Below are 125,912 nucleotides of genomic sequence, written 5' to 3'. Positions count from 1 at the left end.
CAGAGAAATGATGTAATTATCTGAGGCAATTTTCTAAGCATGGTAAAAAGACATTTTAAGGGACAATCATACTAGAAAAACTAATTCCATTCCGAGAAAGAAAATAAACTTTTATCTGAGGAATGCTTTAGTTATCAGGCCCAGAGAGGCACTGAAATGTGACAGAGTGTGACAGCAGTCATGTCCTTGAGCTAAGTGACTACCTCTTGAAGCCATTTGCTATGTGGGCTCTAGACTAACGCCAAGCAGCCATAAAATGCCATACACTGGACACCATCGTGCATACCCTATAGTTCAACAATGTACAGTTAATCATTAATCAGTGTTGTTTCTATAAACCAAGGAGCACTCCTGTCAAACAACTTTGTCAGACCACCTTTTGTTCCCTTTGCCCTTAAAAACCTGCTTGCAGCAAACCCTGGCGGGAGCACTCTGCAAGGCAACTGGGAAGTGTGTCCCGGGCTGCAGTTCTCAACCTTGGCCCCAATAAATTCTGTTAATTTTGCCTCAGTGTCCTTTAGGTCGAAAATTCCTACCGCTATCTTAGGTGCATGCACTCAACTTCATTTCCTTATTCAAACCACAGATTGTTACTTTTGAATGTGAGAATATATGTAATTACTAAAATATGCACATTTATTTATTTATTTTTTGAGACAATAGTCACGCTTTCTCACCCAGGCTGGAGTGCAGCGGTGCAATCTTGGCTCACTGCAACCTCCACCTCCTGGGTTCAAGCAATTCTCAGCCTCCCAAGTAGCTGGGATTACAGGTATGCGCCAACACGCCTAGCTAGTTTTTTGTATTTTTAGTAGAGATGGGGTTTCCCTATGTTGGCCAGGCTGGTCTCGAACTCCTGGGCTGCAGTGATCTGCCCGCTTCGGCCTCCCACAGTGCTGGGATTACTGATTGTGAGCCACCATGCCGGGCCTTATTTCTAAGGAGATATGTATGTTTTTGTTATGTCTTTTCTGGTTGTGAGATCATCTATATGTGTTATGTGTGCAGGGGTTCTTATTTTAAGCTAGGTATCTACGTAGGTGAGAGTGAATATGGGATGCATTTATCTACAGCTGTGTGTGCACTCTCTCTAAAAGGTTTGTAACTGGGGTGTTGTGAACCAAAGATGGGCCAGGAGTCCTCGGGTATGCATAGATTTCAAACAGAGCTGGGTATGCATGGATTTGAAACACGCAATGCTCCCACTCATGGAATGTAATCCTAAACACATACGGCAGTTTTAATAGTGATAATCTCCTTTTTTTCAGACAGGGTCTTGCTTAGTCACCCAAGCTGGAGTGCAGTGGTGCAATCTCGGCTCACTGCAACCTCCACCTATTGGGTTCAAGCAATCCTCCCACTTCGGCATCCCGAATAGCACCACAGGCATGCGTCACCACACCCGGCTAATTTTTTTATTTTTTGTAGAGACAGGGTTTCACATGTTGCCCAGGGCTGGTCTCGAACTCCTAAGCTCAAGCAATCTGCCTGTCTCAGCCTCCCAAGGTGCTGTTATTACAGGGATAATCTTTTTTCTTTAGGAAGAAGGGAATACTTTCTGAACAGCTAGTCCATGTTAAGCACCATTTTAGGTATTTTATAGCTATTATCTCCTGTAAGTAATCATTACTACTAACCTAAACAGGTATGAACTGGCCCAGTTTTTTTTTCTTTTTTCTTTTTTTGAGACAGAGTCTTACTTTGTTGCCCAGCCTAGAGTGCAGTGGCGCGATCTCAGCTCACTGCAACCTCTGCCTCCCAGGTTCAAGCAATTTTCCTGCCTCAGCCTCCTGAGTAGCTGGGATCACAGGCGCGCACCACCACACAGGGCTAATTTTTGTATTTTTAGCAGAGATGAGGTTTCACCAAGTTGATCGGGCTGGTCTTAAACTCCTGATCTCAAGTGACCCAGCCTCAGCCTTCCAAAGTGCTGGGATTATAGGCGTGAGCCACCGCGCCTGGCCTGAACTGGCCCATTTTTTTTTTTTTTTTTTTTTTTTTTTTGAGGTGGAGTCTCGCTCTGTCGCAGGCTGGAGTGCAGTGGCATGATCTTGGCTAACTACAACCTCCACCTCCCCGTTTCAAGCAATTCCCCTGCCTCAGCCTCCTGAGTAGCTGGGAATACAGGCGTGAGCCACCACACCCAGCTAAATTTTTTTTGTAGTTGTTATTTTAGTAGTATTTGTGTGGCCCAGCACAAATTTGTAAACTTTCTTAAAACATTGAGTTTTTTTTTTTTTTGTGATTTTGTTAGTGTATTTTATGTGTGGCCCAAGAAAATTCTTCTTCCAACGTGGCCCAGAGAAGCCAAAAGATTGGACACCCCTGGCAGTAGACTATTACCTCCTCCCTCAACTTAAAATCCTTTTCTGGTTCCTTTGTGCCTGGAAGATAATAGCACAAATGTCCTACACATTCCACCTACTTCTTTTTCTCCAATTATCTCTCTTAATATTAAAAATACTCTGTATTGGTCAGGTAGGATGGCTTATGCCTGTAATCCCAGCAATTTCAGAGGCGAAGGCAGGAGGATTGCTTGATGCGAGGAGTTTGAGGCCAGCCTGGCCAACATGCCGAAACTCAGTCTCTAGCCTATAGTCCCAGCTACTTAGGAGGCTGAGTGGGAGGATCACTTGAGCTGGGGAGGTTGAGGCTGCAGTGGGCTGTAATTGCACCACTGCACTCCAGCCTGGGCAATGAAAGTGAGACCCTGTCTCAAAAAAAAAAAAAAAAAATATTCCCTGTATTAATCTACTCCAAGTTTCCAAGAGACACCATGCTACTTTAGGTGGCTCTGTCTTGGTAAAAATGTGCCTCTACTTCAATTGCCTTGCTGACTTGTAATGATGATGATTTTTTTTTTTTTCAAGAAATCAGCCGAAGTAGACTTTCAGGGATCCACCTTCTTTGGGAAGCTTTCCTTCATACCATGTGCCTACTCCTGTCCTTGCTTTATTGTCCTGGCATTGCTCTCATGCTGTTTACATGTGTGTCTCCCTTTCCTAAGCTGTAAGAGCCTCAAGGCCAGCACAGCGTCTAGCACATAGTGAGTGCTCATCAATTGTACAACCTCTTATAAACTACATGAAAATACATCATTATTAGATTGTAAATAAAAAATTGTAAAGTCTGCATGTAAGAGAATGTTATCCGGGTAATGTTCTCGTTATCTGTAGAGATGGCCGTTCTATAAAAGCTGCTTTGGAGTCATTTTCATGACCACAAGTCAGTCAAGTACTCAGTACAACTTAGACAAATGCAACAAGTAAACCTTGGATTAGATGATTCTGGATTTTAAAATACAGATATAAAGGATATTTTTGAGACAATTAGAGGAAAAAAAGATGATATTTATGATATCACTATCATATTTATGATAGGTGATATTATTGAATGAATGTTAACTTTCTTAGGGATGATAATGGTATTCTAGTCAGCTACAATGTCCTTTATCTTAGGCAGTGAGTACATGCTTAAATTTTTAGGGAAAAAAGCCTCATGTCTGTAACTTGTTCTCAACAGTTTTTTTTTTTTTTTTGAGACAGGGTCTCACTTGGGTTGCCCAGGCTGGAGTGCAGTGGCGTGAGATCAAGGCTCTCTGCAGCCTTGACCTCCCAGGGTCAGGTGATCCTCCCACATCAGCCTCCCAAGTAGCTGGGACCACAGGTGTGTGCCACCACACCTGGCTAATTTTTGCATTTTTAGTGGAGATGTTTCGCCATGTTGTCCACACTGGTCTCAAACTCCTGGGCTCAAGCCATCTGCCCGCCTCAGCCTCCCAAAGTGTTGGGATTACAGGCATGAGCCACTGCGCCTGGCCTCAACGAGTTAATTTTTGAAAAGCATACATACACAGGGAGATACAGCAAATGTGGCACAATGTTAATTGATAAGAAGTGTGAGTATCTTTCAACTTCTCTGCATATTTGAAAAATTTCAAAATAAAATGTTTGAAGGAAATGCTAAGAACACAACAACAAAACCCAAATCTTTTGAAATTTAAGCATCAACATTGCTTTTGGCCTCTCTCCCTCCTAAACCTGCAGAAAAGTACCTCCCATTGCCATGTTCACACCACCACATTTCAATCAGGTTTGTGTTTTAAAGTTGAAAGCCACAGTAATCCCTTGAAAAACACTCTATACTTTGCTCTCTTAGTTGACCAACTGTTAATTTTTATTTGTGCAAATGACATTACATTAGACTTTAGAAGCTTAAGCAAATAAAAATGTGCTTCCCAATTGCTACGTGTAATTCCTTGAGATCAACTATCAGAGACTTTCATCTGAGACGACTTGAGGTGATAAGGAAGCAACAGAAGTTGGCAGCAGTCTTGCTTTAATCCTCTCAGAGTTGCCAAGTTCCTGGCAAAACCTAGTTATTTGTTATTGCTGTGAAGGTAACGCTGGAGCCCAAAAAATGATACCCCAAATGAAGGCCGCAGAAGCAAAGTTTCTCTGCCCTCCTGTCTGTTGACCCTGATTCTTCCCCAGGTGAGCCATAGAAACTAGAATTCCTCTTCTCCAAGACCGGCCATAGAAGCCAGAATCCCGTTTCCTGAAAGCCAGCCATAAAACCTAAATATATTGCTCTTAAATTTCCCCCACCTTTCTATGTAACAGCTGGCCATAAAGAAATTAAGACACTCATTCCAGAGGGATCCCATCCCCACACCGAGCAGAAGGAAATGCTGCAGACAGGCCTTGGTGAGCTTCCCCATGCAGTCTATTCTGATAGCATTAGGACCATATCCTTTTTGTCCATATTTCTACATGTCCAATCATATTTCTACATCGACTTTTCATTGAACATAAGCATAAAAATGAACAGTTTTCCCTATATCTTTGGGTCTTCATTCTGAAGGCTACCATGTCAAGTAAACTATAAGTGTGTTATGCTTTTTCTAGTTAACCTGTCTTTTGTTATAGGGGTGTTAGCCATGATCCAATGGGGAGGGAAGGGATCACTCCTTTCCTCAAGTGATCAGGCAGTTGGATCACTTGAGGTCAGGAGTTCAAGACCAGCCTGGCCAACATGGCAAAAACCTTGCCTCTACTAAAAATACAAAAATTATCCAGGTGTGGTGGTGGTGCATGCCTGTAATCCCAGCTACTCAGGAGGCTGAGGCACGATAATTGCTTGAGCCCAGGAGGCAAAGGTTATGAGATGGTGCCACTGCACTCCAGCCTGTCTAGTCTGGGTGACACAGCAAGACCCTGTCTCAAAAAAAAAAAAAAAAAAAAAAAAAAAGTTAACGAACTTAGGTACCTACTTAGGAGAACCGAAAATATATGGCCACACAAAAATTTGTACATGGCTGTTCATAGCAGCATTATTCATAATAGCCAAAAAGTAGAAACAACCCAAATGTTCATCAACTTACCAATGAACAAAAATGGCATATCCTTACACTGGAAGAGTACTGTCAGAAAAAGTAATGAAATACTGATAATATAAACATGGTACAACATAGATGACTCTTAAAAACACTATACCAAGTTAAAGGAGCCAAACCCAAAGGTCACATATTGCCTGATTCCATTTACATGAGATGTCCAGAATGGGCAAATCCATAGAGACAGTTTATTAGTATTTCCCTGGGGCTGGGAGCAGAGGGGTTGGGACTAGGGAAATGACTGCTAATGGTACAGAGTTCTTTCTGGGGTGAGGAAAATGTTCTGAAAGTAGATGGAGATGGTTGCACAACTTTGTGAATATGCTAAAAACCACTGAATTGTGCAATTTAAATGGGTGAATACTATGACATGTGAATTATATCTCCATTTTTAAAAAAAAAGTTAATGAAAAGCAACTTTCTTCTTATTTCATTTTTAGGGACAGGCAGGGGAGCCCAGCGGCATGCTGGATATGAATGTATCTTCAGCCTTCAAGTTACCATTGGCCAGAGGGAAGAGTGGCCCCGAACTCTGAAGAGTGCTGGCAAGGCTCCCCATCTTCCCCTCCCTAGCCTCCACAGGAACATCACAGTATGGCTCGGCATTTTTTTTTTTTGAGACAGAGTCTCACTCTGTCACCCAGGCTGGAGTGCAGTGGTGTGATCTCAGCTCACTGCAAGCTCTGCCTCCCGGGTTCATGCCATTCTCCTGCCTCAGCCTCCCGAGTAACTGGGACTACAGGCGCCCGCCACCACGCCCAGCTAATTTTTTGTATTTTTAGTAGAGACGGGGTTTCACTGTGTTAGCCAGGATGGTCTCGATCTCCTGACCTTGTGATCCGCCCGCCTCAGCCTCCCAAAGTGCTGGGATGACAGGCGTGAGCCACGCGCCCAGCCTGGCTTGGCATCTTTAGGGCAGATCTCAGTATGCCTTGCATTCCAATTCACCTCCAGAATCCCACACTTCCTCCAAGGTCAGTCCTCATGCGAGTCTCCAACCTCATCCCCACTTCATTTTCCTCATTGTACTTACCATCTTTTATTCATATCCCACCAAATTTTGGCTTTGTTAGCTATACTGCAAATAGTAGATGCTCAATAAACTACTAGTGAATGAATGAACTTGGAAAAAAAAAGCTTACACAGAAATCTGTACTGGATGTTATTTAAAAGATGAAATTTCATGGTTCAAATGTATTTTTCTCCCATAAAAATATTTTCTCTTCCATTTAAATATATACCTAATCTTTGAGAAATCTTGCACAAATGGCATTTTATTAAAGAAAATCTAATTTACAAAGCTTTGTAAATTTTAAGAAAAACATTCATAGATCATAAACAAAAATTTCAATATGCAATATTCAAATTTAAAAGAAAATAAGCACAAACTTTTAGACAGTGCAGTTATTGCTGCACTCCTTTAATTCCTTATCCAGAGCCCAAAAAATGTAGACAAACCCTAAAAATGTAGCAGAAGCATTTCCGCACACTGGTGTCCAGAATCTAGTTTGTGCAGAAATGTTTCCACTAGATTTATAGAGTACTCTTCAGAAGAAAGAGGCGAGGGCTTGTCATTTGGTCACCCTTTGGACATTTTGCAACTCTTCAATGGGTTTCCATTGTTGGTTGATTGTTATAAGCTAAAGGGAAAAAAGGAAAAAAAAAAAAACCTTTTGTTAAAAATTTGACTTTCATTTGCATGTCCCTCTTTCGGATTTGTCCACACTCCCCTTTAGAAAAAGCATCACCATTGTGTTTGTACCTACCTCTTTCCATATCTAAAACATGCACAAAATAGTAATGTGAGCTGGTTTCTATCAGTCCATCTTTTTACAAAGCCCTTGGGCTCCTAAGTGTTATGAGATCAGAGGGAAAGATCAAACACATGTGCCCTACTTTCACTTAGCAGTACCAGATTTTTTTTTAAGACAGTCTTGCTGTGTTGCCCAGGCTGGAGTGCAGTGGCACAATTGCAACTCACTGCAGCCTCCGCCTCCCACGTTCAAGCAATTTTCGTGCCTCAGCCTCTCCAGTAGCTGGGTTTACAGGTGTGTTCCACTACACCCAGCTAATTTTTGTATTTTTAGTAAAGATGGAATTTCACCATGTTGGCCAAGCTGGTCTCGAACCCCTGACTTCAAGTGATCCACCCGCCTCGGCCTCCCAAAGTGTTGGCATTACAGGTGTGAGACACCGTGCCTGGCCGGTATCCAGATTTTTAAGTTTGCCAGGTATTATGTGAGCCATAAGTTCCAAAAGTGAATATGCTTCTCATGAGTGGATGGACAACACTCCTGGCATAGAGTAGGCTCTTAAAATTTCCTCATTTTAATTACTCGATGAAGGCACAATTGATCTAAGTTACACAATAAGGGTAAGGTACTAAATCTATTTTGCTCACAAAGGTGCTAAGGTTTGGGCAAAATATAAATCATTTGTTTTTAATTTAACAATACCTTTTGAGGTACAGTAGGGTCCACAGTTTCCCAAGGTTCTGGATTTTTTTTTCGATCAAGGCTAAAATTAAAGAAAGCCAATTAAACATTAAAAGATGTGAATTTAAACCAACACTGATACTGGGTTTATAAGCATGTTAGGGACAAAACCAGTCTCATACTAAGGCATTTGTCTGCTAATGATCAGGAACCATCAGTAGTAACTAAAATTGATTGAAAATTCTCTAAGGGAGTTTCATGGTGTGGCTCAAACATTAAACATCAGTTCCTCTAAAGGGTAGGAGGTCTGTATTCTCTTGATTGGGCTGCATTGGGGAAGGATCCCACAAACCAAATAACCATGGGAGCGAAACTGCCAAGCCAAGGACATGCAATAATGTTCTTATCTCAGTCTGTGGGAGGGGCAGGTTGAACTCTGCAGGTGGTGAACTCCAGGGCTCTAGGCCCCTCTGCCAGCGGTTAGAGGACTGCCCTCTCCAGCCCTGCACCAGCCTCCAACAGTTTCAAGTTTATCTTTTCCTCATATTCCAGGATACATGTTTTTGTTTTTTACTTTCTTCTACCCAAAGTTAAGATTAGGTTCATCGTAGACAACTGAATCTATCAATTCTACCACATTAGTAAAAATCTAATAAGCTAAAATTTAAAATTTTAATTAAAATGATTGTTTCATGATATATATCTCCCAAAACCACTGAAGAACTTTAAATTTCAAAACTTAAAAAAAAAAAAAAAAAAACAAGCTTTACTTCACTGCCAGAGAGTGGAGAAGGGCCAATGGGTAAAAGAATAAACACAAGAAATAAACTAATTTGATTAATATCATGGGTTTTTTTAATTTTTTGTCTTTTTTTTTCTAATTTTCATTTTCTGACCCATTGGTAGACAATATCATAAGAGTTTTCTGATAAAAGATGCTTTTTAACCCTGACTCCCAGTTCACAATTTGGCATTCTTATCCATGGGAAAAAAATAGGAAACTTATACATTTCATAAACTAAAAGTCATCCAAACACTGCCAAAAACGTTTTTATAAATTGAGACCTACTTACATCACATCGGTTTTCCAAAGAGAATACACAGCGAAAGATGAGGCTCCACCCGCCGCCACAGTCATGAACACCACCAAGGGAATGAGCTAACAAATAACAGGTGGAGGGGACACATTCGGACACTTCAATATGAAACATTTGAAACACAGCAAAACAGCTATATTTATTTTATACTTTTTTCAAAATCTGTGCCATCTTTTCATCTTTAAAAATGAAAACTTTAGTCAGGATTTTCAATTGTTTTTAAAACTTACTTCCTTCCTTTTCATCAGGAGTTGGAAAAAGCTCATGATGACTTCAGCGAAGAATTGCCAAATCTAGAAATTAAAAATCCAAAGTATTGATCGCCTGGTGGGCGCCAACCCGTCCACCGCGCTCCGCAGGCCAACTGCAGGCCGGCGCGTCCGCGTCTCTGCAGATGGGAGACTCACCTGGACGCGGGGCGGTGCGCACGGACGATGGTAACGCCCAGAACCGAACGGGCCGGCGGCCTCCCCACCTTATATATAGCGACCACAACCGCCCCGGGTGGGCCGGGCCAGCGCGCTCTGGTCACGCGCGTGGGGCGGGGAGCGCGAGGGACCTGACTCGCTTTCCCCGTTGGGCACGCAGCTCCCGGGCGCCCCCTGCAGGACATTGTGCGGCTGACGTGAAGCGCCCGAACGCGGGCGCTGGCGCCCCCTGCCGCTCGCCGCGGTCTTCCTTACCTGCCGACCCCGGTCGCTCTTGGCCCCCCTAGGTGCTTGTGAGGAGTTTGGAGGTTTGGGGAGTAGGAGGTGGAACCCCCTAAGAGGGGAGCGCTGATAGCCGAGGCCTGAGGGAAAACCAACCCTTCTAAAAGGGTATCCGGGCCTGGCGCGGTGGCTCAGGACTGTAATCCCAACACTTTGGGAGGCTGAGGCAGGAGGATCACTCGAGTCCAGCCTGGCCAACGTGACGAAACCACGTCTCTACTAAAAAAAATTAGCGGGCGTGGTGCTGCATGCCTGCAGTCCCAGCTACTGAGGAGGGCGAGGCAGGAGAATCGCTTGAGTCCAGGCCTTTGAGGTCGCAGTGAGCCAAGATTACACCACTGTATTCCAGCCTGGGCAACAGAGCGAGACCCTGTATTAAATAAAATAGAATAAAACAAAATGTTTAAATAAGCAAGAAGCAAACAATAAAAGGGGGTCCGGAAAAATGAGCTGCAGACCGGAGGGTCCCAGGAGAGGCTTCCAGGTGCAGGCGGGTAAATTAGAATTAATCCAATCACATTAAAAGCTCCAAAATGTGGTCTGTGCACCTATGGAGATCATTAAAATTAAATTGTAAAGTTTATTTCAGAATAACTCCCAGGGCGTCCTGACTTTTTCTGCTAAAAAAAAAAAAAAAACCAAAAAAACAAAACAAAAAAAACCCAAACAAATAAACACAATAAAACAAAAACCCGAGGTCGAGGGAGAACAAACAAAAGAATCAGCTGGGGAGGCTGTCAGGAGAAGGTCTTTCTGCAAACGACCCTGCCGGCTGGTTTAGTCTTTGGGTTCCCTCCTAACTCTCCTCTAAGCCAGCAACCTCACTTTGCAGTTTGCAGGCGGCTGCAATGGTAACAATTTCACAGAGCCAGGGGCTGTGTGTGTGCCAGACACTGAGCCAGATTCCCCTCGGCAAGGTGGGTGCAAAGTCTTATTAAGACTCAGAGAGGCTCTGGTCACGTCACTGGTAAGTGGCGGCGATGCCATCAGAACGCAGGTCTGTCTGGTGCCCAACACCATGGTTCTGTCTGCACCCCTCTGTTAAATACTGCAATAAGTAAAGGACCAGTTATTTTAAAACAAACAGTTTGAAGTTCAAGCTGTAAGTTAAAGTTAAAAGGCAACATTTTAACGTTCCCTGAAATTGGCTAGACCCTGCTCTGTTTCAACCCCATTTTCGTTCTAAACCTGGGTTTTGCAGTCAAATGGACCTGAGTTCAGAGCCTGCCCCTGCTATACTTATTATTAATAGCTGACTTTAAGTAAACTACTTAACCTTCATGAGTTTCAGTTTATATATCTGCAAAATGGGGGCAAACCTGGCAGGGGAGAGAGTTGGAAAAAATGTTAGAATATATGTAAAGCATTCTGTCCTGCTTGTAGTAGGCACTCAACGAATAGTTACTATATGCAAAGATTTGGTTTTTTGTTTGTTTTGTTTTTTGAGCCAGAGTCTCGCTCTGTCACCCTGGCTGGAGTGCAGTGGTGTGATCTCGGTGCAGTGGTGTGATCTCGGCTCACTGCAACCTCTGCTTCATGGGCTAAAGCGACTCTCATGCCTTAGTCTCCTGGGCATCTGGGAATACAGGCATGTGCCACCACGCCCCGCTAATTTTTGTATTTTTAGTAGAGACAGGTTTTGCAACGTTGGCCAGGCTAGTTTTGAACTCCTGACCTCAGGTGATCCGCCCCCCTCAGCCTCCTAAAGTGCTGGGATTATGGGTGTGAACCACCACGCCCAGCCTCAAAGATTTGTTTTATGTAAGGCTGATCATAAATGTAGTTTCCCACTCCCTTACTCTGGCAAGCGTTCTTACTGTTTAACCCCAGAACTGTAACTAGAGATATTTGCTAATTGGATGGATCTACGTTATATACTTCAAAGAAAATTCAACATTAATTCTCCTTGGTTTGTATTACCTAGAATCAGAGAAGCCTTTTAATGAAAGACTTCTAAGGCTACTTCTGTCAGAATATTCTACAAAAAAACCTCATGTTATTAAGAAACAGAAGTTTTTCTAGGATGGAAGGAAGGGAGGGAGAGAGAAAGAGAAACAGGACGAAGAGAGAGAGAAGAAGAAGAAAGAAATTTTACATTAGTATTTCATGAGCCCAAAATTGAAATTAAAATGTGTAGCCATTGCCTATTAATGACCTTAAACACAGAGCCGTGCTTTGCCAGTATCATTTCTTTTCAAAATGTAATGCAGTTTTTTGGTAGTCTAGGCATTATTCTGAGGATGGGGGCATAGCAGAATTAAAAAGAGTAATAAGACACAAATCACTTACTTCAAGGTGCTTGCAATTTAGTAACTCTAAATAACTCTAATGCAAGGCATGATCTGTTGCCAAGACAGGTGATTAATTCTAACTAAGGGGGTCTGAGAAAACTTACCGAAGGTGGGGTATTTATTTGAATATACAAAAAGACAAATCAACTGTAAAAAGACATTTTGGGGGCAAGTGGGAAACTTAAATAGGATCCAGACATTAGATGATATTAAAGGGATATTGTTAAGTTTCTTAGGTGTGATAATAGTATTGCAGTTTATATATATATATAACTGCAATATATATATAACGGCAATAACTGCAATATATATATATCTCGGCTCACTGCAACCTCTGCCTCCCAGGTTCAAACGATTCTCCTGCCTCAGCTTCCCGAGTAGCTGAGACCATGGGCGCCCGCCACCACGCCCAGCTAATTTTTGTATTTTTAGTAGAGAGGGGGTTTCACCGTGTTGGCCAGGATGGTCTCGATCTCTTGACCTCGTGATCAGCCCGCCTTGGCCTCCCAAAGTGCTGGGATTACAGGTGTCAGCCACCGCGCCTGGCCAGCGATTATATTTTTTAAATGGCCTCTCCCTTTTTCAGAGCTTGTATGTGGAAATATTTAAGGGAGAAATATTATGATGTCTGGGATTTACTTTAAAATATTTCAACTAGGCCAGGTGCGGTGGCTCACGCCTGTAATCCCAGAACTTTGGGAGGCCGAGGTGGGTGGATCACGTAAGGTCAGGAGTTCGAGACCAGCCTGGCCAACATCTCTACTAAAGATACAGAAAATTAGCCGGGTGTGGTGGTGGGCGCCTGTAATTGCGTAATCCCAGCTAGTCCGGAGGCTGAGGAAGGAGAACCACTTAAACCTGGGAGGTGGAGGTTGCAGTGAGCCGAGATAGCACCATCGCACTCCAGCGTGGGCAACAAGAGCAAAACTCCATCTCAAAAAAAAACAGAAACAAAAACACTTCAACTAAAAAACAAATTAGGAATATTTTACAAAATAATAATTATTTAACGTAGGTGATAGGTATGTGTGGGTTTGTTGTACTCTTCTTTTTATGTATGTTTGGAAATATTTAAAATAAAACATTTTTAAAATTCACAAATTATAGGTAGTTAGTTACAGATATAATTTGCCCATATAACCTTTAAGATCTTATTCCTATTTGCAGCAATAAAAACTAAACCCAGAAAGCCACACTTTTCTTCCTTTTCATAATGCCTGGGTATATCAAGCTTTTGAGATATCAAAGTCAATATGTAGTTTGGTCTTTCCCTGATTCAAGAATTATAACACTGTGCTTTGGGTGACTCATTTATATTTTACAATTAATAATATTAAGGCAAATGCAGCAATTTTGAATTATTTACTCAATAAATTCTGTTGGCCAGGTGCCGTGGCTCAGGCCTGCAATTCCAGCACTTTCGGAGGCAGAGGTGGGAGGATCACTCAAGGCCAGGAATTTGAGACCAGCCTAGATAACATAGCCAGACTCTACAAATTTTATTTTTTTTTTGAGACAGAGTTTCACTCTTGTTGCCCAGGCTGGAGTGCAATGGTGCAATCTCAGCCCACTGCAACCTCCGCCTCCCAGGTTCAAGCAATTCTCCTGCCTCAGCCTCCTGAGTAGCTGGGATCACAGGCCCATCACGCCCAACTAATTTTTTGTATTTTTAGTACAGAAAGGGTTTTACCATGTTGGCCAGGCTAGTTTCGAACTCCTGACCTCAGGTGATCCACCTACCTCGGCCTCCCAAAGTGCTGGGATTACAGGCATGAGCCACTGCACCCAGTCTACAAAAAATTTTAATAATTAGCTGGGTATGGTGATGTGGGTCTGTAGTCCTAGCTACTTGGGAGGCTGAGGCGAGAGGATTGCTTGAGCACAGGAGCTTGAGGTTACAGTGAGTTATGATTGTGCCACTGCACTCCAGCCTGGGCAACAGAGCAAAACCCTATTTCTTTCTTTCTTTCTTTCTTTTCTGAGATGGAGTCTTGCTCTGTTGTCCAGGCTGGAGTGCAGTGGGGTGATCTCAGCTCACGGCAACCTCCACCTCCCGGGTTCAAGCCATTCTCCTGCCTCAGCCTCTCAAGTAGCTGGGACTAACAGGCATGTGTCACCACACCCAGCTATTTTTTTTTTTTTTTTGTACTTTTAGTAAAGACGGGGTTTCACCACGTTGGCCAGGCTGGTCTCAAACTCCTGACCTCAAGTGATCCACCCGCCTCGGCCTCCCAAAGTGCTGGGATTATAGACGTGAGCCACTGCGCCCGGCCCAAAATCCTGTTTCTTAAAAAAACAACAATAAAAAACTGTCACCAAAACAAGTACAGTTGACCCTTGAACAACTTGGGGATTAGGGGAACTTACACACCCCTGCTCTCCACATAGTCAGAAATCTGCATATAACTTTTGACTCCCCCAATATTTAACTACTAATAATCCAGTGTTGACCAGAAGCCTTACTGATAATCTAAACAGTTGACTAACACATATTTTGCTTTTTATATAGGTAAAGTTCTTACAATAAAGCAAGCAAGAGAAAATAAAAATGTTATGAAGAAAATCATAAAAAGAAAATATCACTTTTTTTTTTTGAGACGGAGTCTTGCTCTGTCGCCTGGGCTGGAGTGCAGTGGGACGATGTCAGCTCACTACAACCTCCGCCTCCTAAGTTCAAGCGATTCTCCTGCCTCAGCTTCCCAAGTAGCTGGGATTACAGGCATGAGCCACCGGGCCTGGCCGAGAAAATATATTTCTATTCATTAAGCAGAAGTGAGTCATCAGAAAGGTCTCCATCTCTTCAAATTGAGTAGGCTGAGAAGGAGGAAGAAGAGGAGGGGTTGGTTCACTGCTTCAGTGTGGCAGAGGTGGAAGAAAATTCACATATAAGTGGACCCAAGCAAATCCCAGCACTTTGGGAGGCCAAGAGGCTGATCACCTGAGGTCAGGAGTTCGAGACCGGCCTGGCCAACATGGTGAAACCCCGTCTCTACTAAAAATAGAAAAATTAGCCGGGTGTGGTGGCAGGTGCCTGTAATCCCAGCTACTCAGGAGGCTGAGGCAGGAGAATCATTTGAACCCGGGAGGCAGAGTTTGCAGTGAGTCGAGATGGTGCCACTGCACTCTAGCCCGGGCGACAGAGTGAGACTCCATCTAAAAAATAATTAATTATAAGTGGACCCAAGGAGTTTAAACTTGTGTTGTTCAAGGGTCAACTGTATGTGACTTAAGAACCTTCAGATTTTCTGCCCTTTTGCCTGAGGTTGTGAAGGCAAGACCCCAGAAAAGAAGTTTGTCATTCAGTTCTTTAGCAATAAGAACACTTCCCACTCCAAAATGTAATGGAATTCATAGCCTCACCACCAGCAACCAGAGGATAGACATGAAATTAGGGTCCTCCCTGCCCCCAAGCCCTGTGTACTGGCCAGGGTGCCCAGAAGGCACCGCCAGGCCAGTACTGCCCGGGTGACCAGGATGAGAAACAGGCACAGCTCCCAGCCCTTCAGACCCTGGCAGCCCCCAAAGCAGCCCACTCAGGACACTCACCAGCATCACCCTCTGTGGCTGCCCCAGAGCCCATAATCCCTTGGGGGGTCTTCCCCACCCACCTCCAGTTACCAGCAACTTGTAGAGCCTTTCTTTAGCTACTGCCACTCAGGCTTGCAGGGGCATGGAGACATGGCTGCTTGGTTCATACCCCAGGAATTTAGATTTTTTTTTTTTTTTTTTTTTAGGATGGAGTCTCGATCTGTCGCCCAGGCTGGAGTACAGTGGTGCGATCTTGGCTTACTGAAACCTCTGCCTCCCGGGTTCAAGCAATCCTCTTGCCTCAGCCTCCCGAGTTGCCAGGATTACAGGCGTGAGCCATTACGCCCAGCTATTTTTTTTTTTTTAGTAGAGACGGGGTTTCACCATGTTGGCCAGGGTGGTCTCAAACTCCTGACCAGCCTGAGTCAGGTGAGGTGATCCACCCGCCTCGGCCTCCCAAAGTGCTGGGATTACAGGCGTGAGCCACCATGCCTGGCCAGGAATTTAATCAGTCCAGCTCAGGCTTTTCTGAGAAAAATAGAAATTTCATTATTAAATATTTTTTGTTGACATTCTTTCTCCCTGTTCCTGATGATGGATGTGTTAATCCTGACACCTCATCCTTCAGTGGCTGCCTTATGACCAGGCTTATAGCACTGGATTTGCTGAATTTTGGAGGTTCCAGGGATGTTCTATGTTGTTTAAGGTTAGTCAGCCTTAAGCAATAATGTGGCCCAGAAAGCAGTTTGAGTTCAGTTTATAGGGAAAACTGTTTATACTTCCCAGTATACCAGAGAGAAGGTGTTCAGAGGCTGGTGTTTTAATTTTCTCGCAGATCAAGAATACAGCTTTTGGAAGTTGCCCAGAGCCATTCTAAAATCAGATTCAAACAGGATCAAAGAAATTCTTGATCTCATTTTGTCATCTATTGAGCATTTCAGTGAGAAGAGACACATAGTCTTTATGCTCAGGAAGCTTCCAATGTTCTGTTGAGAAGTTACAGTCATCCCTCTATATCTGCAGGGAATCGGTTCCAGGACCCCTCTCAGACACCAAAATCCATGAATACTCAAGTCCCTGATATAAAATGGTATAGTATATGCAGGTTGCCTACACACGTCCTCCTGGTTATACTTTAAAAAAAAATCTCTAAATTACTCATAATACCTAGTATAATATAAATGCTATGCAAGTAATTGTTACACTATTGTATTTTATTTGTGATTTTTAAAAATTTGTATTTATTTATTTGAAACAGTCTTGCTTGGTCGCCCAGGCTAGAGTGCAGTGGTGTGATTTTGGCTCACTGCAACCTCTGCCTCCTGGGTTCAAGCAATTCTGGGGCCCACCTGAGTCCCAGAGTAGCTGGGATTACAGACCCACACCACCATGCCCCAGCTAATTTTTTGTATTTTTAGTAGAGATGGGTTTTTACCATGGTGACCAGGTTGGTCTTGAACTCCTGACCTCAGGTGATCTGCCCGCCTCGGCCTTCCAAAGTGCTGGGATTATAGGTGTGAGACATCACGCCTGGCCTATTTTTTATTGTTGTATTGTTTTTGTTTGTTTTTTCAAGTATTTTCAACCCACACGGTTGGCTGAATCTGCCCATGTGGAACCCACAGATGAGGAGGACTGACTTTAACTACAATTTAAAAAGACATCTTCAAATCAGCTCAGCCTTGAACAAGCATGGTTGCTAAATTACCAGCCTACTAGAAACTTTCTGGAAAAGAACAGGGGCCCACAGCTAGATGTCTGAGTTAAGGGGTTCAGGCCAGGGTTTGTCAGGCGCAGGATGGCTGCCTTGTTCAATAAGATTAATAACCAACAAAGAAAATGTATAGTAAGAATTCCAGTAAGCTTTCTAGGTATTTTCATATTACTCAAAAGCAAAGGTCAGTGTGTTATTTTAATTGAATATTTTATACCTACAAATCAGGTTTTTTCTTTAATTATTCCCAATAGTCCTGGCTGCACTCAGAAATAGGAAACTTTCCAATAACTGCTTAACGTTTTATGACTTCATACATTTCATGCAGTAGTCTCTCATCGTACCCTCTACTTCTTTTGAAGCACTTCTGACCATTGTAATTAATTCACTGACAATTTGTCTGATGCCTGCCTTGTTCACTGGACGTTCCAGCACCCAACTTAGCACCTTGTGGGTGGAGAATGGCCTAGTAAGATGTTTACCAGATATTGTTAGGTGAGAAGAACAAGAGTTGTGCAGTATCATTCCTTTCTGGTTTTAAAAATTATCTACACATGCATGAAGGACTGGAAGGTTAAACACTAAAGGGTTTTTTTATGTTTCTGTATTTTCTAGTATTCTAAATTATTCTGTAATAAATGAAAATAGAAATGTACATGTAACCTGTCTCTTTAAAAACTTTTAACTACTTACAACTACAAAACGAAAAATAGCAGTATAGTGGAGAAACCAGACAATACTGCAAACAAATGATCAAAATTAACATTATCAAGAAGGTACAGATGTCATGTGCCTTCAGCTGTGATACTCTGAGAATACAATGCCCCTATGTAGTGCTCGATTGGTAATACATAACCTGAATCTACCATGATAAAACATCAACTACAAGTCCAGGAATGAACTGCTCAATAAAATAATTGGTCTATACTCTTCAAAAATGTCAGGGTCAAGAAAGATTGAGAAACTGTTTCAAGTTAAGAGGCTAAAGAGACATGGTGACTAAATGAAATGTGTGATCCTAGACTGGATCCTGTAATGGGGAAAATTACCATATAGGACGTTATTGTGACCATACATGAAATTCACTGGATGATAGATTAAAATACTGTGTCAGTATTAAATTTGCTGAATTTGGTCATATAATAACCTTATTTGTAACAAATACACACTCAAGTATTAAGGGGGGAAAGGGACATTATGTATATAATCTATTCTCAAACCACTCAAAAAAAAATGTATGTATGTGTATATGTACAAGGGGTGGGGAAGACAGAGAAAGCAAATGTGGCAAAATGTTAAAGATTAGTGAATCTGGGTTTGAGCACATAAAAATTCTTTGTACTATTTTTGCAACTTTTCTGTAAGTATGAAATTATTTCAGGGTTTAATAAAAAAGCAATCACCCAAAACCAACCACCCCTTACAACAAAATCAACACACACACACTTTCTTCCTAAATTACAGTATTTTATTTAATATGCCTTTTAAAAATAAATGAGCCTTAGCTTATCAGGCACAAGTTTTTTTTGTTTTGTTTTGTTTTATTTATTCACTTACAGGAAATATAAACACAAATTCTAAAAGTGTGAAGTTGCAAACGACAGGCAAGTTCACATTTCAATTAATGTGAACAACTGAACAAGAGTTTAAGGTGATTTTTAAATACCTTCCACGTTAGAAAATCCTTCTTTCTTAAATAAGTTTTCATATAAAGCCAAGTCCTTGCGACTTAACGACGGTTTTACAGTCTTAAGTGATTTTAGAAAGTGCTCTTGTTTCACTGTAGTTGCGTCTAGTCCATTTTCTTGCAGAGCCAGCAAAGCAGCCTATTAAGAGACAAGCAATAGAAAACAACTTCTTTTCTTTTGCTTTTTTTTCTTTGAGATGGAGTTTCGCTCTTATTGCCCAGGCTGGAGTGCAGTGGCACGATCTGGACTCACTGCAACCTCCGTCTTCTGGTTTCAAGCAATTCTCCTGCCTCAGCCTCCCAAGTAGCTGGGATTACAGGAGGCTGCCACCACGCCCAACTAATTTTTGTGTTTTTAGTAGAGACAGGGTTTCACCATGTTGGCCGGGCTCATCTTGAACTCCTGACCTCATGATCCACCTGCTTCAGCCTCCCAAAGTGCTGGGATTACAGGCGTGAGCCACAGCGCCTGGCCTCTTTTCTTTTTCTTTTTAAACAATATATGGTAATACTTTAAACTCTGAATGGAGATCTCAGCCTCACTTCATAGGATTCTAATTTTCATGTCACTAAAAACATTATGCTAAAAAGTTAAATAAGGTGATTAGAAATCCACTTTGCAGACCATAACCTCTTTACATTAATGGGAAAAAAGAAAGCATTAAATGGGAAGAAAGAAAAGGCAAGTTGCAGATTAATATATATTTTATGAACCCATATGTATTTTTAAAGATGAGAGACTATCTTCCTGATCGTTAAGTAGGGAAGAGTCTTCAGCCAGCACTGATTATAAAGGAATAGATCAAACACATACCCTATGACCCAGCAATTCTCCTTGTAGCTAACTATGTTTACAAATAGACATAAATAGACACGGGAACTAAGAGACATGTACAAGGCTGTTCACAGCAGCATAACTCATAATAGCAAAAAAGTAGAAACCCAGATATTCCAAAATAAAAGAATGGATAAACAAATGTAGAATATTCATATACTAGAATATTATAAACTATGCTACACACAAAACTATGGATAAATTTTTTTGGGTTAAAGAACCGACAGAAAATAACATATGCCACATGCTTCCATTCATATAAAGTTCAAAAGCAGACAAAACTAATCCCCACTGTTGTTAGTCAGGAGAGTGGTTCCCTTTTGTTTTGTTTTTTTTTGGGGGGGGGACAGAGTCTTGCTCTGTCACCCAGGCAGAAGTACAGTGACACAATCATGGCTCACTACAGCCTTGACCTCCAGGCTCAAGTGATCCTCCCACCTCAGCCTCCTGAGTAGCCGGGACAATTTTTTTAAAGTTTTTGTACAGACAGGGTCTCCCCATGTTGCCCAGGTTGGTCTCAACTCCTGGGCTCAGATGATCCTCCTGCCTTGGCCCCAACAAAATGCTGGGATTACAGGCATGAGTCACTAAGCCCAGCCAATAGTTCTCTTTTGGAAGAAGGTAGGTGACAGAGGTTGGGAAAGGGCCCGAAGGAAGATTCTGGGGTGTTTATAATGTTCTATTTCTTGACATAAGTAGTGATTATAAAAATGTGATCACTTTAATTCAATGAACTGTACCCTTATGATCCGTGCATTTTTCTGAATGTTATATTTAGTAAAAGTTTACGAAAAAGGGTATCTTAGAGTGGTTTAGAAGGACCTGTGTGTCCTGGCCATTGTCTACTCCTTCAGCTTTTTTTTTTTCCTAAGAGACAGAGTCTCACTCTGTCACCCAGGCTGGAGTGCAGTGGCACGATCTCATCTTACTGCAACCTTCGCTTCCCAGGCTCAAGCAATCCTCCCATCTCCCCCTCCCAAGTAGCTGGGACTACTAGTCCCCCACGTAGCTGGGACTAACACCACATTCGACTAATTTTTTATTTTTTCTAGAGATGGCGTCTCACTGTATTACCCAGGCTGATCTTAAACTCCTGGGCTAAAGCAATCCTCTCGCCTTGGCCTCCCAAAATGCTGGGATCACAGGCGCGAGCCACCACGCCTAGCCCACTTCTTTCGCTTTATTTCTTGCCATTCTCCACTCTAAGATTCAATAATGTCACACCATCTCTTATCTTCAATCCTTTGCACATTTTATTCTCTCCACCTCAAACATTCCCCCTTCCCTTCTTAGCTGGCTAACTCCCGATTTGTCCTTCCAATTTCAGTTTATACATCTCCTTTCTCAGAAAGCCTTCTCTGATGTGCCAAATCTGGGCTGGTGTCTTTCCTAGGTGCTCCCACAGTACCCTCTACTTCCGCAACTCACTACATATTTTCAATTGCCAACTCAGTATTAAGATTTGCCTCTCTGCACCACCCTCCTCACCACCCCACACTTACAATAAGCTGTGTGAGGGATGGGGCCACATCTGTCTGTTTCACATCGCATGGTACCACACAGGCTTTTAGTAAATACTGCTGAGTGAATGAAGATTTGAAAAGATGCAGAAATGTTTTGAACCACAAATTTCTTCAATAATTAACTTACTTCTGTGCAGAGGTTTCTAAGATCAGCTCCAGAAAAAAAACAGGTTTCTGCTGCGAGGTTTTCTAAGGAGACATCAGGCCCTATTGGCATGGTTTTTGTACAGACTTTTAAAATAGAAAGCCTGCCCTGGAACAAAATAAAAAACAGTATTTTAAATCTTATAACATTTATGTTTGACACAATGATTTATTAAAATATTTTTAGCTTGAGTTTCCTTTCACATCACCGAGAAAATATATATAGGGGTTAGAAAGACTAAGTCATCAATGGCTTATATGACAATGGTAAAAATAACGACATCATAAAAAACTTATGAATCTTTTTTTTTTTTTTTTTTTTGAGATGGAGTCTTGCTCTGTCACCCAGGCTGGAGTACACTGGCACGATCTTGGCTCACTACAACCTCCACCTCCTGGGTTCAAGTGATTCTCCTGTCTCAGCCTCCCAAGTAGCTGGGATTACAGGCGCCTGCCACCACATCCAGCTAATTTTTGTATTTTTAGTAGAGATGGGGTTTCACCATGTTGGCCAGGCTAGTCTCAAACTCCTGACCTCTGGTGATCTACCCGCCTTGGCCTCCCAAAGTGCTGGGATTACAGATGTGAGCCACCACGCCCGGCTAAATCTCTCTCTTGGGTACAAATAATACTATCAGACATGGCTTAAGAAGCAAATACATGAATTATCAGATACAACTTAAAGGTATAATAGATATTAAATTTTATTTTTCTATCCCTTCAAAACTTGATAAAAGCCCAAGGAACAAAAAAATTCACTCTGTGCCTTTCACCCTCCCTGTCAGTGGCTCTGGATGTTAACGACAAAAAATGTACTGGTTGACCATGATACACTGCATAATCTCTGTAATCTCAGATTTCTGCACCGTACTTTACGGACAACAAATTTACTGGTTGACCACGATACACTGCATAATCTCTGTAATTTCAGATTTCTGCACTGTACGATAAGGATGCTGACTCAATCTTCAAAGCCCTTTTAACACTTTAGGATTCCTCCACTCTAGTTGCAAAATAATGCTGAGTAGACTCAGTATTTAGAGTCTGCCACAACACAAAAAATAACCACCATATATTTAGGCTTATGTTTCTCTGTGAACAAGATCAGAGTATCCAACAAAGGCAGATCAAAATTATGATGTCATGAAAGGCCACCAGGCAAGGAAGAAGGTGGAACCCAGGGTAAGTAGAACACCATGGACACCTATATCCAAGTTGGAATTCAATTCTGCTGAGCTCACACAGAGTAAATGTGTAAATGACTACCTTGTGATCTGGAGGTGGGATATAGATGATCTTATCTAATCTTCCAGGTCGTAACAAAGCAGTATCTAACACATCAGGTCTATTTGTTGCTGCAACAATCATGACACTTCGGTTAAAAACTTCTTGAAACTCTGAGGGCAAACACACAACACAAAGTAATGTCAATCAGTTGTTAATAAGTTTTCTAAAAATTATAAATCAGAAGGTCTATTTAAATTCAAATAGGGATATCCTTTTCTTGGGACCAGAATGCTTACATCCGCTTTCCAGACCAGCTTCTTGATATCAAGATATCCCAGAAACAAATCATTAACCGAAGAGCTACTTTGTGTGCATGGCTAAGGGAGTAGCTAAGAGACATTCTCCATATGAGAACCTATGAAAAGCCTTATCCCAAAGGGGAGAACACTCATCTGGTGACTTGAGTGCACCTGAGCCTCCAATGAAGGCTTACACCTTAAACAGGCTACTTAAAAAGACAGATACATATGACCAACCGGTGGAGATATATGGCTACAGAAAGTCTTGACTCTCACATCCCTAAAGAAGAAGATTTACTCGACCTTTTATTTTTCTTTGAAATGACAATCTAAGTTGCAGGTGCGCAAATCCTGGATAAAGAAACGTCTAAAAGCAGACAGAGAAAGGCTTTACATATACTAAGCATTCAAAATCATTTGTTGAATAATCAGGCAGCTCTCCAGTGACATAATCCCTCAAAGGACAAAGTTCCCTATATTTGCAAGTATTTTAGCAGATGCTGGGTGAATACCTGTCAGATGCTATAGAAGGAATTCCTACATTTTGAAATGATTTGATTAGATAACCTCGTGGATACCTCCTAATTCTAGTGTGACATATTCCTAAGGAGTGTATGCAACTCCATATGACAATTTTTAAAATAGGAAAAGAATGAGAACGAGAGAGGAATAAAACAAAAAGTATCAGGGACAATTTAAGGATACCAAACTCATCTGGAGAAGAGACTCAGAAAGAGGGAGGGGACTTCCAAAGGCCATTTTAATTCATTAAAACCAAAGAAACTCATTCCTCAAGAAAACTGGAAATGTTCCATTACTAAGACTATTGGAAATAATAATCTCCTTTTTCATTCATTCATTCGTTCATTCAGATATGGGGCCTTGCTATGTTGGCCAGGCTAGTCTCAAACTCCTGGCCTCAAGCAACCCTTCTGTCTTGGCCTCCCAAAGTGCTGGGATTACAGGCGTGTGCCACTGTGCCCAGCCTACATAAACATTTTTAGAAAGAAATGAATACTGGTTTTTAGGACATGCAAACAAGAATAAACTGCCTTCTCTATTAGCAATAAGTAAAATTATATTTCTCATTCTTAGGAAAAATAAAATTCACATTCTTATATTTAAGATAATTTATTATAAAATGTACCTCACCTTTCCTAGCCAAATCACAATTTTTATTAGCTCTAAAAGTCCTAACAAAGTCAAACTGAAATTATATAAATCCTTCTATGAGATGAATTCAGCATAGGCAAAGCTATAGCATATATGCATTATATTTAATGTTGGCCTGGATTTTAGGTGCATTCTGGCTAATAAATACCTCTTCATTTTTTCAGCTCCTTGTATTTACCCTGTTGACTTGATTTACTTCCTCTTCTCTCTATTGTCTTAAGTCCAACACCATCTAATTCATTCAGGAGAACAGAAAGAACTCGTTCTTGAACATCACATCCTGTCTTGCTGGCTGAGCGAGCTCCCAAGATTGAATCAATTTCATCCAAAAACAAAATTGCTGGAGTGCTTGCTCTTGCTTGTCGAAATATCTTTTGTTAGGAAAAAAATATTAAAAAGCTATATGTTATACATTAGTCATGTGATATTACTATTTATAATCCTGTTTTTTTTTTTTTTTTTTTTTTTTGAGACAGTCTTGCTCTGTTGCTCAGTTTGGAGCGTAGTGATGCGATTTCAGCTCACTGCAACTTCTGCCTCCCAGGCTCAAGCAATTCTTGTGCCTCAGTCTCTCGAGTAGCTGAGATTATAGGGTGCGCTACCACGTCCACTTAATTTTTTTGTATTTTTAGTAGAGACGGGGTTTTGCCACGTTGGCCAGGCTGGTCTTGAACTCCTGGCCTAAAGTTATTCACCCGCCTTGGCCTCCCAAAGTGCTGGGATTACATGCATAAGCCACCATGCCTGGCCACTATTTATAATTTTTAAAATAGATATAAAAAAGATTCTGAATGTCTATGAATTGGGGAATGAGTAAATAAAACAAGAAACAATGGAGTATTATGTAAGAGTTAAAAACCATATTTTCAAAGAATACTATAAATTTCAAAAGTAGTAATATTAAGTTTAAAAAAGCAGGATAAAGCTATAGATATATAAAACCTACCTTTGATTTTATTTAAAACAGAAAAAAAGACAAAGGAAATTCACCAAAATGTTAACAGTAGGTAGGAGGATTATGAAGGATTTCATATTTACACTTTCCTATATTTTCTAAATTTTTCAATAAACGTATAAATTTTTTAACTGGAAAAAACACTAGTAATATTTTTAAAAAGGTTTGTCCATAAGAAATGAAATAAAAATTCAAAAGTAAATTTAAACATATGGGGAAATAAACAAACCTGAGACAACACTTTTTCTGAATCTCCAACAAACGGTGAAAACAGATCAGCTCCACTCACTGAAACGAAAGAGCAGTGACAGCTTGTGGCCAGGGCCCTCACCAGAGTGGTTTTAGCACATCCAGGGGGCCCATAGAGGAGAACTCCCTTTGGTTGTGTCAGGCCCATTCTAACAAATTCCCAAGGGAATTTCAGAGGCCACTCAATGCTCTGAAAGTACACAAGAAGAGTTGTTTTAGTATAATAATAAAATGTCAAATCATCCAGTAAATTCATTTCTTCATTTAACAATTCTCAGCCTCCTATTATGAGCTGGAAACAGTCCATTCTCCACACTGCAGAGATCTTATCATTTGAGTCAGGTGATACCACTTCCTGTTTAAAATCCTTCAATGATTTACTATTAGAACTAGAATAAAATCCAAATCCAAACTCCTTACTCACCACAGCTGACAAGGCCTTATATAATCTGACTGTCTCCTAAACACTTAGTTTGTTCCCATCTCAGAGCCTTTCCTTGCTTTTCTCTCTGCCTGAACGTTCCCCAAGATCTTCGTGTGGCTATCCCTCATCACTCAGGTCTCAGCGCAGGTGTCAATTCCTTGGAGTGGTCTTTCCTAACCACCTGGTTAAAGCGGAACCCCCTCCTCCTACTCACTCTCTATGCTACTGCCCATCCTTTACTTTTAAAGCACATATTCACTATTATTATTTTTCCACGTTGGGTTTGTCATTCTGCTCTGCTAGAACGTAAGCAAAGCTCACCTCAAAATCCCCAGCAGCTAGAATGACACCTACCCAAAGGAGGCACTCAGTAACAGTAAACCGAATAATGAATGAGTCCTCATTACCTTTAAGGTAAATGGTTTTTAACCACTTTAATCATTATTTTACAGATGCACAAAAACTCGGGCTTAAAAAAAGTTAAGTAATTTGCCTAGGTCTTACTGCTAATGAGGTGGCAGAACCAATACTGACCCCAGACAATGTAATTCAAGAGCACCAGCAAGGAGCAATGGTGTTGAAGTGGAGGTAGGAGTCAGATCACAACAGGCCTTGAAAGCTTTAGTCTGCACTGAGGAAGCAGTATGGAGAATGGACTGGAAGGAAATTAAACTAGAGGCAGGGAGACCAGCTACAAGTTTCTTGCAATGATTCAGCCTACAAAAATAATAAGGCTGGAGTGTCACAAGCAGTGAAGATGGTGTGGAAGGGATGGATATTTGAAACATAAAACAGAATTGTACTTTACATAGGGACAAAGTTCTGATGCTATGCCTTTAGAAGACAGATTTCTGACTTAGGGGATGGGGTGGCTGGCTGTATTAACCGAGGTAGGAAATCCAAGTGTGGGGGCAGAGCTGACTAGCTGAACTTTTTACATGCTGAGTTTGACATCCCCGGGGTTATCCAGTAGGCAGGCAGTGAAGCAGTTCTGATGATCAGAAGAAATGTCTACTCTAGATACACAGATTTCTGAGTCAACAGTTTTCAGGGATGCTGTGGACATCAAGATCATCATAAAATCACCCACAGCTCCAACAAGAGGAGGACTCTGGGAGCCTCTTGAGCACTAACATTTAAGGGAGGGGAGAGGGTGGCCAGAAAGGCAGAAAAGCTTAATGTCTCAAAGCTAAGGAAACAGAGTGCTTCCAACAGGAAGGTGTGGCTAATTTCTCTCATGCATCTTGTGAAGATTAAATGAGACAATGCATAAAAAATATTGGCGCATATTATAAATGCTCTTATCCATGGACTCAAAAATTCTAGGGTTCACTGGAGATAGATCTCCTGGTTAAGATGAATAAATTATAATTATTACTTATATATCAGTCTGTTATGTGTGTGGTTAGAGAAACCTAGTTCATTAGGGCAGGATCACATGTAGGCGAACTGGCAAAATCAATATCTGAAACTGTAACGCAGGTGAGAGGATCTGAAGAGTTGCGTCCCACAGCTTCCGCTGTGAAATCCACTATCAGGTAGCCATATTGTTCATTTCAATTTTGTGCTTTTACCAGTCCCTGTACTGCGTCCATTTAACGTCTTATAGATCAGAGATCCAGGCAAACTAAGGCCTTCCACCTTTATTTGGTACAGCCCAAACTAAGAATAGTTTTTACATTTGTAAATGCTTGAAAAAAAATCAAAAGAATATTTTCTGACATGTGAAAATTATATAATTTCAGTGTCTATACTTTTATCAGAATACAATTACTAATTTACATATGGTCTACAGCTGCTTTGGTGCTACAATGGCAGAGGTGAGTGGTTATGACAGAGACTGTGGATCACAAAGCTTAAAACATTGACTATGTGGCTCTCTCTACAGAAATCTGTTGACCCCCGTTTTAGATTATAATTTTTTTTTTTTTTTTTGAGACGGAGTCTCACTCTGTCCCAGGCTAGAGTGCAGTGGTGCAACCTCAGCTCACTGCAACCTCAGCCTCTTAGGTTGAAGCGATTCTCCTGCCTCAGCCTTCCCAGTAGTTGGGATTACAGGCTTGCGCCACCACACCTGGCTGATTTTTGTATTTTTAGTAGAGACAGGGTTTCACCATGTTGGCCAGGCTGGTCTTGAACTCCTGCCCTCGTGATCCTCCTGCCTCGGCCTCCCAAAGTGCTGGGATTACTGTTGTGAGCCACCACGCCCGGCCTATAAATTGTTTTTGTTTTTTTGAGATGGAGTTTCACTTTTGTTGCTCAAGCTGGAGTACAATGGCGTGGTCTTGGCTCACTGCAACCTCCACCTCCCGGGTTCAAGCGATTCTCCTGCCTCAGCCTCCTGAGTAGCTGGGATTACAGGCATGCACCACCACACCTGGCTAATTTTTTGCATTTTTAGTAGAAACGGGGTTTCTCCATGTCAGCCAGGTTGGTTTCTAATTCCTGACCTCAGGTGATCTGCCTGCCTCGGCCTCCCAAAGTGCTGGGATTACAGGTGTAAGCCACCATGCCCAGTCAAAATTGTTTTTTAATTTTTTTTTTAAAGACACAGGATCTCGCTCTGTTGCCCAAGCTGCAGTGCAGTGGTGCAATCATAGCTCACTGCAGCCTCGATCTCCTGGGTCTCCTGGGGTCAAGCCTCAAGTGATCCTCCTGAGTAGCTAGGACCATAAGCACGTGCTACCACACCTGGCTAATTTTAAAAATTTTTTTGTAGGCCAGGAATGGTGGCTCATGACTATAATCCCACCATTTTAGGAGGCCGAGTTGGAGGACTGTTTAAGCCCAGGAGTTCAAGGCCAGCTTGAGTAGCACAGTGGGACTCTATCTCTACAAAAAATTTAAAAATTAGCCAGGTGTGGTGGTATGCACCTGTAGTCCCAGCTACTTGGTGGGGCACTGAGGCAGAAGGACTGCTTGAGCCCAGGAGTTCAAGGGTGCAGTGAGCTGTGTTTGTGACACAATACTCCAGCCTGGGTGACAGAGCAAACATGTGTCAAAATAATTTTTTTAAATAGAGATGGGGAGTCTTACTTTGTTGCCCAGTCTGGTCTTGAACTCTTGGCCTCAAGAGATCCTCCTGTCTCGGCCTTCTAAAGTGCTAAGACTATAGGTTATACACCTTTTTCCCCCCCGACATGGTTTCTCTGTTGCCCAGGCTGTCGTGCAGTGGTGGGATCTTGGCTCACTGCAACCTCTGCCTCCCGGGTTCAAGTGATTCTCCTGCCTCAGCCTTCCGAGTAGCTGGGATTATGGGCACCTGCCAGCATGCCCAGCTAATTTTTGTATTTTTAGTAGAGACGGAGTTTCACCATGTTGGCCAGGCTGGTCTTGAACTCCTGACCTCAGGTGATCCACCCACCTCAACCTCCTAAAATGCTGAGATTATAGGTATGAGCCACTGCGCCCAGCCTTAGATTATAAACTTATTTTTTTTTAAATAGCGACAAGGGCTTGCTATGTTGCCCAGGCTGGTTTTGAACTCCTGAACTCAAGCAATCCTCCTCCCTTGGCCTCCCAAAGTGCTGGGATTATAGACATAAGCCACCACACCCAGCCTTAGGTTATAAACTCTTTAAAGCAAAAACAAAGAGAGGGTCAAGGTGGGAAATTATAAAAACCAGTTTAGACATCCACAGAAGTCCAATTAAATAAGGACTGAAAAGCAATCATTGGATTTAGATGTTAGGATCACATTAGTGATAGGAGCAAGAGCAGTTTCAGCGCAGTATGTTGTCATCATAAATGCACAGAATGTTAATCTGTAATATCCTACTGGATTAAGTAGATTATCTGTCTTACCTGTTTTAACTTCAGTTTTACATCTTCAAGGCCACCAATCTCCTCCCAGTCAACAGGCTTGATATCCATTAATCCAATGACGCTTCGAAACGATGAGGGCTGAATATTTTTAAAAGCTTCAAGGAAGTCTATTTCATCAATCACAGGATTGTCCTGGTTCTGAAGAAATACACCCAAAAAAGCAAAATCAAACCAAAAATTAGGTTGGTCTTTTTTTATAGCACAATTTGTTTTTAAAATCTTCTTTTGGATTTGTAAAGTTATTTTGTTATCATTATAAAAACAATTTATATACATAGTACAAAGAATTAAATGTCTCCCTGCCAATTCCCGCCAGTAATTCTTCCCCGAAAGATGTCAAGAGTTTGTGTATTTTTCCATTATGTTATGATAGTAAGCATACATATATCCTTTTAAACAGATACACAAATGGAACCATACTATATCAGCCTGTACTTTTCTTCTTTCACCTATCTTAGAGATCTTTTCATGTCAACTAATACAGTTCTACGTCATTCTTTTTGACAATTCCATAATACACTACTGAATTTACCCCAACTACACCTTTCTGACAAACGTTAGGTCATCCCCAGTCTTTAGATATTAAAAACAAAGCTGCAACTGAAAAAGTCTTTGTGCTCATGTTCAAGTATTTGTTTATTTTGAGACAGGGTCTCACTCTGTTACCCAGGCTGGAATGCAGTGATGTTATAGCTCACTGCAGTCTCCCAGGCTCAAGTAATCCTTGCACCTCACCCTCCAGAGTAGCTAGAACTACAGGTATGTGCCACCAGCCTGGCTAATTAAAAAAATATATATTTTTTTTTTGTAGAGATGCGGTCTCCCTATGTTGCCCAGGCTGGTCTGGAACTCATGGGCTCGAGCGATCCTCCCACCTCAGCCTCCCAAAGTGCTGGGATTACAGGCATGAGCCACCATGTTCAAACTCATGTTCAAGTATTTTATGTAATAATTTCCTCAAAGTAGAATTACTGGGTTTACAAGTACACACATATACAATTTTGACAGCTATTACCAAATTGTCCTCTAAGGAAGCTGCAACAATTCATTCTTCTCCGATAATATGAAGCTGTGTTCTCTCCACACCTCTCCAGTACAGACATTACCAAACTCTTTTTTTTTTTTTTTTGGCGGGGTCTCGCTCTGTCACCCAGGTTGGAGTGCAGTGCTGTGATCTTGGCTCCCTGCAGCCTCCGCCTCCTGGGTTCAAATGATTCTCGTGCCTCAGCCTACCGAGTAGCTGGGATTTATAGGCATGCGCCACCACACCTGGCTAATTTTTGTATTTTTAGCAGAGACGGGGTTTCCCCATGTTGGCCAGGCTGGTCTTGAACTCCTGACCTCAACTGACCCACCCATCTCAGCCTCCCAAAGTGCTGGGATTATAGGTGTGAGCCACCACACCTGGCCCATTTCCAAACTCTTAAATGTCTGCCAATATGACAGGAAGAACCGGTACTCATTCATTACTGTGTTAACTAAATTTCTTCAATTCAAAATGAGGTAGAGGGAATATTGGAATTTAAAAAATCGCCTGTCTTGCAATCATGATAGTAAAGGCTGTTATGAGCAAGAATTGGATGCTATGTTGAGGGGAGTAAAAGTTTATTCACTTATGAGACAGGGTCTTGCTCCGCTGCCCAGGCTGGAGTGCAGTGGCATTGAGGCAACAGCTCATTGAGCCTCGAACACCTGGGCTCAAGTGATCATTCTATCTCAGCCTCCTGAGCAGCTGGGACTACAGGTGTAAGCCACTGTGCCCAGCCTGAAAGTTTGATGAGGAGCAGGATATCTCAAAGTGTCTCCCCACAGATTTCTCATTAGTGGCAAAGGCAAAAATAGCAGTTCCACAGTGGAGAAATTGCGCACTGCCTGAACTAGTTGATAAAAGTTAGCATCACCAATGAGGAACCAATGTACACTCTGTGCCTCTACATGTGAGGCTCTAAGGACACAACACTATACATCACCATACTGTGGTGACATATGGGAACATTTCTGTTCTTAGGAAATAGACATTAAAATGTTAAGGGATAAAGTGTCATGATATATGCAACCCATTCTCTCAAATAGTCCAAAATAAATAAATACTATGTGCATATAAATACATATATATGGAGATGACAGAGAGAGAGAGAGAGAGAAAGAGAAGAGGAGAGGGAGCAAGGAGAGCAAAAGAGAATGATAAAGCTTATTTGGCAAAAAGTTAAAAATTGGCGAATTTGGATAAAGGGTTTAGTGGAAGTTCTTTGTAACTATCTTGTAACTTTCCTATAAGTTTTAATTATTTCAAAATAAAGACAATAATTTTAGAAGAAATCAAGGTTGAAGATCTTTCATATTTATTGTCATTCCTTTTATTGTCAACTACCTGTTCATACCCCATTATCCATTTTCTCTTGGACTGTTGGTCTTTTCTTACTGATTTGTAAGATTTGTTCATTCCCTATCAAGGAAATTGGACTAAAAGTATTTTTCCTAGTCTGACTACTTTATAGTATTGTTTTGCCACCCCCAAATGGTCAACTCAGCAAATAATCTCTTTTTTGGCTATTAAGGTTTATGTTATGCCTAGAAAAGTCATCTTCACTCTCAGGTTATATTTTGGAGACTCTTTACATTCTCCTTGATCATTCTAGTGAAACACATTTTTTTTTGTTAGTTAAAAAGTCCTGAAAATTTTATCAAAAATATCTGTACTGTATTTATTAAAGTATTTGCCCTCTTATATCCAATTCTAAACATCTAGTTGTCCACAAATTCCCGTTTTCAAAAACAAACTGTCTTTTCTTATTTGTAAACTGATGTTAAGTGAATCTGTATGTATAGAGCTATTCTGTAAAGTATTTTCCCAAAAGTGTTAACAATTGTCATCTCTGGAAAGTGAGATTTCAGGTAGGCAGTTCTTTATAATTTTCTATCTTCATTTCTCATGAATAACCCTATTATATACTTTAAAAAAAAAGCCTTTTTAACTGGCTGATAGTATGTTAGGTGTCTGATGTCCAAATATTAACTAATCTTTAGGTAACACGAACTAATATTTGAAAATCTCATTTATAGTTCAAGATCATGTGTGTATACATTATTTTACTTGATTCTTTGGGCTTATACATTCTTTCCCCTCTGTGTGTGTCTGAGTGTTAAACTATAGTTCTAATCCTTTAATAGGAATACTTCACAAAAAGTTTAACAAAGTGTAAGGTATCCCTTATCTGCCCTGGTACAGGTAGAGGTAGCAGCAGCCCCTCAGCTGGTGGGGGAAAGAATAAAAGATGGAGCCAGTACCTTCCCAGTTGTCTGTCCCTCCATGCTTTTTGCCTTTCTTCCTTCCACTTCCCCTGGGTTGTTTCTGAACTCAGCCATCACCTGTGGTAACTACACCTGAGCAGGCCCCTCCTGAAGTAGCAGTGGGCTCCACCCTGGGACGACAGCAGCTGACTGGTCCACCTAAGTCAGAGGTGCTTATGGTCAAACCTGGAACTTCAAAGCAGAGGAAATCCTGAATGTAAATCTCCCTTCCCATCTCCTGCTTACTTATTGTCTCCCTCAAAAGACATCTATTCTCACATCTTTACACACAGAACTTTAAAACTTCAAGTAGTTTTCGTCTAAACCTACAAGATGAAGACTTAAAAGATCAACTAGAAGATCACATAACTCCTCCCCACCTTCGGTGTAACTGTAGAAATAAACGAAAGGAAGTGAGGCAAGGTATAAATTATTTAGGTAAAAAGGTTTTTCAAAATTTAGGATAATAAATCATTCTTTTGCAGTTTAAGATGAAAAGACAATTTTGATGTTACAAATGAGATTGAAAACTCTGTTTCAGAATCCTTAGCCTGCTGAAATCAGTTTTTTCCTGAATGGGTTTAAGGATTCAGGACTATTTATTATATACAAAATACTGGATTTTCCAACCAACAATGTTGAAAAGTATTATATTTAATCTAATATCTTAAATATTGTTAGGAAATAGTCATGAATTACAGACCTGCAGATCAAGGACAAATTTAAATACAATTCCAAGTGCCCAATCTTCTCCTAGGTTAGAAAAGCTTATTTCTCCCACTAGATACTTATTAATAACAAAGGGAAAAATGGTATCTTGACAATGGAGAAATCTCACAGACACCACCTTAACCAAGAAATCAAAGTTAACTTCACCAGTGATAGAACAGAAACATATCATGTGCTGCCTAACAGATGCAATGAGAAAGACACAGGATCATTTCCATTATATTCCTGCCCAAAATGCAAAACCTGAATTGAATCATGAAGAAACATTAGTCAAACCCAAACTGACGAATATTCTACAGAATAACTGACTCTTAAAAAGTTATGATTTCATAGAAGAAAGCCTGAAGTATGATTCTAGATTAAGGCCTATTTAGGTTAAGTACAAGTATTATGTCTGTGTTAATTTTCTCAGCTTGATCATCGTACTGTGGTTAAAGTCCTTGTTTTTCAGAAATATACACTTACGTTTTCGAGGGTAAAGGGGCATCATGGATGTAGTATATGCTCAAATATTTCATTATATATATGTATATATATAAGGAAATACACATGAAGAGAGAATGATAAAGCAAATGTGGCAAATGTTACATTTGGAGAATCTAGGAGAAGGGTATATGGAAACTCTTTGTACTATTTTTGTAACTTCTAAGTCTGAAATTGCCTCAAAATAAAAAAATTCAAATTAAAAAAACTCTTTGATTCTTCTGGGGCCACACTATTTCTTGGCTGCCCTGGGCTTCAGCACTAGGGAGTTACTATAAAAGTAGGGAACAAATTCACTCAGTAGACCCAGAGGACTCAGCCCTTTATCCCCACCCTCAACCATATACTATTTATATAGAGTTGAGATGTAAAATGTATAAGCAACAGCTGTGGAAGCTATCAAATGTTCTAAGGAAACTGTACTCACCACTTTTTTTAACCCCCAAATTAATCTGTTACAATAATAGATTAACATAGATGTTCATAAATTAACACTTCTTACCTTCTCACTATGAAGGAGGGCATGCATGGCAGCCTCCCTACAGAGTGCTGTCAGGTCGGCACCAACATAGCCAACTGTCATTTCTGCAAGAAGGCCCAAATCAACATGACTGGAGATGGGCATCTTTGAGGTAATCACTTGCAGAATTTCCTTTCTTTGTTTAAGTGTGGGAGTCCCAATGACCACCTATATGCAAAGCAAAAAAAAAAAAAGAAGAAGTATATAGTTTAAAATATATTATTTTTAAAGTTGATCTCATGGATGGAGGTAGACAGCAGAATGACAGCAACCAGACACTGGGAAGGGTTGGGGGTGAGGGGATGAAGAGAGGTTGGCTCATGGGTACAAACATACAGTTAGGTAGAAGGAATACGTGTAATGTTTGATAGCGTAGTAGGGTGACTATAGTTAACAATAATTTCTCGTATATTTCAAAATAGCTACTAGAGAGAATCTGAAATATTCCCAACACTCAGATAAGAAATGATAAATGTTTGAGGTGATGGATATCCTAAGCACCCTGATTTGATAATTACAAATTGTATGCATGTACCAAAATATCACATGTACCCCAAAACATGCACAATTATGTATCAATAAAAATAGATTAAAAAAGAATTACTTCCAAAAAAATTTTATATATGTGTGTGTATACATATATATATATATTTTTTTTCTTTCTTTTTTTTTTTTTTTGAGACACAGTTTCACTCTGCTGCCCAGTCTGGAGTGCAGTGGGCACCATCTCAGCTCACTGCAACCTCCACCTCCTGGTTCAAGTGATTCTGGTGCCTCAGCCTCCAGAGTAGCTGGAACTACAGGCATGTGCCACCATGCCCGGCTTATTTTTTGTATTTTTAGCAGAGACGGGGTTTCACCATCTTGGCCAGGCTGGTCTCGAACTCCTGACCTCAGGTGATCCACCCACCTCAGCCTCCCAAAGTGCTGAGATTGCAGGCGTGAGCCACCGCGCCCGGCCAAAATAATAATATGTTTTTTATCCTGACAAACATGTACGACAATTTAGTGAACCATTTTGGAACTAGTACCGTGCACTTTACGTATACTTTAGATTCTGAATATACGAAAATCCTAATATTCCAGAGGAGTAACACTGGCTGGAAAGTTGCACAATGAAAATTCTATGTCATTTAACAAGTTTTTGTTATTTTTAAGAACACACAAAGTTCTAGAAGCCAGGTATAGATAGCTAGGTCCCTGCCCTTAAGGACACAGGTACTAGATAGTGCAAGGAAGAAATCCACTCAAGTCCTGAACTAACTAAGCTAAAAGAGTGTAATTATCATTTCTCTTTTGAATCCTATCACAAAATAGAAATATCAGTCACTAAATTTCAAACTATTCTTTAGCATTCAAGTCAATTTAGGACCAAAGCTTAAAATAGGACAGCTCTGAATATTCAACCTCCCTGACAACTCAGGGAGCAGTTGTGGGTACCTCCTCAATTGTGGAATAGGATGCTGGTGTTATGACAAGGAATGAATAAATCCAGAAGAGTTAATGCCTGCTTCAATTTAGTTCTTCCCCACCTTCTCCCTTTTTATTTCAACACACTTACTTCTTGAGGCTATCCTTCTTCTTTAAATTCTCATTCCAAAAAATGAGTTTAACACGCTTGTAGGTGACCAAAATTCTCTTAAGAATTAACATTACTGATTATAGGACCTGCACAACAAAATTAACCTGTAATGGACACCTCGCTTCCCAAAACAATTAGACTCTGGAGAAACATAGGTCCTGACTCTCAGATCCTGACTCACAGGTCCTGACAATTTGACTCTGGGGAAATACAGGTCCTGACTCACAGATCATATATCGGCAGAGAACGTGTTCTCTGCATTGCAAAGAGCCCCCACTCCAACTTCACCGATGCTCAAACCTAAGAGGCAAACGCCTCCGGGGCAGCCAACTGGCGCCAGAAGCGGCGGAGGTTCCACCGCCAGTGGGCAAACCCGCCAAGCCCATTCACCTCTCGGTCAAATCTCCCGGGTCTACGCAGCGCTGGGTCTAGAGCGTCCGGCCGGTTAGTGGCTCCCACAACCAAGACCTCGCGGTCCCCACTGGCGCCGTCCAGCAGCGTCAACACCTGGGCCACTACGCGGCTCTCGGGTGCCCGACCGCCCCGCCGGGGACACAAGGCGTCTATCTCGTCCAGGAAGAGGAGGCTGGGTCCGCGGCTGGCCAGTTCCCGGGCGCGCTGGAAGACCCGCCGCACGTTCTCCTCCGTCTCCCCAGGCCGGGAACCCTGCAGCGCCGGGGCGCTGACTGCCAGCAGCTCCGCGCCCGCCTCGCGCGCCACGGCCCGCACCAGCTGGGTCTTGCCCACTCCGGGGGGCCCCGCCAGGAGCACCCCGCGAGGCACCGCTAAGCCCAGCGCGGCCAGGGCGCGGGGGTAGCGGAGCGGGAGGCGGAGGAGCTCCCGCAGCGAGTCGGCCGCCTCCGAAAGACCTCCCAGGGGCACCTCGGGCTGCGGCTGGGCTTCCGACGGAGGCTCCCCGCCAAGGCTGACGCGGGTACGAGGGGTGACCAGCCCAGCGGGATCGGGACTGGGCGTCCCGCCGACGATGTGCAAGGCAGCCACCGGGCCAGGAGCGCCTGGCGGAGCGACCACCACGTGGCCCAGGGAGATCGGTCGGTTTCTCAGCAGCTCCTGCGCCGCCTCCAGCACCGCGGCTGTATTCCGGGCACCGGGCGCGCCTGCCTGCTCTCGCAACACCGGCCACACGGCGACGCGCCGCAGGGGCGGACAGGGCACTAGGAGGAGGCGATTCAGGCTGAGACTCCTCCGGGATCTCGACGCCCCGACCGCCGCCCCGGGGCTCGCGCACAGCGGGTCCAGCTGCACAAAGCCGTCCGCTCCGTCCCGCCGAGGCCAGGCAGTGCAGAGGCAGGAGCCGCCGTCGGGTAGCGAGATCTTCACTGCCGAGCCCAAGCGCGCGCCCAGGGCGTGGAGGGCGGCCGGGCCCAGGCGGCAGCGCTGGGTGCCCCGGTCTCTAGCGTCTAAGGGTAGCAGCTTTAAGAGCGGCCCTTCAGGGAAGGGATCCGAGTCCGGAGCCATTGCACACAGATGAACCAGGCAGACGAAACCAGATTAGGAAACCCACCCGGTCCACAACAAGCGGAACACCGAGCTCGCAGGCCGGAAGCAGATTGCGCGCATGCGCTAGGGAAGACTGCGTTGCTAGCAGCTGAGTGAAGGCCGAAAGGGCCAATGGAAACGTTAGACGACGCTCGGGCCTCTGGGTAGAGCGTTGGTGTCCGCTTTCGTGAAATCGAGTTGCCTACCCCAGAGCTTTCCCGCGATGGTCTTCGTCACAGGTGTCTGGGAGGCGGCTTAAGCTCACTTCACTAGGTCATTAAGCATGTACTTTGGTGGTTACATATATCTTAGAAGTCACCGGCTTTACATTCTGTTTTCCTGGCCTTCGAACTGGAGCATCAGTACTACCGCCGTTGGAATAGCAACCTGGAGACTTTGCTATTTTGTGAAGAAACTCCAACTATCCCCATGGGCACAGAATTTTGGGTGCTCTGGTGCAAATGTCTCAGGTGACTTGGCGTAGCTGAGAATACGGCCTTGGGACCTTCGATAATCGGGGTTCCAATCTGGGAGGTCCAGGCACAACCCTTCCTATGGGAAAGTAGCAGCATAGTAGGAGGGAAGCACACGGTGGCACTTAAAATCCCTTGTAGAGAGGAAAGAAGGAAAACTAGGCTACCTGATGGATTTGTAGCACACCAACAGTACATTTGTTCTGATTTCTGATATTCTTTTGAATATTCTTTGGCAACAAGTTAATCACTAAAGTTCATGCGATCAATGCTTACTGTGTAATTGGGGCACAACAGTACTAAGTCCTGTATTAGAGGCGATACCTATCTACATTATTAAGACAACTGCCTGCTATTTTTTTTTCCAGCTGCTTTCTGCCTTTCCCTTTCGCACAGGGAATTCCTTTTTATCAGCTGGAATACATTTTCTATCCCTCTTAATTGCCGTTAAAAAAGAACTACAGATATTCAAAGACAAGAAGGTATACCTTGTTTTTATTTGACTTACATCTTCCTACCTCTATTTTCCCCACTTTCACTGCAACCCAAATTTGTGAGTTGACAAAACTGATATTTTAGAGTGCTTAAGTTGCTGAGTTTTTTTTTCTATCTATGCAAATAATCAATTACCGACTGTGTAGTAATATCTTATCATTGGGAAGTACTGTCAGATCTGGTATCTTAAGACCCATGCCAGTTCCTGATCTCATTCTGTCCAAACTTCATGGCAGACATGACAGACTTCTTGACTTGACAGTAACTTATCTGGTCTCAGCTGTACTTTTCTGCTTAAATCGATTCTGGAACAATTTAGGGATCAGAAAATAGCGGGAGGAGGTCTTGAAATGGGTAAGTCACCCATTACTTCCTGTTTTCTTTTTTCCTCTTAATCCCATTGGCTTCAGTTCTTTTTGGTTTTGGGACTTTTAAATAACAGCTTTGCATTTTTTGAAATAAAAAAAAAAGCCATCGTTTTTACCGACCCCTAAAGGTGTGAATTACATGCCTATCAAGTTATTTTATCAGAAGCCTGTACCTCATCGAGTTCCTTCTATTCAGTTCCAAGAAGCTTTAAGGATCTGGGAGAGGGAAAGAAGACTTACTGAGGACATGATAACTGTCTTAAATATGTAAAGGGATCTCATGTAAAAGAGTTAGTAGATTTACTTATATTTACAGTGCAGAAATGGCCAAGAAGTAAAGGTTTAATGGAGTGGAATAACCAAAGCCAAAATAGGGAGCCAATAAAGTTAAATCGGCCTCAAAGTTTTCTGAATTGGTTTAAAACAGAGGCACAAACTATGCTATTAGGAATATGATGAGAAGGAAACTACATGTTGCTTTTGGTTGGTCTAAGAGGTTGATCTTATACAAGGTCAAACAAGAACCCTCTGACCTCATAGAATCCATATGCACAGGAAATATTATTTCACTTCACTCTTTCTCTAAAAGATCCAGTCTTTACCATAGGTTGCAAACAAAAGCAACAAGGAATTCTGTTACTGGGCCTTCAGCTCTTATCCACTCACTCTGAGCAAAACTATAAATGTCTTTCCCAATCATCCAGTAAAATCCATTCTGTCCCTTTAGGTCTAACCATTTGCAACACTATGATTTCAGCCATCTGAACATCCATATTTATCATGCCATTCAATGACATAATCTCCTTGTGATAAACCATTCTTTTTATTTTTAAAATTTTATTTATTTTTTAGACAGTCTTGCTCTGTCACCCAGTCTTGAGTGCAATGGCAGGATCTCAGCTCACTGCAACATCTGTTTCCCAAGTTCAAGCAATTCTCCTGCCTCAGGCTCCCAAGTAGCTGGGATTACATGTGCCTACCACCACACCCGGCTAACTTTTGGATTTTTAGTAGAGATAGGGTTTTACCCTGTTGGCCAGGCTGGTCTCGAACTCCAGGCCTCAAGTGATCCACCTGCCTCAGCCTCCCAAAGTGCTGAGATTACAGGCATGAGCCACTGCACCTGGCCTCCTTGTGGTAAACCATTCTAATGGGAGTTGTGTGGCTCTTTTGCTTAGTTGTTTTTAATCTGACCAGAAATTTGTTAATTCTATGAATTGAAGAACATCTACTAAAGCACTAGAATTGAACCACTAGAGGGAGTCCAGAACCAACTAAGCCTGAAGGCTACAGGATTGTTAGGACATTGGTGTTCTCAACTGTGGTTTCCACTCAATTTTCCCAGGATTCACACCTAGGTGTATGAAGCCATCTGTTGTCTCTATATATTAACTGGCTTAGTCTGTTCAGGCTGCTGTAACAAAATACTACGAACGAGGTAGCTTATAAATGACAGCAATTTATTTTTTACAGTTCTAGAGGCTGGGAAGTCAAAGACAAGGCACTGGCAGATTCCATGACTGGTAAGGGCCCCCTGTCTAGAGACAGCTCACTGTACCCGCACATGGTGGAAGGGACTAGCTAGCTCCCTCATGTTTCTTTTATAAGCACACTAATCCCATTCATGAGGGCTCCACTCTCGTGACCTAATCACCTCCCAAAAGGCCCTGACTCCTACTACCATCATCTCAAGGGTTAAAATTTCAACAAATGAATTTTGTGGAGGACACAAACACTGAGACCCTAGCAGTAACTGACTTATTTTCACATAATTTTTCACAAGCCTCAAGCTGTGTAAAACTCAGTTTCTAAGTTAAAATTTAATTTTTGTGTTAAGTATAAAAATGAGACTGTTCCTAAATCCAAAATTTAGTGGTAGGTCAAAATCCAAACCAATGGAATTCATCTTGCTATAGCCTAGAAACATTTCTAGCTTTAAATTGTTTCAAATAGCTTTGCCAAACAAAATCTTTTGTGAGATTTTCCCGAAAAGGTACATGTAACAAATGGTTTCTCTTTATGTCCTTTGTTACATTCAAGGTTACAGTCTGTCTAATTTTTAATTAACTATAAAAATTCTTAATTAACTGTAAGTCTATAATTCAAAAGAAATAATTGCAATCTGTTTCTTTAGGATAATGATCATGCAATATTTTTGTCCCTTCAGCATATTATATATGTATATAAAAATATATTCCTGTATATGAAAAAAATCTAAAGAAAATGGTTAAACCAGTAGCATGAGTCATCTGTAGATTAAATAATGTTAATCTTTCCGGCATTTCCATTTTTGTGTTATGTTCAACCCTAATATATTTGAACATTAGCAATGACTATGAGTTGTAATAGATGAATAGAGATTTGTTTAGCCACCCTTGAAAAAGCATGATTTGCAAACACTTTCATCTCAACATGCTCATGTAGATGTAGTAAGTGACTTATTTCCACGGATAGCTAATATGCCAAACCTGTGTTCATAAAGTATGTAATGAAAATCCCCCTAAATGGGACATTGTTAAAATTGTTCTTTAGAATCTTCCATCTTTACTTTTTATCTTGTATCCAGGTTAGAATTAGTCTTTAGAGTAATTCTAGATATAGAATAAGTTATAGAATCAGAAGAAGGAGGATGAAAATATTTGCTGGATTTCAAATGACCTGCAGACTATAGTTCATAGAACATCATTCTGAAAGTCCGTTCTTGCACATTTTCAGGAAATTGCTTGATTCATCATTTTTTAGAAGTTAATGTTAAGGTAATTTTTCCCTATGATGTTGGTTCACACTTTTCAGCTTACAAACATAATAATTATATATTTATTAAAACAAATATTTATTGAACATCTACTTCTTGCTAGTTACTATACCAGAGGCTGAGTATTTGGTGGCAAACAACAACAATAAAAACACTGTAATCCTTGCCTTCATGAAGCTTATAGTCTACTGGGAAGTCAAACATTGAAGAAGTAAACAAGTGAATAAATCTGATAATTAAAGGTGATGAAAATTGCTTTGAAAGAAATAAACGGAAAAGGGCTACTTTAAACAGGTATTAAGGATAGGAAAAACAAAACAAATTGTTTTTCCTACTCTCATACACCACTCAGCCACTCAACACAGCACTTCTGACACCAGGTGTTGGTTGGGGAGTTCCCCACATATCAAGCAAATTCTCCCACAGATACCACCTGGGTGTCCTCTAATTCAATTCAGTGCTGAGACTATCTACCTGGAGATAGCATCAGACTCCACAGGTTCAGGGTCCAGTCCCTCAAGACTGTCCCCCACCTTCAGATGCCAATCACAAGTTCCAGATTGTGACTTGTGCTTCTGACCAGGGACGGTCTGTAAATTGGGCTTCCCATGACCCCCTTCTTAGGTTCTATTAATTTACTAGGATGGCTCATGGAACTCAGGAAAACACATTACTTACATTTACTGGCTTATTAATAAAGGATGTAATAAGGATACAGATGAACAGCCAGGGGATACAAAGGGTGAGATCTGGAAGGGTCCTGAGTACAGGAACTTCTGTCCCCATGGAGTTGGTATGTACCACATTCCAGGCACATGGATGTGTGTTTGCCAACCTGGAAGCTCTCTGAACCCCATAGTTAAGGGATTTTTATGGGGCCTTCATCACGTAGGCATGATCAATTATTAACTCAATTTCCAGCCTCTGTCCCTCTCTGGAGAATGGAGGTAGGGGCTGAAAGCTCCAAGTTTATGATCATGGTTGGGCTTTCCGGTGACCAGCCCTCATCTAGGAGCCGGGCAAGAATTGCCTTGGTAGAACAAAAGACTGCTCCTATCACTCAGGAAAGTCCACGGGATTTAAGAGCTCCATGTCAGGAACGAGAGTGAAGACCAAACATTAGAACCAAAGATTCTCCTAGCACCCCTGTAACTCAGGAAATTACAAGGGTGTTGGGAGCTCTAGGCCAGAGACTAGAGGCAGAGACCATATATATGTTTCTTATTTCACAACAGGAAAGGAGAGAAGGTCTCTGAGGAAGTGACATTCCAGCTGAGACGTGAAGGATAAGTAGAAACCAAGCAGAAGAATTGGAAGAGGAAAGGGAAGAGGGAAAAGCCTGTGCCAATGCCCTGAGATTGGAATATGCTTTTTGTGTTTAAGAAATTAACAGAAGGTCAGTATTATCTTTACCATACTTTTGGCTTTTTTTTTTTTTTTTTTTTTTGAGACGGAGTCTCACCCTGTTGCCCAGGCTGGAGTGCAGTGGCGTGATCTCGGCTCACTACAACCTCTGCCTCCTGGGTTCAAGTGATTCTCCTGCCTCAGCCTCCCGAGTAGCTGGGATTATAGGCACAATGCTGCCACGCCCGGCTAATTTTTGTATTTTTAGTAGGAACGGGGTTTCTCCATGTTGGCCAGGATGGTCTCGATCTCCTGACCTCATGATCCACCCACCTCAGCTTCCCAAAGTATTGGGATTACAGGTGTGAGCCACTGTGCCCAGCCCAAATACTGTATCTTAAGACTGACTATACCATACCTTTGGAAACTGTGTGCTGCCAGCTTATCTAAACATTCATCTACTCTTTTCTATTTCTACCATCAATAGGAATTTTTGTTACTTTTATTGGATCATTGCGAAAATGTCCTAATTAAACACTATCCCTCCAATCTCTCCCTAAATTGTAACTATATTAAACCAGCCAAGAAAAATCTCTTATACTTTGACTGGTTTGAGGACTATATCTGAGTTATATTAAATCTGAGAATTTAGTTTATCTAAATGAATTATAGAGCTTTCAAACTTGTCTAAGCATTGACCCAGTATTGTGTAAGATCAGATCTTGGGGACTGAGCCAGAGAGAAGACCAGGCTCCAGGAACAAGGAAGATACTGTCCAGAAATGGTTTATTCATAGCAACTTCAAGGCAAGTTTATCAACTTTCCTCGATCGCTTTCCCTCCTCCAAGATAAGTATTCCTGCTCTGAGTTTCCTTGATACCCTGTGCGTACCTCTTAGAGCAGTTATCGTATTGTGTTTTAGTTGTGGTATCCTTGTCTTTCTAAACCCTTTAAGGACAGAAAATGAGCCTTGCTCTTCTCCAGGTGCTCTGTACTTACCACAGTACCTAAAGGATTTAAGTGTAAAATCAAGATATGTTGAATGAATGAATGAGTAGCAGCAAGGCTGGATTGGTAAAATGGGACTTAGTCGTGGAAAGCTTGAATGCCATTTTTTTAAATTCATTCTGTACCAGGAAATGTGCGGTAAATGGGAGGGAATGACATCCAGAGCACTATAGTACAATGGTGGACAGGGCAGAGTTAATGGTATTCTCTCCTCCAAGTAAACGCTTTACTCCAGGACATTCATTTATAAATCCTTAATGCAAATTTAACTTCCCTCCAGGAAGACGTATTTCACATCTTTAGTTCAAATTGCTCTTGTCTTAATCTGAGGTCCTGTAGCACTGTCCATACATTTATGCATCTAGTTGCATTCTGTTTGCATTGCTAGACAATTGTTTAAAGTGACTTTGTATTATTTTTCCAGTGAGATCTTTAAGTGATTTGGGAATTTGTACCTCTTTTTTCTAATCTTTTATAATTTTTGCTCCCCATCCCAGCGTTGAGCAAAATGCTAGGTGTTTAATAGTTAAATCTGTCTGTTTCCTCAAATACTAGAAATCCACTTAGTTTTTATTTGAATCTAGGAGAATGAGCTTGAAAAATCTAAAAAAAATTGGTTTGGGTTTTATACCTAAGGTATATTAGAGTTGAGAATTTTAGCCTGCTATAATAACTCTTAGATCTTTAGAACACTCAGACTTGTCTAGTAGTTGACCTAATATTAAATATGACCTGGTCTTGGGGACTGAGCCAGAAACAAGGCCAGCCTACAGATAGGATAGAGATTGTCTGCAAATGGCTTATTCATATTAATTCTCAGGTATCCATTTCATCAAAGTTTCCTCTAGTGCTTTGCTACACCCCATCCAAAAAATGGGATGAAGTCTTGATTTCTTCTTTCTCAGGCACTAAAATCAGACAGAGGAGACAGAAATATCTGTTTGCTGCACCATTATTTCTCACTGATGGACAAGATCTTGCCAAAACAATGCAAGCCCTGAGAGACAGGAGAGAGAGAGATCTCATGACCTTTTAGCCTTGGAATGGGAGGGCTGACTCCAAAAGAAATGACCCGCTGGGTTCCAAAATAGCAAAACTGAAGACAAAAGGATGAAGATACGTGTTCTGAATCCTCTCAAACTGAGCAGATAGGGAACTTTGTTTAGAATAATTACATTATTCACCCCATCCTTGGTATTGAATGTTTCATTTGTCCATTGAAATGAAGGTCACTGTTTCCCTCCCACACCCTAAAATATGTGAGAGTAGCCATGAATGCCTAGGCATTTTTCAGAATTTTCTTTGTCCCACTTCTTTATAGACCTGCAAACTTTTCTGACTTTGAGTGAACTCAGTATGTTTCAGAACCATGAAATAGTGCCTGACCCGCCTGGTGCCTTTGGAATGAAGTTTTGGCAAACACATTACGCCCAGATAGAATTCAACAATTCTTCCTCTGGTTTTCCTCAACATGTAACCTTCCCACCTTTTTAGCACTTGGCTTAATTCTGCCTTGAGTTAGTTGTTTTCCTGTCTGTCTTTCCTCTACTTCAGCAGTCCCCAACCTTTTTGGCACCAGAGACCGATTTTGTGGAAGACAATTTTTGCACAGATGGGTTGTGGCAGGAGGATGATTTCAGGATGAAACTGTTCCACCTCAGATCATCAGATAGGCATTAAATTCTCATAAGGAACGCACAACCTAGATCCTCTGCATGCCAGTTCACAGTATATAGTAAGGTTCGCACTCCTATGATGATCTAATGCTGCTGATCTGACAGGAGGTGGAGCTCAGGTGGTAATGCTCGCTCAGTCCTGCTTCCCTCCTGCTGTGTGGCTTGGTTCCTAACAGGCTGTGGACTGGCAGCGGTCTGTGGCCCAAGGGTTGGGGACCTCTGCTCTACTCCCTCCTGATTGTAAGAGTTGATGCTATGTGTTAGTCATCTTTGATCTTTGATTCTACCTTCTTCCAGCAGGGGCTAGCATTGCTACTGGCTTGCTGTATGGTCTTGAGCAATTCATTTAACCTTTCTGAGCCTGATTCTTAAAATCTTTGAAATAGATTATTGTGAGATTAAGTGACATACTACAGGTTGAGCATTCCTAATCCAGAAATCCAAAATGCAAAATGCTCAGCATCAAAAATTTTCTGAGTGCTGACATGATGCTCAAAGGAAATGCTCATTACAGCATTTCAGATTTTGGATTTCTGAATTCAGATATTGAATCAGTTAAGTATAATGCAAATATTCCAAAATTCAAAAAAATGCAAAGTCCAAAACACTTCTGGTCCCAAGCACTTCAGATAAGGGATACTCAACCTGTATGATGTTCATTGTAATTATTATCACCTATCAGGATGTTATGAGATAATTTATAGAAATTTCTTTTGAAGGGTAAAAGCTCTATTGGCATGTAATGTAAGGCTCCACTAAACAGTAATAGCTACACAGATAGAGTACCAGGTACAGTTGTAAGTGTTTACAGTATGATCTCATTTAATCCTCCCAATAACCTTGGGAGGTTGGAACTATTTTTTTTTTTAATTTATAGTTGAGAGAACTGAGGCGCAAAATGTTAAGTAGCTTTCCCAAGTTCACACAGCTAGTAAGTGGCAGAGCTAGGATTCAAAACTAAGTGGCTTGGCTGGCTCCAAAGTTTCCACTCTGAACCACTACACTATGCTACGCTATAACCAAATCTGGCTTTGCAAACCACACCCACCAATTAATAGTTATGTGACCTTAGACAAGGCTTTAAAATTTTACACCTGATTTTAATCATTTGTAAAATGGAAATAAAACTAATACCTACCTCATAGGTTCATTTATCCAACAAATATTTCTTGAGCTCCTACCATTTGCTGTATGCTGGGAATACCACAATATCATGATAACTAAATTCATGTAATGCACTTGGCTACTGCCAGGCACATATTAAGTGGTCAATGTTAATTATTATTTTAATTAATAGTAATAAGCCATTGACCTCTCTGAGACATATTTCCCATTACTTGGCTAGAGATTGTTCTATGTCATCACCATATAGCTGTTTTCTACTGATCCCCTAATTGTATTTTAAATTTTCAAATTGTATTTGAAAAACAAGAAAACAGTAATACAAGTATCTTCCAGGGCTCAACAGAGTGGCTACTTTGAAGTGGATCTGATACATAGTAAAGGCTAGGCAGGCATACAAAATATGCTTACTGCAAAGGAACATGAAGTACATTTGGTGAATGTGAAGATATGAAGATGATCAAATATAATGCTTTTAGGAAATGTATGGTGAGATCATCTTGGGAAACAAAGATGTGGCCCCACATTACATCCCTGGTGATACATTAAAAACCCAGCATCCTACTTCTCAGAATCTATCTAGGAATGAATGGCTTGTGGTGGGTGCTCTTCTATGCTGTGCTTTGGTGCTCTCAGGATTCATCCTGTGTTTACCTACCCCACATTCTGTGAGAGCCAGAAGTAATTTGCTAGGTTACATAGAGACTTTATCTCTGTAGACTGCTGGTAATCAAATGAGATGATATGTATGAAATCATTTTGAAACATTACACACACACACGCACGCACGCGCACGTGCATACACATGCAGAAAGTTTTCCACAAGAGTGTTGTAGTCACGTAGAGAGAATGCTCACTGTAGGAACCAGATATGGAAAGTACTTTCTTCCTCATTTCTAAGCTTGCTCTCAGCATCTTTTTCTTCCTTTCTGTCACCAAGTTTGCCTTCCTGTCCTGACTAGTTCCCCTTCTGCCCATTTCAGTTCCTAATAACAACAGTAGCTAACATGTGAGTGGTTATTTTAAGTGCTTTACATGTATTAATTCGTTTAATCATAACTCTATGAGTTACATGCTATTATTATCCTTATTATATTTGAGAAAGCTGAGGTACAGACAGGTTAAGTCACTTACACAAGCTCATACAGCTTAAATTGTAGGGTCAGGCTTTAAAGCTGGGTAGTTTGGTTCCAGAGCCCACACTCTTTATTATGATGCTATACTGTGTTTTACTCTGCCATAGGGCCTGCCACTGTCTGAGGTACACATCTGCCAACCTAAAATCTTTTGTATCCTTTTATTTTTTGTGTTTTTTTTTTCTTTAGCAGAAGAACTTGAAAATTTTTTAGGCAGCAATTGGCAGTTTTTCTCTTTGCCTTCTACAATTCAATCAATGAAGCCAGAATCACTTTTTCCTAACACCAACTCTAATATAAATTTGTTACTCAGTTATGAGAAATGCAGAATCTTACCAAGTGGTATAATTCATGCCACAAACTTTGATCTTTAGTAATTGTCTGGAGCAATAATTCTGCACAGTGTTAACTAAACCACTGGCTAGCTTATAAACACAAACAAATCTATTCAAGAAATGAAGTCAAAATCTCAGCTATTTTTCCTCTGCTGATTACTTGGTGTAAGATAACATTCAAGCTGCTACTTGCTCAACGGTTAGGCACAAAGTTGGCAAAATCAGCTCTCTTCATGGCATTATAAAAAGAGATGAGCATTGTTTTTGTTGTTGTTGTTGTTTTTTGAGATAGAGTCTCGCTCCGTCACCCAGGTTAGAGTGCAATGGCACGATCTTGGCTCAATGCAACCTCCGCCTCCCGGGTTCAAGTAATTCTCCTGACTCAGCCTCTAGAGTAGCTGGGATTACAGGCATGTGCCACCATGCCCAGCTTTTTTTTTTTTTTTTTTTGTATTTTTAGTAGAGACGGGGTTTCACCGTGTTGGCCAGGCTGGTCTCAAACTTCTGACCTCAGATAATCCACCTGCCTTGGCCTCCCAAAGTGCTGGGATTACAGGCGTGAGCCACTGCTCCCAGCCAACGTTGTTTTGAAACGTATACAAAATACCTTTCTAAGGTATTAGAATAGAATGGTGAGAAACTAGGACTTCAACAGAACCTTGAGGTTAACTAGTTTGTACAAGTAGGCGTGGAGAGATTAAGTGACTTGCTCAAGGTTATCCAAGTAGTTAATGGTCAAGCAGTGATCTCCAGGTCAATTCTGATCTCCACATCTGCATGCATGGTGCACTTCCCTGAGCACTGCACTTCTGACTGGAACTGTCTCAGACAGGCTGTGTGGTCATCCATACAGTGATGTAAAAGACTTCTCATAGTTGAAAGACCTTTATTAGTTGCCCTAATAAAGGCACTGTATTTCACTGAGGAATCATATACTTCATTTTATATTTAAATAAGTAGATTCTGTGTATCATATCAGCTTAATTTGAAAGGGCTAAGGGGTTGGCTACTATGGCTTAAATCCTAAAGGACAGACTTCTGCTTATGAGAAAATAGTAGCAGAAACAATGTTATAAAATGTGCATTGATGCTGTCCTAAAATCCTCAAGTGCAATTTTGGGGTAAGAAGCCTCAAGTTCTAGAAGTAGACCTTCTCTCCACACAACTGATGATAATACTAGCTTATTGTCATTTTGATGTGATCTGGATACCTCCTTTCACTGAATCAAAGGAACTATAGCATCAAAGGTCATTTAAGGAAAATAACTTTCATTCCTTTCTTTGGTTTCTATTAGAGGAATGTGTTTTTAATTTTTGTTACCTAGCTCCTTCTTTTTGTAATATTCGACTGTACTTAAAAAACAATCCATGTCTAAAATATTTTGCAGCATGAGAGAAAAGCTCCAACTGCCTTAGGAACTCACCAGCCCTGTCAACAGCCAGACCACAATATTTGGTGTGTGGGATTCCCTAAGTCCTTGCTCAGCATGTGAGCATGGGTATCACGTGGGAGGTTGTTAGAAATGCAGAATCTTGGCTGGGCACAGAGGCTTATGCCTGTAATCCCAGCACTTTGGGAGGCTGTGGCAGGCGGATCGCTTGAGCCCAGGAGTTTGAGACCAGCCTGACCAACATGGCAAAGCCCTGTCTCCACTAAAAATGCAAAAATTAGATGGGTGTGTGCCTGTAGTCCCAGCTATTCGGGAGGCAGGGGCACAAGAATTGCTTGAACCCGGGAGGTGGAGGTTGCAGTGAGCTGAGATCACGCCACTGCACTCCATCCTGGGCAACAGTGTGAGACTCTGTCTCAAAAAAAAAAAAAAAGAAAGAAAAAGAAAAAGAAAAAAGAAAAAAAGAAATGCAAAATCTTAGGCCTGAATCAAAATTTGCCTTTTAACAAGCTCCCCAAGTGATTCCTATGTGCATCCCTGGATGCCTTCGTAAGAATACCTATTGCTTCTTTCTAGTCTAGAAGTGAGGCTGAGACTTTCTGTACCCCTACTCCAAGATACAAACCTTAAGTTAAAAACAAGAAGTCAGCCTGAGCAACATGGCAAAAACCCATCTCTGCAAAAAATACACAAATTACCTGGGCATGGTGGCATGCACCTGTTGTCCCAGCTATTCAGGTGGCTGAGGTGGGAGGATCACTTCAGCCTGGGAGGTGGAGCTTGCAGTGAGCCCAGATTGTGCCACTGCACTCCAGCCTGGGCAACAGAGCAAGACCTTGTCTAAAAAACAAAACAAAACAAAAAACCCTGCAAAAACAAGAAGTCTTTGATTATTTGGGGGCATAGCTTCATTAATTTTGTTGGATAGTTATCAAACCATAGAAACTTGGATCGGAAGAAACCTTAGAGGTCATCAAGTTCAACCGTCATCACTGCTGTGAATTTCAGTATAATGACCAATTTTTGTAAAAAGGTTAAATTGTGTTCAGGATATTCTGTTCAAGAAGATAAAAAGTATTTAATTCATCTTAGAAAGGCAGCCATACAAATGGGAGAAGTTTATATATTTTAAAACTTTTAGTGTTAAAGGAAAAAGCTTCAGTTATCTGGAAAGTTTATTGATATGAAATGTCTTGGCCATGATGATATCCCCTAAGGAGGGCTTTATCTTTTAAACTCATATTCCAACTATTTTATATCTGCCAAACGTTACTGTCTTACACAATTATAACTTTAACTTCCCCCAACTAAGAAAATTATTACTTATCAAACTAAATTTTCCATAAGGAGAGGAAAAGAGATAAATCTTCCTTGCAGAAGAATTCCAAGCAATATATGTATGTAAACCCCTCTTCCTTTCCAGGGAGTTGGTCTCGGAGACTCAATTCTAAAGAATCAAGTATGAAAAGGAAAAAACACCAACCAACTTTACAGAGGAAAAACCCAGCAGACACTACCTTAAGCAAATGACAGGGTTAATACCATCAGTGATATGAGAATATTACATACTACCTGATATGATACGATGAAAAGGGCACTTCATCTCGGTAGTATTCTTTCCAGAACTCCATAATGCCAGGCCAATCATGAGAAATACATAAACCCAGTTCAAAGCATAGACTACAAAATATCTGATTAGTTTTCCTCAAAACTGACGAAGTCCTGAAAAACCAAAGAAAGACTAAGATACTGTCACACAGCAGAGGCAATCACAGAAGACATTACAACGAAATATAGTGTGGTATCCTGGATTGGATATTGGAACAGAAAAAGAATGTTAGTGGAAAAACTGGTAAGATCCAAGTAAAGTCTGGAGTTTAGTTAATAATGATTTACAGTGTTGGTAGCTTAGTTTTAGCAAATGTATCTTAGCTGTGGAAGACAATAACGGGGTAAACCAAAACAGGGCGATGGGTGTACAGGAACTCTGTACTATCTTTGTAACTTTTCTATAAATCCAAAAACAGAGAGAAAACAAAATTTCCCACAAACTCATGAAAATTATTTTAACATATTAAAGTACAGACAGACTTCCACAAGTTTAGAAGGCCGACTTGTGCAGAATACCTACTTACAATATCCACACTTAATCAGTCTGGTATAGTACCTCACGCCTGTAATCTCAGCACTCTGGGGGGCTGACTGAGGCAGGAGGAGCACTTGAGCCCAGGAGTTCAAGACCAGCCTGGGCAACATAGCAAGATTCTGTCTTTAATTTTTAAAAAATTAATATAATCACACTTAAAGCCCTTCTTGAGACCTATAGCACCATTTTGCTAGACTTGGAAGTTTAAGGTTTTCAGATTTGAATTCCCAGAGTATAAAATCAAAGTCTGTTTTCCAAAAGTTCACTTAACTCTTGAAAAAAGAATTGCACTGAGAATTTATCTCAGCAGAGTGTGGTGAATTTGGATGAATCATTTAGCCTTGGGCCATGAGGTTATCCCAACTGTAAAATAAGATCCCTCTTAGTTTTAAAATTCTGTAAATATGCCTCTCTCAAACATTGTAAATATTGTTTTAAAGTGAGGTACAAATTCCAAGGGAAAAAATAAAACTTTGACTAGGCAATTGATTCCACAAACATTTATTAAGTGATAATCACTGTGCTAAGTACAGGAGCTGTAGCCCTTGCTCTCCAGAGGTCTGGCGAAAGAGATATGTAAACAAGCTGTTGCAGCCATGTATAAGTGCTCTAAAAAAAGTATTAACAAGGTGTGCTGTGGTACACAGGAAGAAGTTGCTTCATTCTTCTGGAGATGTTACAGAAGCTTTGGACATAAAAAAAAAAAAAAACAGGAATACCATGAAATAGTACTGTTTGATCTAATCAGAGTCAATGAGGGATTAGTCCTATGCTAGTAAACATTTATCTTCATTGGCTGTTTGTAAATATCGGGGAATTACTGGATTTTCCCAGTGCTAAATTGGCTGCAGAGTCAGAAATTTGGTTGCTACAGAATTGTGCCAGAAAAGCACAAGTATCTCAAGTTGCAGATGCATTCTCTTGGGAATGTCTGAAATCTGTCCCCTGAAATGATTTAATTGCTGTCACATGAACAACATAACTTTCCAGAAAAGGCAGTGTGTTGGCTGACATAGTCTGTCATTACTAAATCAAGCCTTCATAAAAACCTCATGCCTCACAGGTCATTCCATTTCCATCTTATAGCTGAATATTTCTAGTTTAGCCTTTGCAATATATAGTCTTATATGGTCTTCGTATTCAGTTTTGCTTTTAAATTCTGAATAGCATGGTAAACAGTAATTTAGAGTTCCTAAGCAAAAGTTCAATATTGGACCCTACTTTGATTCTAAGCTTGCAAATTCTGAATAATTCTATTTGAACAGACCTTTCTTTAGCAGGGAGAACGTGACTATGGAGGACGTTTTGTCACTTAAATGACCATAAGTGGAGGAGATGAGTGCTTCCTCCTGGGATGTTGCCCAAGACAAGTAAGAATATTCGAGAGGGATGCAGAAAACTGGCGAATGTTACTTCTCCAATTCCCAGGGCCCAGCTAGAGAAGTGCCTTTTGCTGGGAATGATAATTCTGGAAAATTCCCTACCAGCAACAAGCGAGACAGACAGGAGCGAAATAGCAAGCACAGACTGAGAACTGGGCAAAGTGCACAACAGAGAGATAGGCAGAAGTGTCTTCCCACGCTAATCTCCCTGTTCTGCCAGATCACAGCGTGTATGGACATGAGAGGAGCCAGGTGGCTGTGGGAGGTTTTCTCCCAGAGCAGTATCTACAGTTTTCTTAGGGCAGAGCTGCAAGGGAAAATATCTGTGACAACAAGAGTTGTTTCTAAGCAGACACAGGGCCTTCTGCTTCTAAAAATAATAGTGATTAGGGTTTTTTTCTGATTATAAATGTAGCAAAGTCTCATAGAGAAAGGTATACAAATTGCAGAAAAGCAGAAAGAAGAATATAAAGGTTACCCATTACATCTCCACGCAAAGATTGTCACTATTTAAATTTTGGTAAATTTCTTTCCAGAATTTTATGTGCATACATATGTTCAACATGGTTCAGAGAATACTGTACATACAATTTCATATTCGGTTATTTTTCAGTTAATATTGTGAGGAAGCCAGAGATCACTTCCAACCCCTCTTTTAGCTCTTAGTGGGCTTTTTAGCTGGATGTAGAGGCCAAATTGAGAGCAGGCAGATTAACAAGAGAAAAGCGTACAAATTTTATTAGTTTTACATGTACATAAGGATCTCCACAGGAAAGTGAAGTGTGAAGAAGTAGTCAAAGCAAGATGCTTTTATACTTTTTTAGACAAGGAACAATAAATTTGAGTAGAAATGACAGGACAAAGACAATCTGGCTAGGGACAGTGAATTTTCTAGAGGAGTCACTAGGAGATACATGGTGGGGTATAAAACTGGTGAAAGATAAGAGTTACTTCATTAAGTATGTTTGTTTAGGTCCATTGTCAACTGCAATTCCAAGTCTCTGGTGATAAGAGCTGTTTTCTCGCCCTAGTATGGAGAGGGTACTCCTCCCAGAGAAATCTTTATTGCTTACTATATACAGAGAGACAGGTCAGCTTCCTTTTTCTAAGACTAAATTTTCTCTAATGTTTTCAACTCAAAATAATATGTCAACCTGACATATTTTAAAATGACACATCCTCCACATCCTAGCTTATTAAAAGAAAAACTCTCTTTAAACATTATTTAGTGGTGCATGTTCATCTTATGATGAAATTTATTTATTATAAATCCTGAATTTATTCATTCACTTAAGAAATATTAAGAAAAATGTATTTATTCATCTAAGACCCAAGCATTTTGCCAAATGCTGAATGTGTAATAATTTCCTTAACCATTCTTTAATTGTTGTTGGTCATTCAATCTGTTTCTTATAGCATTTTTTTGAGGCTTTAGACAAAAAGTGTAAATAGAGAATCAGCTTGGAGAAGATGTTTGAAAAAGTACTGGGAAAGGAATTTAGGCTACAAGAATGAGATGAGGGAGAAGGTCCAGTGACAGCTGCCTTCTTACCACTAAGGTGCCCCAAAAGTATTTCCTGCAATACCAGGGATTGTTTATGGACAGTGGCATCTTCGTGGCACCAATATCATGTAACATAATGATAGAGATTCACTAACTTCTGCATCATTTCTGGAATTAGCCAATATGACTTCCTCACTTTTGGGCACTGTCTAGATACGCACTGTCTGACTAGCACAACCAGTGCTAGAGGCTGTTGGGTTAAGAAAGGGAAAGGTCGGCTCACACCTGTAATCTCATTTCTTTGGGAGACTGAGGCAGGAAGATCATGGGAACCCAGGAGTTTGAGACCAGCCTAGGCAACATAGTATGACCCCATCTCTACAAAAAAATGTAAACATTAGCCAGGCAGTGATGCATATCTGTAGTCCCTGGTACTTGGGAGTTTGAGGTGGGAGGATTGCTTGAGCCTGGGAGGTCAAGGCTGCAGTGAGCTATGATCGCACCACTGCACTCCAACCAGGATGACAGAGGGAGACTCTGTCTCAAAAAACAAAGGAGGGGTGGGGAAGTGTCAATTTAGGGGAAATGTAAGGCACAGCTTTCTCAGTGGCGTGAGTGGAGCTATTTTAGCTACCACTAAAAGTCCGAGGGTTGTAATTAAGTCATGATGAACATACATTGTATTTCCAGAACCATCCCAATGGGACAGACCCTTCTAAGGCACTTTCCCCTTCCTGCTGTCCCTTCTTTGACTACAGTGCAGGGAGCAACAGCTACCCCTATGCTAAAATACCTTCTCTTGCCTCTGTAGAGTTCCCAACAGAGATCTAAGCTATACCTGAGCTTGTTTAGAGGCCTTATACTAGTTCTGGACTTTCTGTCTCTTTAGCATTCAGCTCTAACTGACCCACATAAGTTCAGTTTGTCAAAGACTCATTACCATGCAGTCTTTATGGGTATAGCATTATCCTAAGAAGGACAGTTATAAATAACTCCCAGAAAAAACACTCAGAGATATCTTGAAATATCAAGATGGCAGCATGCGACACAATATGCAGCTTACAGGAGAGTGTTGAACACTGAAAGTAGTTGGACTACATGTATGCACCCTGCATCATGCAGTAGCTATTCTCCTGAGAATCTGAGAAAATCAAGTGTCCTAGAAGTTAAGGGCTCAGGCTTTTGAGTCTTAGAGGCCTGGATTTGAATTTTGGCTCTATTAGCCACTTGGCCACTGTTTCACTTAGGACAATTTGTTTAATCCTGTAGGGCTCGGTTTCTTCATCTTTGAAACAAAAATATTATAAGAATACCTCATAGATGACTAAATGAAATAACATGTGAAGCTCTTATCTGGCACACAGTAAGTGCTCAGTAAATAGTAGTTATTATTATTAGAGTAGAAATGATTTTAAAATTAATTGAAGCTGGCCGGGCATGGTGGCTCATGCCTGTAATCCCAGCACTTTGGGAAGCTGAGGCGGGCAGATCGTGAGGTCAGGAGTTCGAGACCAGCCTGGCCAATATGGTGAAACCCCATCTCTACTAAAAATACAAAAATTAGCCGGAAATCGCTTTAACCCGGGAGGCGGAGGTTGCAGTGAGCTGAGATCATGCCACTGCACTCCAGCCTGGGCAACAGAGTGAGACTACATTAAATTAAAAAAAAAAAAGCAGCAATTTGGCAAATGGGTTGGCCTTTGCCTTTAAGTTTAGTCAGAACCTTAAGAAAGAGAATGGTGTTTACTGTTTTTAAATTCCAGAAGGGTATTTGAAGACTAAAGTAAAAAAAAGAAGAAGATCCCTTGGAGCAGACTTCAAATGTTTCTTCCTCAGTTTTCTTAAAGCTGTATCAGTTTCAGTGCTAACCTAAGCTGAGATTATTTTAAATACTTGGAGAAAGCTGGCATTTAATTTAGCTGGAGCTAGTGTTTTGCAGTTGTCTTCCAATGAAAGAATCTACCTCATTGGGAGATGTTGAGCAGTAATAACACAGCTGTTCAAAACTAGTAAAAATCCTAAAATGATTCGTAAGGGACAGTGCAGAGGCTGCCTTCACAAGATTTTGTAACTCACTTGAAATCAAAGACTGCAAAGTACCAAAAAGGGAGCTCTGGTTATTCTAGCCTGGGCCATCAGAGTGGCATTGAACAATTGATTAAGGACTCTGGCTGTGTCAGGCACTGTGCTAGGGATATACTGGTGGGTAAAACAGACTCCCTGTCTTTAAGGAGCCAACAGCCATATAAGCAGGCAATTCCAGGGAACACAGGCTATTGTGGGATCAGGCCAGTCCCACAGCATTTCAGATTTAGAAAGTAAATTCCATCAGTTTACCTGGAATCGACTAGGTAGGCAGGAAAAAGAGAACATTAAGAAGGGAAACATAATTAGGAAGCAAGAACTGAGCTAGAACTCACCACACTCTGAGGGATAAGCTAGAATGTTTATTATTATTATTATTATTACTAATATTTTTGAGACAGAGTTTCTCTCCTGTTGCCCAGGCTGGAGTGCAGTGGTATGATCTCGGCTCAGGGCAACCTCCACCTCCTGGGTTCAAGCAATTCTCCTGCCTCAGCCTCCAGAGTAGCTGGGATTACAGGTGTGCACCAACACGCCTGGCTAATTTTTGTATTTTTAGTAGAGACGGGGTTTTGCCATATTTGCCAGGCTGGTCTCAGATGGGTTCAAGCAATTCTCCTGCCTCAACCTCCCGAGTAGCTGGGATTACAGGTGTGCACCAACACACCTGGCTAATTTTTGTATTTTTAGTAGAGATGGGGTTTTGCCATGTTTGCCAGGCTGGTCTCAAACTTCTGACCTCAGGTGATCCACCCACCTCAGCCTCCCAGAGTGCTGAGATTACAGGTGTGAACCACCACACCCAGCAGAATACTGATTTAATACTTTACAATGAGATCTTCATCTTTCCAGCTATCAGATCACTTGTGCTCAGCCTGCAGGGTAACTCCCCTATGCCAAGGTTCCCAGGGATGAGCTTGGTGAGCTCACAAGTTAGAGGAAGTGAATAGTTCTGAGGGATATTTCATAAAAACCCACAGAATTATTTTTGTCCTCAATAGATTTAACCTTTCCAGAGGCCAGAATATTCTGATTCCATCCTTAGGTAGATCTGGATGAACAGACTCCGATAGGTTGGCCACTCAGCCTTCCTTTTTAAAAACTCCATGTTGATAATCACACCTCTGCAAATGCAGTCTTTTAAATATGTTTTTTGTTTATTAGGTAATTCACTCACGTGTTCAAAGTTCAAAGGTACAATAAGGCTTACAGTGGAAAATCTCTCTCATTCCTGTTTCCTAGCCATCCAGGTCCCCTCCCCAGGGACAACTTAGGTTATCAGTATCTGTGTATCCTTCCAAATATATTTTATTGATGCAGCCCAAATAATATTTTCTAAAAAAATTGCAGCTTTATTTACATTCCAGGCATGAGAATATACTTTAGTCACCTTGTTTGAACTTGAGTAATACATTATTGTTTCTAATTTACTTTGAGAGATATCCTTCCCCTAAACTGTAGGTACAAATGTCTCTTAGAATAGGTGACTTCTGTAGATAGCTAATCTCATCCAGTGTATCTGTGTGTATATGTGTGTGCTTAACCAATTTCACAGAGTATCTGTATTCTTAAGTTCTAGGAACACCTTCCTCTGTACTTGTTTATGCCCTATGTACAGATTCTGAAGTCAACCATGATATAGAAATAATAAATTCTTACAACGGGCTCTTTTGTTGTTTATTTTGTTAATCCAATGACTTTACTTGCTTTTTTATTTTAATTTCAAGACACATTTCAAAAACTCTGTGCTTTGTTGGTTGGAACTAGGGAGAGTTGGGCATATCTCGAAAGCAACAGTGATGAGGAAGAATTGAAAAGCTGAATTTTTGCCGTGCTTCTGGTATGTTTTCTATTCCCTGTCCTTTTAGACCCCTTTATACACACACTATCCTAAATTATGCCTTTAAGTTAAGCTACAAAGATGAACTACTATTAGACTTGAATATGCATAACGACTAGGTATGAGACCACCAAGATCCTAAAATTATTGGTTCAATCAAAGTATTTAATGGTATCTACTGCCAATAGGGGAAGGCAAGACAAGACTTCACAGTCTATTCCATTTCTTCTGAATAAGGCAGCAACTAAAGACCACGGAGTTGCCAACTATCACTATATAGATACTTTGCAGAGTTGGCCCAGTATTAGACAAACAATCTAATATGGAAAGCTTGTACTTTAAATTGATGAGGTCACTCTAGAAATTGTTACCAAATTTTTTCAAAAACAGAACATAAAAGAGAATGAAAAAATATAATTGTGGTGAATGAATAAAAGTGTGGTATAAAAGGGGAAAAAGGACAAAGAATGAAAGTAAATCAGAGGCATGGCAAAAAGGAGGAGTGAGTGCTTTGATTTGCTTTTATAACAGTAGGACTGGTTTGGGTGGCGCTATCCACACACTTTCTGCTGGATCCCAGGAGATAAGGGTATGCTCTTTGGCTATGAGTTTTTCATTATGTAAAACTTAACAACATCGTAAACTTCATTATTACCAGACACTCCCAATTCTTACATCTGCAAAATTAAAATAGTGCTTTTAATGGGTGGCAAGAGGGTGTCCTCCAATCTCAAGCAGAAATGGTATAGTAATCTCAAGGGCTTGTTATGTGTACTTACTGTACTCTTCAATTCTTTTCAGGAGAAGCACATCTCTGGCTGCCCTCAGTACACTAAGAGAATCAGACCTCAGAGGTGGCTGCATTTTATTGTTGGGAGTAAGTAGTTTTTAAATTTTGAGAAATGTTAGAGATTTCCCAAAACCTCACTAGAAGTATGAAGCCTTGATTAGAAAGATAAAGGGATTTGGTTCCAGGTCACACAGCAAATTAAGTGGCAGAATTAAGTTATTAACCTAGACTTACTCCTTTCACCATATTATGGCATTTGGGGGCCTCCTTATTGCTAGAGTAGTAACACATTACCTCATATAGCTTTTTTTTTTTTTTTTCCCCAGATGGAGTCTTGCTCTGTCGCCCAGGCTGGAGTGTAGTGGCTCGATCTCAGCTCAGTAGCTGGGAATACAGGCACCCACCACCATGCCCGGCTTTTTTTTTTTTTTTTTTTTTTGAGACGGAGTCTAGCTCTGTCGCCCAGGCTGGAGTGCAGTGGCGCCATCTCGGCTCACTGCAAGCTCCGCCTCCCGGGTTCACGCCATTCTCCTGCCTCAGCCTCCCGAGTAGCTGGGACTACAGGCGCCCGCCACCACGCCCGGCTAATTTTTTTTTGTATTTTTAGTAGAGACGGGGTTTCACCATGTTAGCCAGGATGGTCTTGATCTCCTGACCTCGTGATCCGCCCGCCTCGGCCTCCCAAAGTGCTGGGATTACAAGCATGAGCCACCGCGCCCGACCTAGTTTTTGTATTTTTAGTAGACAGGGTTTCATCATGTTGACCAGGATAGTCTCAAACTCCTGACCTCAGGCAATCCGCCAGCCTCGGCCTTCCCAATTGCTGGGATTACAGGCATGAGCCACTGCACCCGGACTTATACAGCTCTAATGCCACGCATCAAGTTCTGCATGTACAATCTCTCATTTTGGCCTCTCAGCAACCCCCCATGTGCTAGGGACAGTAAATTCTATTGTTCTCACTTTGCAGATAAGAAGACTGCAATTCAGGAAGACATATAGTAGTCTATAAGTGATTCAGGACTGGAACTCAGTTATCCTAATTCCCTCTCGGAGGCTCTTTCCACCATGCCATCTGCTCGTCTGGTGCTTTCCATCCATGAACTCTGGAAAACATGCTTGAGATACCAAAATTGAAAAGACAGCTCATCAAAAATGAATAGTTATAATTCTTTAAGTACAAAAATGAAATACTCAAATCTCTTGCCCCCTCTCCTGCTAGGAGCATAAATGTTAACCTGAGTTCTCTAGCTTTGTACAAATCCACAGCAATTAAGACTGCACTGTGAGGGAAAATACTTTTCTAAAAAAGAATCCTGATCAAGTTGAAACAAAAATTTTAAAACATGAAATGGAAGGAACGAAACTGTCGTCCTCCCTTATTTCTGACCCACACTTGTCGATTTTCATGACGAGTTTCTCAAGCCAGGGGCACATGGCCAAAGACCATGTGAAATGCCAGGTGTTCCAAATAACAACCGACGGGGTAGTGGAAGGAAAGCACTGCCTCCCCGGGGAACAAATGGCCCAATTTCCAGACTTAGTTTTCTGCAGTCTCAAACCCGATGTTGCACTAAGAAACTACCTAATCTTTAGGTGGTTTCGTTTACGGAAAAATGAGGTGACTGGTTCAGTGCGCATATGTGAATTTAAGGGTAACACTGTACTCACGCTTAGCATATTTAAATTCTCAAATATTCACTTAATATATGCATAGACCATTGTCACTTCGTCAGAAGTCGCGTCCTGCCCAGTTGCGCGAGACTCCAACGGGCCTTCTTGCGACGCTCGGGTCTGGGTCCGGGTCCGGACGTGCAACAGAAGCCGTCAGTGGCCCCGCTGGCTAAAAAAGGGCAAGCGTCGGAGGCTCGAGCCAGCGGCCGCGGCGCTTCCCGACAGTTCCTAATTCGGGGCGCTACGCCGGCCCCACCACCTGTTCCCGGCAGCCAATGGGGCCGCGGGGGGCGGCCGGGGCGGAGCGCGGCTACAAAAGGCCTCGGGCCCCGCGCGCCCGCCCACCCCGCTCCGGGCGCGCTCTCGGGAAGGCTTGGACCGACGCGGCCCAGGGGCCAGGAACATTCCGCGCGTGGACCAGCCGGGCCAGGGCGATGCTGCGGGTGCGGTGTCTGCGCGGCGGGAGCCGCGGCGCCGAGGCGGTGCACTACATCGGATCTCGGGTGCGTGCGCCACCGGCCTCGTCTGGCGGCCGCGTGACTCACTCGGTCCTGCGGGCGGCGTGGAGCACTCGCTCGCTCCCTGCCCGGAGCCGCCACCTTCCCTCGCTTTCCCTAGCCGGAATTGCACGAGAGTGTCCCTTCTGGTATCCCTGGGAAGCTCAGCTTCAAGAGCCTTCGCAGGCTCCAGGAGCTGGGCGGCGTCCCCCAGTCAGGGGGAACTTGCGTTGCGGCTCCACCCCTTGGGGTCCACTTGCTGTCTGCGCGTCTGCGGCCTGCTGGCCCACGGCGCAGGGGGCGCCGCCCCCCTCTACCGGACCTTGGTGCGCTGCACCAAGCTTCCCGCTCGGAGCAAGGGGTTGGGACGACGGAGGCTCCTCTTAGTAAAAGGGTGGCGTTATTGGGGTTCAGTAGCCTGAGTGGGCGTCGAGTTGGGGAGATTTCTGGAAAATGCGTGTGGGGTAGATGGATGGGGAGAAGAGGCAAGCAAAGTGGGAATCGGGGACGGGGAGCGAGCGACCAGATTCACTCCAAGTATAACATGGGATCCCACGTCTGGAGAGGAGTCGGGGCGAGTGCAGCCTGTAAGCAGAGTTTCTGCGCTCCCCGCCCTCGGCTGCCCTGGCAGCAGACCCTCCCATGCTCCTAGTACTGGAATCGCTCCGACATTCTGGCTTCCTCCCAGCAACTGGTTCCTGAACAGCTGTCACTCTCCGTCTTTCTTCTGCCTCCACCCGAGTTCTCCTCCTGCCCACTTCCTAAGGCTTTTAACAGAGCAGGATAGAGATTTGGGGGGTTGAGGTTTGCTCAGGGGTTGAGGGACCCTCCCTGCTTTAGATTTTATAGGCCATGCATTTTTAAAAGGCTTTTGAAGTTTTTAGATCTCCTTCTTATTTGTTTGAATTTACGCCTGAGCTAATCCTGACCTTGGCTAGGGTACTGTGGACCATCTGTAAAATGGAGCAGATGGCAGTTGCTCACTCTCAGAATTGAAGTGCCAAAGAATGCGAAGTGTATGTCAAAGATGAAAAAAATTTGATTTGAAGCTGGTTATTCTGAAAGATAAGGTCCTTTACAAATGTTCCCAACTTTTCATTTGTAAAAAAAAAAATAAATAAAAAGTCTAATATTGGTAACCTTTGATACTTAAGGGAAAAGGAGGTTCAGTCCCCAGCTGAGACTGGCGGGAAGTTTTAGAGCAGTTGTCTATGGTTTTCTGAGAGGAGGACTGACCCATCTGCAAAAGAGTTGCTTAAAGCTTGAGTGCAGGAATTGCATTCTGAGATAAAGATGGGGGTGTATGGTAGCTGGGGACACGGTCTTCTGAGGAGTTTTAAAGAGTTACAGCAATTAATAGATAAGAAGACAATTTGTAGATAAACAAGAGGGTTAAAAAAATTATCGGTAATCCCACTACCCACCTACACACTATTAACGTCTTGGTTTATGCTGTTCTAAAGGGGTTTAAGTGGCAATGTTATGCTGGATTTTTACTCCATCTCCACTTCCTCCTCTCTGTAAGTACTGATAGAGCAATGCAATACAATAATCTTTTCTTTGTTCTTGGAAGCTTGGACGAACCTTGACAGGATGGGTGCAGCGAACTTTCCAGAGCACCCAGGCAGCTACGGCTTCCTCCCGGAACTCCTGTGCAGCTGACGACAAGGCCACTGAGCCTCTGCCCAAGGACTGCCCTGTCTCTTCTTACAACGAATGGGATCCCTTAGAGGAGGTGATAGTGGGCAGAGCAGAAAACGCCTGTGTTCCACCGTTCACCATCGAGGTGAAGGTAAAGGAAGGCTATTCACATGTCTGAAAGTGCGTTCCCTCCTCACCTGCTGCTGCTACCCTCTGACTGCTTTCCCTTCAGCTTACTCCCAGACCTCTCAATCCAGTGATTAAGTTATCTTACTTGACACCTCTGTGGTATTTGACACTATTTACACTAATGATAATTGCTTCCTTCCTGAAGCTCTTCCCTTGGATTCTGAGAGAGCTTTTCTGGGAATAATAGTTCTTTCACTGTCCTCAGATCTTCTTCCGTCACAGCCTGTAATGGCAAGGTTGAACAGAATATTACTTTCAGCCCCCTTCTCTTAGCCATTCTCACAGCTACCGCTCCCACCTCCTCTCTGGTCCGGATCTCTGTCTTGAACTCCTTCCAGATCAACGAGTTAAACTCCTTACGGGATATTGCCACAGGACTTCAAACTTGGCACATCTGGAGTTCAGTTGCCAGCCACCCTGCTCAAGTGGATCCCTCCTCATTCCTGCCTTTTAATTATTGGCATTCCTATTTAATCAAGCTAAAACACAAAAGAATCATCTTTGATTTCTCCTTATGTCACGTGATGTAACAAGGCTTTTGTCAAAAATGAATCTTGCCTCATTCCTCTGCTTTGCCTCTCCCTAAAGGTTGGGAGCTCATCTGCTGCCTGGACTATTGCAGTTAACTCCTAACTGGTCACTCCTACTCACTCTTCTCACCAAACCACCTGGCAGCTGCAATCCAAGTGATTTTTTAAAACTCAGATGTGATCATGTTACTCATCCTGCTTCTTTTCCTCCTGTACTTTGCTAGGCGACCCCCACTACCCCACCACCCCCCGCATTGTTTAGGATAAAGTCTTCATGGTATTCAAGATCCTTCACAATCTGGCTCTTGTCTGCATTTCCAGGATTCCCCATTCCAGTTATTGACTCATCTGTTAGTACAGCAGATTAGCAGGTGTTCATTTCTGGTCAAGTCCCTCTATCCTCTAATATTCCACCCTGGTTTTCAGCAGACTTTATAAGACAACCATATAAGGCAGCTAAGCTAGACTACTCACTGTTTCTTCACAAGCCCTGCATCTTTGCCCCTACCTAAGTCTCTTCCATCCATCTTCCTGCGCCCTTTAGTCTGTAGTTTAAACCTACCACCACCTAGCTTCAATGACACCTTTCACAAAGTCTTCCAGGATTTCCCTGGCAACAAGTAATATCTCTCTTTTTAAAAACTCCTAGTGGTGGCCAGGCGCGGTGGCTCACACCTGTAATCCCAACACTTTGGGAGGCTGAGGCGGGTGGATCACGAGGTCAGGAGATCGAGACTATCCTGGCTAACACGGTGAAACCCCGTCTCCACTAAAAATACAAAAATTAGCCAGGCGTGGTGGCGGGTGCCTGTAGTCCCAGCTACTTGGGAGGCTGAGGCAGGAGAATGGCATGAACCCAGGAGGCAGAGGTTGCCGTGAGCTGAGATGGCGCCATTACACTCCAGCCTGAGCAACAGAGTGAGACTCCATCTCAAAAACAAACAAACAAACAAAAACTCCTAGTGGTTTTTATCTGTAACGTTCTTATATCCAGGGCCTCTATGGGCTGGTGTTCAGGTTCTATACTGCATAAGGATTCCATATCTAAGGGACCACCTTCCACATTGTAGACACAGCCTAGACTCCTATTAATAATGGGTTACAAATGTATCTTTAGTGTCCTTAAATTTTTCCTGAATATTTACACTTTTATTTGTAAAGTGGATTGAGGAAAGAAGTTCTGTAACAGCATTGTCGTGGTCTTCAGAAATATTGCCTACCATGTACCAGGACTCTAGAGGTATTAATATAAAAGATCTTCCTTTCTATTTGAAGAGATACGATGTTCACATAGAAACGAAGACCAAGTATCTTATTCCAGTCGACTGACAAGGCAGTTGAAGTGCCAGGAAAGAGGAATGACCAAGGGCTGGCCAGTTTAGAAGTCCTCTTGAAGAAAATGATTCCTGAGTTAGACTGGGAAGACAGGGAAATAGAAAAAGTAATAACTTCTAATTGTTCTGAAACTATCTTTGGTTCTGATATTTGGAATTTGATGAGAAGATTAATTTATACACCATCCACATGTTTTTAAAAGGCATAGTAGTCTTTTTAAGTCTTTTCTTGAAAAGTCCCATCCCCTAACCATTTTAATTGGGTGAAATTAAAATTTAAATCCAAGCAATAATTTATCCTTCTACTTGTCTTTAAAATGATAGACTTTCATATCATGTGATTTTACAGAATCAGAATTCTCAGACGTAATTTTGAGTTCTTTGTCACTTGATTTATGACTTTAGACTTTGTCATTTCATGGACTTGTGGAAAAAGTACCATGCTGAAGTCAGGAGTCTGGGATTAATTAGGTATTTGATAAAAACTTGATAGCTAGTCTCGGTTACTTAGCTATTTGACCTTGTACAAGATTCCACAAATTTCTGGGCTACAATAAAATGAAGATATTAAGAGGTTTGCTAGTTTGCTATCTACCTAACAGGATTAAGGATTAATCTAAAGATAAAAGGTTACATGTTAAGTATTTTAAAGGACAAAACAACAACTTATTGTAGTTGTATGGATCCAGTTTGCCAATTACATTCCAAAGGTACTTTGTCGGTGTAATAGTTGTAGATATCAGTAACATTAGCAGTATTGATTTCATTCGTCTGGTTCTTTTTGTTTGTTTATTCTTCTTTCTCTTTCTCTCTTTGATTCTAGACAGGAAATAATGGTTATTTCTGTTTCATGCCATGTGCTAAGCCTGGTTTTGAGGGAGAAGAAAGTAAATCTAAGACATGCATGGATCCTAGCAAGCAAGGCCATGCCTCGTAGTAGAGAAGAATGACACATATATTAATCAGTTTGGGAACAATAAAAGAAAAAATAATTTAGTAAACTGTCCATAGGCAATCACAGCAGAAGATGTTGGAATATATAAGTACTAGAGAAATTTTAAGGAAAGGAATGTGGAACATAATTGTTAGGAAGCATAATTTTTTAAAGCTCTGTGACTTTTTGTTCTGCAAAATATAGTAAATATCTGCTATCAAATATATATATATATAGATAGATATTTTTTTAAGATGGAATCTCGCTGTCTTGCCCAGGCTGGAGTGCAGTGTCATGATCTCGGCTCGCTGCAAGCTCTGCCTCCTGGGTTCATGCCATTCTCCCACCTCAGCCTCCCAAGTAGCTGGGACTACAGGTGTCCCCCACCAGGCCTGGATAATTTGTTTTTTTGTATTTTTAGTAGAGACGGGGTTTCACCGTGTTAGCCAGGATGGTCTCCATCTCCTGACCTCGTGATCCACCCGCCTTGGCCTCCCAAAGTGCTGGGATTGCAGGGGTGAGCCACCGTGCCCAGCCTCAAATATGTTTTTTGTTTTGCTTTTGTCTTTTTAAAAATAAAGCCCTTGATAAAGGACCTTTTATAAAATACAAGATTAATCAAGATTAGTGTAATATAAGCTTACAGCTGGATAAATACATTTCTGTTGTCATTTCTTAGCCTTCCAAAGATGGTATTTAAAAATTCACTTGGCAAACCTTTGTAAAGGGTTTTAGGCTTTGAAAGAATATAAAGGTTCAAGGAATGCAGACATACCTTTGCAACAGATTATTAAAAATATCATATGCTAAGCGTCTAATATAGTGTTCATTATCTTGCAAACAACTTGGTGAATGATTGCTGGCTCATTTAGCAGGGTTATAAAGGAAGTGTAAACAATTTCTAGCTATCTCTTGTAAAATGTATTGTGCCCTGATCATTTGTACTTTGCCCAACCTTTGCCAGATTATAAACTCTACAAGAAAAAATCACATTTGTTCAAATAACCTTTTTCTCCCAGGAAGGTTTAATTTATCAAGGCAAGCTTCACCCTGCACAAATAGTCACGGAGGATACTTTGGAATGAGTCTGGCAAGACAGCATAACTCTGCATCTGCTGTAACCCAGTGTTAAATTTTCAAAGGCTTCTTGTCCCTAGTGGATTGTAGGAGATGTGCCTGGCATGAGAAGGAGGAGGTGGTGAATGGATGAGTAGTACCAGCATGTATCTGAGAGGAATATAAAGAGTCATTATTATCCTCTTTCTGGTTGCTGTTGCAGAAATTCCTAGGAGTAGAAAACAGTGGAGTGCTTTTATTTTGTTTTTTGAAAGGGTAGCTTGGTCTTTAAAAATGTTTAATGATGATAATATTTTTCATTAGTCCAGAAATTCAGCCCGCTGTTTGCCTATAGACCTTAGTAAAAGAGCTAATTAATGATTCAGACCCCAGGCGTCAGCAAACTTCATCTTTCTACCAGATAATAAGTAATTTAGGCTTTGCAGACCATTGGTCTCTGTTGCAACTACTCAACTCTCAGCTGTGCCATTGTAGTGCAAAAGCAGCCATAGACAATATGTAAACAAATGAATGTGCCTGCGTTCCTGTAAAACTTTATTTACAAAAACAAGCAGCAGGCCAAATTTGCCTATGGACCTTTTTTTTACCAGCCTCTGTTTAAGACTTTCACTGGCATCATTCAGTTTTTCTAAAGACCTGTTTCTTAGCTTATTCCTTATTCACCAAGCTGGGTTCCAGCATACCTGATGTGAACCTGGATATTGAACTAACCAGAGATGGGTCCACTTTCGTATATTTGATATTTATCAGACTGAGATAAAAATGGAAGTCAAGACACAAAATCTAGAAAAGATATTGTCTTCGACATTAAAGAGCTAAACATCTAGACATTTGATCAGTCTTGATGAGTAAAAGCCATTGGGACAATTTGAACTTGTTAAGCAATTCCAGTCTTAAAAGTTTTTGCACATCTAGTTAGAAGTGTTCAAACCGGTATAACATGGCCAAGTCCCATGATGTATTAGGGACACTCTTTGAGTAACAGTCAGAGAACTTGAGTTCTAGTCCTGCTTGTCCAGATAGCTAGCAAGCATGTGACCTGCCAGAGCCTCTTTCCTTACATATGAAATAAGCATATGAGAACTTGCCCTGTTTCTTTGATAGGATTGCTGGGAAACCAAATGAGAATATCCAGCTAAAGTAGACACACTCTGACACACTTGAGCCCATTACCAAGTTTTACACCTTTCTAGTACTTATTGCTATCTGAAATTATCTGATTTATGGTGGAGACCGTCATATCTGACATGATCAGGACTAGTAGTTTGTCAGTTCATCAATTATATAAATAAACATTTTTAAAATACCTGCTTTAACCAGTTTTAAACAAAAATTTAAATTAAAACATTTAAAACATTTTTAAACTTAAAATATATCAATGTACATTGCTTTGCTAATCTTTTGATGAAGGTTCAAGGCTTTTTCTTAAAGTCTGGATTCTCTGATTGGCGTTCTGCTTCATTTAGCTTGAAAAATGGGAAGATGCATCACATACATTTCTCAATGTATTTATGATTGAGAAATTGACTAAGAACTTAGACATTTGGAAAACAATCTGAATGCAGAATCTGTCTAGATTTTTACATTTTTGAAAACCAATATTTTGGCCGGGCATGGTGGCTCACACCTATAATCCCAGCCCTTTGGGAGGCCGACGCGGGTGGATCACGAGGTCAGGAGATCGAGACCAGCCTGGCCAACATGGTGAAATGCTGTCTCTACTAAAAATACAAAAAATTAGCTGGGCGTGGTGGCATGCGCCTGTAATCCCAGTTACTCAGGGAGTTGAGGCAGGAGAATCATTTGAACCTGGTGGGAGGCGGAGGTTGCAGTGAGCTGAGATGGTGCCATTGCACTCCTGCCTGGGCAACAGAGTGAGACTCCATCTCAAAAACAAAAACAAACAACAATATTTAACAGCTGTTGCACCTACCCTATTCAACAATAATTTTTAGCAAACTGATTGAGCCATTTTAAAGCATTCAAATGTTTTCTCTTTAGTTGTCTTCTAAAATACACATAGCCCTGGAAACTTTCTAAATTTTTTTTCAGTTATTAAAAATTTGTGAATTTGCTTATCATATCACTTCCTTGTATGACAAAAAGACTTGAAGAGATGTGAGAGCTGAATGGATTAGAAAAAGGAGAGGTGTGGTTGGTATGAGGCATATTGACAGGGAATTACCAAAGGCAGATTTGCACTGTCACACAATTTTGGCAAGTGTTAATTCTGTTGAATGGGAAAATCAATAATGTTTTTTCTTTTTCTTTTTCTTTTTCTTTTTTTTTTTGAGACAGAGTCTCGCTTTGTCGCCCAGGCTGGAGTGCAGTGGCACGATCTCAGCTCACTGCAACCTCTGCCTCCTGGGTTCAAGCAATTCTCCTGCCTTGGCCTCTGAAGTAGCTGTGACTACAGGCACGTGCCACCATGCCTGGCTAATTTTTGAATTTTTAGTAGAAATGGGGTTTTGCCATGTTGGCCAGACTGGTCTTGAACTCCTGACATCAAGCTATCTGCCCGCCTCAGCCTCCCAAAGTGCTGGGGTTACAGGCTGAGCAACCATGCCTGGCCAATAATGGGGTTTTAAGAGAAATAAAGCATATTTGAAAGTATGTTCCTGATCTTAACGGGGCAAAATATCTTTTTTTTTCCCTTCACAAAATATCTTGAGGTGCTATTTTCTAGACAGAATTCTGAGATGCATGGATAGCCCGTGGTTTTGGCTTAGTATAAGTGCTTTTATTCTCTTATGCTAGTTTGTGTGTTCTCTTGTTTCATTTTATTGAGGCTAATAGAAGTGCTATGTCCTGTTTTGTCTGCAAAACGTGGCAAAAAAACTGGCCAAGAGGATTCCAAGTCTGTCTGAAGGTAAACATGCTGTTAGTGGTTGGCCATGAGATCTCAGACAGGAGGAGCAAAAGGCCTCAAAATATCAAGATGTTTTAGAGTTCTTCATTCAACAGATACTGAGTGTCTGCCCAGAGGGCTTATGTGCTCAATGCTAGGGATCAGCACTGAACATGGAGTGGTTGGAGTCTCAATTCCAATACCTTATACAAAGAGCTGTTTACTGCCTATGAACCTATCATAAGCTGTATTTTTCTCCGGTAAGTATTGTGTTTATTTGCTTCTATTTCCAGGCCAACACATATGAAAAGTACTGGCCATTTTACCAGAAGCATGGAGGGCATTATTTTCCCAAAGATCATTTGAAAAAGGCTGTTGCTGAAATTGAAGAAATGTGCAATATTTTAAAAACGGAAGGAGTGACAGTAAGGAGGCCTGACCCCATTGACTGGTCATTGAAGTATAAAACTCCTGATTTTGAGTCTACGGGTAAGTGATGTCAGATAACTAAACTGCCAGTGTCTGAATTTTCAATTTCTTTCTTAATGTGTAAGGGGAAAGCTCCAAAAAATTTCTTGGAGAGTCCTTTGCTTTGCTAGTTCTTGAAAACTTTAAAGATTTATTTAGGAATGGTTTGGTCCATGTTGATACGATTAAGATGTATACATTCTAAACTCCATTCCATCTAGTGGAATCTCCTTGAAATGACAAGTTTTCCTAAACTTTATAGTCATTTCCTTACATAATAACAGTGGATTCATTTAATTTTCCTCAAGAACAGAAATTAAAAGGGGAATAGAAACATTTCCATTTTATTTTTAACTGACATTGCTGCATGACTGTTCTTGTGCCTTAGGTCACTGTTCTAATTTCTAGTTTTAGATTGATCCTTGGCTCAATTTTTATCTTGTGATACCGATAGTCCTTTAAGAGCCGTGTTTCTGTATAGCAAGAAAGGAACTTACAAATGGTGAAAACTTGGTGGTTCAAGATCTCTTTGTACAAGGACTTTATTCCTTCACTTTTTTTCTTTTCTTTTTTTTCTGGGCTTCCCCCCCCACCACACAATTCATGTTAACAATCTAGTATGTGTTATTCAAATTTTTTGCCATTTTCATGTATATATACACACATGTATTTCTAGCAATTTTTTTAACCAAAAAAAGAGGTAATATTATACAGACATTTTTGTTTGTTTGTTTGAGACAGAGTCTCACTCTGTCGCCCAGGCTGGAGTGTGGTGGCACAATCTCCGCTCACTGCAGCCTTTGCCTCTTGGTTCAAGTGATTCTCCTGCCTCAGTCTCCCGAGTAGCTAGGATTATAGGCACGTGCCACCATGCCTGGCTAATTGTTTTTGTATTCTTTTAGTAGAGATGGAGCTTGACCATGTTGGCCAGGCTGCTCTTGAAGAGGATCAAGTGATCCGCCCGTCTTGGCCTCCCAAAGTGGTGGGATTACAGGCATGAGCCACTGTGCCTGGCCCTATATAGACCTTTTTTGTCTTGGAAATTAACACTACTGAAGTTGTCATGGAATTTTTTGGTCTGACAGGTTTATACAGTGCAATGCCTCGAGACATCCTGATAGTTGTGGGCAATGAGATTATCGAGGCTCCCATGGCATGGCGTTCACGCTTCTTTGAGTACCGAGCATACAGGTCAATTATCAAAGACTACTTCCACCGTGGCGCCAAGTGGACAACAGCTCCTAAGCCCACAATGGCTGATGAGCTTTATAACCAGGTGAGTCCCTAATTATAGGCTAGCTTATTACTAGCTTTTCTAAATGATCCACAAAGAGTAAGATAGAGATTCTCTGATACCTTGTATATATTATGCATTTTAGAAACCGAAAACATCATCTTATTTTTAAAAAGTGATTATTTTATGATGAATATGATAAGAGTAAATGATCCTATGATAATAATAATAATGGCTAACACTTTTTGGTGCTTACCTTGTTCTGGGTCCTGGGTTAAACCCTTTATTTACATCCTCAATCCTGTTTGTTTTTCACAACAACCCTAATCATACTGTAGTATCATTCCATTAGATGGGGAAAAACTTGCCTACAGGTGTACCACTGTTCATTAGTGGAACCAGAAAAGTCACTAGACTGAAGTTCACTTTCTTCTTCTAGAAAAAGAACCTGATCTACAGTTCAAATTCACAGTAAAATGAAATGTATGTCCCTTATTAAATCAGTTACCATTTGATCTTTTATAGAAAAAAATTTAAAAATCAAAATAGCTTCTGGGTTTAAAGACAGAAATAAATAATGAATTAGTTTTGCCACTCCCAATCAAATTTGGCAGGGGAAACATGGCATCTCATTTTATGGTATGAGTTAGGCTCGGGACCAAATTCCTTTTCTAAAAGAACAGAATGACTTCATCCTGTTTACTTTCCGTACGGTTCATGGAATATTCTCAGAATCAGTTACTGCCTCTGTATCACTTTTTTTTTTTTTTTTGAGATGGAGTCTTGCTCTGTCACCCAGACTGGAGTGCAGTGGCGTGATCTCGGCTCACTGCAGCCTCTGCCTCCTGGGTTCCAGCAATTCTCCTGCCTCAGCCTCCTGGGTAGCTGGGATTACAGGTGCATGCCACCATGCCTGGCTAATTTTTGTATTTTTAGTAGAAACGGGGTTTCACCATGTTGGCCAGGCTGGTCTCAAACTCGTGACCTCAGGTGATCCACCTGCCTTGGCCTCCCAAAGTGCTGGGATTACAGGCATGAGCCATCTCACCTGGCGTGTACCATTTTTTTCTAAGTACATAGTGCCCCTTCATCCTCAGGGGATATGTTCCAGACTCTCAGTGGATGCTGATACTGAACTCTATATATTTTGTTTTTTCCTGTACATATATACATACCTATGATAAAGTTTAATTTACAAATTAGGCACAGTAAGAGACTAACAACAATAATGAATAATAAAATGGAACAATTATATAAATATACTTTACTAAAAGTTAGGTGAATGTGGTCTCTCTGTTTCTCTCAAAATATCTTAATGTTTTGGGACGACAGTTGACTGCAGGTAACTGAAACCATGGAAAGTGAAATCATGGGTAAAGGAGGACTGTTGTATCAGGAAATTACTATAATGCTAGTTTCTTGTTTTATTGTTGTTTTGGTTTATTTATCATGGACCCGCTTCTTTCCCAGGCATGTTTTAGTCTAGAACTGAGTAGTAATATTTTGGGAAATGATGTTAAACTAATTTTCTTAGTATTGTATGCCTTATAAATAATTTTCTCATGATCCAGTGCATTGTGTGTGTTCATTCTTGTTCCAATTAGGATTATCCCATCCACTCTGTAGAAGACAGACACAAATTGGCTGCTCAGGGAAAATTTGTGACAACTGAGTTTGAGCCATGCTTTGATGCTGCTGACTTCATTCGAGCTGGAAGAGATATTTTTGCACAGAGAAGCCAGGTGAACGCAGACTGCCTCTGAAATTTCACACTATATTATTGTATTCTTTACTTCCAAATTAAAATATTTTCATCCTAAATTTTTTTCACCTTGAATATTTTTAGTTTTCTAGACATAGAACCAAATATTTATCGATCGTATGTCTTTCTTTTGTTTTCAGGTTACAAACTACCTAGGCATTGAATGGATGCGTAGGCATCTTGCTCCAGACTACAGAGTACATATCATCTCCTTTAAAGATCCCAATCCCATGCATATTGATGCTACCTTCAACATCATTGGACCTGGTATTGTGCTTTCCAACCCTGACCGACCATGTCACCAGGTAAGAGATTTCTTGGGACTCTGGAAAAGCAACAGAATCTAGTAACTAAAATAATTGCCACTTTTATTTTAAGCACTTCCATGGTTCCTAATGGTTCTAAATGACAGATTTAGCAGTACTCAACATTATTATGATCAAACATTGGATTCCTTATGGCTTATTACAAGATGTCCACCATGCAGAAATATACATAGTTGACACAATAATTAGTATGGGATCATCAGACTTTGGCCACTTGCTGTTGTCAAAGCCTCAAGTTTGTGCATATGTGTGTATTTTTATCAAACAATGGTGTTATAACTTGCAACAGTGGTTCCACAGCAGCGAATTTTGGACAATATCATCCTTGCATGGCCAGGGCAATGCCACTGGGCAGTGGTTGTATTCCCTCTACAGTGGGGTAGCCTCCCTTTGGCCAACCCTGCTCTGTAGGGAAAAGCGAAGCCACTGCACTGCAGCTGGTCTATCCCCTTCACCTGCAGCCTCCTACTTTCTGTCCATAGCCTCCTACTTCCAGTTAGGTGATGAGTGATTTTCTGTTACTTGCAAAGCTGCAGTATAACTTTTAAAAACCACTGTTATACTGTGTCACTGTTCATTTCTGTTTTTTATTTTTAGACCCGATGACCATGACTACTTATTCATTTCATTTTATTATCATTTATTCGTATAGTAAGTGGGTATGTGAACACAGGGACGGCTAAGTTGTAAAAGGTCACTAAGGACAATATGGTTCTTTGAGAATGCATAGCTAACAACTGTCTTTATACCATGGTCCTAGATACAAAATGATGGGCAAGAAGTAGAAGGACTGTGGGTTTGATGTAGTCACATTTTTGTTTTCTTGTAACTAAATAGGAAAATTTTCAATTTTTAAAATGAGAATTTCTTAAGGACAGTATCTTTGGTTTTTTAAGTCTCTGAAACCTGAGAAAAGTTAAGACTATCTTTAAAAGCTGTAACATTTCTGTTACTTTTTAACTTTAATCTGGGGATTTTATGTACATTTTTAATTAGGATTCAGACAAAATCACCCAAATGTTTAGAAATTTTAATTTCTTTCTTTTGGAAGCTGAGAAGACAGCTTCTCAAAAAGAATTATTACTGATAAGGGCTATTAGAGACTAAGAATAATAATAGTATATGTAGATTTAACGGTTTTGGGGGGTTTTTTTGGTCTTACAGATTGATCTTTTCAAGAAAGCAGGATGGACTATCATTACTCCTCCAACACCAATCATCCCAGACGGTATGTTTACTTTCATACACTGTTAGACTAAAATAATTACTTTAGTGACCAAGGATCTTTCTCCTATAGAGAGCAGCCCAAATGTTAGCAGCTTAGAGAATGTGTTTCCTCAGTAAGGTGTGAAGTGGTGCTTGGGACTGTGAGCATCAGAACAAGGCTGGGACTTGTGTTTGCAACTTTTTCATCCATAGAAAATGAAGTAAGGAGAAGACAGAATAAAACAACATCACATAAAGCAAGATATGACTTTTTTTTTTTTTTTGAGACAGTGTCTTGCTTTGTCACCCAGGCTTGAGTGCAGTTGTGCAGTCACAGCTCACTGCAGCCTCAAGACTCCTGGGCTCAAGTGATCTTTCCACTCCAGCTTCCTAAGTAGCTGGGACTACAAATGCAGGCCACTATGCCCAGCAAGTTATTTTTTTTTATTTGTAGAGATGATGTCTTGCTGTGTTCCCCAGTGAGACACCATCTCTGGGCAATAGTCTCAAACTCCTAGGCTCAAGGAATCCTCCTGCCTCAGCCTCCCAAAGTGCTAGGATTATACCATGCCCAGCCAAGATATGACTTTTAAAAGAAAACAGGGTGAAATTCAAATGTATAATGAGTACAGATTGATTCATACCATTTATAGATAAATTGTTTTAAGATTAAAATAAATGTTCACATGGAAAGTGAACTACTGAAGGAACTGAGCTGTCACTTTAATATTCTTCACTTGTAAATCCTTGCTTTAAACAAAAATGATAGCGGACATGGTTTAACAGTTGTTGCTGTTTTTAGATCATCCACTCTGGATGTCATCCAAATGGCTTTCCATGAATGTCTTAATGCTAGATGAAAAACGTGTTATGGTGGATGCCAATGAAGTTCCAATTCAAAAGATGTTTGAAAAGCTGGGTATGTACAACAAATGAAACATGTTGTCATACATGAAAACGTTAAATGAGAAGAACTAAAGAAATGACATGCTAGGTTTGATAAATGGTTTGTCTAATTCAATTTTGATTCCTTTTAGAGGCACCAAGTTATTATTTCACAGAAAGTCAGTATTTTTATTTTCAACACACGTAGCCCCAACAAGTTGGAGATGCATCCTGAGCTCCTGAGACATCCCCTTAACAATAAGTTTATAAATCTTATATGACTTAGCCAACGTTTTGGTGCCCATGTGCAGAAAACCACCCCTTTGCAGGTGAGCAGATAGCTTGTTCAGCCCTTCTTCAAATAAATCATTGTGGGTCCTTTAAAAGTGTCCTGTCATCACATATTTCAAAGGACTCAAAAGGGTACGGATGCAGAAGTGACTTTTATGTGTGATAAGCATAGTTAACAAAGTAGCGAAATGCAAGAAAGTGTGTCAGTAAATCATTCAGTTTTGAACTGAAGAGCAGGACCAGGTTTTACTTAAGTAGTTTACTTATCCTGATATTCAAAATTTAGACCAATGATTCTAGTATTATTGAGAAAAATGTCGAAGGGAAAGGATTTTCATATGAGCTATTATAAAGGGGTGTGTGTGTGTATTTTGAGACAGAGCTGTGTCGCCCAGGCTGTAGTGTAGTGGCGTGACCTCGGCTCACTGCAACCTACACTTTCTGGGTTCAAGCGATTCTCCTGCCGCAGCCTCCTGAGTAGCTGGGATTACAAGCATGCACCACCATGCCTGGCTAATTTTGTATTTTTAGTAGAGAGGGGCTTGGCCAGGCTGGTCTCGAACTCCTGACCTCAAGTGATCCACCCACCTATGCCTCCCATAGCATTGGGATTATGGGTGTGAGCTACCATGCGCGACTAGGAAAGTCTTTCTGAATGGCTCATGCCACCTTCCTCTCCCTGGCTATACCAATGGACCCTTTAGTGACTTTGTAGCCTATCCTCCTCTCAAAATAATTAGCTCCTTGAGGAAGAATAATAGATTTTCTTTTTAAAACCCCACTATATCTAACACAACAGATTCTTCCTAAATACTATTGGTTAAATAGGCCATGCACATCATAGCCTTGTCATTACAGATGGTACCAGATTAAACTGATTGTTGGATTTGCTTTGGTACCTGTATAACCATACAACCCCAGATATTAAAACACCAGCTCTGTTCCACTGTTTCCTTATGGTGGCCTGGTGAAGTTAATCTGTATCAGATAAACTCTCCTAATATGTGAATATGTAAAGTCAACTTTTTAGGTCAGCTAAATTTTGCTTTGCCTACTAAATTAACATGGTAAAATTAGAAACAGTCTGACAAAGTAGTTAATGTATAATTCTAAAAGGCCTTGAGATTTTAGTACTTGACCATTTTGAACATTTGGTAGGTATATCTGCTCAGTCTATTGACTTGTGAATAGTCAATAGAACAAAACTTCAGAGTTCTCTGTTGACTTTTTGGAGAAGATTTTATATTAGCAGATGAAATATAGTTGGTGAAAATAAAATTGGAAGAGAAAATACTATTCTGGGTTGGGTATCCTTAAGGATTAGAACCACAGGATTCCTCCAAGTCTGTAGGCCTACTTTCTCTATGAGAATCATCATGTTAGTCCATCTAACTGACCTCATCTCTCTTTCAATGCAGGTATCACTACCATTAAAGTTAACATTCGTAATGCCAATTCCCTGGGAGGAGGCTTCCATTGCTGGACCTGCGATGTCCGGCGCCGAGGCACCCTACAGTCCTACTTGGACTGAACAGGCCTGATGGAGCTTGTGGCTGGCCTCAGATACACCTAAGAAGCTTAGGGGCAAGGTTCATTCTCCTGCTTTAAAAAGTGCATGAACTGTAGTGCTTTAAACAATCATCTCCTTAACAGGGGTCGTAAGCCTGGTTTGCTTCTATTACTTTTCTTTGACATAAAGAAAATAACTCCTGCTAGGTATTACTCTCTACTCCTAAGGTTATTTACTATTTGGCTTCAAGTATAAAATTTTGGTGAATGTGTACCAAGAAAAAATTAGTCACCTGAGTAACTTGGCCACTAATAATTAACCATCTACCTCTGTTTTTAATTTTCTTTCCAAAAGGCAGCTTGAAATGTTGGTCCTAATCTTAATTTTTTCCCTCTTCTATAGACTTGAGAATGTTTTTCTCTAAATGAGAGAAAGACTTAGAATGTACACAGATCCTAAATAGAATCAGATTATCTCTTTTTTTCTAAAGGAGAGAAAGACTTAGAACATACACAGATCCTAAGTAGAACCAGGTAATTGTCTCTTTTTCTAATAAGGAATTTGGGTAATTTTTAATTTTTTGTTTTTTAAAAAATAACCTAGACTATGCAAAACATCAAAGTGAATTTTCCATGAATGTTTTTAATATTCTCATCTCAACATTGTGATATATGCTACTAAAAACCTTTTCATATACATCTTACCTCATTTCAAGTGAATTATTTTAATCTTTTCCTCTCTTTCCAAAAATTTACAGGAATGTTTAGTGTAATTGGATTTCGCTATCAGTTCCCATCCTTAAGTTTTGATATTCAATATCTGATAGATACACTGCATCTTTGGTCATCTAAGATTTGTTTACAAATGTGCAAATTATTTAGAGCATAGACTTTATAAGCATTAAAAAAAACTAATGGAGGTAAAACCTAAATGCGATGTGAAATAATTTTAGTGTTGATACTGTATGTGTATTTTTATTCTAATAAACTTTTGTGTTCCAGATTGAATTTGGCATTGGCCTAGTCATTTTAGTATAAGTAAATTATAGGAATGTGGCTCTTGGTACAGAATTCTAATTCTCTAAAATAATCAACATATTCATCACAAAAGTAAACCTAATACATTCAGAAATGTTTAGCAAAGTCAGATTTTTGTTTGTTAATTAATTAATTCACTCATTCAAAAATATCTGAATATCTTCTGAGTATAAGGAGTAATCCTAGGCCCTGGAAGGGAAGAGTCTCTGTTCTTAAGTTGCTGCGTGTTTTTTTCTTGAAAAATCTGCATAGAATGTGTACTTTGAAATGAATCACAGGTTTCAACTGTACCCTTACTAATGCCTTGAACTCCTTTGCATCCTGGTGTTCCTTTTACATCCATTACAGAAACACCTGTTAGTCCTACACATGGACTGAATTCTGCTTGAGAAATCTATCCAGTTGTGTGGATTGGTGCACATTAGGGTATATATTTGCAGGCCTAAGTACTACCCGAGAATTCTGCTGCACAGTTCTTTGCGTCCTCCTCAGTAGCTATTCCAAACCTTCACTACATTTTCTTAGCTGATCATATTGTTTCATTTTTCACAAAGGAGAGAGAGACCATCAGGCATTAGTTCCTTCAGTTTACAATCCCCTATAGATTTATACACATTTGCATATTCTGGTTAAGTTTCTTTCTCCTTTCCTTTACAGTAAGTAGTTCTCCCTTATCCTCAGGGAATATGTTCCAAGACCCCCGGTGAATGCCTGAAACTATGGGTAGTACCAAACCCTATATATACTATGCCTTTTCTTATACATGCAGACCTATGATAAAGTTTAATGAAGTTAATCTGGTGCAACACATGGCTGTCAGTCGGGAACATGTTTTCTCTTCATGTCTTGCAAGCAAAAATGTAATGCCTTTTCCACCTTAACTAAGCACTTATCAATGCTCTGTGACCATAACTTTTGCCATGTGTAGTGCGACAGCAAAACTAGCATGCATTTCTTTTTCCTTTATCACAACTTCACAGATAGGAGATTCGTTCTTACCATGGATCTCAGCAACCTCAACATACAACTTTTTCTTTTCTTGTTGAGAACTTCCACCTTTCCCTTAAAGAAAGCCACTTAGGCTTTACTTTGGTATGTCCGAATTGCCAGCATTAAGACTTGCACTTGAGTCATTATTAAGTAAAATAAGGTTACTTGAATACAAGGACTGTGGTCTGATAACGAGGTGGCTACTAAATGACTGAAGGGCGGGTGGTATATACAGTGTGATACGCTGGACGGGGGAGGATTCACATCCCAGGTGGAGGGAGTGGAGTGGGCCAGTGCAAGATTTCATCACGCAGCTCAGAACAGCGTGCAATTTAAAACTTACGAATTATTTATTTCTGCATTTTTCTATTTAATATTTTTGGACCATGGTTGACCACTGGTAACTGAAACTGCTGAAAGTGAAACTTTGGATGAAGGGACTACTGTGCTACCTAAGCTTCCAGAGAAAAAAATCAGGCCTTCATCTCATTGCATGCATTTGCTTCTCAACCATGTATAAAGGGTCTTCTCTCGCTGCTACAGAAAAGGAGGTGAAACTTCTCACCAACTCTAATCCACACAACCGTCCTTTGATCCTAATCTTTCTCTTTTTTCAGAATTTGCTACATCGATTATCATCTTTCTTGTAACTCCAGCACCACCACCGCTCTGTGTGTGTGGGAGGGAGCTTTCCCCCTCAGAAAATAGTCATGCTCAAAACAATCCACAGTGCGGTCTACATCCCTGATCCGTGATCAAGGCCTTATCATGACAAAATGATCACTCCTAGTTTGAGAGCTACCACTTGCTTTGCAATATCATATAATCAAATAGATAATCAAAATGTACATACAGATTCCACACATTTTTAATAACCAGTTGGTTTGGACTTATACAGATAGCTCAACCAACCAAAAATTCTATCATAAGCTTTCTCATATATTTGAACTAACTTTACAACAATTCATTTGCCTACCTGATCTGTAGCAGTGTGTAGTAAGTATCTGTTGAGTGATTACAAACTATAATTATTGTTGCTGAAGTCAAAATATGCTTCAGGCCAATCCTGCTCCATAGGGATAATATGCTGAAGGGAATTTAGTTCAATATCCCAATATATTTGATTGTTAATATCAATAGTATAAGTTTTATTAGCTTCTAAAATATTAATTTTACCTCATGTGGTCTACCTGCCCCAGCCTCCCAAAGTGCTGGGATTTACAGGCATGAGCACATGGTTTTATTCCTTCCAATTTTCTATTAACCCATTACTTTGAGGATGAAAAGTAATCTGATAAGCCTACTAAATGTGATGTTTTGGCCCCTAATCCTGTGGAAGTCTTATAGTTAATTATAAATGGTATCATAAAGGAGGAGACCTTCATGGGATTTTATAGGAAGTTGGAGGGACCCACAACTGCTCTCTTCAAACTGCCCAGGGTGTACAAATCCCAAGGCAGATACCAAGGCTGGAAGTAGTGTGAGGCCAGTGAAGTACTCACCATGTCCACAAAATTTAGGGGGACCAAAAAAACCTCGGTAATCCAGATAATAATAATGCAGTATTTTTTAAGCATCAAAATTAATGAAAAAATCCATGATGAACAAAATATCAAAATGTTAAATGAAGACAAGATCAGTATTACTGATGTTTCTTTTGCCTCAGGTTCCAATGTGGCTTGACACGGCACTGACTGTACCCAGGAACTAGAGGTGAAGTGGAAGTAAACCGGCCCTTGTGGTCCGCTATCCAGCTGCCATTCAAATTTTTCAGGTAGCCCAGAAAACCTCTAGCCTAGGTTTGGATGATACCTGATTGCACTTGACCTCCAAGATGTCCACTTGGCCCTCTTCCAAGTGTACTTTACTTTCTTTTCATTCCTGCTCTAAAGCTTTTTAATAAACTTTCATTTCTGCTCAAAAAAAAAAAAAAAGAAAAAAAAAGACGATACCTGAAAAAATGTAACAGTCATCTAGGCTTCAAATTATTTCTGACTATAAAATCTCAAATACAGAGTCCTCCACACAGTCAAATACAGACAGATGCAGGAGGAGAAAATATCCCTCTAGCAAAACAACATTCAAAAGACACACCCACAGGGACTCCAGATACCAGATCATCAGACACAGACTATAAAGCATCAGCCTACAGTGAAACCCCATACCTATTAGTATAGTAGTCACTCCATTTCTCGCCCGTACCCCGAAGTCCTAGGCAACCAATAACCTACTTTCTGTCCCTGTCATTTTGTCTATTCTGGACATTTCATGTAAATGGAATCATTCAATAAGTGGTCTTTTGTGATGAGCTTCTATCGCTTAGCAAAATATTTTCAAGTTTCCTTCATTCTGTAGCTCGTATCAGTACCTCATGTATTCTTATGGCCAAATGAAATCCCACTGTATAGATATACACATTTTATTTATCTATTCATCAGTTGCTGAATATTTAGGTTATTTCCACTTTGGGGCTATTATGATAAGGCTGCTGTGAACACTTACATACAAGTTTCTGCATAGGCATATGTTTTCACTTCTCTTGGGGTATATACCTAGGAGTGGAATTTCTGAGTTATGTGGTAACTCTGTATGCCCTACAGAAAAAAAGTTATATTAAAAAAGTAAGAATAAATATAAGCCCACTATTATGCCAACTTAGTGTATGATTTGTATGATTCGTTTATATAATTATTTGTATAATTTTAGTATGATTTTTAAAAGGCAATGAAAATGATCGAAAGGATGAAGTGGCCCCCATGTGAAGACAGACTAAAAAGATTACAATTCAGTCTAGCAGGAGGAAAGTTGAGGAAGTTACAAAATCCAAATTATTAAAATTGCAGTATAGTATCTTGATCGATCAGTTAACTTCTGATTTAACAACTTTCAAAGCACCTCAGTAAGGGAATACAACCTTGATTAAAGAAAAGATAGTTCGAGAACTAAATAACAAAGCTACATGGGAAGCAATAAACTTGTTTTTCACAAAGCAAATAATAAGTATATATGAATATTTATTAATTAACTCTTGAGAACCTACTATATGCTAGGCATCATGCTGGTGCCTTTAAAACATTCTTTATCTCATTTGACTGTTCTAAGAAACATCAAGATAGGTATTATTTTCCTTATTAAAAAAGAAAGAAGAAATGGAGATTAAGTGCTCATGATCAAGTCGCACCTATTTTAACCAAAAGTCTTCTCTTAAATTACATCATTTCTTTCCTCCTTTTTAGAGCCATATTTCGCAAAAAGATGGCTTATACTTTCCATATTTGTTCTCTCACCTTCAATTCACTACTTGATCCACTTATATCTGCAGTTTTTCTCACATTGTCCAACTGCTTCCTCTAAGTTCAACAAATAACTGATAGTTGCAGTGACTGTCTTTTTTTTTTTTTTTTTTGAAGCAGAGTCTCATTCTTACAGCCCAGGCTGGAGTGCAGTGGCTTGATCCCGGCTCACTGCCATCTCCTCTCCCTGGGTTCAATCTTATTCTGCTGCCTCAGCCTCCTGAGTAGCTGGGATTACAGGCACATGCCATCATGCCCGGCTAATTTTTTGCATTTTTAGTGGAGTTGCAGTTTCACCATGTTGGCCAGGCTGGTCTCAAACTCCTGACCTCAGGTGATCCGCCCGCCTCAGCCTCCCAAAGTGCTGGGATTACAGGCGGAGCCACCATGCCTGGCCTAGTGGCTGTTTTCTAGGCTTTATCTTGAAACAATCTTCCATTCACCAAATTATGGCCTGCAGTCAAATCTGGACTGCCATCTGTTTTTAACAGTTCCTTCAAGCTAAAAAAAATTTTTTTTTTACATATTCTAATAGTTGAAACAAATGAAAAGAAAAATAATATTTCATGATGCATGAAAATGACATGAATTTCAAATTTCAGTGTCCATAAATAATGTTTTTTTGGAACACAGCCACATGTATTCATTTGCATATTGTCCATGTCTACTTTTGTGCTCCAATGGCAGATTGAGTAGTTGTGATAGAGACACTGTAGGGTGCTATCACTACTTCACAATGTGGCTTGGCATGCCACAAATCACAGTGACACGGTTATCACTTGATAGGGTTTCAAGTGTCTCATGTGTCACTGTACCTATGATATTTTATTTTTTTATTACCATCATGTCAAAACAGAAAAGAAAAGTAAATGTTACTGTCATACTTCTAAGGCACAGTGGAGTGTGGATTATTCTGATTAAATTAAATGGCAAAACATTGTACAATGACATTATAGCTGTGCTGAAAGAATACATGTTGACAATACCAGAAGTACTCATCACAAGATTTCCAACTTACAGGAAGGCAACAGTCAGAAAAAAATAGAAAATTTAAAATGAAATATCTCATTACAGCAAAATGTCTTCACAAAAATAAAAAATGAAAAAAAAAGTCTTCAACCTTTTTGTAGGTAAGAATCCCAACTGGCTCATTTGTTAGCTAATCAAGGAAAGCCATTTACTAATGGCTAGTTAATTAAATCATGTTTGGTTGCTGAAGAAATGTGTCCAGAAGAAACAAACTGCTTAAAATTAGTATTAGCCTTTGGCATGCAGGGTTGCTCTCCGAGTTGAGGACAATGGGAGCGACAATAATCAATTAACACAAATGATGTGGAGTGGTTTTCCTTCAATCTTGGTGAATCAACATGGGTTACTGATTCTGCTCAGTTGTGGATTGTTCAAGGAATCAATACTGAGTCTTTAGTGGGAACTGAAGAGTAGTGTGAATATCATGACTTGCCCCAAACCCCGACAGCAGTCAATGGTTCAGCAATGGTAAGGTTTTATTGCAATCTTTTGAGCTTGGGGCTAGGATTGAAGTTTTTTTCAAATAGAAGAACTGCCCGCAACCACTGTTAATTACTTTAGAATTAGCTTTTGCTACAGACTTGATGTTTCTTAATAAATTCCATCTAAAATTATGAGGCAAAACAGTGCTTATATTCAAAACTTATGGTAAAGTCGTTTAGATGGCTCATGTCTCAATCACAAGTAATATGAAATTACTTTACCTACTTCCCATGCTGTCAAAACTGAAAACAAAAAGCAAGATCTCCAGTCTCCATTTGCAACAGATATATTTTCTGAACTCAAATGACCATTCCAGCAGAGTTTTTCTGAACTCAATGCAAGAACAAAGGTAATTTCAAAGTACATTTAACTGTGTGGTTTAGGAAAGTGATTTATGAGTGCTTGCTTTGGCAGCACGTGTATTAAAATTGGAACGATACAGAGAAGATTAGCATGGCTCCTGTGCAAGGATGACACGCAAATTCCTGAAGCCTCCCACATTTTTAATTTAAATTTTAAAAAATAATTTTAAAAATTGTTTTAAAATTAGAAAAAGAAAGTGTAGGCCAGGTGTGGTGGCTCACGCCTCTAATCCCAACATTTTGGGAGGCCGAGGCAGGCAGATCATGAGGTCAGGAGTTGGAGACCATCCTGGCCAATATGGCGAAACCCCGTCTCTACTAAAAAATACAAAAATTAGCCGGACGTGGTGGCGCGTGTCTGTAGTTCCAGCTACTCGGGAGGCTGAGGCAGGAGAATCGCTAGAACCTGGGAGGCAGAGGTTGTAGTGAAGCGAGATCGCACCACAGCACTCCAGCCTGGGCGACAGAGCGAGACTGGCTCAAAAAAAAAAAAAAAAAAAAGGAAAGAAAGTGATTTATTGGCAATGACATGCTAAAAACCAACTGTCAAAAGAAGAATCTAATAAAATTCTATAAATACCTTTCCAAGCAATGAATATGTTCAATTTAAATTATATGTTCCTGGGCCAGGCGTGGTGGCTCACGCCTGTAATCCCAGCACTTTGGAAGACCAAGGCGGGCGGATCACAAGGTCAGGAGATCAAAACCATCCTGGCTAACATGATGAAACTCCGTCTCTACTAAAAATACAAAAAAATTAGCCGGGTGTGGTGGCGGTCGCCTGTGGTCCCAGCTACTCGGGAGGCTGAGGCAGGAGAATGGCATGAACCCAGGAGGCAGAGCTTGCAGTGAGCCGAGATCGCGCCACTGCACTCTGGGAGATAGAGCGAGACTCCATCTCAAAAAAAAAAAAAAAAATTATACGTTCCTGAATTGATATCAGCATTTGGCATTATGTGTCTGTGTGAAAAGACATTTGAAATATATAAAGATGTAAAATCTCATCACATTAATAGATGAACATTTACAATTTATTTTGATAATAGGGAACACTAACACTGAACGCCAATTAAGCAAAACTATCATTCCCCCAAAAGAAAATTTCATTTTTCTCATTGGTAGAACTATATTATAAAAACGTTGTCCTCAATTTTTATTGTATTTTGAATTTTGTCGATAACAGCTTTATGGCTTCTTTTTCCTCTCTGTTATGTAAGTACCTACATAATATCTTGATTCTGATTCTTGGCTACAAAGCCTAAAATATTTACTATCTGATCCTTTACAGGATAAGTTTACCAAGCCCCGGAGTCTAAAGGACTCGAAAGTCTTCGGCTTCCTTAGGGCTCTTTTCAAGGCCCTATTTCTTTCTCATTCTTCACTAGATCCTTCCCTCACTTTACTACCCATGATTTCATTATGATCTATAGGAAATCTGCGAAATGTACACCTTCAGCTTAGAACAAATTAATCAACAACCTACTTATTTTTTTCATCCTCGCTGCCTCCATTCTAGTCCAAGCTACCAATATCTCTCACCTGAACCATTGCCACAGCTTCCTCAAGCCTCAGCAGCCAGACTGACCTCTCAGTACGGAAATCTGGTCCCCTCTTCTCCCCATCTCCGCAAAGTCTCTCAGTGGAATTCTCATTTTTCTCTAAAACAAAGTCCCAAATCCTTACAATGGACTACACGGCCCCACATGGCCTTGCGCCCGCCCGCCTCCAGCCTGTCTCATTGCCACTTTCCCTGGCTTCCCTCCACTCTGGCTATCCCAGAGCCATGCTCTCTTCTGCCCCAGGGATTTTACACATTTTCCCTTTGCCGGAAATGCCTCTGATCTTCCCTGTCTTCATCTCTCACCTCCCCTTTTTGCTTGGTTAGTTCTGATAAGTGTGCTTCTCAGACAATCATGTCTCCCTAGAACTCTACTCCTTTGGTTTAAATGGACTCTTTTTACAGTTGAAGAACCCTTACTAACACTCTGGAATCTTATGCTTTTAACTGCCATTATTTGTTTTGAAGATATCCAGTTGTATTAATTGTGTTTTTTATTTTCTGTATTTCATGATGTTTTGACATCTTGCTGGCCAGAGAAAGACTGCCCCTTTCAGGGCTTGCTAATTCTTAGAGATAGCAAAGGGCTTGGCTAGGAGCACATTTTTCATATACAAAGCAACCAATCCCAAGTCGATAGCCCTGCCATCTCCTTATCGATCTCTCAGACACCAAACCAATATTTCCCCTGCTCTAAACCAGGCAACTGCAGACCACTCCTATAGCCCAGAGCTGGTCAGAATTATTCAAACTAGTCAATCCCAAGCTGCTTTCTCTGCTCTGCCTTGCCTTTCCCAAGGAAACCTCAACAAAGTCTCACGTCTAAGCTTCCCCCAGCTCCTGTCTTCCGCCACATGACCAAAACTTGACGATTCCCTTGTGGGCCTGTGTGGTATGTGGTGACCTCTCTCTGGGCCTGTGAGTACAGTAAACTTCCATTCAAGCCTGGTTGTCATTTCCTTCTGTGGTCACACCCACTTTGCCACGCCATATTCAAATTTTCATTTTTAAAACATCAACCCTGAATAACCCCCGCATGATTTGGGTTCCTTTTGGTTGCACGTAATGGAAGCTTTACTTAAAGTAGGTTAAACAAGAAAACTTATTGCACACAATAGGAAGTTTAGCAGTAAGGAAATTCAACTACCTTATGACCAAGTTTTTTTCCATCTTTCTGGATGGAAAGCCTCCCTCATTGTTGGCTTATCCTTAGGCTGACAGCAAGATGAAGGCAGCAGTTCCTGGGATCATAACCTAGTGTTACTTTTTTCTGTGTAGCTCTTTCATAGAAGCAGAAACTTTCCCTAGAATCTCCTTAACAGGACTCCTATCATATTTTGTTGGCCACTTGGGTCATCTGCCCATTCCTGACCAGTCATTGGCATTTAGGATGGGATTTATCCGAACTACCTTTGGAATTGGGAGGGTGGCATTCACTTGGGGCATGTTGATGCAGGAAAGAGGGATGAAGAAAATTATATTCTTTTGGGAGGGAGAAGGGGGAAATGGATGCTGGGAAGGAAATTAACTTGTCCGCTACAACCCTCAGCAAGAACTTACTCTCTGCCTGATCAGATAATCATTGCTGGAGAAAGTCATAAAATTGTCCCAATTTTCTTCTCTATTGTTTCTTCTGATTCTCTTTACACTGAAATTGATTTCTTTCATTTTATGTTCTTCCAGAAAATGTTTAAACATGTAATGTGCACCAGAACCACCTGGAAGGCTTGCTAAAATGCAGATTCTTGTGCCCTGCACCCAGAGGTTCTGATTTAGTAAGTAGTCTCAGACCATTTTAAAAGAAGTGCTGACAAAAAAGATACCACATTCCAGCTCTTATGAATGTTCCTGAAACAGTGAGAGGGTAACCAGACTGGAGACCCCATCATATGAGGTAGGTTATTTTGCTTGTAAGTAGGATGATGCAACTATTGAAATTTTCTTTCACAGGAACCTGAAAGTATTGCACCATAACTTTCTCTCCAGCAGCGTTCTAAGAATATTTCCTAGTTTTGCCCTTTCATAGCACATAAAGTAGTGAAAAACTGTTGCAGTTTTATCAATATGTTTTTGTAGGCCTGGGTTCTAGAGTCACTGAGTTCAAAACTTCTCCAAGACAGAGAAGACAGATTGCCTAAATGATGAATCTGGTGTTAGCTGCTTTCAGTTCAGCCCAGTTTTCTGACATGGACAGAATCGATGAAAAGCAGCTTCTTCATTGAACCAGTGAGACAAGTAGAACACTTTTCCCTCTGAATGATAATTTAAAACATATTTTAATGTGTATTTTACACTTTGCATTAGTATGGTATAAAATGAAAAATTCATATGAATTTTAATATTTAAAAAGGAGACTTCAAAGAAATTTTGTGATTTCCTTGGCCACTTTGGCCACACCCCATATTCTCCAGAGTATGTGTTTGCTGTCCTCTGCTATTAGGGGTAATTCAGTGGAAAATATTGAAAAGTCCTGATTGAATTGGTTTTCTTTTTTTAAGGAGTGCTTAGGAAGGTATCAACCATTTAAAATTTCTCCAAACCATACCTAAGGAGAGAAATTTTTCTCACTTATTTAAAAATCAGACTGATAGGATATTTTTATAGAAAAGGCAGTTTTATTATTTTCTAGTACTATGCTATAATAATTCAAAACATGCTAAGACAGCATTGCCTACTACAGAACCTCAGTGAAATGGAGAAAAAAATTTTTGATTTGGTATAAGAAAGCACAGGCTTACCCCAGGTATCTCCTTAAATTGGAATTTATTATTTGCAATCACACTGAAGATAATGTCTGAAGCCTTTTACAAAATGAAGTAAAATTTCCCATGTAATTTTGTAAACAGCCTTAATTTTCTATGGAAACAATTGTCTCTGAGGTAAAAGGGGAAACTTTGATTTTTGTCTCTTCCAATAATCACAAATGGTAAAATCTGTTTTAGCGAGGTCTTATTATAAGCTATATAGTACAGAAAGGTTGCTTGGGTGGGATTCATGCGAATGCCCAGAAGAATTTATCTTCGAGTCAAAGCTGAGACCCTTGGGTTAGCACTTTTGTCCACACACACCCTGCCCTCAGGCTCCAAGATACAGGGGTGTGGCTTTCCAAAGGACCTCGGAAACTCTTTCCACTTCTGCCCCTGCAGAAACTATTTCCTTGACCAGAATTGCTGACATTTCACTGTGCATAGGATAGGAACAAACTTTGGCATAGGTTAGAATGTCTTCAGTTCTATGAGACGTGCTGAGAAAAGAATTTCTCCAGCTATTCTCTGCTTCTCTGATGCATCAACATTTTTTCTCTCTATTAGACATTTCCATTAGTGTGCAAATGCAGTATTATTTCACCTACTTTAAAAAAAGAAAAAAACCCTCTCTTCACCTCACTTTCACCTCTAGCTACTGCTCTATTCTTGCACTCTCTGCAGAAGAACTCTTCAAAATAGTCATCTATCCTCCCTGTCTGTAGTTCTTCTAATCCCGTTCCCTCCTGAGCCCACTCATTCAGCCTTCTACCCCCAGCTCTCTACATAAACTGCCCTTGTTACAATTACTAATGTTCCCCACATTGCAAAATCCCAGGCAAATATCCCTCATTCTTACTTGACTCATCAGCACTGTTCAACAGTGGATCCCCTTTTTCCCCCGTAAAACATTTTCTTCCTCTGGTTTTCTTTTTTCTTTCTTTCTTTCTTTCTTTCTTTCTTTCTTTCTTTCTTTCTTTCTTTCTTTCTTTCTTTCTTTTTCTTTCTTTCTTTCTTTTCTTTCCTTCCTTCCTTCTCTCTCTCTTTCTTTCTTTCCTTTTTTTTTTTTTGACGGAGCTTCTCTTGTCACCCAGGCAGGAGTGCAATGGTGCGATCTCGGCTCACTGCAACCTCTGTCTCCCGGGTTCAAGTGATTCTCCTGCCTCAGCCTCCTGAGTAGCTGGGATTACAGACATGCACCACTACGCCCGGTTAATTTTGTATCTTTGGTAGAGATGGGGTTTCTCTATGTTGGTCAGGCTGGTCTCAAACTCCTGACCTCAGGTGATCAGCCCGCCTCAGCCTCCCAAAGTGCTGGGATTACAGGTGAGAGCCACTGTGCCCGACCTTCCTCTGGTTTTCATAATACCCCTCTCACCTGGCTTTCCTCTTTCCTCAATGGCTGCTATTTCTCCATCTCCTTGGCTGGTTCCTACTGACTTTAACCATTGGAGTGCTCCAGGGCTCAGTCTTTGGCTCTTTCCCTTAGATTCTGCCTATATTTTCTTTCTTGGGAAACTCATTCAGTCTTGTGGCTTTCATTTCCATGTATATGACTCCCAAATTTATAACTGCAGTCCTGACTTGTCTACACTCATGTATTCAGCTACCTATTCAATGTCTCTGCTGGGCACATCCCAAACTGAACTTCTGATGCTTCTCCCAAGACCTGCCTCTCCCTGAGTCTTCCTCTGTTTAGTTAAGGTAATCCCATCCCTCCAATGGCTCGGGCTGACAAGCTTGGACTCATCTGTGCCTCCTCTCTTTCTCTCACACTTCATATCTAATCCACCAGCAGATCCATCTACCTTTGAAATATATTCAGAATCGTACCACTTCTTGCCACCTCGGTTGCTCCCGTCCTGGTGCCAGCTACTGTCATCTCTCTCCTGGCTTACTGAAAACACCTCGTCCTGATCTCCTTGCTTCTACCCTTGTTCCCTTTTAGTCTGTTCTCATCAGCAGCTAGAATGATCCCGTTAAAACAAAAGTCAAGTCATGTCACTCCTCTCCCTCCCAACTCACTCAGGGGAAGCCTGTGTGCTTACAGCAGTTCCACACAACCTGGGCCCCACTGCCACCCCAGCTCCAGCTCCTCTACCTCCCTTCCTCACTTCACTCCAGCCTCACAGGCCTCCTTGCTGGCCCCAGAACACCCTAGACAGACTTTCACTATCAGACCTTTGCTCTTGCTTTTCTTCTGGAAGCCTTGTCCCCAGCTATCTCCATGAGTTGTTCCCCTGCCTCCTTCAGGTCTTTGCTTAAATGCAAGTCCTTCCCTAACCATTTTATTTAAAATTGCAGTCTTCACCCACCACCTGACCACTGGACCTGACCACCACTAGAACTGAGGCAAATTAATTTTGAGTTTGCAGTTGTGTGACTAAAATGTGCCTAGGATTTGAAAGGGGCTCTTGTAAGAGAGAACACCTGCTTGTATGTATGGCCAAAGGTCAGCAAGGCTTTGAAGTTTCTCCCATACCTGGGTACATGTCACTGTCTTAGCCCATAAATACAATTCTAAGCTCCATTTCCAGTTACAGGTAAACTAAATTTCCTTTCTCCTAATAAAGACTCCCAGTCTCCTTGTAGTTTCTTCTTTTGTTTTGTTTGTTTGTTTGTTGACATACTCTCACTCTGTCACCCTAGGCTAGAGTACAGTGGCATGATTTTGGCTCACTGCAGCCTCCACCTCCTGGGTTCAAGCGATTCTTGTGCCTCAGCCTCCTGAGCAGCCAGGACTACAGGCACACGCCACCACACCCGGCTCATTTTTTTGCATTTTTAGTGGAGACGAGGTTTCACCATGTTGGACAGGCTGATCTCGAACTCCTGGCCTCGAACTCCTGATCCACCTGCTTCGGCCTCCCAAAGTGCTGGGATTACAGGTGTGAGCCTCTGCGCCCGGGTCCATGTAGTTTCTTCTGTTCCCCGGATTCATTTGTCCAAAGTATACCAGCATCAGTAATGTCTATCATGGTCTTTATTTCACTTAAGGATTTATTCAGATGGACCATCTCTCATGTTTTGGAGTCATTCTTTGTAGGGAAACCCATCTTTAATATATTTCTTTTTTTTTCATTATACTTTAAGTTCTAGGGTACATGTGCACAACGTGCAGGTTTGTTACGTATGTATACATGTGCCATGTTGGTGTGCTGCACCCATTAACTTGTCATTTTCATTAGGTATATCTCCTAATGCTATCCCTCCCCCCTCCCTCCACCCCACAACAGGCATCTTTAATATATTTCTAAAGCAAGTGATCTCTTTTCAGATGCTCACTTTTCACTTAGGAAAGGTAACTGCTCAAAGCCAGGTACTTGAGCGTGCAAGAGGTTGAGTCATTCTCATGGTATGTAGCAAAATGGTGCAATGCAGAGAAGCTGGAGACAAGCAAAGGATGCCCAATCTATGCTTCTAAAGAAGATTTATCAATTCAGGTGTGTGGCTCAGGGACTTGGCCTGCTTGTGGTGAGCAGGAACTGTGATTGAAGATGCCACAGCATTTGGTAGGAGCTTTTGCATGGTAGTCCATGTTTTCCCAGGGACCAGAGAAGGAAAAAGGGTTAGTAATGTTGAGTAAAATGCTCAAAGAAAAACGTCAAAGTCTGCTTAATATAATGCTTAAAGACAAAGGGCCAGAATTCTCATCGCTGTTTAAAAGTTGCAAAAGGGCTGCTGCCCCCTCTTTCTCTCTGGAAATGCCACCCTCTCAACCACTAGTGGTAATGCTCTTTTGACAAACAGGAAAACTTCTACTCAGATCTACAGCTTCTACTAACTGGGTAACAAAGACTCAAACGGGTTCCAGTAGGAAGAAGGAAGGAAAAACACAAGGCTGAACATGACATTCCCCTTTACACACACCACTTATGCATTTCCAAATACTTTCACACATGTTTCTTTTCTTCTCTACTTTCAAGTGTAGAGTAGAGAATAACTTCCCCTATAAAGTGCTGAGAGGGAACTCTGTGGCCCTGTAGACACCCACCTCTGGAAAAATTCTTTGCAGCACACATAGTTGTCATAGTTGCTGCTGGACACTGTACTGAATAAAAAAACAGAGTTGACTTCAATTCCTCTGGGGACATAGAAGATGCCTAAGAATGAGGGTAATGAGGAAAGCTGCTGCCACAGCGCGGATTTCAAGTTTAAGTCTTTCTGGGGCTTCTTTAAATAGTAGCATGTGTCTTCTCCTTTTTAAAATTAACCCATCTACCCATCTGTAATTTCTTCAAAGATAAGAAGCATATTGTCTACTTTTCTTTTCTTCTTTTTTCTTTTTTTTTTTTCCCTGCTCCAAAAAGCCTGAGTAAGTTTTGCTTTGGGTACAAAAAAAAAAAAAAAAAAAAAAAAAAAAGTTTCTGATTGTTTTGAACTTTTTTCCCCCTTGAAAACTGGATGGGTTCCTTTTTATTCCTTAAAGGACTAAATCATGTTTCTATGTGTTTCTGTCACCAAGACTCAAAGAAGCACCTACCTGCCACACAAGCATTGGGAGGCACAAGCCCCAGTGAGAAAGATACCCATGACAGTCTTGGAAAAGTCACTCTCCCGGTGGGACACTTTTGAAGCTACAGGCAACAAGAGAGATTAGGAGAAAGGAACTTAAGGTAGTCATGTATTCTATATACTACCAGCCTATTATGAAAAAGTTCCAAAGGATTCTTAATTTATCACTATTAACATCTCTACCTTCTCTGCTGTAAATTGGCATTTGTTCTGTGTTGTCAGTCTTGGTATCAATCTTGTCTTTTGTGTCTTAAATATTCAAATATCCTTCTTCTCCACACATAATCCACTAAATATAGTTAACTATATTAAAAAAAGGAAATGAATATTATCCAGTAGATACACTCAAGGACTTAAAATGTTTTTAAGAGTTCCATCTGAAAAAATTTTTTAACAAAGTATGGAGATTTCACTTTGTATTTCTGCTATAACATTACTTTCTATTGAATGTAATTTTGAAATGTTCTCTTTTTACGAAGATAAATGGATGATAAGGTTCCCCAATAAAAATAAGAAGCAGCACAATAGAAATATATCAGAGCTTCATGAGCTCATGAAGGAATGCTTGTAAATAAATACAAGTATTTGATGCAAATTACAAATGCTAGTCCCAAATAGAAAAAATGCGGAAAGTAAAGATAGAGGAATAACTTTCTTATCAGAAAAGTTGTATTAGTCACAGTTCTCCAGAATAACAGAACCAATAGGAGATCTATCCATCTACCTACACATTGTATGTATGTGTGTGTGTATATATATATATAGAGAGAGAGAGAGAGAGATTTTCAGGAAGTGGCTCATGTAATTCTGGGAGCTGGCAAGTCTAAAATTTGCAGAGCAGGTCAGCAGACTGAAAATTCAGGTAAGAGGTGAGGCTTGCAGGCTTGAGTCCAAAGTCTATAGGGCAGACTGGGCAGACCGGGCAGGCTAGGAACTCTGGCAGGGTTTCATTTTTTTATTTCTTTTTTTGGTGGGGGTGGGGGAGACAGAGTCTCACTCTGTCACCCAGGCTGGAGTGCAGTGGCATGATCTTGGCTCACTGCAACCTCCACCACCCTAATTCAAGCAATTCTCCTGCCTCAGTCTCCCAAGTAGCTGGGATTACAGGGGCCTGCCACCACGCCTGGATAATTTTTTATTTTTAATACAGACGGGGTTTCACCATGTTGGCCAGGCTGGTCTCAAACTCCTGACCTCAGGTGATCCACCCACCTTGGCCTCCCAAAGTGCTGGGATTACAGGCCTGCGCCACTGCACGCAGCAACTCTGGCAGGGTTTCTATGTTGCAGTCTTAAGAGAATTTCTTCTTCAGGAAACCTCAGTCTTTTCTCCTAAGGCCTTCAGTGGATTGGATGAGATCTGCTCACATTATGGAGGATGATCTGCTTCATTCAAAGTCTACTGATTTATTTTAAAAATACCTTCACAGCAACATCTAGACTGGCGTTTGACCAAACAACCATGCACCTTAGCCTAGCCAAGTTGACACATAAAATTAAACATCAAGGTAGTCAAGAAGGAGTGTTCCTCTATTTCTTCTTCAGCTCAGGAAGCAAAAAATCTCTGAGACTCAGGGACATAATCAGGTGCACTGAGAAGGTTCCCTAAAGCTTATTCAAGCTTAGCAGATACCAGCCTAGCACTGTTAAAGCCTCAATGAAAGAAATGAGAGGTTTTGATACCTGACAAAGCTGCTGAAGATCCCAGCACTCTGGCTTGGGCCCTTAGAAGACCAAATTCATGAATAGTCCTCGGTAAATTTGAAAATTTTCCTCTCCTTAAGATTTGGATAAAATGGGCCAGGCACAGTGGCTCACGCCTGTAATCTCAGCACTTTGGGAGGCTTAGGCGGGTGAGTCATCTGAGGTCAGGAGTTTGAAACCAGCCTGGCCAATATGGCAAAACCCCATCTCTACTAAAAATACAAAAATTAGCTGGGCATGGTAGCACGCACCTGTAATCCCAGCTACTCGCGAGCCTGAGGTAAGAGAATCACTTGAACCTGGGAGGTGGAGGTTGCAGCGAGCCGGGATTGCACCACTGCACTCCAGCCTGGGAGACAGAGCAAGACTCCATCTAAAATAATTTTTAGATAAAATGAAGTAAGCAGGATAACAGTAGAATAAGCAATGATTATAGTATTTGAGAATAAGTATAGGATGTAATTAATTATAACTAAGTATATATTCTTTGAAAGCACTTCTAATGTGTATAATTCAATTTAGAGATAATTCTAGGAATTAATTATGTTTAGCTTCTTTAGCAGAATATTATTTGAAAAAGAAAATCAAAAGCATGCCAATCTTTGGCCCAGTTAACCATTATCTGTGAGAATGGCATCTAGTGGTAGATTAAGTAATACCTAGGTGGAAATGAAACAACTTTTGGAATGCTAGCTTTGCTAATCTAAGCCAAAACCTATCATGAGATAGCAAAAGTCCAAACCTGTTGTATTCCTTCCGAACATCTAACTCCTATCTCTTCCTTACTTGTTTGTCTTCTGATTGTCAATCTTCCTTAACTTAAAGGGTCCATAACTTAAAACTTTCAATCGGCTGGGTGCAGTGGCTCACCCCTGTAATCCCAACACTTTGTGAGGCAGAGGCAGGCAGGTCACCTGAGGTCAGGAGTTTGAGACCAGTCTGGCCAACATGGTGAAACCCCTCTCTACTAAAAATACAAAAATGTTAGCTGGGCTTGGTGGCACATGCCTGTAGTCCCAGCTACTAAGGAGGCTGAGGTGGGAGAATTGCTTGAACCCAGGATGTGGAGGTTGCAGTGAGCTGAGATTGCACCACTGCACTCCAGCCTGGGTAACAGAGCGAGACCCTGTCTCAGAACAAAAACCAAAAACCAAAAAACAAACAAACAAAAACTTTCAATGAAAAATAACATGTATTCTTAAGAAACATCCTTTTGTTCCACCTTTTCATTACAAATCCTATACTCATCTGATTATGAAGTTTATAGGGAATTCACACTGTTCCTATTTCTATTTCCCTGGTTCCTACTAATTTTTTTTTTTTTTTTTGAGACGGAGTTTTGTTCTCGTTGCCCAGGGTGGAGTGCACGGACGTGATCTTGCTCACCACAACCTCTGCCTCCTGGGTTCAAGCCATTCTCCTGCCTCAGCCTCCCAAGTAGCTGGTATTACAGGCATATGCCACCACGCCCAGCTAATTTTGTATTTTAAGTAGAGATGGGGTTTCTCTATGTTGGTCAGGCTGGTCTCGAGCTCCCGACCTCATGTGATCCACCCACCTCAGCTTCCCAAAGTGCTGGGATTACAGGCGTGAGCCACTGCGTCCAGCTCTGCTTCCTACTAATTTTTATAAATTTAGAATTCATGCTTTTCATTCTATAGAAACAAACTTCCCACCAAGGTCTTCACTTTTTCCATAACTAAATATTCTCATTTCTAAAATTGTTTGTATTCCTACAGAGGTTTAAAAGGAGAAAAGAGAAGTAGGGAGTTTGGTCATGTATTCACCGAGGTCTTCTAACATGATCCCAATGGAGTACAGATTGACGAATCTACAGAGAACAAAGGTTGTGATGACTTCTGTTCTTACCTGAAAAAGAGAAAATATAAGTGAGAAGTTTTGTTCTTCTCACCCAAAGCCTCTCTATCATCTTCATTGTATGCAAAATACTTAAGAAAAACACAGATCAAGGGATGGGAAACGACCAGAGATAAGAATAACAACTCTGTCCTTTATTGGCAGTCTAGGGAAACTGATCTTTTCTTACCCTATAAATTTGAAAATTATCATGTGATGCTTTTGGAGCCAATAGAATCCCCAATTCTCTGGGAAGGAATGGATTGACTAGGAAAGGAATGTATTATCAGTTCTAAAGAGCTGGCTATCAGGGCTGTGGCAATTTCCTTTTTTCTTTCTCTTTGCCCTCTACTTACTTGTGAAAATTTTGGCGCTCATTATCACCTTCAGCAGGACTGAAACAAGGAAAAGAATTAAAATTCAAATTAGTAAGCCTTTTTATAGAAGCTTTGCTAAAATACGGAAGAATAAAATTACTCACTATAATTAAAATTTAACTTCCCAGTTGCCATCAATCTTGTCTGTGAAATCAAACAGTTGGTTTGGCATTTGTGAGATTCCATCTTCTCGAATCCCATAAATCCTTCGTTACTAATAATTACTTATAGCTTAAGAAATTACAATACACCAGGTAGTTTTCTAGATTTTACTATAACTTCTATATTTATTTGTGCTAAAGCAATTTTAGGCTTTTTGTGGACTCTGCAAGACTCTTACAAACAAGCTACTTTAATGAGACAATAGCAATAGTGAAAAAGAGACTAAGAAAGCTAATTTTAACAACATAGGCTTCAGAAATATCAGGGCAGAAAGAAACCCTGAGATCTGTCTTCACATTGAAACAATCCTGTGTGGCTTCTTTGCCACATTGGAGGGGATTATGTTGTTCTCTTCCATATTTTACTCTTAACACAGGCTGGTATAGATGCACCTTTGTATGCTTCTGCAGGTAGACTACTTATAGAAGAGTACTGTTATTCATTTCCTGCCCATTCTTCTACTCCAGAGAGATGTTTATTCTTATAATGAGACAGATGCTGATGGATGACAAGCTTATTCAGAGAAATTCAGTCCCCAGTATCTCAGCTGCTGGAGGACAGGGTTGATGCTGCATTGGTTGCAGTTTCCAGGAGGTTCTGTGCCTTGCTATTGTTAGTGTTAGAAATTATTTTTATTGCACATTTTCTGAAAACTGTTAAGAGTCAATGGGCTTACAAACAACTCAGCTAGAAAACCCTGCAATACCCTATACAGTAAAAGTTGGGAAAAAGTAGTAGAATTGCTGGGCGCGGTGGCTCACACTGTAATCCTAGCATTTTGGGAGGCCGAGGCGGGTGGATCACAAGGTCAGGAGATCGAGACCAACCTGGCTAATGTGGTGAAACCCTGTCTCTACTAAAATTACAAAAAATTAGCTGGGCGTAGTTGCAGGCACCTGTAGTCCCAGCTACTCGGGAGGCTCAGGCAGGAGAATGGCCTGAACCCGGGAGGCGGAGCTTGCAGTAAGCCGAGATCGTGCCACTGCACTCCAGCCTGGGCGACAGAGTGAGACTCCGTCTCAAAAAAAAAAAAAATGTAGTAAAATTCAGGGCCCATTATCTGACAAAAATGAAGATTATTCTAGGAATAATAGAAAGAGAGGACTCTACCCAAAGAAGAATATGTCAAAATGTCAGAGGGGCTGTGTCAAAAAAGAACCATTTTATTATAATGGGATGCAAATGTGAAGTGGGATGTGGAAGCTACTATATTCCTTTACCATTGGCTGACTTTTTATCCTTAATTTGGACTCTTCCACTTCTAGGTAAATCCGTTTTGATAAGGTAAGGGCTCAAAGTACAGTCAGTTTAAAGGCTGAAGTCAATCTGCAAGGACAGTGTGATAAAGATCAGTTTATTATGCTGAAATTCTTGGTTGGTTCTAAGGTGCAGTGGGTAAGGGAGGAGATAAATACATCCATATATACATGGAATTCCTGGTTGGTGGGAATGCTCTGGCACCCACTACTATGTCTGAGACGACTTCTGAATTGAGCTCAAGAAATATAAGAACAGAAAAAAATGGACAAGCTTTATTTTATTTTATAAAATTTAAAAGACATTATTTCAATATGTTTTCTTGAAGTATCCCCTACCAGTATATCTGAGCCTTGTCATATCCCTCCTAGTGTCAGCATATCAAGCAAGAGTGAAGTTTTATTTTAGGCAATGGGAATATTGACCTCACAAATGGTGCACAGTGATGCTTGTTTATTCTGTTCATTTGGGTAGAGTAAAATTTTTTTTCTTTTTTTTGAGATAGAGTTTCACTCTTGCCCAGGCTGGAGTGCAATGGCGCGATCTGGGCTCACTGCAACCTCTGCCTCCCAGGTTCAAGCAATACTCCTGCCTCAGCCTCCCCAGTAGCTGGGATTACAGGCGCGTGCCACCGTGCCTGGCTAACTTTTTGTATTTTTAGTAGAGACGGGGTTTCACCACGTTAGCCAGACTGGTCTTGAACTCCTGACCTCAGGTGATCTACCCACCTTGGCTTCCCAAAGTGCTGGGATTACAGGCATGAGCCACGGCATGAGTAAAATTTAACTAGTGGAATTAAAGATAAGCACTGCTACAGCTGGCTCTGCATCTTTCGTCACCCTTGGAACGTACATAAGTCCTTGGGTAACCCACATTGGACCTCAGTGAATCTTCAGGAGACTGCAGGATGACAGAGGTGGAGATGGGGTAAAACTATTCTAGCCCACGGCTACCCCAGGAAAGGTCTGCTTTTGCTTTAATTAAGCTCCAAATATTCTGAGCCAAACTGAATGCTCTGGAATTCTTTAAAGGAAAAAAATGCTCGGGTAACCTAGAGTACCCGATATACTGTCACCCTGGAATTCTCTTTAATAGCTAACACAAGACCAAACAGAACCTCTTAACCAAAGGCCAATCCTCTGGGTCTACTCTGAATGTTTAAGAGATCCCTGAGCCAACCTCAAGCTTGCGGACAGACTAGCACTCCCCAGCCTCCCCCTAAAATTAGGACTGAATGGCAGGCCAAGGATACTGAAGGGGTTCTCTAACATCCTTATGATGGTGGCTTCTGGAATACACTGTACTAGAAAGTTAGGCTTCCTTAAGAATAGCTGGTCATACTCAGGCAACGTTCCCAGGGATAAATTAGATTAGATGAAAATTACACCATAATTAGGGTACTTATTTCTAGAAATTCAATAGGAAATTCTCCTGGGGTTCTCATGCTTTTACCTTGGTCTTCCCCAAAGGGTCAAAGTGCTTATTAAGGCTGGGCACAATGGCTCACACCTGTAATCCCAATACTTGGGGAAGCAGAAGCTGAAGGATTACTTGAGGCCAGGAGTTAGAGACCAGCCGAGGTAACATATCAAGTCTCTACAAGAAAAGAAAAGAAAAGAAAAGAAAAGAAAAAAGCCAGATGTGGTGACATATGCCTGCAGTCCTAGCTACTTGGGATGCTGAAGTGGAAGGATCACCTGAGCCCAGGAATTTGAGGCTGCAGTGAGCCATGATTACAATGCTGCACTCCAGCCTGGGCAACAAAGTAAGACCCTACCTCTAAAAAAAAAAAAAAAAAAAAAAAAAAAAAAAGGGCTTGTTAAAACTAAAACTGGTAAGGAAATTCCTACATACATGTTCCAGATTCAATACTCTGGAAAAGACGGGTAAATAACCATATCACATGCCTTATATGTTATATTAGAAGTCTAAAGTTTTCTCAGTGGAACGGTGTCTGAGGCTCTGGCTTTCACTCAAAGCTTAACAAGTCGTTCTTATCACAAAATACACAAAGCACCCATCACACTTCCTGCAATGATAGCAAAGTCATCAGCCATCATGGGTTGATTTCAGAGAGTATCAGTCTGCAATGTATGCACAGGTCAGTAGAGGCATCTCTGTCTGCTAACAAGAAAGATTATCAGGGTCAGGATGTGGGCAACCACAGATTGAAGAACACTGGCTGCTCTGCTCATGAAACAACCCCAGAGATAGAAGGAGCAAGTTATTTTAGTGTGGAACCTGAATTTGGAAAATCAGGTAGTGGATCACCAGCCTCAGGTGAACTGAACAGTAGGGATGAATTTCTGCCATTGTGGAAATTTCTTACAAGAAACTTATCAAAAAACTTTCTATGTTCATCCAGAACAGAGTCTGGGGGACTCTGAAACGTGTTTATGAAAATACCTGAGGTTAACTAATAAAAAAAAATTAGCGGCCGGGCGCGGTGGCTCACGTCTGTAATCCCAGCACTTTGGGAGGCCGAGGCGGGCGGATCACGAGCTCAGGAGATCGAGACCATCCTGGCTAACACGGTGAAACCCCATCTTTACTAAAAATACAAAAAAAAATTTAGCCGGGTGTGGTGGCAGGCGCCTGTAGTCCCAGCTACTCGGAGTCTGAGGCAGGAGAATGGCGTGAAGCCGGGAGGCGGAGCTTGCAGTGAGCTGAGATAGCGCCACTGCACTCCAGCCTGGGCGACAGAGCGAGACTCTGTCTCAAAAAAATAAATAAATAAATTTTAAAAAGCTATTTGCCATACCCACAAGAAAGTTAACTCAATTTCCCACTTGCAGACTACCACCCTGAGATGATTTATGGACTCACTAGCTATCTCATCATGTAGACTTTTTATCCAACCACAAAAGCTAAATCAGTTTTTTTCTTTCCTTTTGTTTTTCTGAGACAGTGTCTCACTCTGTCACCCAGGCTGAAGTACAGCGGCGCGATCACAGCTCACTGCAGCCTTAACCTCCTAGGCTCAAGTGATCCTCCCGCGTTAGCCTCCCGAGTAGCTGGAACTACAGGCACGCACCGCCATGCCCAGCTAATTTTTTGTATATTTTGTAAAGGCAGGGTTTCACCATGTTGCCCAGGTTGTTTTCCAACTCCTGGGCTTAAGTGATCCTCCCACCTCAGACTCCCAAAGTACTAGAATTACAGGCATAAGTCAGTGTTCCTGGCCAAATATGTTTCTTTCCACACCAATATTTTTCTTCCTCTATTGTAATGAAAGCCAAGCCTCTTCGTTTGCTCAATAACCATGATAGTAAATTACCAGTCTACAGCAAGCATTCTACAGAGTGAAGGAAAGACATGGTATTAACTATTCCTCTACACTGAGTTATGTGAAAAGATCAGAGAAACCTCGTTTTTCTTCTGTTTTTTTTTTAAATTCAAAATTGGCTTTTATTCACAAGCAGTTGCATAGACCTTCCCATCAACATCACTGGTGTTTTCCAATGCCAGACAAGGAATTGGAAAGGAAACAATGGTCAAGTATATAATACACATGAATAAGGAAATTTGAATTAACCATTTCTCCCCAGGATTCTTTTTTTTTTTTTTTTTTTTTTTTTTTTTTGAGACAGTCTTGCTCTGTCACCCAGGCTGGAGTGCAGTGGTGCAATCTCAGCTCACTGCAACTTCCACCTCCTGGGTTTAAGTGATTCTTATGCCTCAGCCTCCTGAGTAGCTGGGACTACAGGTTCATGCCACCATGTCCAGTTCACTTTTTTGTATTTTTAGTAGAGACAGGGTTTTGCCATGTTGGCCAGGCTGGTCTCGAACTCCTGACCTCAGATGATCTGCCTGCCTCAGCCTCTTCAAAGTGCTGGGATTACAGGCATAGACCACCAAGCCCTGCCTTTCTCTGACTCTTAAGACTCTATCTTTTCATTCTTTGATTCTTTCATTCTTTGAACCCAGACAGAGAAAGATTCCATGTGGCTTATTCATCATCTAATTCTTACTAATCCTCCTTCTACTGATAAAGGAAGTTGAGGGTTAACAGCATCAAAAGCCAATGTGTTTTTACACGTAGGCCTTCAGTCAGTACCACATGGACAATAATGATAATAACTTACACATCTAAGTGACTTTGTAATTTACAAAGCACTTTCACAGCTATCTTATTTGCTCTTCTTAATACTTTGTATGGTAGACAGGAATTACTAGCCTAGCTTTAAAGACAAGACTGAGGCTCAATGAGATTAAGTGACCTGCCCAAGGTCACACAATCAAAAAGTGATAAAGACAAGAACTCAGGTCTTCTAAAATCCAGTCCAGTGCATTTTCCCACTATACCATACTAATGAAATGGGCTCTCAGCTGCTAAATCTGCCTTTAGAAATATCCAGTGCATGAGCCTATACTGTAGACGACAGGTGTCACACGGCTGAAGAAAATAATTGATGAAACCTGCGGAAAGAACCAGTGACAAAGTTCTATAGTTTTCTCAATGGGTTATTTCTTTTAAAAAATAAAAAAAGAGGTGCCATTATGCAAAGCATAAAAATTTTTAATGACTCTAGCACCCCTTCTTTTTCCTGTGACCCTATTCTTTTCCTCAATTAATGCTGAGGCTGACTTGCAGTTCTAAGTTACATCAGTCTGGATGGATCTGTTAATGCCTTGCTGCGCAAGCTGTAGTGCATGGATGGTAGACAGATAGCATCAACGTAATTTAGGAGCTTGTTAGAAATGCAGATCCTCTGTAGGTAACGATAAGGGAAAAAAAGAATGCAGATTCTTAGGCCAGATTCTCACCCTAGATCTACTGAATAAGAATTTTAATTTTAACAAGATTCCCCAAGTGATGTAAGGGCACACTTGTTCGAGAAACACAATGTTAATACGTATTTACAGACACATGTCAATGTCATACCGAAAATGATGCCATAGTAGCAGTTCATTAACGAACAAATAAAACACAAGGTCTATTTCAGAGTAAACGTATAGTATAGAATGACAGAAATAATTAGTAGGTCAAAAGATATGTGAAAATTGAAACATTTGACTTAGGTTCTGGCTAACTCAGGTAGTTCAAATGACCATGAGATGTTGAAGTCATGCTGGTTACTGTATTAAAACATACAAATGGTCATTCCAAATAATTTTCTTAGTAGTATAAGCAGCAAATATGGGAAAATTTCCCATTTTCACATCCCCCTTACATTCACAGAATTTTACCCTCTGGAAAGAGCCTACAGTCACCTAGCCACATATTTCTCTGCTCCGGCTATATATTAAAATCATTTGAGGAGGTTTTAAAATCTGTGGTGGCCCCATCTCCAGAGGTCTTATTTGATTATCTAGGATGGGGTCTCGGCTCCCATGATTTAAATATGTAACCAGGGTTAAAAACCACTGCCTACTCAACTCCTTCACTGTACAGATGGGGAAATTGGGGATTTAATTAAAATAGTACCAATATAGCATGTTTAAATAAAAATATTCATCAATAGGGAATGATTTATATAACCTGAAACTTGTTGACCAGGTGAGAGGCTTAACTGTTTCAACAAGTGTTTACCATTTACTTTTTTTTTTTTTTTTTTTTTTTTAGACAGAGTCTCGCTCTGTCACCCAGGCTGAAGTGCAGTGGCTTGATCTCAGCTCACTGCAACCTCCACCTCCTGGATTTAAGTGATTCTTCTGCCTCAGCCTCCCGAGTAGCTGGGATTACAGGAGCGTGCCACCTTGACCAGCTAATTTTTCTATTTTTAGTAGAGACGGGGTTTCACCATGTCTGTCAGGCTGGTCTCAAACTCCTGACCTCGTGATCTGCCCACCTCAGCCTCCCAAAGTGCTGGGATTACAGGCGTGAGCCACCGTGCCCAGCCTTTTTTTCTTTCTTTTCTTTTTTTTAAGGAACTATTTTTTTTTTAAGGAACTAAAATAAAGATCTTCTTTGTCCTTTAACTCTGAACAAAAGTTAACCTTTCTAACCTTTCTTTGGAAGAATTATTAACCAAATATTTACCTAAAGGAGCTGACATTGGGAAGTTTCAAAAGACTACAACTTGAAATAACATAATTGACTTCCATTTTTTAACTTTCTCTTAACCAAAATGACTTTAGCATACATTCATATAGTTAGAAGAGCTCTTATAAGTAGCTTACAAAGTTAAAAAACCAAACAAGAATAAAAATATGAGGCAAACAGGAAGTGTGGTGATTCTTTTTTTTTTTTAATGACTGCACATTTTTTGACACACCTCCCACCAAGGGTGGGGTCTATTCCTTCCCCTTGGCACTGAGCAGGCTTGTGATTGCTTTAACCAATAGAGCAGGGCTCTGCAAACTATTTCTGTAAAGAGCCAGACAGCAAACATTTTAGACTGCAAACTATATGATTTCTACTGCAACTAATTCACTCTGCCATTGTAGTGTGAAAGTACATAAATGATTAAACATGCTATGTTCCCATAAAACTTTATTTTTTTATTTTATTGTTATTTCTTGTTTTTGAGATGGAGTCTCACTCTGTTGCCCAGGCTAAAGTGCAGTGGTGCGATCTCGGCTCACTGCAACCTCTGCCTCCCAGGTTCAAGTGATTCTCCTGCCTCAGCCTCCTGAGTAGCTGGGATTACAGGCACATGCCACCATGCCCAGCTAATTTTTGTATTTTTAGTAGAGGCAGGGTTTCACCATGTTGGCCAGGCTGGTCTTGAACTCCTAACCTCATAATCTGCCCACCTCAGCCTCCCAAAGTGCTGGGATTACAGGCGTGAGCCATCACACCCAGACAAAACTTTATTTTAAAAAAGACATCGCAGATGGATTTGGCATTGGGCCATAGTTTGCTGATCCCTGCAACAGAGTGTGGAAGAAGAGATGCTTTGTGACTTCTGAGACTAGGCTATAAAAGGCCATGCAGCTTTTGCCTGGATCTCTGGGAACCTTCTCTCTTGGGAAGCTCCCTCTTGGAGCCTGGCCAACATTCTGCAGGAAGCTCAAGCCATAGAGAGAGGCCATATGCAAGTTCTGTGGTCAGCAGCCACAGCTAAGCCTAGCCTTCCTGTCATCCCAGCCCAGGCACCGGATCTGTGAGTGAAGAAGGCTCCAGATGGTTCCATTTCCAGCCTTTCAAGCCACCCCTCAGCATTTGAGTCGTCCCAGCTGAGGCCCTGGAAATCATGGGGCAGAGACAAAACATCCACACCATGCCCTATCTGAATTCCATAAGGATAATAAAATTGTTGTGTTCATGTTGCTAGGTATAGAAGTGTGGTTTGTTTTGCAGCAATAGATAACTGGAACAGGGACTGACTAAAAAACTAAGAGCACACAAAGAAGGCTAAAAATCTCAGAAAAGAAAGTTGGAGTCAAATAATTCAATTGAAAATATTTATGCCTTTTTTTCAAAAACAAGTTATGCTTTTTGTTTTTTATTTTTATTTTTTGGTGGTCTTTATTAACTAATTAAATGGTTTATAGAAATCTTGTCTCTGAAGGTGAAAAACAGCAGTTTGTTCCTTTTTTCCTGTTTGTCTATTTTGTATTTTTTGAATCAAATCTATTAAGAATTTGTACTCAATTGGGGGAGAATTGCTTCAGTGATTTTTGTATTTCTGCTTGGATGATATATAACTGGTTAAAATTTTAAAATTAAAACCGTAAGCTTTCTATCTGGGTCTGGATATACTTTTATGCGTCTGTGAATGTGTAATATTTTCTTACCTCCAGATGATATTGACACAATATTTTTTTCTTGGTCACTTTGCCAGCCGGGATCTCCGGCCCGCGACGTACCACTCCCCAGCCTGGACCTCTGTTGGCCACGCTACCTGCTGCTGGAGGCACCCCACCCACTTGGTCTGCCCCAGCCAAGTCTGGCTTGCATACCGGCTCAGCCTGAGGAGGCTGGACCGGGTGCGCCCCAGCAGACAGCCCACCTGTATTATAACTCGTACCCGAACTCTTGTCCTGCATCCAAGAAGAATGAGGATACGCTGACAGTTGAAGGGTGAGGGTGGGCAGAGAAGCCAATTTATGCTTTTCAAATGTCATCTATTTAAAGGAACTTGTAATATCTTGTTCAGATGAATAAAAAAACACTCCAGTGTAGTAGTCAATCAAAAAGAATTAAGTGAAGATGAAATCAGGACACTGAAACAAAATTAAAACAAAAAATATTGATAAAACTTCTGAACAGGAGTAAAAACATAAAGAAACACATGACAGCAAGACTCAGAAGCTCAATGTAGTAAAAGAGAGTGAGGAACAAGGTGAAAACATTTTACTTTTAATCCCTGAAGAGAAGAAAAACAAATAATACCAAAAATCTTTATTTAAATGTTTATTCTTTTGAGAAAACAAAACCTACCTCTGGATGCACATGAGTTTGATTAAATCTGGGAATATCTCTTTACTCCTGATATCTTTCAAACACCGCTAAGGTACCAGATAAATTCTGGTGTCAAGGTCCTGAGAAAACCCTTTGAGGCAACAGCGTCTTTCCAGCTGTTCTGTTGGAAAACAGCAGGAACAGCTGCTAGAGATCTGTGAGAGCTGCTTTTGGGAAGAAAGCCCCAGGAAGTGAGGGATCATACTTCTTTTCTGTGATCACTGATGCTGTGGTGGACATAGCAGAGAAAGAACACCAGCCCGGGGTGGAGAGGTTTATTGATGAGTCTCTTACCCGACAGAGAAATATGTGAGCGTCTTCCTTGTGAAGCTGAAGCAGACATTTTGGTTGTGTGATCTCACACTACAAAAATCGAGAAGTGGGGCTAAATGTGGAGTGCTGTTGTGGCCAGATGTACATTATGGCCAATAGATTTTTTTCAAAAATGGAGGTTGCTGCTTCAAGATTTTTAACTGAAATATCCCCAAACTATCTACACTTTCTGCTCTTCCTGTGCCTTAAATATGTGGTTGGCAGGCCAGGCGTGGTGGCTTACGCTTGTAATCCCACACTTTGGGGGACCGAGGCGGGAGGATCACTTAAGGCCAGAAGTTCGAGACCAACCTGGTGAACATGGTGAAACCCTGCTGGGCGTGAAAATATAAAAATTAGCTGGGTGTGGTGGCAATCGCCTGTAATCCCAGCTACTGGGGAGGCTGAGACAGGAGAACCACTTGAACTCGGGAGGCGGAGGTTGCCGTAAGCCAAGATTGTGCCACTGCACTCTAGCCTGGGCAACAGATCGAGACTGTCTCAACAAATAAAAAACTAAAATTAAAAAATTAAAAATTAAATATGTGGTTGGCAAAATCAGTGCCTATTATGGGGATATCTGTTGTATTATGAAGGACTGAGGAAGTTTGTTCTTTTATTCATTCTTCACCACAACTGCTTTTAGAACTTGACTATGTAATTTCTGTCCTTTCTCAGAACAACAAAGAAAGGAATAATGAACTGAAGGCAATTTTTCATTCTCAATGGACAGATAGACATGATGCTTTTGAAATTTTACTGGATCTCCTGCCAGCATTTGTTTTATGTTTAGAGATATAAATATATAAATAGTGAGACAAGTCTCAGATGACATAACTGTATAGCTGGCTGAGCATTTGTATTCTGCAGTGCATTAATGTATTTTAATTTCTTTCTTTTTTTTTTTTTAATTAATAGAGACAGAGTCTCACTATGATTGGCCAGGCTGCTCTCAAACCCCTGGGCTCAAGTGATCCTCCCACATTGGCCTCACAAAGTGCTAGGACTACAGGTGAGCGCCATCACTCCCGGCCTTGATTTCATTTTTATAATTGTTCTTAAAAATGTCTTATCTTACAAGAGGCTTTGGGAAAAAAATCTCTAGGGGAAAATCTCTGATGTTTTCTTTGCAGCCAGCAGCTTCATGGTGGTATCGTATCACTAATGAAGTATTGAAAAATATTAAAACATCATGAATTTGGGGAAGGCATGAATTTGATAACCAATCTTGATATTCAAATTAAAGTCTCTGGGAAATTCTGCAGAGCTCAGCAAGGTAACCTAGAATCTCAACTAACCTCTGAGAGTTACTATAAGGAATCTCTGTGTGTTCCAACAGTGCAGCGCATTACTCTGGAACTTGAAGATTTATTCTCAGAACAGGGTCTCATAGCTCGCAAATGCTGATCTCTGGCACCTTCTGTCATGGGACAGCTCAAATTCGACACATCGGAGAAACACTAAGCTGACTTTAACTGAAGTGACTGAGCCAATCTGAACATGCTCTCAGCCAACTTCATTGTTGGAGAATCAAGTAGAAACACAGACAGAAAGAGGCAGAGCTTCCATTGGCATTTTTGAAGCCCCCTATCTGCCTGACATCAGTAAAACTCCCTAATGTGTACACATTGTTGAAAGTCCTGTGTATTCTTCCTATAATGAAGATTGAGAATGAGCACTATGAAAATAAATGAAAGCATCTCAAATTATAGCTGAGGAAAACTTTGACAGACCAAAGGTTAAATAACTTGGTTTTACTTAACATAAATTTTGATATAAAACATGATCTGGATTTAACTGTAGGTGCACATATCAAACTATACAGCAAGTAAGAACTTCCTACAGGTGATTCAGAAATCAGTAAGAATACCTCAAAGGATGCTTATTTAATTTTATTTTTTGTTTGTTTGTTTTGAGACAGAGTCTCTGTTGGGCAGCCTGGAGTGCAGTGGCGTAATCTCGGCTCACTGCAGCCTCCGCCTCCCAGGTTCAAGTGATTCTCCTGCCTCAGTGTCCCCAGAAGCTGGGATTACAGGCCCGCACCACCACGCCCAGCTAGTTTTTTGTAGTTTTAGTAGAGATGCAGTTTCACTATGTTGGACAGGCTGGTCCCGAACTCTTGACCTCAAGTGATCCGCCCACCTCAGCCTCCCAAAGTGCTAGGATTGTAGACATGGGCCACCACCCCCGACCCTAAAAGGATGTTTTAAGTAAGTTTTCTTCTATGGGAAAAAATGGAAGATGTACAAGTGCCGAATTCCATTTCTGCATACTCTCTGGTGCTGGCACTCTGGAATTGTTATTTATTTATTTTATTTATTTATTTTTTGACAGGGTCTTGCTCTGTCACCCAGGCTGGAGTGCAATGGCACAGTCAGGGCTCACTGCAGCCTCAATCTCCCAGGCTCAAGCGATCCTCCCACCTCAGCCTCCTGAGTAGCTGGGACTACAGGCATGCGCTAGCATTCCTGGCTAATTTTTGTATATTTTGTAGACATGGGTTTTTGCCCTGTTGCTCAGGCTGGTAGAATTGTTTTAAAATCATTTCAGACACAGCATTTAGTATCACTGTGGATCCAGTACTTTGAAGTTAAGTTAGTTATCAGTACTTTGAAGGAATAAATTTTGGGTAGGTGTAGGAGGAAAGAATACCTTTCATAAAATGTCACAGTGAATCTTACAACTCACCTTTCACTAGTAGGACTTTTAAGTATACTGTTAAAAACCTTTAACGCGGCCAGGCACAGTGGCTCACGCCTGTAATCCCAGCACTTTGGGAGGCCGAGGCGGGCCGATCACAACGTCAAGAGATTGAGACCATCCTGGCCAACATGGTGAAACCCCATCTCTGCTAAAAATACAAAAATTAGCTGGGCGTGGTGGCACATGCCTGTAGTCCCAGCTACTAGGGAGGCTGAGGCAGGAGAATTGCTTGAACCCAGGAGGCAGAGGTTGCAGTGAGCCGAGATCACACCACTGCACTCCAGCCTGGCAACAGAGTCTCAAAAACAAAAGAAAACAAAAACAAAAACAGAAACAAAAAAACCCTTTAATGCACAGTTATGGGAATTACCAGAGAGTGAGAGAAGCAGTGAGCTCACCCAACAAGGGTGGCATTGTAGGTCTGATCTTTATCAAGTGATCCTAAAAGAACAAGTTTGAATGGAAGAGTCTGGCATCATTGTTCTCCTTCTGCTTGTTGCTATTTGCATTCCTTTGTTGAGCTGATGTCTTCCTGTGTCATAAGCTTTTCATCAGGTATATGTGGAACACTTTAGTTTCATGGTCAAGACAGAATCAAAAGCCCTGGATACAGACAGCTGATGTGTCTGTTCTCTTCTTTTTTCATAACTATGTCTACTTCCTTATCTAGATTAAAATCAAAACCTGAAAAACTGACTACAATAAATGTTTTGTGGTTTATCTATAAATATGATAGAAAATATGGCTGTTATTTTTTGGTCAGAAATACCAATTTAGCTTATTTCAACCTAAATAAAATGTGAACTTAAAAACATTTTTGTTTTAAAAAACATTTCTTTATTGACCTCTACTACCAGAGTCGCTGTTGAGAAGTCAGATACCATTCCGATTCTTTATCCTTTCCAGTGATTTTATTTTCCTCTCTGTTAGGTCCTTTCTGTCTCCAATGTTCTGAAATTTAATAATAATGTGCTTTGGTGTGTATCTTTATTTTGCCTATTATGCTGGGTTCTCAATGGGTCCCTTGAAATTGGGAATTCATGCCCTTCATTTCTTTGTAATATTGTTGAATTATTTCTTTTGTCTTTTATTTCTCTGAAAGAGTTTAGTTATTGTCTAAAGACTTAGAATCAATAGAAAGAAATATCTGGGTTAAGATAAGGGGTTGTGGAGACCAAGGCTTTATCATGTAGGTGAAGCCTCCAGGTAGCAGGCTTCAGAGAGAATAGATTGTAAATGTTTCTTATCAGACTTAAAGAGTCCATTCTATCAGTAATTCCAAAAGGGAGGAGGGTAGGATGAGGCATGTTCAACACCCATTTCCCATTATGGCCGGAATAGTTTCTCAGGTCAACTTTGGAATGCCCTTGGCCAAGAAGAGGGGTCCATTCAGATGGTTGAGGGGGCTTAGAGTTTTATTTTTGGTTTACAGTAGGTTGCCAGGCACATCCATTTAAACTGCTCTGGTACAGAAGTGATTTCTCGGCCAGGCATGGTGGCTCACGCCTGTAATCCCTGCACTTTGGGAGGCCAAGGCAGGCGGATCACAAGGTCAGGAGTTCAAGATCAGCCTGGCCAACATGGCCATCTCTGCTAAAAATACGAAACTTAGCCGGGCGTGGTGCTGCATGCCTGTAATCTCAGCTACTTGGGAGGCTGAGGCAGGAGAATTGCTTGAACCCAGGAGGTGGAGGTTGCAGTGAGCCGAGATTGCACCACTGCACCCCAGCCTGGGCAACAGAGCGAGACTCCATCTCAAAAAAAAAAAAAAAAAAAAAAAGAAGTGAAGAAATGATTTCTTTTTTTGTTGCTATCCCTACTTTTATGCCTAAATTTTGGCCAACTAATGTATACTGAAAATATAAATAGAGCATACAGGTTTCAATGATGAGTTACTTTGTTGATAAAGAAGCTTGTGGGTGAAGTGTTAGCAAAACCTTTTCTCTCCTACATGAAAATTTGACTTTTGGTTAACTTTCTACATCTTTTCCACTGGCAACCTGATAAGGACTGTGATACTGTGATATAGTAAGAAATACATATTTGGTCTTCAGCCCCCCAGTTTCTGGTACAGAGATTCTAAAATTCTTGTAACTTCCCGAGTGATAGGAGTGACAGGAGCGTCTTTTGTTAAAATCGCTGGTTTTTGTCCCTGGTTCCAGGCGCAGAGCTTCTAAAAACTCTTTGAATTTTCTGAGCAATCGAGGTGACAGGAGCATCTTTTGTTATTTTCAACAAGCTCTTTTCGAGTGTACATGAATTATGTTAATTAGATGACTGGTGGCTGGAAGCCCATAGATAGCTTCAGGATGGGCACTGGTTGCCAGAGGAACCAAACATGTGATTATAGAGGATTGGAACTTTCAGCCCTACTCACCCCGAGGGAGGGAGAGAAAAGCTGGATTGAGTAAATCACCAATGGCCCATGATTTAAGCAATCACGCCTATGTAATAGAACCTCCATAAAAACCCTAAACAAAGGGCTTCAGAGAGCTTCTGAGTTGGAAAACACATCGAGCGGCTGATGAAGCCATCCCCACAGGGTTGACAAGGATTTCATGCTGAGTTCTGGGCAGAAATTTCGTTATAATTAAGCCTTAATCAGGCTGCACTTTGGCTCATTTCCTTGTTGCTGAAAGTCAATAGCACTAGATACTGCCCATTTGCACACCCATTATTCCTATAGACAGGATCACCGCCGTTAGAATCATATGGCTTTTGTTTGAAGGTTGCCTAAGATGTTTTCAGATCCCAAACTCCAGTGAAACAGCTGAAACCAACAAGTTTGAAGACCCCCACAGAGAAATGGAATCAGCATGAGAATACAGCTTCTTCATCTTTCTGTCCCATGACTTTACCCTGCACTCTTCAACCAATCAATGATCTTCACACTTCAGCCCACTCCAAAACCCTTAAAATCTCTAGCCCCAGGCCGGGCACAGTGGCTCACGCCTGTAAACTTTGGGAGGTCCAGGTGAGTGGATCACCTGAAGTTAGGAGTTCAAGACCAGCCTGGCCAACATGGTGAAACCCCTGTCTCTACTAAAAATACAAAAATTAGCTGGGCATGGTGGCAGGAGTCTGTAATCCCAGCTACTCTGGAGGCTGAGGCGGGAGAATTGCTTGAACCTGGGAGGCAGAGGTGGCAATGAGCCGAGATGGCACCATTGCACTCCAGCCTGGGCGACACAAGCAAAACTCCATCGCAAAAAAAAAAAAAAAAAAAAAAAAAAGCCCACAAAATCTCTAGCCCCAGATTGCTTGGGGAGATGGAGTTGAGGTTTCCTTCCATCTCCTAGTTCGGAGACCCTACAATTAAACCTCTTTCTCTGCTGCACCCTGGTGTCTCTGCCTACTGACTTGCTGTGCACATGGGACAATGGATCTGCTACAGTTACACCGAGAGGGTGGGGTGCCCAGGGAGGGCACTGGAGCTCTGCACATCTCCCCTGTTTCACACCTTGTCCTCTGCCTGTTCATCTGTAGCCTTTATAATATCATTTATAAATAAACTGCTAAATGTCAGTATAATGATTTCCTGAGTTTTACAAGCCATTCTAGCAAATTATTGAACCTGAGGAGAGGGTTGTGGAAACCCCTAGTTTATAGCCATTAAGACAGAAGTATGGGAGGCTCAGCTTGTGATTGGCATCTGAAGTCTTGTGGGCAGTCTTGTGGGACTGGGCCCTTTCAACTGTGCCATCTGATACTAACACCAGGTAACTAGTGTCAGAATTGAATTCAATTGAATTATTGGACACCCAGTTGGTTTCTGGAGAGAAGGAGAATTTGATGGTTGGCATGGGAAAAAAAAAACACCACATATTTGGTGTCAGACATGTTCTATGGGTAAAAAAATAGATCATAGTAATACAGTTCCCCCTTGAACAAGCTGGGGGTTAGAGGTGCTGACCTCCCAACACAGTTGAAAATCTAAGTATAATTTTTTACTTCCCAGGAACTTAACTACTTGATGAGAAGCCTTACCAATAACATAAACCGTTGATTAGCATATTTTATATGTTATATGTATTATATACTATATTTATACAATAAGGAAAGCTAGAAAAAAGAAAAACATTATTAAAATCATAAGGAAGAGAAAAAATATTTTTATTAAGTGGAAGTAGATCATTATAAAGGTCTTCACCTCATCATCTTCGTGTTCAGTAGACTGAGGAAGAAGAGGGAGAGAAGGGGTTAGTCTTGCTGTCTCAGGGGTGGCAAAGGCAGAAAAAAGTTCATATATAAGTGGACCCATGCAGTTCAAACCTGTGTTGTTCAAGGGTCAGTTGTAGTAGGAGAAGGAGAAGGAGAAAGGAAGCTATGTCACTTTTGTTGCTTGACAACCTACTTATGGTAAAATGACCCTGATTGGTAAACTGTATCTGAACTAGTTAAACTATAAATTTCTGTTAAGAGGTTTTAGTTTGAGATTCCCTGAGTACTGTGTCTCTTGTAACAAATATGTCCCTTGGAAGGACTCTAAAACTGTCTGTGAAGTTCTTATAAGACATAGTTGCTGGCCAGGCATGGTGGCTCACCCCTGTAATCCCAGCACTTTGGGAGGCTGAGATGTGAGCATCGCTTGAGGCCAGGTGTTGGAGACCAGCCTGGGCAGCATGGTGAAGCCCCATCTCTACATAAAATACAAAAATTAGCTGGGTGTGGTGGCGTATGCCTGTAGTCCCAGCTACTCGGGAGGCTGGGGTGGGAGGATCACTTGAGCCCGGGAGGATGAGGCTGCAGGGAGCCATGATCACACCCCTACACTCCAGCCTGGGTGACAGAGCTAGACCCTGTCTTAAAAAAAAAAAGAAAAAAAAGAAAAAAAAAAGAGAGAGAGACATAGTAGCTAATGTGAGGCATTATTATTATTATTATTTTTTTGAGACTGAGTCTCGCTGTCGCCCAGGCTGGAGTGCAGTGGCGTGATCTAGGCTTACTGCAAGCTCCGCCTCCCGGGTTTACTTACGCCATTCTCCTGCCTCAGCCTCCCGAGTAGCTGGGACTACAGGCACCTGCCACCACGCCTAGCTAATGTTTTGTATTTTTAGTAGAGATGGGGTTTCACCGTGTTAGCCAGGATGGTCTCTATCTCCTGACCTCGTGATCCACCTGCCTGGGCCTCCCAAAGTGCTGGGATTACAGGTGTGAGCCATCGTGCCTGGCCGAGGCATTAGATTTTTAAATGGGTAGTCCCACACCCATTCAATGTGGATCTTGTCTTCTTGCATCTGAGATGTCACTTGGAAGCCAAAGAAAGTATCTTCTGGTTTAGAAATGCCAGATTTAGTGAATAAAGATACAGGTCCAGCCAGATGGGGTGACGCGTGCCTGTAGTCTATCAGTCTAGGAAAATGAGAAGACAAGTCTCAATCATTTTAGGAGATTTATTTGCCAAAGTTAAGGACAGGCCCGGGAGACAGGTCTATGCCTTTTTCTGAAGATGATTTTGACGGCTCTAAATTTAAAGGGGAAAGGCCGGGATATTGAGAAGCACACAGTTTTCACATAAACGAAAGGGGCAGAGGAAAAATGTGGGGAATCTGCATTTTACATAAGATAACACAGACAAAACGGGGTAGGGGAATAATTAGATATGCATTTGTGTCTGACGGGCTGGGTGACTGCACCTGTAAAGATAAGCTATCAATTTGCATTGCCACGGTGAAGTTTTAACAGCTCACCAGAAATTTCCTTGCGGACAAAATGTAGGGGAGGCGTGTAGCTTTTCATCTTGTAGCCATCTTATTTAGGAACAAAAAGGGGCAAGCAGGTTTGTGTGACCCAGTTCCCAGCTTTGCTTTTCCCTTTGGCTAAATGAGTTTGGGGTCCCCAAATTTAATTTCCCTTCACAAGTTCCAGCTAGTCTGGAGGCTGAGATAGGAGGATCACTTGCGCCCAGGAGTTTGAAGTTGCAGTGAGCTACGTTCAAACCTGTGAATAGCCACTGCACCCCAGCCTGGGCAACATAGTCACTGTCTCTCAATAAATAAATAAATAACACAGGTCCCATGCAATACCTGGAACATACACTGAAAAAAATATTTGGCTAAGTGCTGTGGCTCAAATTGTAATCCCAATACTTCGAGGGGCCAAGGTGGGAAGATTGTTTGAGGCCAGGAATTCAAGACCAGCCAACATAGCAAGATCCCATCTCCAAAAAATTTTTTAAAAATTAACTGGGTGTGGTGGTGCACACCTGTATTACAAGTTACTCGGAAGGCTGAAGTGGGAGAATTGCTTGAACCCAGCAGTTCGAGGCAGCAGTGAGCCATGATCCTGCCACTGCACTCCAGCCTGAGCAATTGAGCAAGACCCTGTCTCTCTTTCTGTCTCTCTCCCACCCCATATAACACACACACACACACACACACACACACACACACTATAAATATGTATATGGCATTCATATACCTGTAGCCCCAGCTACTTGAGAGGGAGTGTGTAGTATGTGTGTGTGTGTGTGTGTGTGTGTGTATATGTACTCCCTATAGTTCTATATATATAGGGAGCATATATATAGGAAGTATAGATATTATAGGGAGTGTATATATACACTATATACTCCCTCCCAAGTAGCTGGAATTACATGTCTATAAGTATTATATACATATATATAGTGTGTATATGTATGTTATATGGGGTGGGGGAGAGAGAGAGAGAAAGAGAGTATATATATATAACATATATACACTATATAGTATATATATACACTATATAGTGTATATATGTTATATATATATACACTATATAGTGTATATATGTTATATATATACACTATATAGTGTGTGTGTGTGTATATATATATATATATATATAGTCTATATATTTTATTTAAAATTCAAACTGAACTGGACATCCGTATTGTACTTGACAACTCTGCTGGATGGCCATGTGGACAGCTACACGGAAAGCTGCTAGGACTACTGTCTTGGCTGAGCCACAGCTGACACTGCCTTCTGGCAAGCTGTGGTTCCTATTCTATATCCTTCTAAGAGAACCTGATGCCAAGTAAAGCCTATGGTAGTGAAGAAGTTAAGAATACGCCAGCCCCAAATATGCCATTTTGGCATATTGATTATTCTGAGCTAAAGGCAACTGAGAACCCGCCGACTCCAGGAAAGCTCTTTACCTCCGCCACAACTATCCAAAATAAAGTCTAAATTTCCCCTTTTGTAAAGGAAATTTACATTTATAAAGGAAATTTTCATTAGTAAAAATGTCTATACAAGGAAGAGAGCTACTCTCTGTACCTGAGAGACTTATCTGCATAAGGCAAACTTTATTTACCACACATTTCCTCCTCTCCCTTTCCCATGATTTGCCTCACTCTCAACAGAAGTCTCTAAACCCCTATTTCTTTCTGTAGCTCAGGATGATATGTAAGTCTCAATCATCTGGCTGCTTCCTTGAGTTTCATATTTTTGTGAAACTCCGATGAATATGTATGTAATTAAAACTGTTTTTCTCCTGTTAATCTGCCTCTCAATTTAATTCTCAGGCAGTCACAGAGTCTGGAAGGGTAGAAGGAAGCATTTTTTCTCCCTTACAATTGTCTTGTGAATATAATTGTTTAGTCAAAATTAAGAAGACCGTCAGGCCAGGCCCAGTGGCTTATGCCTGTAGTCTCAACACTTTGGGAGGCTGAGGTGGGCGGATTACATGAGGTCAGAAGTTCAAAACCAGCCTGGCCAACATGGTAAAATCCCATTTCTACTAAAAAAATACAAATTAGCTGAGCATGGTGGTGCATGCCTGTAGTCCCAGCTACTGGGGAGGCTGAGGCAGGAGAATCGCTCAAACCCAGGAGGTGGAGGTTGCAGTGAGCTGCGATCACACCACTGTACTCCAGCCTGGGCAACAGAGTGAGACTCCATCTCAAAAGCAAAAAGCATTAATTATAGGAACACTGTGAAGAAGAAGAGGTGAGAACGACCCCCTAGGCTGACTAAAGCCCGTGTGCCACCGTATCCCCATGCACTGCTGCATCCCTGCAGCCAGCACCTGTGTGCAGCCACCATTGCCACCATGCCCAAGAGAAAGGCTGAAGGGGATGCTAAAGAAGATAAGGCCAAGATAAAGGACAAACTACAGGGAAGATCCACAAAGTTGTCTGGTAAGCCTGCTCTGCCAAAGCCACAGCTGAAGTCTAAAAAGGCCCCTACAAAAAAGGGAGAGAAAATATCCAAAGGGGAAAAAGGAAGAGCCAACTCTGACAAAGAGGTGAATAAACCTGCAGAAAATGGAGATGCCAGAACAGAGAAGGCACAGAAAGCTGAAGGTGCTGCAGATGCCAAGTGAAGTGTATGCATTTTTGATAAATCTGTACTTCTGGTGACTGTACAGTTTGAAATACTGTTACATCCCAATGGATTATTCTTGCCTGCTGCACAGAAAAGCCCATACGCTGAAACAGCAGTGTTGCAGTAGAGAAAGAGTTCAATTATTGCAAGGCAGCTGAGTGGGCAGACAGGAAACATTTCTCAAATCCATCTCCCTGAAAGCTTGGAAGCTAGGGTTTTTAAGGATAATTTGGCAGGCAGGGGCTAGGGAATGAGTGCTACTGATTAGTTGAAGATGTAATCACAGGTGTGTCCAAAACAGTCTTTATTTGTTGAGTCAGTCTCTGAGTGGGGAGTCACAGGACTGGTTCAGTTAGTTCCTTGGTATGAGTCATGGGTCCAGGTGGACTCAGTTAGTTGCCAGAATGCAAAAGTCTGAAAAACATCTCAAAGACCAATTTCAGGTTCCACAATAGTAAATTATCTATAGGAGTAACTGAGGAAGTTACAGATCTTGTGATCTCTAGCTTCATCACCTCTGAACTGGAAAGAATTATAGAAAAACCAAGCTAGGGAACAACAGCTGGTTATTGTTTAACTATGCCCACATTTTAGCAGAATTCAGGTCCTTCCCATAATCTTAACCTTGTGGCCTTTCATTAGCCTTACAAAGGCAGTTTAACTCCCCAGATGGGGTCAGTTTGGAGAGGGACTATTATTATCCTTGCTTCAAAGTTAAACTATAGGCTGGCTGGGTGGAGTAGTTCATGTCTGTAATCCCAGAACTTTGGGAGATCGAGGTGGGTAGATCACTTAAGCCCAGGAGTTCAAGACCAGCCTAGACAACATAGTGAGACCCCATCTCAGCAAAATATTTAAAAATTAGCTGGGTGTGTTGGCACATGCCTGAGTCTTAGCTACTTGGGAGACTGAGGTGGGAGGATCACTTGAGCCCAGGAACTTGAGGCTGCAGTGAGCTGTGATGGCGCCACTGCACTCCAGACTGGGTGACAGAATGAGACTCTGTTTAAACAACAACAACAACAACAACAAAACAAAACTATAAACTAAATTCCTCCCATAGTTAGCTTGGCCTATGCCTAGGAATGAGCAAAGGCAGTTAGCATGTGAGGTTAGAAGCAAGTTGGAGTCAGGTGAGATTTCTCTCACTGTTACAATTTTTGCAAAGGAAGTTTCAATGCTATTTTTTTATTGTTTTATAAAAATGCAGAATCCTATTTTACTTTTTTTAAAGTTATGTTGTTAGTACACAGAACGCTTTTTTTTGTGGGTGGGAGGGGCATATGTCACTAATAGAATGTCTCTGAATCTGGATTGATTGACGTTGGGAAAACACCTTTCCCTTCTAGTTTTGAGAGACTTCCTCTCAGCTCCTAGGAGAAGGGATTTATTGATGTTGACACACATAGCCACTGTAGCACAAACACCCTGGAGGTGTGGTAAAACTAAAATTAACTTTTATGTCCTTTTCTCTCTTTCTGCCTTCAGGATTGACTTAACTCCTTTAAACCCAGACACCTGTTGGGACCTGACCTCCAATAGTTGGTTACCAGTGTGTCAGGCAATCTGGACTTTCCAGTGATGCCACTGAGATGGTCTCCCTTGAAAAAGTGGCAGTTCCATTTGTAGACTGTGAATCTTCAGATAAATTCTGCCATTTTAATTTCATTTCCTGAAAGTCAGGGTCTGCTTGTAAAAATGTGTTAAATAACATGCTAAATGTGGAATGTCAACCGTCACTTGAAACTTTCCCTATTCAGAACATCAGATAAAGATTTCAATAGGTTTTTTTAATATATATATACTTTAAGTTCTAGGGTTCATGTGCACAACATGCAGGTTTGTTACGAAGGTATACATGTGCCATGTTGGTTTGCTGCACCCATCAACTCGTCATTCACATTAGGTATTTCTCCTAATGCTATCCCTCCCCCAGCCCCCCAGCCCCCAACAGGCCCTGGTGTCTGATGTTCTCTGCCCTGTGTCCAAGTGTTCTCATTGTTCAGTTCCCACCTATAAGTGAGAACTTGCGGTGTTTGGTTTTCTGTCCTTGTGATAGTTTGCTGAGAATGATGGTTTCCAGCTTCATCCATGTCCCTGCAAAGGACATGAACTCATCCTTTTTATGGCAGTATAGTATTCCATGGTATATATGTGCCACATTTCCTTAATCCAGTCTATCATTGATGGACATTTGGGTTGGTTCCAAGTCTTTGCTATGGTGAATAATGCTGTAATAAACATATGTGTGCATGTGTCTTTATAGTAGAATGATTTATAATCCTTTGGGTATATACCCAGTGATGGGATGGCTGGGTCAAACGGTGTTTCTAGTTCTAGATCCTTGAGGAATCGCCACACTGTCTTCCACAATGGTTGACCTAATTTACACTCCCACCAACAGTGTAAAAATATTCCTATTTCTCCACATTCCTCTCCAGCATCTGTTGTTTCCTGACTTTTTAGTGATCGCCATTCTAACTGGCATGAGATGGTATCTCATTTTGGTTTTGATTTGAATTTCTCTGATGACCAGTGATGATGAGTATTTTTTCATGTGTGTGTTGGCTGCATAAATGTCTTCTTTTGAGAATTGTCTGTTCATATCCTTTGCCCACTTTTTGATGGGGTTGTTTGTTTTTTTCTTGTAAATTTGTTTAAGTTCTTTGTAGATTCTGGATATTAGCCCTTCGTCAGATGGGTAGATTGCAAAAATTTTCTCCCATTCTGTAGGTTGCCTGTTCACTCTGATGGTAGTTTCTTTTGCCGTGCAGAAGCTCTTTAGTTTAATTAGATCCCATTTGTCTATTTTGGCTTTTGTTGCCATTGCTTTTGGTGTTTTCGTCAGATTTCATTGGTTTTTATAGTGGCTTTCTGATTTTGATGGTCCACTGAAGGAGGAAGTTTGAACGTTGTTGTATACTGTTAACAATTGTCTGCCCATGTCCTGCTTGGACTATCATAATTGTTTATGAAGAGTATCTTTAATAAAGCTGGATGCAGTTTGACTTAAGAAAAAATATTAATTATAAGAGCAAACACTGGAAACAACTAAAGGAAAATGGCTAAGCTAATTACAATGTAATATTTAAATCTTATTTAATTAAATAAGTTACATTAAAAAGATAATCATTAATTTTAAAAAGCACTAATGTAATGTTTATATAATATTAAGTGAAAAAGGGCAGAAACAGTATATACCTTTTACATATGTATATATCAACTATATTAAAAATACACAAAGAAAAAAGTCTGGAAAGAAATAACATAATTCATCAATTCTAAAGATGCATTTTCCACCATCACACACATTCTCTAAAATTGGGTCACATCGTACACCAATGCATTAAATGTAGTGTCCTTTTTTTCTAAAAAGCTATTGGAATATTTGAATTTCCATTAATGTATTACTTTATTTTTTTTAATGTCAATGAGCTTATCTGGGTAGTGAGATTATGGGTCATTTTGTGTTCTTCTTTGTTCTTTACTATATATTTTTTAAAACTATATTTTAAATTTTTTAGGAGATTGTTATGGGAAACCCTAGGCAAATTTCTGTTATTAACATGTAATGATTTGTTTTCATTTTCTTTTAGTAGGACAATGGAGCTAACAAATAATGATTATTAAGAAATTTTTGATAGGATTTGTGTGATCCTTCTCAGACTCCGTGTATATTTGTACTACAATATGGAAAGAGTATGTGCAATGTTTGCAGAACACATGTAAGAAGTCACACTCTTCTTCGTTAATGCTTACTTGCTATTTAATGATTCTGGTAGAAAACTGAGATGGAGGCCAAGCGCAGTGGCTCACACCTGTAATCCCAGCACTTTGGGAGGTCAAGGTGGGCGGATCACTTGAGGTCAGGAATTTGAGACCAGCTTGGCCAACATGGCAAAACCCCACCTCTACTAAAAATACAAAAAATAGCTGGGTGTGGTGGTGCGCACCTGTAATCCCAGCTACTCAAGAGGCTGAAGCAGGAGAATCCCTTGAACCTGGGAGGCGGAGGTTGCAATGAGCCGAGATCACGCCATTTCACTCCAGTCTGGATGACAGAGTGAGACTGTCTCAAAAGAAAAGAAAGCTGAGACGGACTTAATGCTTAGCTCCTTAGTGGTTTCACTGAAGAAATAAAATTGTGTGTGAATGTCACTACTGAAATTGCCTTACATGAGGTTAAGAGAGTTATGATGCAATATGACCAAATGCACACAATATTTGCCTGGTGGAAGTGTTAAGAGAGATCAGAACCCATCTCTCCCTTCCTTGAAGCAATCACTTGGTACTGCCAGGGAAGTATGGCTATGGGTTGTATGCAAACTCTATTCAGCTGTAAGACCATGTAAGTCATATCAGCCCAGGGAGCCTGGACTACACATGTGCTTGAGATATTCTCAACTTTGACAAGTTAAAAAAAAGCAATGTGGGTAATATATAAATATTGCATAGCATTGTCTTACATAGGGAATACAGGAACAATAAAAGTCTTTCAACTGGTTTTTGCCTTTTGGTGTTCTAAAATTTCCATTTCATTTCATTTTAAAGCCTAGTCCAGAGACAGGAGATTCTCTTTATTTTTGGCAAGGTTCTAAATGGCTAAGTGATGAAAGGAAAAGGGAATCCTAGTACACTGTTGGTAGAAATGTACATTGGTACAGCCATTATGAAAAACAGTATGGAGGATCCTAAAGAAATTAAAAATAAGGCCAGGCATGGCGGCTCATGCCTGCAATCCCAGCACCTTGGGAAGCTACAGCTGGCTGATTGCTTGAGTCCAGGAGTTTGAGACCAGCCTAGGCAACATGCAAAACCCCGTCTCTACAAAAAATACAAAAAATTAGCCAAGCATGGTGGTGCGTGCCTGTACTCACAGCTACTCAGGAGGCTGAGGTAGGAGAATCACCTGAGCCCCAGAGGTTGAGGCTGCAGTGAGCCAAGATTGCGCCACTGCACTCCAGCCTGGGCAGCCAAAGTGAGACCCTGTCTCAAAAAACAAAACTACCGTACAACCTAGCAATCTCTCTTCTGGGTTACATTCCCAAAGAAGATGAATTCACCATCTCATAAAGATATCTGCACTCGCATGCTCATTCACAATAGCCAAGATATGGAAACATCTAACTGTCATCAAGAGATAAATGGAAAAAGAAACTGTATATATATATAATGCAATACTATTCAGCCACTGAAAAGGAGATCCTGTCATTTGCCACAACATGGATGGACTTCAGAGGACATTACGTAAGTGAAATAAGCCAGATACAGAAAGAAAAATATTGCCTGATCTCATTTATATGTAGAATCTTTTTTCTTAAAGTCAAATATATAGAGATAGAGAGTAAAACAGTGGTTACAAGGGGTTGCGGGGGAGAAGAAATGGGAACACATAAGTCAAAGGTTACAAAGTAGCCGGTGTGTAGAATGAACAAGTCTAGCGATCTAATGTGCAGCATAAGGACTAAATAAAATTGTATTCTATTAGGAATTTTTGTTAAATAAACAGATTTTAGCTGCACTTATTGCACACAAAAAAGTAACTATGTGAGATTATAGACACGTTAATCTGCTTCACAATAGTAACCATTTTCCTACCCATGTGTATCCCATAATATTGTTATAAACCTCAAAGTACACAATAAAATTTATATGGCTAGGGCCAGGTGTGGTGGCTCACAACTGTAATCCCAGCACTTTGGGAGGCCAAGGTGGGCAGATTACCTGAAGTCGGGAGTTCAAGACCTGCCTGGCCAACATGGTGAAACCCCGTCTCTACTAAAAATACAAAATTAGCCAGGCATAGTGGCAGGCAACTGTAATTCCAGCTACTTTGGACGCAGAGGCAGTAGAAGCACTTGAACCTGGGAGGTGGAGGTTGCAGTGAGCTGAGATGCACCACTGCACTCCAGCCTGGGTGACAGAGGGAGACTCCGTCTAAAAATAAAATAAAATAAAATAAAAAATAAAATAAAATGAAATAAAATAAATGGCTAGGTGATTATAAGAATAACACTTATTTATTAATCTTTTCCATATTGATTTAAAATGATGCCTGAGTAATATACAAAACTCTCATATATACATTCTTAGACGCTCAATACTGCTCCCTTGAAGTATAGCTTTCTGCATAATATACCAAACTGTTTTAATCATTGTAACTTTGTGATTAAATATCTAATTAGGTCAGTGTATTGGTTATCTATTGCTGCATAACAAATTACCCCCCAAATTCAGCATCTTAAATCAACATTTATTATCTCACACAATTTTTGAGGGCCAGGAATCTAGGAGCAGCTTAGCTGGGTGGTCCTTATTCAGGGTTTCTTATGGAGTTGCAGTTAACGTTTTGGTAGGGGCTGCAGGCACTTCAAAGCTTGACTGGGGCTGAAAGATTCACTCCTAATTCATTCCTGTTGCTGTTGGCAGGCATCAGTTCCTCATCTGATGTTGGCCAGAGGTTTTGATTCCTTGCCTTGTAGACCTCTCTATAAGGGCTGCTCACATCATGGCAGCTTGCTTCCTCCAGAGCGAGAGTGTGTACGGAATTGGCAGGTTCTTGGTCTCACTGACTTTAAGAATGAAAGTGCGGACCCTAGCGGTGAGTGTTACAGTTCTTAAAGGCGGCGTGTCTGGAGTTTGTTCCTTCTGATGTTCGGATGTGTTCGGCCTTCTGGTGGGTTCCTGGTCTCGCTGGCTCAGGAGTGAAGCTGCAGACTTTCGCGGTGAGTGTTACAGCTCATAAAGGCAGTGTGGACCCAAAAAGTGAGCAGCAGCAAAATTTATTGCAAAGAGCGAAAGAACAAAGCTTCCACACAGTGGAAGAGGACCTTACCCGGCTGCCACTGCTGGCTCCGGCAGCCTGCTTTTATTCTCTTATCTGGCCCCACCTACATCCTACTGATTGGTAGAGCCGAGTGGTCTGTTTTGACAGGGCGCTGATTGATGCGTTTACAATCCCTGAGCTAGACAGAAAGGTTCTCCACATCCCCACCAGAG

The 125,912-nt window shown here is 41.0% G+C and overlaps 4 protein-coding genes and 1 non-coding gene across 6 annotated transcripts; 3 read left to right on the top strand and 2 right to left on the bottom strand.

Annotated features, from left to right (window-relative positions):
- Positions 1 to 6,651: 6,651 nt before the first annotated feature.
- On the bottom strand, positions 6,652 to 10,693 carry C16H15orf48 (chromosome 16 C15orf48 homolog). Its single transcript, XM_003831465.6, has 5 exons — positions 9,335 to 10,693; positions 9,158 to 9,220; positions 8,904 to 8,989; positions 7,852 to 7,912; positions 6,652 to 7,035 (listed from the first exon to the last, which is right to left on the bottom strand). Exons 2-5 carry the CDS (start codon positions 9,191 to 9,193, stop codon positions 6,967 to 6,969), a joined length of 252 nt encoding a protein of 83 aa, XP_003831513.1. The 5' UTR covers positions 9,194 to 9,220; positions 9,335 to 10,693; the 3' UTR covers positions 6,652 to 6,966.
- Positions 10,694 to 18,613: 7,920 nt separating this feature from the next.
- AFG2B (AFG2 AAA ATPase homolog B) lies at positions 18,614 to 37,690 on the bottom strand. Of its 2 annotated transcripts, XM_034938705.3 has the most exons (8): positions 36,507 to 37,690; positions 34,517 to 34,702; positions 29,491 to 29,649; positions 25,243 to 25,452; positions 24,237 to 24,429; positions 22,626 to 22,756; positions 21,343 to 21,468; positions 18,614 to 18,996 (listed from the first exon to the last, which is right to left on the bottom strand). In XM_034938705.3, exons 1-8 carry the CDS (start codon positions 37,593 to 37,595, stop codon positions 18,829 to 18,831), a joined length of 2,262 nt encoding a protein of 753 aa, XP_034794596.1. In that variant the 5' UTR covers positions 37,596 to 37,690; the 3' UTR covers positions 18,614 to 18,828. The 2 variants fall into 2 exon arrangements, with proteins under 2 accessions (XP_034794596.1, XP_054954368.1); XM_055098393.2 differs by lacking the exons at positions 18,614 to 18,996; positions 21,343 to 21,468 and having other exon boundaries at positions 22,625 to 22,756; positions 24,207 to 24,429.
- A 23,729-nt stretch (positions 37,691 to 61,419) lies between these two features.
- On the top strand, positions 61,420 to 78,879 carry GATM (glycine amidinotransferase). The gene is made up of 9 exons (XM_003831464.5): positions 61,420 to 61,643; positions 63,211 to 63,429; positions 70,484 to 70,679; positions 71,744 to 71,934; positions 73,497 to 73,634; positions 73,795 to 73,959; positions 75,145 to 75,208; positions 75,989 to 76,105; positions 77,781 to 78,879. The coding sequence occupies exons 1-9, from the start codon at positions 61,575 to 61,577 to the stop codon at positions 77,891 to 77,893; spliced, it is 1,272 nt and encodes a 423-aa protein (XP_003831512.3). The 5' UTR covers positions 61,420 to 61,574; the 3' UTR covers positions 77,894 to 78,879.
- Positions 78,880 to 85,102: 6,223 nt separating this feature from the next.
- Positions 85,103 to 85,209, top strand: LOC112437382 (U6 spliceosomal RNA). The gene has a single exon (XR_003026001.1). It is a non-coding gene; the product is annotated as a U6 spliceosomal RNA (small nuclear RNA).
- Positions 85,210 to 118,638: 33,429 nt separating this feature from the next.
- Positions 118,639 to 118,911, top strand: LOC100981969 (non-histone chromosomal protein HMG-17). The gene has a single exon (XM_034938338.1). It carries the CDS (start codon positions 118,639 to 118,641, stop codon positions 118,909 to 118,911), a length of 273 nt encoding a protein of 90 aa, XP_034794229.1.
- The last annotated feature ends 7,001 nt before the right edge of the window (positions 118,912 to 125,912 follow it).

The sequence above is a fragment of the Pan paniscus genome, chromosome 16 (assembly GCF_029289425.2).
Source record: "Pan paniscus chromosome 16, NHGRI_mPanPan1-v2.0_pri, whole genome shotgun sequence".
In the NCBI taxonomy this organism is placed as follows: Eukaryota; Metazoa; Chordata; class Mammalia; order Primates; family Hominidae; genus Pan; species Pan paniscus.
Note: the sequence above shows the minus strand (reverse complement) of the source record. Positions and strands in the feature narration are given on the sequence as shown.

What these genes read in the sequence shown, in the direction of transcription:
- C16H15orf48 (XM_003831465.6), bottom strand. Translation starts at nt 9,193, where the DNA reads ATGAGCTTTTTCCAACTCCTGATGAAAAGGAAGGAA. An exon ending in TCCTGATGAAAAGGAAGGAA is followed by an intron (nt 8,990 to 9,157) that starts GTAAGTTTTAAA and finishes GTTATTTGTTAG; the next exon opens with CTCATTCCCTTGGTGGTGTT. An exon ending in ACCCTACTGTACCTCAAAAG is followed by an intron (nt 7,036 to 7,851) that starts GTATTGTTAAAT and finishes TTTTCCCTTTAG; the next exon opens with CTTATAACAATCAACCAACA.
- AFG2B (XM_034938705.3), bottom strand. Translation starts at nt 37,595, where the DNA reads ATGGCTCCGGACTCGGATCCCTTCCCTGAAGGGCCGCTCTTAAAGCTG. An exon ending in CCGGGAGATTTGACCGAGAG is followed by an intron (nt 34,703 to 36,506) that starts GTGAATGGGCTT and finishes CTTTGCATATAG; the next exon opens with GTGGTCATTGGGACTCCCAC. An exon ending in TAAAACTGAAGTTAAAACAG is followed by an intron (nt 25,453 to 29,490) that starts GTAAGACAGATA and finishes GTGTACTTTCAG; the next exon opens with AGCATTGAGTGGCCTCTGAA.
- GATM (XM_003831464.5), top strand. Translation starts at nt 61,575, where the DNA reads ATGCTGCGGGTGCGGTGTCTGCGCGGCGGGAGCCGCGGCGCCGAGGCG. An exon ending in TGCACTACATCGGATCTCGG is followed by an intron (nt 61,644 to 63,210) that starts GTGCGTGCGCCA and finishes TGTTCTTGGAAG; the next exon opens with CTTGGACGAACCTTGACAGG. An exon ending in CGTTCACCATCGAGGTGAAG is followed by an intron (nt 63,430 to 70,483) that starts GTAAAGGAAGGC and finishes TTCTATTTCCAG; the next exon opens with GCCAACACATATGAAAAGTA.
- LOC100981969 (XM_034938338.1), top strand. Translation starts at nt 118,639, where the DNA reads ATGCCCAAGAGAAAGGCTGAAGGGGATGCTAAAGAAGATAAGGCCAAG.